Raw genomic sequence first — 144,179 nt, 5'->3', positions numbered from 1 at the left:
ACCATATGATCCAGTAATTGCACTACTGGGTATTTACCCCCCAAAATGAAAACACTAATTTGAAACGATATATACACCCCTATGTTTATTGCAGGATTATTTGTTTTTAAAGGATTTTTTAAAAACGTTTACTTTTTTATTTATTGTTATTATTTTTGGCATGAATAGATTTAATGAAGACCTATAAATTTGCTAAATGTAAGTCACAAATCAATTTAGCACAAAGGTATTTAGCAGGTTAAACATGATCAGTTGTAAGATCCACGCAGCTTCCTGGAAGGTAGCAACAAATTCACTGATGCAGACACTCATGATCATTTCTAGTCCTGCAAACAGAGAAATTCATATCTAGGATGTAGTGTCATTCCTTCATATAGGTGGATTCATGCAGTATTTGTCTTTCTGTGACTGGCTTATTCCACTTAACATAATGTCTTCAAGGTTCATTGATACTAATGTCTATTGCAAAATGTCCTTTTTGAAGGCTGAATTATATTCCAGAGTATGTATACACTATTTTTACCTTATCTATTCACCTGTTGGACATTTGGGTTGTTTCCATGCCTTGACTCTAGTGAATAGTGCCACAGTGAACATGAGAGTCCTAATATCTCTTCAAGACCCGATTTCAATTCTCTTGGGAAATATCCAGAAATGAATGGAATAGCTGGATCATATGGTAGTTATATTTTTAATTTCTTGAGGAATTAAAAAAAATTGTTTTCCATAGTGGCTGCACCATTTTGCATTCCCACCAATAATGTGCAAGGGTTCCAATTTCTCTACATCCTTGCCAACACTTTGTTGTCTTTTTTTTCTTTTCGCATTTTATCCTTAGACCTTTATTACTTACAGATAATATCGTGTATATATTTAAAGCAAAACAAAGGTCAAATTAATATGATTTAACCCCCAAACTGTTGGCGATATTGTAAAATATAGGCAACAGAGGCTCTTACAAAATACTTAAGAGAAAAATTGGCTCACTATTTTAGACTTTGAAATTTAATTAGTACACAAATGTTCAAGCTTAAAGAAAATTTCTAGTATTGATTTCTCTCAATTTAGACATTTTTAAATGGTTACATTATTTTCTTTAAATATGGTCAAACATTCTCTCAATGGTTTATACAAAACATGTTTCTCTGGAATAAATATGATTATCTCAAAGTTCCTATTTAATGATAGCAATCATAAAAGCAAAATAATAAAAATAATGAAAGCTCAGTTACCAAAAACCTTGGACATTTTTCCAGTATTTATAATGAATCAATTGGCTTCCTGGCATTGTTCTATGGAAACATGATTGAATAAATAACCTTAGTGGTGCTATCTCATCCCTGTGGAGAGCAGCTGGATTTTATTTTTTTAATTTATTTTATGAAATAAATTACTTTATTATCTAATTTTTAAAAATTTAAATCCAAGTCAGCTAACATATAGTGTAATAATGATTTCAGGAAGGGGTGCCTGGGTAGCTCAGTCGTTTAAAAGTTTGACTTTGGCTCAGGTCGTGATCTCACATTTGTGGGTCTGAGCCCCGTGTCAGGCTCTGTGCTGATAGCTCAGAGCCTGGAACTTGCTTCAGATCCTGTGTCTCCCTCTCTCTCTGCTCCTCCCCCGCTTGTGCTCGGTCTCTGTCTCTCAAAAATAAATAAATGTTAAAAAAATAACGATTTCAGGAATAGAATTTAGTGACTCATCACTTACACAACACCCAGTGCTCATCTCAACAAGTGTCCTCCTTAATTCTCCTTGCCCATTTAGCCCATCCCCTCAGCTAACACCCCTCCAGCAACCCTCAGTTTTGTTCTCTGCATTTAAGAATCTTTTATGGTTTGTCTCCCTTCTGTTTTTACATTATTTTTGCTTCCCTTCCCTTATGTTCATCTGTTTTGTATCTTAAATTCCACATATGAGTGAAGTCATATGACATTTGTCTTTCTCTGACTTACTTATTTCACTTAGCATTATACACTCTAGTTCCCCAAAGCAATCTACATATTCAATGCAATCCCTATCAAAATAACACCAGCATTCTTTGTTTTTTTTAAATTTTTTTTTCAACGTTTATTTATTTTTGGGACAGAGAGAGACAGAGCATGAACGGGGGAGGGGCAGAGAGAGAGGGAGACAGAGAATCGGAAACAGGCTCCAGGCTCTGAGCCATCAGCCCAGAGCCTGACGCGGGGCTCGAACTCACGGACCGCGAGATCGTGACCTGGCTGAAGTTGGACGCTTAACCGACTGCGCCACCCAGGCGCCCCAACACCAGCATTCTTTACAGAGCTAGAACAAATAATCCTGACATTTGTATGGAACCAGAAAAGACCTCCAATAGCTAAAGCAATCTTGGAAAAGAAACCAAAACTGGAGGCATCACAATTCCAGACTTCATGCTGTATTACAAAGCTGTAATCATCAAGACAGTATGGTACTGGCACAAAAACAGACACATAGATCAATGGAACAGAATAGAGAACCCAGAAATGGACCCACAAATGTATGACCAACTAATCTTTGACAAAGCAGGAAAGAATATCCAATGGAAAAAAAAAGACAATCTCTTCAGCAAATGGCGTTTGGAAAACTGGACAGCGACATGCAGAAGAATGAACCTGGACCACTTTCTTGCACCAGACACAAAAATAAACTCAAAATGGATGAAAGACCTCAATGTAAGACAGGAAGCCATCAAAATCCTCGAGGAGAAAGCAGGCAAAAACGTCTTTGATCTTGCCCACAGCAACTTCTTCCTCAACACATCTCCAGAGGCAAGGGAAACAAAAGCAAAATTGAACTATTGGGACCTCATTAAGATAAAAAACTTCTGCACAGCGAAGGAAACAATTCAAAAAACTGAAAGGCAACTGACAGAATGAGAGAAGATATTTAATTTATCAAAATCAACACCCCCCAAAAAATAATCCAGTGAAGAAATGGGCGAAAGACATGAATAGACACTTTTCAAAAGAAGACATCCAGATGGCTAACAGACACATGAAAAAATGCTCAGCATCATTCATCATCAGGGAAATGCAAATTAAAACCACAATGAGGTACCACCTTACACCTGTCAGAATGGCTAAAATTAACAACTCAGGCAACAACAGATATTGGTGAGGATGCAGAAAAAGAGGAACCCTTTTGCACTACTGATGGGAATGCAAACTGGTGCAGCCACTATGGAAAACTGTATGGAGGTTTCTCAAAAAATTAAATACAGAACTACCATATGACCCAGCAATTGCACTACCAGGTATTTATCCAAGGGATACAGGTCTGCTGCTTCAAAGGGGCACATGCACCCCCACATTTATAGCAGCACTATCTATAATAACCAAAGTATGGAAAGAGCCCAAATGTCCATCGATGGATGATTGGATAAAGAAGATGTGGTGTATATATATATATATATATATATATACACACACACAATGGAGTATTACTTGGCAATCAAAAAGTATGAAATCTTGCCATTTGCAAAAACATGGATAGAACTAGAGTGTATTATGATAAGTGAAATAGGTCAGTCAGAGACAGTTGAAGCTAGAGTGTATTTATTTATTTTTGAGAGAGAGAGACAGAGCGGGAGAGAGTGTGTGCACAGGTGGGGGAGGGGCAGAGAGTGAGGGAGACAGAATCTGAAGCAGGCTCCAGACTGAGCTATTAGCTCAGAGCCTGACATGGGGCTTCAACCCATGAACCGTGAGATCATGACCTGAGCCGAAGTGGGATGTTTAAGTGGCTGAGCCACCCAGGTGCTCCTACTGCAGCATTATTTGCAATAGCTAAGATATGGAAGCAATCCAAGTGTCCATCCATAGATAAATGGATCAAGAAGATAGAGTGTGTATATACAACAAAATGTTACACAGTCATAAAAAAAGAATGGGATCTTGCCATTGCAGTAACATGGATGGATTTGGAGGGGATAATGTTAAGTGAAATACATCTGATGGAAAGGCAAATACTATACAATTTCACTCATATGTGAAATTTAAGAAACAAAACAAATGAACAAACAAAGAAAAAAATAGACAAACAAAAAACAGACTCAAATACCAAGAACAAAATGATGGTTGCTAGACAGGAGGTGGGTAGGGGAATGGGTGACATAGGAAAAAAAAAACGCATCACCTTAAACAGCACATTAAACCTCATGGATTTTATCAGGTATCCAGTAAAAAAACTACACTTGAAAGAAGAAAAATAGCATTTGTCTTTGTATTTGATACCTACTACATGCTATGCCCTTGACTAGCATTTGATTCTCACCTTGTTTAATCCACTCAAGAGCTATGCCTCATAGGTAATAAAAAATCACCCCCAAGTAACAGATATGACAGTTAAGGCTCATATCACACAAGATCCCCCAATGGACAAGTGACAAAGATGGGACAGGCAGCCAGACCATATCTTTCTGGTTCTGAATGCCATCACTTGATTGATGGTTGCCTTAAACTTATTGTATTTTTCAGAAAATATTGGCAACAAATAAGAAAACTATGAACTACTCAGGATTTGCTTTGGTTTAGATGATAAGATGATCCATATTATTGTGGATTCACTTTAAAAATACATTAAAATCCATTTACAGTGCTCTACCATAAAAATAAATTCAGAATTTTGTTTGCATAAGGGAGACAGTCTTCTGTCTTTTGAGGATTGAGAAAGGGAGACAGTCTCAGGTACGTGGGCTCCCGAATGAAGGTTGGTGGGGAACCAAGTACACCAGATGAATATCCCCTAATTCATCAGAGTATTGGGACTCAACCCCTAAGTGTCCCTGATGGCCTCCAGACTTAGGATCCTGAGGTCCTCTGAGGAACTAGAAGGAGGATGGGGGCAGGTAGTGAAACTCTTAAAAGAGCCAGGCTCTTACCTTGTTCTCAGTATGCAGGTCCACTGCAATCCCAGATGGGAGAGTGAGTTGTACGCTCACGGCTGTCTCCTCTGCCATGCCAGGCAGGGACAGCCCTTCTTATAGAAGCCCAGGCAGATGGATTTTACAGCACACATATCTATCAATCTTTATCACACTCCTCCTAGCCACACCCCTCGGGAGGGAGCTAGTTCCTACAGGGAAAGTGGATGGTGTAATCTTGTGGGGGGGGGAGGTGGGGGGGGGAGTACACGCAGACATTAGACCTGCTTCCCTCAAGCCCTCTCTTTCCCCTAGTGGCCACAATAGGAAGACAATTCAGCCTTGCAAAGGCCCTCCTTGATGGGATGAGGATTCCAGCAGCAATATTCCTGGGAAGAGTTATAAACAACAGAATTATCATAGCTGCCAAGTCCTGTGATGCCCATTTTACCTAAGCTGTCACTGAATTGATGGCAAATGACATCTGATCTTTTTCTTTGACACAGCACAATGGAGAATTGTGTGGACTGTGGTGAACTAGAGATTGTCTGCCTCTCTAAATGTCAACTCTCAGTTCCATTGGCTGAGTACACTTGAGGGTGGGGATCAGCATTGTGAGACTTTCTGAATTTCCAAATGCCTGAAATCCAGATGTTGATATGAAATTGGGTTGGCATTTAACTCATATCTTCCTAACGTAGTAATATGTTCTAATGATATACAGATCAAAAGTTGTAACTGTGGTTTTATTTTATTCAAGATTCACTTGTTTGAGAATTACAAGGTCACGGAGACATGGATGTTGACTTGTGCACTCAGTTTTTCAAAGAGTCTCTTCATGAATTCCACTGGAGGTGGCTATGTCCCCAAACTCCAGGCCTTTTGTAAAATTGTTCATTAGGGGCCATCTCTATTATCTTGGTCACCACCGTTTAAACCCCTGATCTCCATAAAGGCAGATTTGCAGGGTTATTTGGACAAGGGCAAAATAAAGCAACTTTGTTCCAAAGAAAGATATAGTTCAAGGTGACCACCTAAAAAATGAGAAATTCATCTTGGTCACAGAAGGCAATCAGATACTGCCTGGAGGAAGACTGTAGGTCAGAATACAAAGCAAATTTAGAAGGAAACACATGGACTCCAGGATCTTTTCTGGGAAGGGTCTCTAAGCTTTGGCAGAGAACATGGAACTTCACCCAATGGCTTCTCATGGATCTTCTGCCTTCCTGTGATCTCAAATTCTGCCTTGATCTTGTATTACAAACAGGTGGCACAACGTGAGACCAGGCTGTGTAACTTCCCCTGTTGGCTCAGCCTGTCTTTCCAAATTCTTACAGACACACACACACACACACACACACACACACATCTGGCCACACTCAGCTCCCCAACCAACATTTCCTGAATACTTGGTGCACTTGTTTGCTCCCTTCCGGCTTTGATCCCACTGTTCCCCTTACTTGGAATGCCCTTCCAGTCCTGCTTTACCAAGCACACACCTGCTCATCCTTCAAGATCCAGCTCAAATGTCATCACCTCCCTGTTGGTGTCATTGGTCTCTTCATCCTTGTCTATGCCCCCCACCCTTTTGTGGATATTCATGGAGAGAAATAGACCATCACTCCCAGTTAGTGTATACAATGTGCCAGCATTGTGCTGAGGCTGTGCTATTATTTCACATGGAAATCCTGGGAAAATGGTGCACTTGTACCACAGTGCACTGGAGAGACTGAAGAGGTTTGGGGCCCGAGCAAGGCTGTCCACAGCAGAATCCTTCCACCTCCCCGTGCTTCCAGGACCAAGGGGAAACCTGCCTTCAGCTGACTATGTAAAGACTTATCCCCTTTTTTCCACAGGAGAAATGTGGGATCACCTTGGAGTCTCATGGTACAGAGATGAACATGAGGTTTGGGTGGCCAAGTGCTTTTTGCCAACCTCTGAATGGCAGAGCCTGAAATGATTGTGGGTCTGTTTTTGGTTAACCTCCCAGCAGAGTTTTTTGGACATTGTCTTATGATTCTGAGACCTGAATCTGTCTCAATTCTACATTATGTGGAGAAGACCCTGCCATGCTGTCCTATGTACCTCCTTGTCCTTATTATCCACAGAAGTTCCTGGCATATAGTAGGTATAGTAGGTGCTTTCATCAGAATTGTTGAAGTAATGAGTTGAAACCCTCAACTTCAACTGGCTTCAAAGACAAAAATATTTGACTGGGCAGTTGTAGGAGTAAGGTTGGTTCAGATACACATAGATTCAAAGGTTTAAAAGTCTCTTCTCTGTGTCTCCATTTTTTTTTTTTTTTTTCTGAATCTCAGACTCTGTCTCTCTCACATTCTTGCTTTCTCTTCTGTGCACTCTCTGCCGTCTAGCTTCATCCTCAGGCAGGTCCCTTCCATTTGCCATAGAACAGAACATGACCTTTCATCCCTAGCACCATATGAATGCCCAGAAGAACTCTGATAGACCATCCCTGGTACATTTCACTGAGTCTGTTGCAGGGAGCAGAGACACGTGATGGACAGCCCACCAGAAGCACAGGGGGTGGAGGATGGACAGTTTGCAACCAGAAAAGGGGCTTCTGTTATCCACAGAAGGTGAAAAAGTGGACAAAAACAACCAAGCTACATTTCAGCAGGTTCTCATTTAATGGGGACAAAGGCAGATAATGAATGATATTGGAATTCGCAGCTGTGGGTTAGTTGGCTACCCTCTGGAGAATGACTTCCTTCAGGCTAGGTACGACTTCGCTAATTAGGGAAGCCATATCAGATTCATGGGACAGAACTGTTCCTAATCTGTTTGGGGATCCGTAAGTAAACTAGTTGCCTAAGGAGAAGGTTTGTGACAGAAGGAGAAGGTTTGTGACAGGAGAAGGTGGATAAGATCTCAAAGTCAAAGAGAGGTCTTGAATGCAAAGCTGAGGGTTTTGTTTCATAAGCTGAGGATGACAAAAATTCAACCTAGGATCCCTCACTTTCCCTCCCAGTGTCCTTGGAAGACTGCCAATATGCTGTGCAGGGCACTCCTGCTGAGCCCAGAGACAGCCTCAGAAGTCATTTCAACCCAGTTCTCCAGAGAGCCACTAATCATCTATCAGTATTAACATGAGGGACAAAATCTATTTGCCATTCCTGCCATAGATGGGGCTTTTGACTATTTCTGGTATTTTTACCCAGAAGAGTGAGCAAACTCATACCTTAGAGAATCCACAAGCTTTACACAAGAAAGTGAACCTGTATCAGGAATGGGACTTACACTAAAGATTTCACATTTAGATTCAGATTAAATAACCCTTGAGAAAAAGGAAAGCAAATAGCATGTGTAGCTCAGGGTCATGTGTCTTTCATTGATCTGAGAAAGGCTTTGTCTTTGGCCAACCAATCCCCCAGTGGAGATGGGAAGTAGAAACAATGGTACAGAGAAGAAACCAGACAAAAGAGTGTGAGAGACCAGAAATCTGAACACTGCCCCCATGTCATCAAGATTGTCTCTGTTGGGGATTTAGTTAAAAATATTCTCCTAATGGGGCGCCTGGGTGGCGCAGTCGGTTAAGCCTCCGACTTCAGCCAGGTCACGATCTTGCGGTGCGTGAGTTCGAGCCCCGCGTCAGGCTCTGGGCTGATGGCTCGGAGCCTGGAGCCTGTTTCCGATTCTGTGTCTCCCTCTCTCTCTGCCCCTCCCCCGTTCATGCTCTGTCTCTCTCTGTCCCAAAAATAAATAAACGTTGAAAAAAAAATAAAAAAAAAAATAGTCTCCTAATAAAGTTCTCTCGTTCTTTCCTCAAATTTGTGAGACATCTGCCTTTGCAGAAAGATAAGTTAAAGATATTGATGGAGTGTTTTCCCCTCAAGATAGCTACCTAATGATGGTGATGGTGGTGATAATGATGATGATGATGAAGATGGTGATGATGGTGGTGTATAAGCATGGGTACAGCGCCTCTACATTTCAAGCACCATTTTGAAAGGTCATCTCGCTTTTTTTGTACAACAACCCTATTATTACCTCCATTTTACACATGTAGGAACTAAACTACACCAAAGGTAAGGATCTTTCTAGACAAGTTACTTCAACCTGGGAAGTAAATATCTCAGCTGCATATGAGGGAGAATTATGCCTACTTCATAGAACTGTTTTATGCTCCAATGCAATATGTACAGAAAGTGCCTTGACCGTGGATAGACACACATTTTAAATCTCGTATATGATAGACACTTCCAGTATTTTAAAAATGAAATAATGTACTTATACGTTTAAAAACTCTCCCTGTTGTCCTCTTATTCTATTAAAGTAAAAAAATTAAAGTTTTAGATTTATAGAAAAAAATAGAAAAAAAAGGACCCCTGCCCCATGTCTCACTCAAGTTGCCCTATCATTATTCTCTTATATTATTATGGTACATAGATAAAAATTTGGGGGCTGATATTGATACATTATTATTACAGTCCATACATTATTCAAACTCTTTAGAATTCACTTAATGTTCTTTTTTATTATTTTCTTATGTTTTCTTATTTTTGAGAGAGAGAGAGCACAGGCAGGGGAGGGGCAGAGAGAGAGGGGGACAGAAGATCCAAAGTGGGCTCTGCACTGATAGCAGTGAGCCCAACGTGGGGCTCGAACTCATGAACTGTGAGATCATGATATGAGCTGAAGTCAGATGCTCAACTGACTGAGCCACTCAGGCACCCCCTTAATATTCTTTTTAAAGTTGTTAATAGAGTATTTTTAAAGGCAGCTTTAGGTTCACAGCAAAATGGCTAGAAAGTACATAGAATTTCCATATACCTCCCATCTTCACACATATACAGACACCCTAATTGTCAACATCCAGCACTGACGTGTACATTTGTTACAGTATTTGAACCCACATTGACACGTCATGGTCAATGTTTCCAGTCCATAGTTTACAGTGTAGTCCACTCTTGGTGTTCTACGTGCCATGGGTTTTGACAGATATAATGATAATGTATCCACCAATATGGTCTCAGAGAGAATAGTTTCATTGCCCTAAAAATTCTTTGTGTGCACCTATTCATCCCTCCTTCTTCCATAACATCTGCTAATCGCTGATCTTGTTTCAGACTCCATAGTTTTGCCTTTTCCAGAAAGTCATATGGTCAGAATGATACAGAATTTAGTTTTTTTGGATTGGCTTCTTTCACTAACTTTATTATGTTAAGGTTCTTCTGTGTCTTTTCATGGCTTGAGAGCTGATTTCTTTTTAGTGCTGAATAATATTTTAACATCTGGATTCACCACAGTTCACTTATATGTTTACCTACCTAAGGACGTCTCAGTTGCTCCCATGTTTTGGAAAAATAAATAAATAGCTGTTATAAACACTCATGGTTTTATTGTGACCATAAGTTTTCAACCTCTCATGGTCTTTTCTGTCCAGCCAATGTTCCACATCACAGTTAGCAGTCCTGACTTCATAGACTTCTTTGACTGGATGGTTTCTCAGCTGTTCCTTGTTTCTGATGACCTTGAGAGTTTTCAGGAGGACTGGGCAGGTGTTCTGAGAAGGTGTCCCTTTTGGAGTTCACCTGGTGTTTTTCTCATGATCAGATTAGTGTTATGTCATTCTTTTCATCAATGATTTAAATGATGGTTGTCAGGTTTCTGTGGGGGGTTTCATAAAGTCTGAATACAATTGGTAACACACAAAGGTTAAGGCTAATTGTTGAATGCATGTCTCGTGTAGTCTGGTCTGGCAGTTGACTTCAAGTTTAAAAGCTAGTTTTAACTCTCATCTGTTTGTTACTGCAATATCATTCTTTGACTTAGGAGGACGGCACCCTAGGGTGCAGATACGAGAGATTCCTCAGTGGGTGCAATTTGGTTTGTGAGTTGAGCTTTCGCTGCAATAATACCAGGCCAAATTTGCTTAAAAAAACAAAAAATGAAAACAAAAACATAGCAAAAACAAACAAACAAAACAGTCCATCCTTCAAAAGTGACCACATGAATGCACTAAGAAAATGCTGAGTCAGTGCATCAAAGCAATATTAATTTGTTGGGTCAAGTCATGTGCACTAAAAATTTATTGTCAGAAAATGAGGAAATCGTCTGAAAAATCTTAGCTAAGATCTAACCAGTCGGGCAAAATGTGTTTATCTTAGCTCAACTGAATGGTATTTGCATTCCAAATTTAAAATCCTCATTAGTCATGAGATTTCGGAATTCCTGTTCAGCAAATCAAATAATACATAATGCTAAAGTTTTCCTTTATAAAAATAAGAGACAGTGAAAGGTTGAGAGTACTTGGCATTAATGAGAACTGAAAGCCTATAAAGTGTTTACCTTAATAAGACGTCCAGATTCACACCCCATAATATTGAACCCATGTTGTTAGAAGTCATGTACAATGCTTCGTTTCTATTCTAAACCCATCTAAAAAGAAATGCACATTTTTGATACCATTTTATTTTATTTTATTTTATTTTTTTAATTTTTTTTTCAACGTTTATTTATTTTTGGGACAGAGAGAGACAGAGCATGAACGGGGGAGGGGCAGAGAGAGAGGGAGACACAGAATCAGAAACAGGCTCCAGGCTCTGAGCCATCAGCCCAGAGCCCGACGCGGGGCTCGAACTCACGGACCGCGAGATCATGACCTGGCTGAAGTCGGACGCTTAACCGACTGCGCCACCCAGGCGCCCCTTTGATACCATTTTAAACCATATGAAATTGCTGTTTGTAGTAAGTCAAAAGTCTTAGAGTATCAGGCTTTTTTCCCCCTTCAAGTAATAGGGCTGTTTCAGCCTTATATGTCATTACAGTTTTTTTTTAGTGTTTTATAACAAACTCTCCAGGAAGCAAGTTCATTGATCACCTCCAGGTTTTTTGTATCTTTGTTTTTAAGGAGAACATTGTAAAACAGGTTAAGCATGCTTTAAAGAAGTCTACGTTTTTTGAATAATATTTCTGAGACATTCAGAAAAAGGCTAGTGGCCCTTTTGAATTTTCATGTGTTACATAGAGAGCTAGTTGCCACCATGGAAAGCTGGCAGAGGGAGAGGACAAGTGGCCCTTTCTCTGTGTTACTTCGGTGAGCCACCATGCATGTGGGCATATGAAACGCAGCTTCTGTCACAGGGAGAGGTGAAGATGTTAAGCTGAAAAGCACACCCAGGACACGTAGATCACACACCCAGAAAGCAAAGCTTTCTCACATGCTGTGGGCTGTTTAGGGGAAGTCAGGGATGGGCAGGGGAATAAGACACTGGTTGGCTCCAGCAAGAACAGGGTTGGCCTCTAACCAGACCTCATTCATTCTTCCACTGAATCATCCATTCATTCTATCATTCACTAATTATTCCATTCATCCAAAGAGCACTCATGAGACACCTAGGGTCCAAGGCTCTCTCTGTCATTGCCGGGAATGTAGTCAAGGTGACATGGTCCTTGTCCTCAAGGAGATGCAGACAGTAAGGGGAAAGACAAGGATCTCAACCATGACAATAGAGAGGTAATTGCTATGTAGGAAGGAAGCCTGGGGTGATCTGGGTGGGAACACCTAACTTAGCCAGAGGCAGAGAAAATTTCCTAACAGCCTATAACTGGTTAAGGGACACTCAACAGCTGGAGGAAAAGGAATGTTGTTTATTCAGTGCTGACTCAGTAACTGCTCTATGCCAGTTGCTAATATCAGTTTAGAGAATCAAAGGTGAGTAGGAGTTGGTTTCTGACCTCAAGGTGGGCTGGTTTAGTCTGTGGCTCACTATCAGATGATAGCTCTAGTGATGACACCTGTCACATCCAAACATTCAGCAACAGATGATTTTCATTTTCCACAAAATAAAGTCCTGATTTCTGAGGGTGACACAGGAACTTTTTCTAATCCCAGCCAAATTTGGTGCGGTATCCTCTGTTCCTTTTAGGCATATCCTTAGGCTCCATTTATACCTGAGTATCCATTCTTCTGCCCAAATATCAGGCTATTTCCAGAGACTCAACCTCTGCCAAACTGTTACTTTTGTCCTAAAACTCCATCCTACCGTTGTCTACTTGGCAAATAGTCATTCTGATTTCCCGTTCCCACGTACACACACACACACGCACGCACACACACACACACACACACACACACAAAATCCATGGTTCTTTACCTGGGTTTCCCTAAATTTTTACAGACATCACTATTATTACAGTGGACTTGTCATTATATTGGGTTCATTTACATTCTTGCCACTATCATCATCCTGGGAATGAATCTCCAGCCCAGATCTCTGGCTTGACACCTTAGAAAAAACTTAGCATATATTCCTTGGATAGAATTGGACTCTGTGTTTTTCAAGAACCTTCTGCTTTCAGTAATAGGAACTAATTATTTTTAACATATTAAAACAAAGAAAGTTGAGAATTTGGTGGAAGTTTCTTAAATCAGGGATGCATGCATTGGGAGACCACCCAGACAGAGTTTGGGCCGGAAACTCTGTGGTCACACCACATCTCAGTTGTCTCTGCATCCGTGCTTTGATTTCTCTCTTCTGCTTTTCTCCATGTGGTCGGAAACATGGGTGTCAGCAGCACTGAGCTGAGCTGCAGTGTGGAAATCTCAGGCTGAGACTTTGATAAATTGGGCTTGAGTCACGTTCCAATGCCATTGGACCCCTCCACCCTGGCAAAGAGCAGGATTCTGGAGTGAAAGGCCCAGTTACCTAAAACGTGGTTGGATTTGCAGGATGAACAATTGTTCTCAAAGATGTGGAGAGCTGTTCCCCAGCAGGGAGGGACTCTGTAGGTTTCATATCTGCACTGGAAGAAAGTTATGGATAAGGTAGGGAAGCAAGTGGGCAGGAGGGCATTCTAGATTCACCTGAGGCTACATCCAGACCAATGGCTCCCAATCTTTCCAAGCGTGAGAACCATCTATGACACTCACAGCCTGGGCAGACCTCCCCACAGTGCCACACTTTACTAAAAGTGCTGGAACAACAATTCGGTGAGGGTGGCAGTAGCTCTCACAAGAGCTATTACTGCACACAGTTTGTGTTGTGAGCTCACTCAGTCCCTGCTTAGCAGAGAGGTGCTAGTCTTACCCACATGCACAGAGGAGGAAATGAAAGGTCACAGACAGCTGGTGACTGGTGAAGCCAGGGTTCCAAATCAGGTCATGGAGACTCTAACAAATTCTTTGCCCTTACCCTAGGCTGCTGTCAAAAGGTGCCACAAAGGAAATGGGAATTTGGTAATCTGTTTGCATTGGATTAACCACAATGCTACCTGTTGTCATTTGAGCATGAGTTTACATCTGTTTACAAGATTATCAGTAAGATCTTCTTGTACCCTGTCATACCTCCCTTCAAGCCCCACATCCTCTCCACTCCTCCCACCTGACAGCCCTTCCCCTGGGGCCTTGGGTCCAGTGGTTAGAAAACTCTGAGACCACACAGGCTGCAAGCTTCACATGGGAAAGTCTTGGGAACTGCACTCTGGACAGGGAGGAGGGACCAGTAGTTTGTCACCAGCCCATCCAGGTTTGTCTTCAGAACCGAACACAGTTTTCAAATAGGAGAACTGAGCTCTGAGAGTGACAGTGTCATCTGAGTGTGCCAGCAGGAAGGGACAGAAAATAGGGCTTCAGCCCCAGGGTTGGGGGAAGAAGTGGGGTGGGGGGTAGGCTGGGTTTAGTAACATGATGCCCTCTTCAGTGAGCATCAAATGACCTAAAAGCAGAAAAGCATCAGTCACCTTTTCTTAATTTCTCTTTAAAACAATCATCTGGGGGTACCTGGGTGGCCCCGTTGGTTAAGCATCCAACCTTGGCTTAGGTCATGATCTCACGGTTTGTGAGTTCAAGCCCTGTGTTGGGATATGTGTCTTCTCTCTCTCTGCCCCTCCCCCACTCATGCTCTGTCTCTTTCTCTATCTCAAAAATAAGTAAACATTTTAAAAAATTAAAAAAATAAGCATCTGAATGAATTCAAAGATTTATTTTGTCTGAGATTTAAACTTGTTCTAACCACCTTCTGTAACAGATTATTTATGGTTCAAGTCAGGCCTATTTAGGCTGATGGCCTTCTTGGTGTGATTGGGGGACCCAATTTCACTGTTTTCACGAGCATTGGTGACTCTATATCATAGCTATGTGGTGATCATATACTGGAAAAACAGATTGGGATGTAAAGAGCTTTTCCTCTCCCTTGAATATTTCCATATCTTTTCTCTTGATTGATGATCATACTACACTCCCACATGGCACCGTGTCATTTCTAAAGCCTTCACTGCACCTTGCTATGTGAGACCTTATCACAGCACCATCAGGAATGGCTGTTATTTCAAACAGAATTAACAAGGAGCTAACTGACCTAAACGACTTCCCTAAAGTCCCAAACTCATTTCTCTCAGTTGCACTAGATCTCCTGCTCCAGGTGCAGCCTTCTTTCTGCTCTGATATAATAAGATGAAAAGTGATACCATAACTCCAGACCAAGCCTGATGGCACCTGAGTGCAGAATTCTGGAAGAATCCAGGAGGAGAAGTGCTGGTAAGACTCTGGCTTTCAGCCTGGCCTGGAGTGCCTCCAGGGGAAGAGGGGAAGGAGAGGGAGAGAAGCAGAAAGGGAACAGGGATACCTGGAGGTGGGGTAGGGTGGTATTGGAGATGGAGAGGTATTGGGTGTGGAGATGGACCACACAAACATTGTCACTATCTTTAATAGGTCTGAAGTTTTTCCCAGCTCTAACTTCTAGAGCATGGCACACATGACTTCAGGAGACCATTAAACAATATAATATATATATTATATTATATACATATATAATAATATATATATTATTAAAGGACCAGTCAGAAAACCTCCCAGCTGCCTCCCAGATGGCGTCCGACTTGAGCTCTTACAGGCAGAAAGAAGTCCTTCCGAGGGTTCCTCTGTGCTGATTATAAACTGCAATTTTCCAGGAGCTCACAGACCTGGATGTATTTGCAAGTGGACACAAAACACGGATTTTTCATTCTTGCATTTTTCTTAGCTATTTTATTCAAGGCAGTTAGACCCCGACCATAATATATGCATCCCTCAAGGCATGTCCTAAATCCTTCCAGCAAATGGTGGGATGATTGTTAAAAGCAAGCAACTGGTCTGTGCTTAAACTGTCCCATGAACATATAAACTTTGATGCACCAAATGTGAGAGGAAGAGTATATATTAGAGATGAGGAGGTCAACACCATCAGCTTAAATCCATCAACTGAATTAATCTGACAAATATTTGGTGATAGTCCTTTAAGATACCTAGTCAGATTATGAGCCACTCGCAGGGTGCTAGAATATGTGACCCAGCAGAGTGTGGTAGCTGGGTACCGACAGTTGCTGTAACAATAACATCCCAACCTTCAGGGCTTCGCACATTGAAAACTCATTTCTTCCTCACATGAATCCAAATGGGGGTTTCCACAGTGGATTATCATCAATTAAATTCAGTTGATGCCTCTAGAAGCCCAACCTTGTCAGACTTTGTGACTGCAGCTAAACAGATTACGCATTTTGGCAGATTCTGTCTAGAATATGGCTGATGCCTTTTGCTCGATCTCTTTGGCCCAAAGTGTCAAAACTCATTTGTGTGCAAGCTCACCTGGACCAGCAAACACGTTTCCTGTCCTGCCACAGGGACCCTGGATGCTCACACTCAGTGCCACCAAGGCAGGGCCAGTAATGGGACAGGTCTTCCTCCCTCAGGGGTGACTGCACTGATGACCTCAAGCTGATGGGCTCCCAGGAAGAGCAGGTGGAAACCACTTAGGAGAAGAGTCCTGAGGGACCAGCCTCTAATCAGTCTTAGGAGGACTTGTGGACTGAGGCTTGAAGATCTGGTCCTGATACAGGAAAGGAAAAGTTACTCTCCCTACAGCCCCCACAAGCCAAGTGGGAAGCCTGGACTTAGTTCGACTGTTTGGGGATAGAAGTCAATATGTGCTTCATCCTGGTATTTTGTTGAGGTTGAGCCCTGTGTACAAATTGACCAGAAAATCTGCTAAGTTTGCCAAGGACTTGGGTAACAGGTGTGTTACAGGCAGCCCCACAGGCCACCTACCCCGGGGCCTGTAAACCCCAAGGACCATGCTGGAATCCAGGATTCTGACCCTGGGAAGTGTGTTGAGTGGCACCTCTGGCAGTGGAGGTACCTCTGCCCAGAGTCACTTCTTGGGCTCTGACTTCCTGCCCATATGGCTCCCTACTGTGCTGTACTTGACACACTGCTGCTGGCCTACTATTGGGCACTTGTGGAGAGCGAGTGGCTTTAGGGAGGACTGCCAGTTATCATTGTGTCCAGGTGTCCCCATCCTGCACTGGCCCCCTCAGATTCTGGGAAGGTAAACAGATTTCTCATAAAAAATGGAAATGGAACATTCCAGAACAGCAAGTCAGGTCCTAAGGACAGATGCTCTTCACACAAGAAGGTAGTGTCTCATCTCTAGGAACCCCTTGTATCTCCCTTGATGACTCACACGGGAGCCTTTTGCTACCTGGAGAAGGCTCCCAGGAAGGTCTTGAGGATTCCTGGGCCTGGGTCACTGAAGGCTCATCCCAACTCTAAGGTGATGTGTCTACTGGGTGACAGCAGCCCTGCAGTGCCAGTGACAACTCTCCCACTGTGGTAGGAGCCCATCAGCGGATGGGCTAACTTCAAAGCCACTTCCCTTTCTGTGGACAGTACTCTTAAGTACCAGGCATGCCTTTATTATCTGTTCTTGGACCTAACAACCTAGTTCGTGGTTAAGAATGGCACATATATTAAAAACACCCGTCTCTGGAATTGTGAGTTCTGGAAAGCCGTTGCTTGATGAAACTCTTCTTGTACCCGATGTGGACGCCCATCGGAAGGCACAAACTGAGATGAGGCTGACTGTAACAATGTGGCTGTTTTAGCCTGTAAGTACCGTAAGGACAGTATTGGTACCTCAATCCATGTTGGACCGCGTGCAGTAATCCTGCCACTAACTGGATGCGCCCAACGGACGATCCTCCATCTGTAGGCCAAGCAGAGGGAAATGGCCTACCTATCAGGACGACAGTACCTGTTTGCAGCTGATCTGACTTCCTAAGAGTAAACAAGAACCCTTAGAGCTCCAAGGGCCATGACCTTTCCAGGCAAATAGATTGCATGTGCCCTCTGCTGCCATCTTGTGGCAACTTGTGGCTTCTTGTGGCCTGTGACACAATAACTGAAATTGCTATTCTGAGGGGGTGGAAGATTCTGGCCACACTATAGTAGCACTTGAGACCAGGCTCTGTCATATTTTGGATATCTGGGATATTTACAGTCACATACTGCCAGAGGGGCCTTGAGAGTGGGCTAACGGACATGACATTCAGTGGACATTATATATTCCTTTTCATTCTCAGCTGGTGGCATTATCAAGAAGTAGAATGGATTTTATTTATTTATTTATTTATTTAGTAGTAACTTTTAATTAATTTATTTTATTTTATATGTAATTTATTGTCAAATTGGTTTCCATAAAACACCCAGTGCTCATCCCAACTGGTGCCCTCTTCAATGCCCATCTCCCTCTTTCCCCTCTCCCCCACCCCCCATCAACCCTAAGTTTGTTCAGTATTTAAGAGTCTCTTATGGTTTGCCTCCTTCCCTCTCTGTAACTTTTTTCCCCCTTCCCCTCCCCCCTTGTCTTCTGTTATGTTTCTCAGGATCCACATATGAGTGAAAACATATGGTATCTTTCTCTGCCTGACTTATTTCACTTAGCACAACACTCTCCAGTTCCATCCAAATTGCTACAAATAGCCAGATTTCATTCTTTCTCATTGCCAAGTAGTATTCCATTGTATATATAAACCACATCTTCTTTAGACACGAAGTAGAATGGACTTTAAAAGACTTGATTGGAAAATATTGTTGGGTAGATCATGTTATCAGCATTGTAGACTCCCCTTAGAGAAGACAGTGCGAACATAATGCAGCTGGTCCTTGGAGGGAGTGTGACAATGGCTGCCCCCTTCCACGACTGCACCTCTGTGATTAGAAGCAGCAGTCAGTGCTCAGAACACAGCTCTCTGATGTCTGAGGGACAGGGTCCTTATGGCCCCTCCTGGCACTCAAAGTCTGTGTACCAGCCACTCCAGGAACACATACACAGGTACCTGTCCTCAGACTCGGATGAGGGGGGTTGGAATCGCAGAGCTAAGAAATGAAATTTACTGAAGTTAACCACAATTTACCATCCAAGACTCCCTTGGAATTTGCCATGCCTTCAATAGATTTGGAGTTCCAAAATAGCTCATCAGAAAGATTCTGCCAGTGTAATTCCTGTTTAAGTAGGGAGGTGGGTCCTGATGCTTCTTAATCTGCCATCTTCCTTTTCCTTCCCTTTTTGAACTGAGTGAAGACTCCTGTTCATGACGTCTCACAATAGGTTGACCAGCCTTTGCTTGAACCACAGGGACAAGATCACTAGCTCTGAAAGAAACTTGATCTATTTACTGGAAGGCTGCCATGGGCAGGTCACATTGGCTCCCTTTTACTGAGCCCTACTCAGTGCTGGGTTGGATGCTGATCATACAGCCAATAAAGTGGGTGCAATCCCCTCCCCATTTTACAGAGGGGGAATGTAGCTAAGGAAGCTTGTACTCCTTCTCAAGGGAGAGCCACATGGGAACCCAGGCTTCTGAGTCTGCTACCAGCCCGTTCTGCCTCTAAAGGACCACGGGAATCAAAGGAACCTAAAGACATGGTCTTTGTGCACAGCGTTTGAAATCTTGTTGAGGGGGAGAGAGATGACATAAATGCTCATCGAGAAGAGGACAGAGAAGGAGTGGGAGTGTCTGATCAGATGCAGGGGGTGGTAGCAGTAGCTCAGGAAAGGCACACGGGGGTACAGGAGCCCCTACCCAGGAAGGAATGGAGATGGGCATTTCGGACGGACAGTGCGCTTTGGGGCTGTGGTTAGCCCTGTAACCCTTCCCCCACTCCATGACCACTCTGGACCGGCTCCACCTCTCCCATTTCCCCAGCAGGTGCATAGCTGCTGATGCTCTGCCAACAATCTGCAGCTTGCAGTGCCACTGAGCTGTACATCTTGGGCAATAGCTATGTTCTAAATGGATCAAGACTGTTTCCTTTAGGATGACTTGAAATATTGCTTGGCCAGCGTTACTGTGCTTCAGACTCATCTGGAAAAGCTTACTAGAATTCACATTCTGGGGCGTTACCCTCAAACTGGGATTCAGTGTATCTGGGGTGGAGTCTGAGAATTAGCATTCCCACAGCTCCTCAGGCCATCCAGATGCTTCTGGTGTTCAGGCCATACTTTGGGTAGCACTGATTTATATTGCATTTTGTCATTAGAAAATACCAGACAGCTACAATGTGGTTCTAGTTTGAAATATTAGGAATGCTTAGGAAATGGTTTGTGCCCAAACCCACCCTAGCCTGTGATGTGCATGGACTGAGAGCCAGGGGTTTACATTCTGGGGAAGCTCCTCTTCTGGTCCAGACACATGAGCTGTGTGATGTTAGACAACTCACGTCTCTAAGCTTCAGATCACTTCATTTATAATTGGGATTAAAAGTTCTGACCTCATAGGGATATAACGAGGACAGTATGAGGGGACAAGTGAAAGGCACAGAGCCTTTATAAGAAACAGATTTGAGGGGCGCCTGGGTGGCTTAGTCAGTTGAGTGTCCAACTCGATTTTGACTCAGGCCATGATCCAGGATCATGGGATCGAGCCCCATGTCAGGTTCCGTGGTGAGCATGGAGCCTACTAAGATTCTCTCTCTCTCCCTCTGCCCTTCTCCCTGATTCGTGCTTTCTCTAAAATAAAAAAGGAAAGATTTGATAAGTGTGTAATAGTAGGTGTTTGATTTATACTATTTTATTTATTTATTTTTTTAAATATGAAATTTATTGTCAAATTGGTTTCCATACAACACCCAGTGCTCATCCCGACAGGTGCCCTCCTCAGTACCCCTCACCTACCCTACCCTCCCTCCCCCCCATCAGCCCTCAGTTTGTTCTCAGTTGTTTTTTTTTTTTTTTCAACGTTTATTTATTTTTGGGACAGAGAGAGAGACAGAGCATGAACGGGCGAGGGGCAGAGAGAGAGGGAGACACAGAATCGGAAACAGGCTCCAGGCTCTGAGCCATCAGCCCAGAGCCTGACGCGGGGCTCGAACTCACGGAACGCGAGATCGTGACCTGGCTGAAGTCGGACGCTTAACCGACTGCGCCACCCAGGCGCCCCTGTTCTCAGTTTTTAAGAGTCTCATGTTTTGGCTCTCTCCCTCTCTAACCTCTTTTTTATTTTTTTTTCATTCCCCTCCCCTATGTTCTTCTGCTAAGTTTCTCAGGATCCACATAAGAGTGAAAACATATGGTGTCTGTCTTTCTCTGTATGACTTATTTCACTTAGCATAACACTCTCCACTTCCATCCACGTTGCTACAAAAGGCCATAGTTCATTCTTTCTCATTGCCACGTAGTATTCCTTTGTGTATATAAACCACAATTTCTTTATCCATTCATCAGCTGATGGACATTTAGGCTCTTTCCATAATTTGGCTATTGTTGAAAGTGCTGCTATGAACATTGGGGTACAAGTACCCCTATGCATCAGCACTCCTGTATCCTTTGGGTAAATTCCTAGCAGTGCTATTGCTTGGTCATAGATCTATTTTTAATTTTTTTGAGGAACCTCCACACTGTTTTCCAGAGCGGCTGCACCAGTTTGCCTTCCCAACAGTGCGAAAGAGTTCCCCTTTCTCCACATCCTCTCCAGCATCTATAGTCTCCTGATTTGTTCATTTTAGCCACTCTGACTGGCTTGAGGTGGTATCTCAGTGTGGTTTTGATTTGTATTTCCCTGATGAGGAGTGACGTTGAGCATCTTTTCACGTGCCTGTTGGCCATCTGGATGTCTTCTTTAGAGAAGTGTCTATTCATGTTTCCTGCCCATTTCTTCATGGGTTATTTGTTTTTCGGGTGTGGAGTTTGGTGAGTTCTTTATAGATTTTGGATACTAGCCCTTTGATATGTCATTTGCAAATATCTTTTCCCATTCCATTGGTTGCCTTTTAGTTTTGTTGATTGTTTCCTTTGCAGTGCAGAAGGTTTTTATCTTCATGAGGTCCCAATAGTTCACTTTTGCTTTTAATTCCCTTGCCTTTGGGATGTGTCAACTCAGAAATTGCTGCAGCTGAGGTCAGAGAGGTTTTTTCCTGCTTTCTCCTCTGGGTTTTGATGGTTTTCTGCCTCACATTCAGGTCCTTTATCCATTTTGAGTTTATTTTTGTGAGTGGTGTAAGAAAGTGGTCTAGTTTCATCCTTCTGCATGTTGCCGTCCAGTTCTCCCAGCACCTTCTGCATGTTGCTGACCAGTTGTTAAAGAGACTGTCTTTTTCCATTGGATATTCTTTCCTGATTTGTCAAAGATTAGTTGGCCATACGTTTGTGGGTCCAATTCTAGAGTCTCTATTCTATTCCATTGGTCTATGTGTCTGTTTTTGTGCCAATACCATTCTGTCTTGATGATTACAGCTTTGTAGTAGAGGCTAATGTCTGAGATTGTGATGCCTCCCACTTTGGTCTTCTTCTTCAAAATTACTTTGGCTATTGAGGTCTTTTGTGGTTCCATACAAATTTTAGGATTGCTTGTTCTAGCTTCGAGAAAATGCTGGTGCAATTGTGATTGGGATTGCATTGAATGTGTAGATAGCTTTGGGTAGTATTGACATTTTAACAATACTTATTCTTCCAATCCATGAGCACGGAATGTTTTTTCATTTCTTTATATCTTCTTCAATTTCCTTCATAAGCTTTCTATAGTTTTGAGAATACAGATCTTTTACATATTTGGTTAGGTTTATTCCCAGGTATTTTATGCTTCTTGGTGCCATTATGAATGGGATCAGTTTCTTTATTTGTCTTTCTGTTGCTTCATTATTAGTGTATAAAAATGCAACTGATTTTTGTACATTGATTTTGTATCCTGCGACCTTGCTGAATTCATGTATCAGTTCTAGCAGACTTTTGGTGGAGTCCATCGGGTTTTCCATGTATAATATCATGTCATCTGCAAAAAGTGAAAGCTTTACTTCATCTTTGCCAGTTCTGATGCCTTTGATTTCCTTTTGTTGTCTGATTGCTGATGCTAGCACTTCCATCACTATGTTAAACAACAGCGGTGAGAGTGGGCATCCCTGTCGTGTTCCTGATCTCAGGGAGAGAGCTCTCAGTTTTCCCCCATTGAGGATGATATTAGCTGTGGGCTTTTCATAAATAGCTTTTATGATGTTTAAGTATGTTCCCTCTATCCCGACTTTCTCAAGAGTTTTCATTAAGAAAGGATGCTGAATTTTGTCAAATGCTTTTTCTGCATTGATTGACAGGATCCTATGGTTCTTATCTTTTCTTTTATTAATGTGATGTATCACATTGATTGATTTGCAAATGTTGAACCAGCCCTGAAGCTCAGGAATGAATCCCACTTGATCATGGTGAATAATTCTTTTTATATGCTGTTAAATTCGATTTGCTAGTATCTTATTGAGAATTTTTGCATCCACATTCATCAGGGATATTGGCCTGTAGTTCTCTTTTTTTGCTAGGTCTCTGTCTGGCTTAGGAATCAAAGTAATGCTAACTTCACAGAATGAGTCTGGAAGTTTTCCTTCTCTTTCTATTTTTGGGAACAGCTTGAGAAGGATAGGTATTATCTCTGCTTTAAATGTCTGGTAGAATTCCCCTGGGAAGCCATCTGGTCCTGGACTCTTATTTGTTGGGAGATTTTTGATAACTGATTCAATTTCTTCACTGGTTATGCGTCTGTTCAAGTTTTCTATTTCTTCCTGTTTGAGTTTTGGAAGTGTGTGGGTGCTTAGGAATTTGTCTGTTTCTTCCAGGTTGTCCAGTTTGTTGGCATATAATTTTTCATAGTATTCCCTGAAAATTGCTTGTATCTCTGAGGGATTGGTTGAAATAATTCCATTTTCATTCATGATTTTATCTATTTGTGTCATCTCCCTTTTCTTTTTGAGAAGCCTGGCTAGAGGTTTATCAATTTTGTTTATTTTTTCAAAAAACCAACTCTTGGTTTCATTGATCTGCTCTATAGTTTTTTTTTTTTTAGACTCTATATGGTTTATTTCTGCTCTGCTCTTTATTATTTCTCTTCTTCTGCTGGGTTTAGGCTGCCTTTGCTGTTCTGCTTCTATTTCCTTTAGGTGTGCTGTTAGATTTTGTATTTGGGATTTTTCTTGTTTCTTGAGATAGGCCTGGATTGCAATGTATTTTCTTCTCAGAACTGCCTTTGCTGCATCCCAAAGAGTTTGGATTGTTGTATTTTCATTTTCATTTTCATTTGTTTCCATATATTTTTTAATTTCTTCTCTAATTGCCTGGTTGACCCATTCATTCTTTAGTAGGGTGTTCTTTAACCTCCATGCTTTTGGAGGTTTTCCAGACTTTTTCCTGTGGTTGATTTCAAGCTTCATAGCATTGTGGTCTGAAGTGTGCATGGTATGATCTCAATTCTTGTATACTTATGAAGGGCTGTTTTGTGACCCAGTATGTGATCTACCTTGGAGAATGTTCCATGTGCACTCGAGAAGAAAGTATATTCTGTTGCTTTGGGATGCAGAGTTCTAAATATATCTGTCAAGTCCATCTGATCCAATGTATCATTCAGGGCCCTTGTTTCTTTATTGATTCTGTGTCTAGATGATCTATCCATTTCTGTAAGTGGGGTGTTAAAGTCCCCTGCAATTACCACATTCTTATCAATAAGGTTGCTTATGTTTGTGATTGTTTTATATATTTGGGGGCTCCTGTATTTGGTGCATAGACATTTATAATTGTTAGCTCTTCCTGATGGGTAGACCCTGTAATTATTATATAATGCCCTTCTTCATCTCTTGTTACAGCCTTTAATTTAAAGTGTAGTTTGTTTGATATAAGTGTGGTTACTCCACCTTTATTTTGACTTCCAGTAGCATGATAGATAGTTCTCCATCCCCTCACTTTCAATCTGAAGGTGTCCTCAGGTCTAAAATGAGTCTCTTCTAGACAGCAAATAGATGGGTCTTGTTTTTTTTTTTTTTTTTTTATCCATTCTGATACCCTATGTCTTTTGGTTGGAGCATTTAGTCCATTTACATTCAGTGTTATTATAGAAAGATATGAGTTTAGAGTCATTGTGATGTCTGTAGTTTCATGCTTGTACTGATGTCTCTGGTACTTTGTGGTCCTTGCAACATTTCACTCACAAAATCCCCCTTAGGATCTCTTGTAGGGCTGGTTTAATGGTGATGAATTCCTTCAGTTTTTGTTTGTTTGGGAAGACGTTTATCTCTCCTTCTATTCTGAATGACACACTTGCTGGATAAAGGATTCTCACCTGCATATTTTTTCTGTTCATCACATTGAAGATTTCCTGCCATTCCTTTCTGGCCTGCCAAGTTTCAGTATATAGGTCTGCCACTAGACTTATCGGTCTCCCTTTATATGTTAGAGCATGTTTATCCCTAGCTGCTTTCAGAATTTTCTCTTTATCCTTGTATTTTGCCAGTTTCACCATGATATGTCATGCAGAAGATCAATTCAAGTTATGTCTGAAGGGAGTTCTCTGCGCCTCTTGGATTTCAATGCCTATTTCCTTCCCCAGATCAGGGAAGTTCTCAGCTATGATTTCTTCAAGTACACCTTCAGCCCCTTTCTCTCTTCCTCTTCCTATTTTACAGATATTGTTCCATTTCATTGCATCACTTAGTTCTCTAATTCTCTCCTCATACTCCTTGATTTTTTTTATCTCTCTTTTTCTCAGCTTCCTCTTTTTCCATAATTTTATCTTCTAATGCACCTATTCTCTCCTCTGCCTCTTCAATCCGAGCTGTGGTCGCCTCCATTTTATTTTGCACCTCATTTATAGCATTTTTAGCTCCTCATGACTATTTCTTAGTCCCTTGATCTCTGTAGCAATAGATTCTCTGCTGTCCTCTATACTTTTTTCAAGCCCAGTGATGAGTTTTATGACTATTATTCTAAATTCTTGTTCTGTTATATTGCTTAAATCATTTTTGATCAATTCGTTAGCTGTCGCTACTTCCTGGAGTTTCTTTTGAGGAGAGTTCTATTTCGTCATTTTGGGTAGTCTCTGGGGTGGAACTGCAGGGCACTTCCCCTGTGCTGTCTGGAGTAACTTGTGTTGGTGGGCGGGGCCGTAGTCAGACCTGATGTCTGTCCCCAGCCCACTGCTGGGGCCACAGTCAGACTGGTATGTACCTTATCTTCCCCTCTCCCAGGGGCGGAACTCGCTGTGGAGTGGTGTGGCCCCTGTCTGGGCTGCTTGCACACTGCCAGGCTTGTGGTGCTGCTTCGATGGGATCTGGCCAATGGCGTATTAGCCAGGGTGGATCTGCAAGGTGCACGGGGGTGGGGGGGGGTGGACAGGCTCAGCTCACTTTGCCATCTGTGGTCCCCTACGGGAGGGGCCCTGCAGCACTGGGAGGGAGGCTGACCCATCAGAAGGTTGGATCCACAGAAGCACAGCGTTGGGTGTTTGTGTGGTGCAAGCAAGTTAGGTGATGGGAACTGGTTCCCTTTGGGATTTCGGCTGGGGGATGGGAGAGGGAGATGGCACTGGCCAGCTCTGTCTTCCAGGGCCCAACAACCTTCCCTTCTGGTGTCCTCTCACCCTCCCGCTCTCTGAGCAGAGCTGTTGACTTATAACATTCCAGAGGTTAAGTCCCGCTGGCTGTCATAACTCATGGAGTCTGGCCCCTCCGCTTTTGCAAGCCAGGCTCAGGGATTCCACCTTGCCGGCGGGCTGCCCCTCCACCGCCCCGGCTCCCTCCTGCCAGTCCGTGTAGCACGCACCGCCTCTCCACCCTTCCTACCCTCTTCCGTGGGCCTCTTGTCTACGCTTGGCTCCAGAGAGTCCGTTCTGCTAGTCTTCTGGCAGTTTTCTGGGCTATTTAGGCAGGTGTGGGTGGAATCTAAGTGATCCACAGGACGCAGTGAGCCCAGTGTCCTCCTACGCTGCCATCTTCTTTCTCCAATTCATGCAATTTTAGAAACTCAATGGCAGCAAACCTCCCTTGATCCCCACCACCACCCAGGCTTCTGTGTCTCTCACACACCTCCAGTGTGTTGTCTTGGTTCCAACACTGACATTGAGCTTCTGGGAGGTTGGGCCAATCTGTTAGCTCACCTCTCTTCCATCAGCGTCTTGAACTTGCTTGGGACATAGCAGATGTTAAGTGGTTACATATTAATTGGATGAAATGCACATGGAACTGTATTTGTAATTCTGAAGCCAGGCTGCACGAGAACTGCGTGGGGTGTAGCCCAGAAAGTGGTCTGTTAATCCAGGGAAGTGTTTCTCAGCCTTGGCCGTCTATTAGAATCATCTGAGGAAATTTAAGCATCCACATGTTCAGGACACTATATCCGAATCTCTAAGGGTGGGTCCTCAGCATCAGCCACGTGAATCCATTGTGTGGCAGGGGCCAGGCATCATGGTGTTAGATGAAGAGACACTTTCTGCTCACAAGCAGTGGAGTATTAACATGTTCTTAAATAAAGAGATGAACATAAAATTAAGAGGGAGATGAGTCACTATTTTGTATGTGTCTAACAAAATTTATAATTTTTCTATCTTTTGTGATTTTGGTAATTTAACTTAGTTTCTGTGTGTAGAGGGTGTATAGTGTTGCTCTCCTTTGAGTTTCCTTCCCTATCTTTTTGGCTATTTGCTATCACTGCTGGATGACTGTGCTGGTCTGAATGGTGTTCCCTCCCAAATTCATATCACCTAGAACCTGCGAATGTTTGCCAATAGGTTGTTTGCAGATGTGATGAAATTAAGATGAGATCATTCTTGATTAGGATGGGCCCTGATCCAATGACTCCTTAGAAGCAGAGGGAAATGTGGACACAGGCACCCAAGGAAGACTCCATGGGAAGACAGAGACAGAGACTGGAGTGAGTGTCCAAGGAATGCCGTGGATCGTCTCAATCTAGGAAAAAGGCATAGAGCAGACTCTTGTGCTATCCCCCTTGGAGGAACCAGCTGTGCTGATGAATGCATTTCATACTTCCGGCCTCCAGAACTGTGGGAGAAGATACTTCTGCTGCTTTAAGCCACCCACCTTGTGTAACTTGTTGCAGCAGCCTTGAGCGAATGACACAGTGACATAATCGATGTCTATAATATAGGTATGTGTTTCAATAAGAAGATTAGAGTCAGATTTCTGAAATCACTTTTATTGTTCACACACACAACTGCTATTTGCTGGATTTTGCCTAGCTACAAGTCTAGGTTCCCAAGCAATGAAATGTGACACAATTCATGCCTTGTTTTGAAAACTAAACTGGAAATGAATGAATGTAATACATATTGGAACTTTCATAGAAGGCTCAGATGATTAAAGCAAAACTTCTGGAGAGAAAACAAAACAAAAACCAAAACAGCTGTGAACGCACACTTTTTACTCTTTGGCGCATCAGTGAGTGTTGCATACAAAAATCACTAAACTCTGTAAACTCTGGAAGGGAAGGTTTCTTTTCCAGTATTCAGAGACGCTGTAGATCAAGAACTCGTGCCGTTGGATCTGTTTAAAAACTTTGTTCATACAGTCTGAGTGGAATGATGTCTATGAAAACCAATATTACCATTTTCCATACTGTAACAAAAATAAATACACCAAAAACACCATGTTATCTCTAAGATGAAATATTCACATTGTGAGCTACAAAGGCAATGCAAGGGGTCATGAAAAGCACGTGACCATTTGTTAAATCTACAAAGAGAGTAAAAAAGCTATATTCACATTCTGCTCCCTTTAAAAACCAAACACTGAAACAGCCATTTTATATATTAATAAACTTAACCTATAAAAATATCATTAATTTAACAAGTATTCCTTCAGTGCCTTGTGTGTGCCGGCCCTGTTGTAGAGGCATCAGCATGGATTTTTATCTGGGCATATCTAACGTTGTCATGTAATTTTAAGATGCTATTAATTCCGTTTTAAAAGTCCATCACATAATAATAAAGACCTCCCCAGTCCCATCTTAGGAATATGGTTTTTTAAAAAAAAAGAAAAGGCTTACTTTTTGACGGATACAGTTTCAGCACTATAAAATACTAAAAAGGGAGATACAATTATTGTTTTTAATTACGATCACAGCTCGACAGCTGGATCCCCCACATTTGTTTTTACCCTAATACAGACACTACCCAAGTAAATTCAGGAGAGACACACATCACGAAGGAGGTGAGTGGCGTAAAACATGAAGCATAAAGGTATATATATACTACAGAGTCAAAGTGAAAACTAGTAAACACAGCTATAAAGTAAAGTGCCAAATCCCCAAGACAGAGGAACTGCAAACAAGAAATAAGAAGGCCGGTTAAGGACACTGAGAAGATGAAGCAAGAGGGAGAACAGTTAAAACAAGCATAAGAAAGGTACAAAGAAGACACCTGACCAGAGTGACCCCCTACTTTAAAAAAAGACCAAGTTTAATCTCATCAGAGCTCGTTCTGAAGTCAGTGCCTCTTAGAAAATGACCCCCCCTCCCCCAGCCTCTGTAGAAACTTGTCTACTTACTCCTCATACACATCCTCTGAATCCATTCGACGATAGTACTTGGCCAGCTTTACAGCAAAAATGAGAGCCGGCAGTAGAAATACGGTGGCTTTTCCTATGCCGAACCAAAATAAATTCTAGGGAAAAAAAGAAAATCAGGAGGATCAGATGCTTCAAGACGGGAAAATGGAAAGCAGCAGTTGCTTTTTTCGTTTTTCTGCCATTGTTTAATGAGGTTTAATTTTCTTCATTGAAACCATTTGTAAATGCAACGGGAGTCATCTACTGTGGGAAAGGCTACACGTTGCTGCAATTCATTAAATCTCTCCGAAAACCTTGACTCGATCCTATTATATTTATTTTACAAATGAGGACCAGTGGGAGCAAGTGGGGAAGCAAGGGTTTGCATCTAGGACCCCACCAGATGGCGTGCCTTTGCTGCCTACGATAGGAGCATGGCGGACCAGCGGGCCTGAGCTTAATCCCTTTTCTGAGTTGTTTGACGCGGCTAATTCACCTTTCTGGCTTTGCTCTGCATCAGAACCGCGGGACCGTAGCATCTTTATCCCATAACACTATTGTGTGGAGAAGGCAGGACCGGCGCTCGGCACCTACTAGGCTCTCAACAAACATTCCACATTTAACTTAACCAAGCTTAAGGGCAGATCATAGGCTGCATTCAACCCTACTTTGTTTAAAAAGCATGTGAAGGTATTTTCAAAAGATAGTTGCCAACATTCCTAAGTCAGGCTTCACACAGAAATCTGGAGTCACGTCTTTCTTGAAAAGTCTTCAAGTTCAGTCTCATAAACTGAGCCCCCATCCCCAGAAGGCAACACCAGCGGCCGCTGGGTGGTGGTTCTTCCATCAAGAAGGTCCGCGTTTGGTTGGGGCCTGGCCACACCACTAGCTTTTGCAGGGGTGACGCCCAACGCTATTTAGCCTTATCCACCAATCAGAAGAGACGCAGCTGGAGACCCCGACGACACCATACGCCCTCCAGTGTCTTACGCTTGGCCTGTAGAGGTTCGGGTCTATGGCCGCTGCCTTAGGGTGATGTTGTAGGTAACATCAGGACAGCCTCCCCAGCCTACCGGGAGGCAAAAGGCAGCTTGGATGTGACAGCGGCCCTCCTCCGCCGCCCTCCAACCCTCACAGCTCAGCCACTGACGTTCTGCCTTCCTCCGGACAGAGCGCACTGTCGGATGGCAGTGGCACCTCTTGGCCCAGAATTTCCAGTAAATTTGTTCTCCTTTCCCCATGTGTTCTTTTATTGGTAGATTTCTGTGCATTCAGACCTCGCTTTGAGAGGCTTTAGAGCTTTATGACAACCAATCCTTTTACTGGAAGCTGCCATAATTCTTTCGGGAACAATCAAGGTATAAAAGAAACATGTTGGGCAGCCTGGGGTCCACTTTCCTGGCAAAATCAATGCCCAGAGCTCTTTCTTACTATTTAAACCACCTCGCTACAAAGCTCCAGCCTCTAGGCCTCCCTTCCACTGGTCCTCAGTTACTGGGGGAAAAGCCTCGACAGTTGGGTGATTTGACTGGCTGGGGGCAGGCGGTGAAGACCGAAGGCAAGGAGATCAATTCAGAATCCACCAGGTTAGGGGCACCTGTGTGGGCTCAGTCGGTTCCACGTCCGACTTCAGCTCAGGTCACAATCTCGTGGTTCATGAGTTCAAGCCCCGTGTCGGGCTCTGTGCTGACAGCTCAGAGCCTGGATCTTGCTTCAGATTCTGTGTCTCCCTCTCTCTCTGCCCCTCCCCACCTCATGCTCTGTCCGTCTGTCAGTCTCTCTGTCTCTCAAAAACAAATAAACATTAAAAAAAAAAAAGAATCAACCAGGTTAGCCCAGGACACACCTACAAAGCCATCAGCAGGGGTCCAAGAAGCAGCACAAAGGGGTTAGGGTCTGGGGAGGAGGGAAGCGGCCAGGAAGCCAAACCTTGGGGTCTGCATGGCTAGAAGAGGACAGGAGCGTCTCCATTCAGGTGTGAAAGTCCGTCCAGCAGATAGATGGGCACGTGGATGTGGGACAGGGAGATGACAGACGGAGCAGTACAGATGCACTTGGACAGACAGATCGACGACAGTTGATTATCATTCATTCAACTGCCTGTGCCAGGCAATATGCCAGATGACCAGATCTTTTTGTTGTTGTTGTTGTTTTAAGTTTATTTATTTTGAGAGTGGGGGGAGAGGCAGAAAGAGAGGGAGAGAGAGAATCTCAAGCAGGCTCCATGCTGTAAGCACAGAGCCCGACACGGGGCTTGATGCCACGAACGGTGAGATCATGACCTGAGCCAAAATCAAGATCCGGGTGCTTAATCGACTGAGCCACCCAGCCGCCCCTGAAGTATCCTAACACATTCATCTCAATTTTAGATCTCAGGTCTTGGATTCTACAGCTGTTAACAGACCCAAGCACAGAACTATTTTATATCATAGGGTGTACTACAATCTGCAAACAAAAAATGAAGATTGATGAGTTTACTGTGTTTCCTTATTTTGAAAGATGAAATTTCACCATTCTTACCATGGGGTCGATAACGTAGCTGCACAGAAAGACGTCAACAGCAGAGTCTAAAGCGGTGGCCACGGGTTTGCAGGCTGCAATTTTCTCAGTAATCTAGGGGGTAAGAAACATGAGTGAACTTTGAGGCACACGCACAAAAATCCACAAGAATCAGACATGCCATTTATCTTTGACCTATTTTCACCAAAAGGATCTCTACACCCTTGTTGATATGGAGCAGAATGCTGACTTCTACGGATGAGTTTGACAATGTTTAAAAGCAGGTACTTGAAAGCAAGATGCTGATTCTCTCTGCCTCTCGGTCTCTGGTTTCTGCACTTGTTTTATGGAACCGTAACACCCACCCTTACGAGGCTCCTGAGAGAATGAAGTACAAGTGTCAGGTCCAGGGTCTCGGGCTGAATTTCTTACCCGATCCCTTTGAGATCTGACAAAGGATGTGGAAGAAAATGGAAAGCTAATAAATCAATAATTATATATTTTGGACCAGGGCTTGGCAAACTCTTCCTAGAAAGGGCCAGAGAGTAAATATTTTCTACCTCGCAGGACAGACCAAGACATTTCTGTCGCAAGTGCTGGACTCTGAAAAAAAAATGGTGAAAGCAGCCGCAGATGATGTATAAACCAATGGGGGTGGCTGTGTGCCAATAAAACCGTGCTACCTGCAGACCCCATTTTAGAAGACTGAAAACTAAAATAAATAAGGAAATAAATAAATAAAATTAAAAAAATAAGAAGAAAATAGGGGCGCCTGGGTGGGTTAGTCGGTTGAGTGTCCGACTCTTGATTTCAGCTCAGGTCCTGATCTCAGGGTTGTGGGTCAAGCCCCACTTTGGGCTCCATGCTGAGCATGGAGCCTGCTTGGGATTCACTCTCTCTTTCCTTCTGCCCCTCTCCCCCCACTCACACACACTCTCTAAAATTAAAAAAATACATTTTTTTTAGAAGACAGAAAACTATGTACTCATTAATGAGTTTAAAATAAACACGTTTAATAAATCCCAAACAGATGCTCCAATCCCATTGACTTACGATAGCTATAGTCATGCGTTTTAAAAAACTTTGGGGTGCCTGGGTGGCTCAGTCAGTTAAGCGTCTGACTTGATTTCAGCTCAGGTCGTGATCGCATGGTTTCGTGGGTTCGAGCCCGGCATTGGGCTCTGGGCTGACAGTACAAAGTCTGCTTGAGATTCTCTCCCCCTCTGTCTCTGCCCCTTCCCCACTCTTGCAGTCTCTGTCTCTCTCAAAACAAATAAATAAACTTAAAAGAAAATCTTTAAAAAAAAAAAAAAGAACCTTTGAGTACATACAATGAGCTCGATGTTATCTCGATTCCTTTATTGGTTGGTAAACCTTCCTTTTTTCTTCCACCATCTATACCTTCCAAGGCAATCCATGTTAACAACTTCATTTTCACCAAGCTCAACCAACCTATCTCTTTCTTCATAGGCTTTTTCACTGTCGGGTTTTTACAAAAACTGGGGTTGGAGTCATACTCTGTATGCTTTCTGCATCTTGCTTTTCTCCTTTATTTATAACCCTGTGAAAATCTCTCCTAGCCCCACAGCATAGCTCTGATCCATTTGGTACCAACAGTCACCCAATATTTCCATGGCATGGCTCTCGTGTGACTTAACCATTCTTGTCCAGATTCCCTTTGGTTTCAGGGTATTTGTTTCATATTCTGGGTATGGACGTGACTAAAATGTGGTTCCTTGATCTGGTGGAGGATATGCACAGGGTCCGGTGGCCGTGGCGGCAATGACGGTCACGTATCTCTTCCGCCGCTACTCACCCACGTGTGCACACGCCTCATGCCAGCACTGAGAGGACCCTGCGGTCTTCCCATCTGGTTGGTGGGAGGTGTCAGCACAGACATCAGGAAGCTGGGCCTTGAAGGAGAACCAGATACACGAGGCCCAGATGGTGGGGACTAGAGGTAGGGACTGGGGAGGGGGGTATGACACAGAGGAAATCACATGGAGAAGTGTGAACGTTTCAGAGAATCAAGCAGTGGGGTGTGGCCGGAATCCGGGGTGGGGCAGCAAAGAGGGAGGAGATGGTTGGTAGTCTGGGCTCACGCGGCCAAGGGCCAGGAATAGATGTGAGACGCTCATGACAGCTTGGAGGTAGCCGAAGATTTCCTGAGTCCCCACACTTCTCAAAGCCCGTCTTGGCTAACAGCAAGTAGCCCAAGTGACTCAGCCCAAGTTGATCAAGTAACTCAGCGGCAAGCATCTCCCCCCCAAAACCCTGCCCCAGTGGAATAATCCTCACAGAGGGGAGCTGGCCCAGAGCCCAAGATGACAAAAGGCATTTTCCAAGACACTATACTTCTCCACAAGCTGGCTGCTGGGAGCAACGTGCTGCCTTGAAACCACCGGAAACTTCACTCTGCTCCTCGACTTCCCTCTTCTAATGTATTCAGGGAGACCCAACTGTTGTGGACCGAATTGTGTTCCCCCAAATTCGTGTGTTAAAGCCCTACCTCCTGCTATCTCAGAATGTGCCTGTATCTGGAGGTAGGGTCTTTGAAGAGGCAATTCAGTTAAAATGAGGTCATTAGGGTTGAGTCCTAATCCAATGTGACTGGCATCTTTATAAACGAAGCGGAAATTTGGGCACAGACATGCACAGAGGGCAGACCTCGTGAAGACACATGGGGAAGATGGTTGTCTACGCCCCAAGCAGAGAGGACTCTAAAGAAACCAACACTGCTGACACCTTGATGTCAGACTTCCAGCCTCCAGAATTGTGAGAAAACAAATTTCTGTAGCTCAAGACACCCCTAGTCAACTGATCCACCAACAGCATGGCAGGCTGAGCGCTGCCCAAGCCACCATTGCAAAAGAAGCTCACAGTTCACTGGGGAGACACAGTCAAGTGTGGCCAGAACTCCTATAATGGTGAGCAAGGGAGCTGAGGGACGATGTGAGGGGCACTTTCTCCCGCTCGGTGTCAGGCCCGAGAAGGGGTCCAGCATGGACAACACGTGCTGTGTCTTACGCCACCTCCCATCATGGTCCCTATTCGAGGTCCTCGACTTATCTCTCCTACCCAGTTACTAGGATTTTAATGTTATCTCCTCCTGATTGTATCCGACAACATGGCCATCCTCACACATGGCCCTCTTGTGTTCATAAAAGAGAAAGTACTTACTGAGATTTTGACCCACTGCAGATAGCGTTCAAAGTATCCTACTATCGTGTTCCCATACTTCTGACTTTCCTGGAAAGAAATCGAAGGGTAGGAAAACCGTTAAAAGGATGCTATAGTTATGGGCACACGCCCACTTACTGGCATACATATTTTTTTTTAATATGAAATTTCTTGTCAAATTGGTTTCCATACAACACCCAGTGCTCATCCCAACAGGTGCCCTCCTCAATACCCCTCACCCACCCTCCGCTCCCTCCCTCTCCCCATCAACCCTCCGTTTATTCTCAGTTTTTAAGAGTCTCTTATGGTTTGGCTCCCTCCCTCTCTGGCTTTTTTTTTTTTTTTTCCTTCCCCTTCCCCATGGCCATACATATTTTTTAAAAAGAAAACTTACTTCAACAATAACCGAGGAAATATGGGTTGTGAGGAAGTCCTGAGCGGAATCCAAAGAGGAAAGGGTATTGGTCACTTTCATCTGGAAAACACAGCAATCGACAAGTGTCACGTGATGAAGGGATTTCACTAGTTTGCCTGTCGGTGCCCGTGCGGTCAGCTCAGCCCCATCCCACGACGACCTGCTAGTCAAGAAGACGACTGAGCCGGCCCAGCCCTCTGAGGGCAGGGGGACAAGAGATGTCATACTGAACACTCACTTTGTGGCAGACACTGGGCTGGGCCCTTGATCCAAATCGCCTCCCTGAGTACAGGAGGTCCCCCTTATCCACGGTTTTCATTACTCAGGGTCCAGAAGCAAAGATCCTCTTTCTGATAGATGGTTAGAAATGCTGATAACAGCCTAACGCTCTCTCACATGCCTACCTCATCCCCTGGTCAGGCATTTTTACCATGTCACATCCTCGCAAGAAGGGTGAGTCAGAGATTTTGAGAGTGGGACCACATTCACATAACTTCTAGTACAGTACATTCTTAAAATTGTTCTATTTTATTATTGATTATTGCTGTTAACCCCTTACTGTGCCTAATTTGTAAATTCAGCTTTATCGTAGCTATGCACGCGCGGGTTCAGTACTGTCCGTGGCATCCGCTGAATGTATCCCCCATGGATAGCGCGGGGGGCGGGCTCTTGTGCTCACAGGCTGTAGGAAGGCATTATCAGGCCCCCTTCACAGAGGAGGTGGCTGACCCTGCTTGATGTCACCAGGTTGGGGGCATAAGAGCCCGGATGTGCACCTAGTTTCTTGACACAGGTAAGAACTCCGACATGGCAGCTTGGTGCAAATTAAAAAGGTGCCCTTTCTGTTCTGCCCGGAGACCTCAGGGTACCCAGCTTGGCCAGTGGGTCAAAGATGCATTTCCACCCCAACTCGCCCCCCCCCCACTGACCCCTCGTGAAGGGCAACGCGCAGCTCACGCTGTCACCATGAACGTCCAGATGCGCAGGATGGCAAGGGACCCGCACACAGTTACCGGTCTGTCCCAGGCTCCCTTGGCCCAGGACACACATGTGTGAAATGGCAACTGTGACGAGAGGAACAGTGACGGTCCCCAAGCCGAGCAAACCTCACAGAAGAGCCTTCAGGGGAACTCAGGGTCTCCCGTGCCAACAAAGTAGCAGGCCCAGGGCTGCCCGGGGAGTGTGCTAACTACTAGCGAAGTTGCTCACGGTTCACGGGGACATGTGTCACACAGTCACATGTGGCAAGAAGCCCTGTGACCAAGGTCTGCAAAAAGAGCTCAGAGAAAAGCACAGGGAGGAACGAGGAACGTGGGATTTTCGGTTGTGGGCTGACATCCCCAACCTCTCACGGGCAGCCCAATCCGCTCAATAAAGAGAGGTTTCCTGAGTTGCCCATTGGCACTGAGGGTACCAGACAAACACATCGTAGCCGTGGAGCTCGGTTTCTGTTGTGGGGGTGTCTGCAGTCTGAAGGACCCCCTGTGGCCGACTGACTGCTGATACCTTTTGAGCTCTGGCTTCTCAGCCCAAGATGATGGGCCTGGCAGCCTCACTTGCTTTGGCTAATGGAACGTAGATGGAGCGGCCGGTTCTAAGAAGTTGCTTAAAAGGCAGCTAGTGTTTCTACCTCGAGGACATGAGGTGGCCCAGACAGGAGCTGCTCCCTCAGCCTGGGTCTCTGGGCGGGAAGGTAGGCGGACAAGCCCGCAGTCAACCCAACGGTGAGAATGAGTCTGTGGTCAAAGGCACTGGATTTTGTAGGCAGCATTAGCTCAGTGAGAGTGGCCAGTGTACCTTCTGAGCTTACATTCTACACATCAACTCACGGCTTTCACCTGTGTATCCAAGGTGAGAGGTACTTGCAGGGAGCAAATGGTAGGAAAACCCAGTTTGCATTTAAAATGGGTGGATAACCAAGCTTTTAAAAAAAAATTTTTTTAGGGGCGCCTGGGTGGCGCAGTCGGTTAAGCGTCCGACTTCAGCCAGGTCACGATCTCGCGGTCTGGGAGTTCGAGCCCCGCGTCAGGCTCTGGGCTGATGCCTCGGAGCCTGGAGCCTGTTTCCGATTCTGTGTCTCCCTCTCTCTCTGCCCCTCCCCTGTTCATGCTCTGTCTCTCTCTGTCCCAAAAATAAATAAACGTTGAAAAAAAAAAATTTAAAAATGTTAAAAAAAAAAAAAATTTTAATCTTTATTTATTTTTGAGAGAGAGAGAGAGAGAGAGAATCTGAAGCAATCAAGTTCCAGGCTCTGAGCCATCAGCACAGAACCCAATGCGGTGCTTGAACCCACGAACTGTGAGATCATGACCTGAGCCGAAGTCAGATGCTTAACCGACTGAGTTACCTGGGTGCCCCCCGCCCACTTTTTTTGGAAATAAAGTCCACTCACAAATGTGGGGCTTGAACTCATGACCCAGAGATCAAGAGTCATGAGTTCTACTGGCTGACCTAGCCAGGTGCCCCAAAGGATTTTTTTTTTTTAACTTAAATACTTGTAAAACCATTATCTCTGAAAGGCTGTGTGTGCTTTTATAATAAGACCCCGTGGCAGAAAAGGAAAGTAAGTCCTTACCCCCAATCCGCTGCTTTTTTGTTGAAGTTCCTTGATGCTTTGGTATACAGAGCTCTGGTGAACAAGCATACATAATATTTTCCAAATTATTACACGAACATTGTGTCTCCCTCTCCCCCACCCCCCGCAGCCAGCCATCAAATACGACTTTACTGTGCAATATAGATGCAAGTAACCATGTGAGCCACACAAACCTCTGGTGTAAGAAAAGCGGAAGAAGAATAGCAGGATCTGTATTCTAGAACTTTGAAGGGCAGCACATCCCACACGAGGTGTCCAAGAGACCACTCGGAGTAGGGTTGGCTCAAAGTGGCAGGCGGTAATTACAAAAGTCTACCCTGACTTCCCAGAGTAGTTCCGTCTGAATGGTTTAGGTCAGGAATTGGTAAAACAAAGGCCAGATAGTAAATATTTTAGGCTTTGTGGGCCACGCCATGTCCAAAGACTCAATTTTGCTCTTTTAGCGGAAACCGGCTGCAGTCATCTGTAAATAAGAGGGCATGGCTGCGTTCCAATAAAACTTTATTCACAAAAACAAGCAACGGGCTGGATTATAGTTTTGGGGCCATAGTTTGCTAACCCTAGGTTTACATCATCGGTCACCTGTACACAGCAATTTGCCTATTTGTAGACAGATTGCCTCGGCTCTGCAAACGCCCAGGAGGCTTGTGTCTACTTGAAGGAAAGCCGTTAAGCTTAAAATGTTAACAAACTTGTGCTAGGCATAAACAAACAGAGCAGAGAATTATGATGAGTGCAGCACACATATTAAGAAAATTCAGTTTTCCTTCTGAATGCTCCAATGAGTTAGAAAGTCGGGAAGGAAGAGAGAGAGAGAGATTGAAGTGGTAAAAACTAGTTCTAGGAGGTTCCAAAGCTGAAGTCAAGTGAACTCGTGTGCTTCTCCAAACCTGAGCAAGCTGACTCTGTAACAGGTCTCCCACAGCAGCGTCACAATAATCCCTCCTGTTTACAGAGTCTCTCTGGGACATCAGGGCTTTCGTCTCCAGGAAACAGGTTAACAGGAGGGCAGGAACCGTTCCCCCCATTTTCAGATGAGAAAATGGAAAATCCTAAGACTTTGGGGAGGTAGAAGCAGGGTCTGGAATCAGTTCCGCCTGAGTGCAGAGCCTGTGTTCTCTCTCTGCTACAAACTGCCTTTCCGGCATTTGGGAAAGAAGCCAGAAGGCAGCCGGAAGCAAAAGAAAGGGGGAGTCACGATAGAGGCTACGAGAGAGGAGACCGGGAACGCGGCCCATCGGATCAGTGAACGGAGCTAAATGAGGCAGGGGGAAAAGGACTTACCCTTGCCTTCCCATATTTCTTGGCAGGGTGTGGAGAAAAAGAATTTGAAAGTAAGTGCGAGCGAGTTCAGAACACAGACATCATCACCCCAGCCAGGTGCCTGGCTTCGGGGGCCTATCGAGCCGCAGGGAACCAGAGCATAGTGTGTGGGGCAAGCACGGAGTTGACCTACCTGGTCACACCCAAGTGGAAAAGGCAAGGAGATAAAGCACAAAAGGAGTGGGTGGTGACATTGAAAATCTGTCTTGTTTAAAGCCCAGCTACTATCATCTATTGATTTATTGATTTTTAAAAGTTATTTATTTATTTTGAGAGAGAGAGAGAGAGAAAGTGGGAAGAAGGGCAGAGAGAGAAGAGAGAGAATCCCATGCAGGCTCCGTGCTGCCAGCGCAGAGCCTGATGCCGGGCTTGAACCCACGAACCACGAGATCCTGACCTGAGCTGAAACTGAGTCGGACGTTCAACCGACCGAGCCACCCAGCCGCACCAACTATCATTAATTTTTAATTCCTTAGCCTGAGGCCAACTGGATTTGACCCCCGCGTGAGGTGCAGATGCTTCCTTAGGCTACATGAAAGCCACCTAGTGACATGGGATTTGCTCGGGTCACGGGGAAATACCGGAGGTTGTCGAGTGTTACCATTGACTGTTCCAAAGGGATGACTTCGCTACGGTGAATCGTCCTAATTGTCTGTGCATTGTTTTTCAGGGACTGTTTCAGACTTCCGTGGGGCTGCAAAGAGAAGAAAAGAAACAAAGGTAAACACCACCTTTCCAGACTTTGGAGTGCTCTCTCTAACCACAGGGGCTCGGGGCAAGGTAGCTGTGACCGACGTGCAGCCCTCCTTGTATGCTGTGGGCGTGGGGCCCACCGGACGTGGGGCAGTGCCAGGACACCCTATTTCAAGTCACAGGACTGTGAACTCTCAGTGGCCACCAAACCCATCAGCCTGTCCTGAGTGCCTGAGGCTGTGCTCTCTTTCTCACCTCCGCAAAATACAGCCACTAGAAAGCCATTTCACAGCAGCGATAGCCCCGTCTCGCAGATGAGAACAGCAAGGCTCAACTGAGAAATTTTTCATTTGACCCACACTTAAAAAGTGTTTAATATACTATCGCGTGACATATTAATGGGCTCATTAATACATTAATGAGCAACTTTATTGCTTCCGTTTTACAGATGAGGAAACTAAGGCACGGAGGAGCGAAACCTCTTGTCCAAGTTCCCATAATTAGGAAGTGGCTGGGCCAGGATTTAAATCCCAGTCTTCCTCCTGAGCCCAGGTTCCTCATGGCCATGCTCTGCTGCTCCGTTCATGACAGCCATTTAGTCACCGGCCAGCAGGGGAAGTGAGGAAGGGAGGCTTACGGGGCTTGGGTGGCGTCTTTGCCTTCCGTTATCCACCTGTCACTGGCGACGCAAAGCACCAAATGGAAATCCCCCTCCCGTGTCCTCAGTTTCCATTCCCCACACTGCAAGAAAAATGGCACGCGTGCGTGCACTTGCACATGTGTTTGGTGGCAGAGGGGTTGATGGGGTGAAAACAGAGCTGGTGCTAAACAGTGAGGGCACCCGCGCCACCAGCAGAGGTCGGGAGCAGGCGCGGGCACCCTGACGCCACCCCGGAAACGTCCACGTGCTCACCGACTTCCGGGCACCACGGCAATGGCTGCTGGTGGGAAGTCTTGACGTGGACACGAGACACATCTTTAACCAAAGCTTACTTGTGGCGTACGGGAGCGAAGAATAGTACTGACATTTGACACCTGTAGTGATTACAGCATTTAAAACCATACTGTTCGAACTCACCAGATGGTTGGCTTTCACTTCTAGATCATCTGCAAAGGATAAAAGGTTCGCTTTGGTGGGGGCTTTACTCAGCTGCAAAAGAGGGGAGAAGAACTGCGTCATCAACGTGGGATTTTTAAGCCTTAACGGAATCTGACAGACAACATAGTGAACCATCGTCCACGGCCATAAAGGCTGGAAACTCTTACACGGGCCACTTCGGCTACATTCTTATTTATACATGTAAAACCAGATTATTTTTATCCAACCACATCCAGCCGTAAGAAGAAATCAAGTGCTGATCCATGCTATAACGGGGATGGATCTCAAAAACTTTCGGCTACGTGAAAGGGGGCCTTTTTTTTTTTTTTTTAATTTTTTTTTTTCAACGTTTTTATTTATTTTTGGGACAGAGAGAGACGGAGCATGAACGGGGGAGGGGCGGAGAGAGAGGGAGACACAGAACCGGAAACAGGCTCCAGGCTCCGAGCCGTCAGCCCGGAGCCCCACGCGGGGCTGGAACCCGCGGACCGCGAGATCGTGACCTGGCCGAAGTCGGACGCTTAACCGACTGCGCCACCCAGGCGCCCCTCAATTTATTTATTTATTTATTTATTTTTTTTTTTTTAATTTTTTTTTCCAACGTTTATTTATTTTTAAGACAGAGAGAGACAGAGCATGAACGGGGGAGGGGCAGAGAGAGAGGGAGACACAGAACCGGAAACAGGCTCCAGGCTCCAAGCCGTCAGCCCAGAGCCCGACGCGGGGCTCCAACCCACGGACCGCGAGATCGTGACCTGGCCGAAGTCGGACGCTTAACCGACTGCGCCACCCAGGCGCCCCGAAAGGGGGCCTTTTAAGGCCATCAGACACAAAAGGTCACATGCCTTAGGATTCCATTCAGATTCCATTCAAATGAAATATTCAGAATAGGTAAATAGATGGGTGGTCACCAGGGCTGGGGGGTGGGAGTGTGTGGAATGGGGCTTTCTTTTGGAGTGACGGAGATGTTTTGGAGCTGGATAGAAATGGTAGTTGTGTAGCACTGTGATTATACTACATACTAATGAATTATTCACTTTAAAAGAGTTCATTTGTGTTATATAAATTTCACCTCAGCTTAAAAAAAACCCACCCAAATTAAAAACAAACAAACAAAAGAAAAACAGAAAAACAAAACAAAACCAACCCACGGGTATCTGCTGTGATTTTCCCCAAAAGATCAAGCATGAACTCATGGTCTCACCTCAGCCAAGTAGATGTTATAATTTATGGCGTCTATTCCTGAAAAGCTGAAATCCATAAGGTTTTTTCTTCCTGCTTCATCCAGCAGAACGATATTGTCAATATTTACTTTCATATTTTGAAAGTCATTGCTTATGTTTCCAGCATGCTGCATGATAAAAAGAAAAGTTATAAATAAGTCCATTCTTCAAGATAGTCACATACTTAGAGCTTTAAAAGAGCAGTAAAATGACGAGGGACAAAATACACAGACATGCCCCTGACTGACATTTCTTCCCGGTAACCTTCTCTTCCCTTCCACCCCTTCCCCGCTTCCCCGGCTCCTTCCTTATGCCCCACGCCACGCACTATGTGAGGAGGTCGGAGGCAAAGCAAAATAATATTCCATCTCCACCCTCAAAGTCCTCAAAGGAAGAGGCAGTGTCATAATAAAGCCACATGAACTGCATCAGGACACCAGGCGCAGGAGACAGCCTTCAAAGGTAGGGGACTGGAGAGGACACCAGAGAGGAGGTGGCTTCTGAATGAGTCTTGGCAAATACAGATGCTGAAAGGGGCCAGGCAGGCTGCATCCCAGGGGAAGGAGGCAGCACACACTGGACTTGGGTGGTGGGGGACACTTGAGATCATGGGGACACGGTTGATGACTTGGGGTTGTCCTAAGTGGCAGTCAGTAGTTTTAGGCAGCGTGTAGAGCCTGAGTGTCCCTAGTGCTCTGTCTCTGGTCCACAGAGAAAATGAAACATGGCATGATGTCAGATGAGTAGAGGGTATCTAGTTAGGGCTAGATATTTTATTTATGTATACATGCAAGGAATATTTAAGAAGGATAATCAATACAATAGAAAATACAATGCAATACAAAATTTTGTATCCAGCTTTTTTTTCTTTTTATTATATATAGACAGAGCACAAATGGGGGAGGGGGCAAAGAGAGGGAGAGGGAAAGAGAGAAAGAGAGAGAATATCTTAAAAAAAATGTTTTTTAATGTTTATTTTTGAGAGAGAGAAAGAGAGAAAGACAGAGTGCGAGCAGGGTGGGGGCAGAGAGAGGGAGACAGAATCCAAAGTAGGATCCAGGCTCTGAGCTGTCAGCACAGAGCCCGACTCAGGGCTCGAATTCACGAGCTGTGAGATCATGACCTGAGCCGAAGTCAGATGCTCAGCTGACTGAGCCACCCAGGTGCCCCGAGAGACAGAGAATATCTTAAGCAGACATCATGCTTAGCACAGAGCCTGACTCCGGGCTCCATCCCATGACCCTGGGATCATGACCTGAGCCGATATCAAGAGCCAGATGCTCAACCACTGAGCCACCCAGGTGCCCCTGTATTCAGCTTTTAATAAACCTCTTCATATCTGAAAACTGCCAGGCCGTCATGGTTTCATGGTGCTTCTGGAAGCCTTCTGTGATGCCTCAGTGGCAAGCTGTGGGGTTTGGGGAATCACCTCTTTCCTCGGTATCTCTTGGTATCTGCTTCCATTTGGAAGCCCAGAAGAAAGAAGTCTCCTTAAGTTCTTTCCTACGAGAAGGCCAGAAGGCCTCCAGATGTGGGGGGGCGGACAGTGCAGGCTGAAGGCACCCTAGGCCTGGGCAGCTGAAACTCTCTCGCTCTTTCTTCTGTCAAGTGTGCTGTGGAGTGGCCTCTCCTCAGAGTCTTAAGGCTCAAGACTAGAGCGTGGGCTTGGGCAAAGGAGAAGAGGAAATCATTCCACTCTGTCTGCTTCCATCATTGTGGCCATGCTGTCTTGCTGAGGGCCAGCAGACCTCAGCAGAGATCACATGGAGTCCGGGGGCCACAGCCGTGAGTCACGAGGGGCCACGACTGTGTGGACCAGAGTTCTCAGTGCCTCGTTCCCTCTTCAGGGACCCGGCAGAAGAGGCTGGCCAGTGTTGGAACACCAATGCCCCCTGGGTTTGTCCCTCTAGGAGCAGCGACACAGAGCAATATAAAATCTTCTTATGTAGTGTCCACAGCAAGACCCCTCTTGAGCATTGTGCGGTCTACTAGAGAAACTCATACGTCCATAAAGACAACTGGTTGGGGGTGACGAAAATGTTTTGGAATTTGACAGATTGAGGTTTGCACGACCTTGTGAGTGTACTAAATGTCACTTTCAAATAGTGAATTTTGGGGAATCTGGGTGGCTCAGTTGGTTAAGTGTCGGACTCTTGGGTTTGGCTCAGGTCATGATCTCATGGTTCGTGGGCTCGAGCCCCACGTCAGGCTCTGCACTGACAGTGTGGAGCCTGCTTGGAATTCTCTCTCTCCTCTCCCTCTGCCCCCACCTCCCATTTGCACTGTATCTCTCTCTCTCAAAATAAATAAACATTAAAAAAAAAAGAAAATGGTGAATTTTATCTTATATAAATTTTATCTCCATAAAAAAAAAAAGAAAGGGGCCTCCAGGTGGCTCAGTAAGTTGAGCATTCGACTTCAGCTCAGGTCATGATCTCATGGTTTGGTTCATGAGTTTGAGTCTTGCGTTAGGCTCTGTGCTGACAGCTCAGAGCCTAGAGCTTGCTTCGGATTCTGTGTCTCCCCTTCTCTCTGCCCTCCCCCACTCATGCTCTGTCTTTGTCTCTCTCCTTCTTTCAAAAACAAACATTAAAAAAAAACTTTAAAAAAGTATTTCTGAAAAAAATGAAAGATAACTGGATTTAGTAAAGAAATACGTCAATTTCATGATTCGTTCCAAGTACTTACCTCTTGAATATTGAGATGTTCACTGATATTATAGCTATTCTCTAGCTTAAGTGTGCCATAAATGCCTTTATTTTCTTTGCAATCACTGTGGGAATAAACAGAGAAATCATGATCTAGAAAGGCAGCTGTGGCTGCCTCTGTCCACTGCTAAGGATGGAGAGAAAGGTTCACGGTTTATCTTTGATTTCAATCTGTGAGCAGAGAAGCAGCTTCTAAGCGCCGACGTGGGAGGAGGTCACCAGTGGACCCCCCCGGAGCCTCCCATTCCTGACTTCGTTCCCTATTTCGCTAAATGTCCCATCTTTGGAACCGATACAATAAAACTGGTAAATCAGCCTTCTGTCTGTCTCCTTTGTGCCTTTGGAAAAAGCCATGAGTGATAACAAGTTCACAGATTGGGAAGACATCAGTTCTCATAAAAAACAAACAGCAAAGAGCAACACCTGCTAGAAAGAGGTGTGTTACAAAGCATATCATGGGGTTTAGGATAAGTTTCAATCAAACCCCTGCCAGACCATCTGCCTCCATATTTTCACAGTTGAGCTTCACTCTCTTAACACTCTCTTAACATATGGTTGGATGTATATTCTAATGGCAGGATGGAGATAGGGAAGGGGGCCACAAATACCCAGATGGTGAGGACACCTAGCTTGACCTCACCTCTCTGTGCTTCTCTAACATGTGCAAAATGCCTCCTCGACCGAACTAAGAAGGGCGGCTTTATCCGATGCATATCCCTGTTGCTGACACAGCCACTTCCTGGGAGTGCCTCTTCCATGTTCAGCAGCCAGAGCCCTCTGGCCGAGGGACGCCTGGGAGACGCAACTTTCCCACATCCCTGGGAGATGTGATACTCCTTTCTAGGGAACCCCGAGTAGGCTGGTGTTGTTGGAACAGAAAGCTTAATACACGAACCATCAGAGGTAAGACTCTGCAGGAGCCAGAGTCACAAAGAGCTGGCAGGCCAGGCCAAGAAGCTTGGCTTTGTCCTTTTAGCCCAGGGATGGTTCAATGGTGCGTAGAATCTCCAATCGCTTGATAATGTCCGCCTGCATGTTGCGGAGAAGGATTCCGAGACTCTCCGGGCTATGGACAAGACCACAGCTGACTACCAATGTCTACCACGAGGGTCAGGTGCAATGGATGGGCACATAAGCTACTCATTTGCTATCTCTGCTAGAGGAGCTGGGGAGCCTTTGAACCCTATTGAACAGAGAGGACGTGAAACTGCCCAAGATCACCAAGGCCTGCTCCCTGGTGGCAGAGTCAAGACTGGAGCCCAGGCAGCCTCACCACAGAGCCTGGCCCTTCAGCTGCTTCACGATCAGCGTGTCTGAGATTTGGACCCATTGCTGAGTTCTTGTTATACATGGTATTCACTTGGGGCAGGGTGATTTCTGTACAGGAGTTTCCAGAGGGTCTCATTAATGCATCTCAGGGTCACCTTAAGCACTAAGGTCTAGTGCCTACTGGACAAAGGGACTTTGAGACATCACCACACCGAAGTCTAGCAGGTTTTCGGGGGAAGGATTCTCTTTCTGGTCTTATTTCTACTCTCTTTGCCAAGACTAGAGAACAGCTTAATTCTGAAACTGGAAAGTCTTATCGAGTCTTATCAAAGACACTTTGAAAGTAAAATTCTCATTCTGGAACAACAACATTTCGGTAGCAAAAAATGCATCATGCAATTATGTATACCTGTAAACTTGTTCAAAAGTGAGATTAATATCCGGTTTGTTAAATACCATGCCAGAGAGATAGTGTTTCCAATTCTCATTTAGTAAATACGGCGTGTCCAAAACCTAGAACAAGTTAAAAAAAGACTCTTAGTTTTTAAAAAAAGATACTTTTACACTAATATACATGCATATAATAAAATATTCTGTTAAACATATTTCAGGGATTTTTCAGATCATGGTTTTCCTCATTGATTTCCAACTTAAAACCAGAAAATAAGACTATGATTGGAAAAAACTGACTGACCACTGGGTAACATCAATAAGAATGACTCAAATTGCTTTTTTTTTTTTTGGAGAGCACTTCTCTTAGTAAGACAAACTCATGAGAAATTGTCAAAGAATAGACAACTTGATTCAGAATAGCTAATAGAAAGCCATAAAGCAGCTGGCCCACCTTTTCACTACTACTTCTCTATAGATAAAATGAATTAAAACTTTCATACTCTCTCACTTCATATCATATATTTAAGATGGCTAACATATGTAATGTAATATGTCATATATAATAAGATGGGCTCATTAGTGCATGATCACGTACGTGCTTGAGGAACGTAAAGGGTGTCAAAATATCCCCTATTTTTAAAGAAGTTCTTTTCAGCAATTTAATACGGCATGGAAGATAATGAAGTCTGGCTTGATGTATCACTATAATTTTTCATTAAGAGGCCAAATGGACAAAATTTGACAAATTGACACTCTCAACTTAATTTTCCTCAACCAGCTGAATAAATAGAACACCATGACAACTTGCTACCTTAGTATCTACTCACCAGATTTCATAACAGATTTGAGGCAAAAAAATATATATGCAATAAAACAAGAAAACAGAAATCTATCTTAAAAAAATTATTTTTAAATGTTTCTTTTTGAGAGACAGCGGGAGCAGGGGAGGGGCAGAGAGAGAGAGAGAGGAAGACACAGAATCCAAAGCAGGCTCCAGGCTCTGAGCTGTCAGCACAGAGCCTGATGTAGGGCTTGAACTCATGACCCATGAGCTGAAGTCGGACGCTAAACCGACTGAGCCACCCAGGCACCCCAAAGAGAAATATATCTTAAAAAACAGCATCTGGAGAAAAGCACTGAAAAGCCAGAGTGACAAGACCCAAACAAGGGCCAAAATTTCCTCATTAATTAGTGAAGCTGAACAGAGAACAGGTCCCTAGAGTCCACAAGACTTGGTTTCAGAGGGAGAAAGTGAAGCCTGAATTCATGTCCCAACAGCCTCGTCAGACGTCTACCAGGGGCAACACTGGGCCACAAGGTGTGGAATTTTTTGGTGTCTTTCACTACAAATTTAGGGCCTCAAAACCATCTGTGTGGGCAACTGTCATTTGAGAAACTCTTTAAAATGTCAGAAACCTCCTGGGGTACCCCAACTTGGGAATTTTCTCCTCCAGCTTATTACAAACCACATTGATGAAGAGGCCTTAACTCCTGGTGCTGATTTCACCTGACATTTGACAAATAATACCACCATGGGGGCACCTGGGTGGCTCAACTTCAGCTCAGGTCATGATCTGGCCATTCCTGAGTTCGAGCCCAGCATTGGGCTCTGTGCTGACAGCTTGAAGCCTGAAGCCTGTTTCAGATTCTGTGTCTCCCTCTCTCTGCTCCTCCCCCACTCAGGCTCTGTCTGTCTCTCTCTCAAAAATAAATAAACATTAAAAAAATTTTTTAAAAGAAAGAAAATACCACCATATTATTATTATTTTTTTTTTTTTGCTCTGACAAAGTGAAGGGATCTTAACTTACTGAATGAAAACCAAACTGCTCATCTTTTTTTGCACCCACAAGATATGGGGAAATCAAAGTTTCTAGTCAAGCCTTTCCATAACAGACCCTGAAAGCATACGTACCTGGAATAACTTCCTGTTTTGGTAAGGCTCACAGAGCAGTTTTTCCACGTTTGCACCAACGACAAAAGTGAGAACCACGATGGTCATCAATATCCAACAAATCAGGAAGCTGACTCCAGCCCCACTGGAGAAAAAGGAAAAACAGACACAAAATTAAGAGTTCTACGGTAGATTATTCAATATTTGGGGGTGTCTGGCGCTCAGTCGGTAGAGCATGTGACTCTTCATCTCAGGATCGTGAGTTTGAGCCCCACGTTGGGTGTAGAGATTACTTAAAAAAAAAAAACAAAACAACTACACTTCCCATATTACCTACCAGTACTTACTAATTCTATGTATGCAACGTAGGAAATGGACCTAGAGTCTTCGCTTTGTACAGGTTAAGTGAGCCGATTGGCTCAGGAGTGGAGACAGACAGCAGTAAGCAAGCACTGTTGACTCTTCGGTCCCAGGCATATAGTGAGGGAGTCCTTCGACTTAGGTCTCTGGTCTCCCTGCAGCCCAGTACTTTGGTGCAGACACAGCCTCCGGGGTCGCTTGAGTGAACCCAGCCTTCCGCAGGGCACACAGTGAGCGGGGAGGTTCTGAGGCAGGAGAGGTACCACTGGGAGTCCAAAGGGGGCCAGCCTGGTTCGGGGAAGGAGGGCCGTGAGCGGCACGGCTACAGCTCGAGAGGCAGGCAGGGGTGCATGAGAGGGGGTCTGGCTGGTCCAGTAAGGGGAGGCTGCTGAGGGCCTTGACGCACAGGAGGAACACAGCCCAGTTTCTCTCTGAGGAAGAACACTCTAGGCAGAGCCCGAGGATGGGATGGAAAGATGCCCGCGTGGACGGGGCTACGGCCGATGAGGCTGTCATCCTGAGGTGGTGGCCCGACGTGGCCGGAGGCAGTGGTGAGAAGTCAGTCGGCGGAAAAGACACGGGATGTGCTGAGGACGCTGCACGGGAGGAGGAGGCAAGGAGGGGCCCGGGGTGAAGCCGGGGCTTGTCAGCAGGGAAAGGAGACACTGGGTGCTGAGGAAGGGAAGAGAAGGCGGGATCTGGTCCTGCTGCCGGGAGACGTGGCGGTGGAGACGCTGCGGGCAGTCAGCTGCGTCTGGAGCACACGTAGCTGGGCTGCGGGCCTGCACGAGGCAATCGGCTGCTCAGAAGTGACCACCGGTCCCCGGAGCTGAGACTGGAGAGAGAAGCAGCCCGGGGCCGGGCCTGGGGACTTCGCCATTTGAGGAGCAGGTGGCAGAAGGCCAGCCAGAGGATGAGACCGCTAGGAAGACTCATAAAGTAGGAAGGAAACCAGTAGCGCTGCTGATGGGGAAACAAAGGCGTGTCTGCAGGAAGAGGGGGCGGGAAGCCGTCCCAAACACTGCAGACGGGGGCACACTCCAGGGGATCTGAAGCCAGTCCAATGGCTGGAGGCAAAGAGGCTGCTGCTGACCTGAGGGAAGGGGCGTGGCCTTGCCCAGGACAAGGAGGTGAGGAAACAGGCAGCAAGCATCATTACTTTTGATGTCTGTGAAGGGGAGGAGTGGTGTTGGGAGAGGTTTTTGGTTTTCATGGTGAAAGAGAGGAGAGAAGAGAACACGGTTAAGTGTTGAGAAGCAAGTCTTGGAGAGGAGAAGAGATTGAGGACACAGGAGAGGGAAGGGCTCATCCATGACACCCTTCGGCTGTGCGCAGGGATCGAGATTGGGAAAGGCAGGTGGGATGGGCCCAGAAGAGAGGGATTGCTCTGCACTTGACCCTGCCCACGTGTGAATGCAGGTGCACTGGAGTTTTGGTGATGGGAAGTTGTATGATGGCTTTTATTTCCTTTGTGAAGAAGGAGGTAGAGTCAGCTGCTAAGCGAGGGAGGAATAAGGAGGATGGACGTATCAGTGTGGAAAAAGCCATTGCTGAGCAGAGGAAGGAGGGAAGGAGGGAAGGAAGGAAGGAAGGAAGGAAGGAAGGAAGGAAGGGAGGGAGGGAAGGAAGAAACTTATAGGGCTGTGAAGGATCCATTTGAGGTGGGGATCATAATTTTGTAGGGATACCAATGTGCCCACTGCATGACTTCTCTCTAGAGTGCTCACTCTGGTGTAGACACAGAGCAAACTCTTGAATCAGTCTAGGTGATGTAGCCAGGTCATCACTGATGATTGCACCGTCACTGGTGCAAACAGGAAGGACCCTCAGAAGTGTCTACTAGGCTGATGTACTTAGTAACAATGGCATCCTTTCCTAAGGGCATGATTCTGCCCAGTGGACACCATTAAGGAACAATTTCGAATTATTTGCCTGGTTTGGCTGAAATAAATAACAAGATGTGCCCACTGGAGGGGCCTCTGTCAGCCTGAACTTCTCTGACCTAAAAGGCTTTTGCGCGTGAAGAAGGGGAACACGAGGGAAGCATATGCTAGTCACCATGGTTTGAACTGTGTGCATGAGCATGTGTGTATATTAGAGTTATAAAAAAAATTGGAAACCTTTGATAGAGTATTTCAAAACAACACTGCTAATCTTAAAGAGCTTATGTCCAGCCTTTATTTCTTAAATATGCCTATATCTAGACAAGGAACGCAGCACTGCCAGAGGCCTGTTTTTGTAAGGTCACTCAGATAAGAATGGCCAATGTGTGTTGAAAGTGTTGTAAAGAAGGAAAAGGAGAAGAAGTAAAATAAGAACAAGAAAAATAACGTGTGACAAAGACCATATGTGGCCGGCCGAAGTGAACGTATCTATTATCTGGACCTTTACAGAAACGTGTGCTGACTCCTGCCCGATCTACACAGCTGTGAGGACCATACGTGATAGTCTTGTGAGCCCTTGTTGAACATCTTAGCGACTTTGGTCAACAATCCAGGGTAGCCAACCTTGTTACATTTCACTGGCCGCAGGAATGTCCCACTCTTTGGTGGCTGATGTTTGTGTCATTTCCAATGCCTCACTATTATAACTAAAGCTGCAAAAACATTTCTCTGCTTGTGATACTTTGCCCATAGTTGGGTCCTACTTCCTTAAAACTGATCCCCTAAAATGGAATGACTTGGCCAAGGAGATTACTGTCTCTTTATGGCCCCTGCTACAGCATGACAAAATGCTTTCTGAAATATTTGTAACCACTGAACGGCCACTGGTCATGTAAAGGCACCCGTTTTGTGACCCCATGGCTATACTGGGTATTAGTCTTTCTTCAAAGCTCTGGGTAATTGGAGCATGGTTTTCAAGAACTAAAACTAGAAGTTTCAGAGTGGGCTTCAGTACAAGACTGTTTTCTTGCTGCCTTGTTTAGGTGTCCTTACCTCCAGGGAAACCTATGTGCCCCTGAGACAGATGTACATTCCTCACTGTATCCTCTTTGGCCCCCATAATGCCCCCTGGACCCTCAGAAGACACAGGATCAGAGCAGAGCCAGGGGTCTCTGTCTTTCCTCCCCCTAGACCTTCTGGTAGGATCCCCCTGGGAGATAAGGATTCTTGCTTGGTTTCTGAAGAGACCACACTCTTCAACGTCAACGTCAACGGATGGTGTTACTGTTTTTAAGAGCAGGTGGTGTTGTGGTTGCAGCTGAACAAAATACACTTTCTTGTTTCTACAAGTAAATAAATGATTTTTAAGAAATTACAGTCTTCTAATGAGTTGTATCATGCTTTCCCCTTTACAACTCTCGAGTTGTTTACCAGATGTCTCAAGAGATGGAAGCTCCTGCCAAGCAAGATTTCCATGTTGAGCCATGGGTGGCAACAATACAGACCCCACAGCCACCAGTTTGTTTCCTATCGGGTGATAAATCCCCTTGTTCCCAAGCCACATGCTTGCATGTGACTTTGTCTCTTCGGAGATTCCTTCCTCTGCAGAGATAAAAATTATACCCAAACTGAAGTAATTTTAGCCTCCATCAAATTGCTCGACTCCTCTGTTTCCGTTTTCTTTGAAACGGGACAGCACATATTTTGGTTTTGTCCCTTAAAAATGTTGAAATAGAATGTTATGAAAAGTGCACATTTTCAGAACAATTTAAGCCCTCCCATCAAGCAGTTAAAAAGATGTGATCTATAGAACCACCATCAAAACACTGACAAAACAGCCAAGTCCCAGGATTAGTAAATCCTGAACATTTAACTCATTTTCTATCTGTAGCTGCATACATTTAAACCAAAAGGAGGGGCAATATACTCTTCCTTGCTGCATGAATTTCTTAAGCGTAGCCATGTGAGCAAATAGGCTTTTCCGTGCACGGAGTTCTGTTCAACTTTGTCTAAATCTGGCAGACTCCTGTGTTGTTAGTTTTAAAGTTATTTGTAAGACTCTTGTGCCTTGATTTATGTGCCTTTCTTGGCTTGTTGTGCTATCCTGGAGCTGAAAGGTTTCAGGGCAAAGCTTTACAGTCAGAGCTCATAAGTCTGATTCAATGTTTGAAAAGGCACGTTAGTGCATGACAGTGGCTTGCAGCTTCTCCCAGCCTGGTACTAGTGACATAAGCAATGACAGCCATGGCTGAGGTGTTGATTCTCCATGGCTCCAAGGACTTGTTCCAAATCTTTACCTTGCTCTCCAAACCCATCACACTCCCTGCTGCCGATTCTTGATGTACTTATTGGAAAAGGAAATATCAGTTTGGAACCCACACAGCTTCCTCTCTGGGGAGCATTCAAAGCTTTAACCTCTGCCTCCGGGTTTATGTTTCTGGCTCCAAGTGCGGTCACACCCAGTTGGTGCCCTCTGCGCTTGTCACACCCTAGTAAAGATTTTTTATGTTTATTTGTTTTGTTTTTTTTTAAAGTTTATTTATTTATTTTTTGTTAAAGGGTCAATTCTTTAAAAAAATTTTTTTTTACTCTTTATTTTTGAGAGAGAGAGAGAAAGACAGAGTGTGAGCGGGGGGAGGGGGGGAACAGAGAGAGAGGGAGACACAGAATCCAAAGCAGGCTCCAGGCTCTGAGCTATCAGCACAGAGCGTAATGTAGGGCTCAAACTCATGAACCATGAGATCATGACCTGAGCTGAAGTCTAAATCTGGCAGACTCCCATGTTGTTAGTTTTAAAGTTATTTGTAAAACTCTTGTGCCTTGATTTATGTGCCTTTCTTGGCCTGTTGTGCTATCCTCAACCAACAGAGCCACCAACAGGCGCCCCTTAAAGTTTATTTATTTATTTTGAAAAAGAAAGAGACAGTGCGAGTGGGGGATGGACAGAGAGAAAGAAAAATCCCAAGCAGGCTCTGCACGCGGGGCTTGAACTCGTGAACTGTGAGTTCATGACTTGGGCGGGAAACAAGAGTTGGACGCTCAACTGACTACGCCACCCAGGTGCCTTGACAATCTCTTTTCTAAGTCAAGCTTCCAGAGTTTCAAAGCAAACAAGCTGAAGAAACTGGTGACCACAGAGAACAGTGTCTGATACCAGGCCAATTCTCAGCAAGTTTCTGGTGAATAAATGGATGGATGGATAATAATCCATAATGTGCAGCCCAGAGGCCACCAGATTCGTGTCATCAGTCTGCTCTTCTCCCCTCATTTCCACCCCCCACGTGGCAAGGAAGAGCAAACACTCACACCATGAGGAAGATGCCTCCGGTGTTTGAGACGCAGCCTCGTCTGGTCGGGGTGGCATTCCGGTCATAGCCACACATGCCACACAGCAAGCCCAGGTAATAAAAAATCACGACGAGTGTCAGCAAACAGCAGACAACCAGGCCACCCAGCCACCTGGTGAAGCAAGCACAGTGTTATCATACATAAAAGAGGTGGCCTCACAATAACGCAAAAGCTATCGGACTGGGGCTGGAGCGATTGAGTAATACTTGGCAATCAAATATCTGATTGGCCCGCTGATTCCTCAGAGGGTGACGTTGTAGTGAAAAGATCGCTTCCCACCCCTAGTCCTCCATGCCAGCCAGCAGGAAACCTTAATTTTTATCTTGGTTTTGAAGAGATCTAGCTCGCTCACTGGTCAGGAGAGACTATGGCTTCCTTCTCTTGCTTCATTTCTGCGGGGGTCCTAAGCAGGGCCCTTGCTCCATTCTCCAAAGCTACTGATAACAATACCCGTTTAAGACTTGGAAGTTCTGTCAAGTTTCCTGCTGCTGCGAGCGCTTATTGCAACGTTGATGACAACAGGCGGACAGGTCATGATCTGACAACAGATGCAGAAATACCTAGCTCTTTTCCCGGGTCTTGCTCTAAAATGCTCTGTGGTTGTGGGAATATTTGGGAGGGGACCTTGCGTTCTTTGCTGAACCAGGAACCCTACATGGGGAACGTGCTGCATATCTTAGAATTTATGAGCATCCTAAGTCAAGTGCCTGCAGAACGCAAATCTCAATTTCGTAATGGCCCTGCGAGACATTTTAGGATAATGGAGCCTCAATTAGGTCTTACTGGCATTCCCGGAAGGTACAACAACCTTTTCCAGCAGCCGAGGAGCGTTCAAGGGTAGAAATGCTGCCCAACCATTAAAACACTAAAAAATAAAGCGTTTACTTCTGCGACAAAAGCTGCCTCTGGAGCTTTTCATTAAATTAAGAGCAATCTCACTAATTGTAATGGCCACCTGCACCCTTTCTGTGGCATTTTATTCCAGATACTGGAGATGCCAAATTAAAAAGCCATGGGACCTGGCCTCAGAAATCTTTTACAGTGAATGCATGCTTCATCTGCTTAGATTTCCTTTAAAAGTAACCTTCTAGTCTCAGGGCAATGGGAGTGGACGTGTAGATAGCAGTTGTATCATTCTTTCCATTTGTGAAACTCTAACCTCTTAAGAGATTGTGAATTCATTGAGAAACGGTCTGTCTTTTTTTTTTTTTTTAAGTTCATTTATTTTTGAGAGAATCAGAGACATCGTGAGTGGGGGAGGGGCAGAGAGAGAGGGAGAGAGAGAGAATCCCAAGTAGGCTCCGTGCTGCCAGCACAGAGTTGACGTGGGGCTTGAAATCCTGAAACCATGAGATCATGAGCTGAGCTGAAACCAAGAGTTGGACCCTTAACTGACTGAGCCACCCGGGCGCCCCAGAGAAAGGGTCTGTCTTATGTTTGCCCTGATACCTGCTGGAGTGTCCCAGCCACACGGTAGGAAAATGGCTTACTAATTACAGGGCAATAATTAAGAGTATAGTCAGATGGGGATTGAAAACCCACCTCTGCCACACTGTTGTTGGCCTTTTGTAGGTCATTCTACTCCCCCGAGCCTCAATTTCCTTGTCTATGAAACAAGATTACAAATAGAACACAACCCTGGAGTTTTTTTCTTCTCTTTTCTTTTCTTTCTTTTTTTTTTTTTTTTTTTTTAGTATTAAATGAGAAGTCACACGTATAGCACTTGGAGGGCACATTGTAACTGTTCCTGAAATGCTAGCAGTTATTATTTTATTATTTATTATTATTTTATTATTTATTATTATTTTATTATTTACCTTGAGTTCTTGCATAATAAATAACCAAGCAGGACTGGAACTCTCTGGAATCTCCATGAGTTTGGACAGTAAGAACGATTCCTCTCAAAGGAACGTTACCACTCAAAGTGGTAGGGCGTGGGGCTGAGTGTTTCAGAGAGGACAGCACATCTTATATCTCGCATGGTCGTCGAATAACTCAAGTCTGCAAGCCTATTGTTCCCTGAGATGTCCACTGTCACCTCCGGGGCCCAGACCCCATGACTCACATTGTCTAATGGGGCAATCAACAGCTGGGGTCTAGAGCTGCTTACCTGAGGTCTCCAGCAAGTTCCTTATTTCAAGGATGTTTTTCTGTAAGAACCAACCTCTGTGTGTTTATTTTATAAGCCAACGAAAAGAAGAATATTATCCAAATGCCCTCCTTAATTACTTTAAGGCTTTAAAATCCTTTTCCATGTGTTAGATAATTGTAACTAAGATTATAGAAGCCATTAATGACATAAAAATTGCAAAGTATTGACCACCTGGCTCAAGAACTTACAGTCTCCAATTAAAAAAAACATACATAATACTCCATGATTTTGCATGCCATCCTTGTGCAGGGATGCTAATCTTCCCTGTATAGTTCCAATTTTAGTATATGTGCTGCCAGAGTGAGCACTCCAACTTTTTAAATAAACATAAACTAGGATTAACACATATCCGGTTACGGCTTCTTTGTACAATTTTCTCCCACAAGATGATCCTGCTTATCATGTCAGATTTCTACCCTGTTCTAGAGCAAGGCTCACTCTCTACTTTGCTAGCTCAAGGGGGGCACTCACCTGTACGAATCATACTCTTCCAACGTGGGTAAATTGCGGCGGATGTAAGTTTCAGTGTCATTAATGTAACCCATGAAATTCGATAGCTGATCCTGAATAGGAATCTGTTCGCCTATACTTTCAATATCTGAACCAATGGAATTCAAGGTACTTTTGACATCTGAAAACAAAGATACCCAGGTTATGCATTTTCAAACCCAGGGAAAACAGACACTTTGCTTTGGAGCCAAAATGAAAAGCTTCAACCACTTTTAGTTTTCCCCATGTTATGTATGTGGTTAAAACATGAAAAGGTTCTACAACAAGCACGAATGTAGCCAAGACCATCAGAAAGCAATTACTCAACAAAACAGCAAGCTATGAGCGCTGACTTTAATGATATGGTGCTGAATTCAAGCCAGAGTTTTCTTCTGTTACTTACTTCACTAAAAAAATAAAATGAATCTGATGATTAAAACTTATGGTGTGCCTACCATGGGCCACGCACTTTTATATAAATGTTAACTAATTTATTCCACTGAAATAGATATTCTTATTCCCATTTTACCAACAGTGACCCTGAGGCCCATAGAGGTTAAATTACTTTCCCATAGGTCTTTTTTTTTTCCAGAAAGCACTAGAAATGAAATTTAACCTTGGGTTCATCTAACTCCAAAACTTCTGTTCAGTGATTTTGGAAAAAAATAATTTAATAAGAAATAGCATTCAGGAATGCAGTAATTCACCAGGACCAATTTTTTGAACAAGTGACCCCAGGGGATATTTTTCTTAAAATTTTATTTGACTCCTACAAATTGAGACTTGTTAAAGTACATCTGTGTATCTCATATGCACAGAGCAATTTACTCCCAGTGGTCAAAGAGTTTCTATTAATATCTACCCTAACCTTTCTGAGAGAAGGTAACTTCCAATTTTTGAAAAGTGTTTGTCCCTTGTGACAGGTCCTGGGATCAAAGATACTCAGGACACGGGTGTCACTTCATTTAATGCTCACCCAGGTCTGAAGCTGGTGTTATCTCAACATGTGATTTTCGACACGGATGTACTAAGAACATGCTAATCAGTTAAATAGCCACCGGTCCTGGAAGGGAGATAAACCTCTTTGCAGCAGCAAAGGCAAGGTTAGCTGTTCTCACAGTGTGATCCCAGGGCTCCTGGTGAACTTTGGGTACCGGGTAGCATGACCCATGATGGAGTTACATAAAAGGGTGGGAATCTTTTTCAAAGCGTGCTGTTCACACAGATATGTTGAGACAGAGCTACTAGGAGGCGCAGTGGCTCAGTTCTCCTCCAAATGGATTGTGCACCCAAAGGCCTCAAGATCCTCAACAAGGTGACTCGGTGGGTCTCGTACTTAACTCTGGGATTTCTGGGAGTTTGTAGGGATGTGGTCTGCAGATTCCTCCTCTGAACACTTCCCGAAACTCAGAATGGGGTTGCTTCTGCTTCTCAGGCTGTCCTGCCCTCCCACACAACATGGCTCCCTGGCTTTGCCAGCTTGGGTGACTCTGTATGCGGCTGGCGTCCTCTCTCACTGAATGCTTCCCTCGGACCTCAGTTTTGATGTTGCTTCCTCCAGGAAGCCTTCTGCTACCCTCTCCCACCTTGGATCTCTTGCACGTATCCCGTCATGTTACCAGAGTGTGATAACTGGCATCTGTATACATGCCCTGCTGAGCGGTAGGCGGGGCTCACGCTTTATTCGTCTCCCATTCCCAGAGCCCAGCAGAGCCTGGCACACAGTAGGCACTCAAAATAGGTGTGCAGGGTGGGACCGGATGATCAAAACGTGGGAGCTAAGGGTTTTTATTCGTTTTGGAAGGGCACGAATCTAAGCAATTAATATTCAGGCTGATGGAGTGATATTCTCCCAGACCCGGGAAAACTCTGGCTTGTGTTTAGGCAATGACACCATGTGTGATGGGCCTCGCTCACACATACTGCACACCTCGCTTTGCCAGACTTACAAGGGAGGGCTGCATGTATTGGCAGAAGAGGTCCAGAAAGGGGGAACAGAAAAAGTAAACACAGAAATTAGTAAGCAGGTGGCTATTAGATGTACAGCATGTGTTAGCCTTCAGACGCTAGCACAGGAAAGCGTGAACTTTGTCTTTAGTATCAGTATTTTCAAGTAGAATCTTAGATTAAACAAAAAGGAACCCACAAAACATCTAAAGCATTATGTAATAGGATAAAGTACTTTTTACCCAAAGTCTTAATGGGTTGAAAGAACACTATTGGGGGGAAAAATCAAGTACTTCTAGCACAACATCTTAAAATCACTTGGTCAACAGATAAAAAGAAGCACAGAGAAGATGATTTAAAAGAAGAAGATCTTACATAGCTTCAGAGATTTCTTCTTTAAGCAAAGAACCCACATTTATTGCCATCACTGCCCCCAAAACTACTTATACTGCACTGTTTCTCTGTACCTTCACCCCAAATACCATGACCTGAATACAACATACTTCAATCATTTAAGGCTAGTAGAATTCTCTCAATATCAGTTGTCTTTCCAAAATCGTAAACAACCTTACGAGCCTAAAACACATTTATAGCAGCATCAGAAGGCAGATGTACATCTTCCTAAAAAGACAAAATCAATCCTTAAACATAGTAATTCTGGAAAAAAAATTGATTTTATGTTCTTTTAGAACATATAATACTCTACAGTTTTTCCCTAGTGAAACCAATCAAAATGTGACTTTCCAAACAATAGCTGTCTTTAGCGCTGACAGTTCACGATGAGGGCTCATCATTACAGTGTGGTCCTCAACCTTGCAGCCTCTGGCCAGCAGGACCATGTTAATCAGCGTTCAATAGGGTTATTATTTCTTAAGATCAAAATTGTGGTGTGAAAGTGGCACAATTAAAAAGCTCTGATTCTCATTTACTTTTCAAGATCAGTGAGAGGACTTTTTTAAGAGAGAAAAATAATACAGTTCTTAACAATACATTTTTTTGCCCTGATCATCCGTTTCTTAACAGAGAGAAAAAAAAAAGGACTTCAGACTCTGACTCACCTGATATGATGTCTGTGGTTTGATTTTCCACCATCTCAGGAATATCATTAAAGGATTTATAGCCCTAGAAAATAATTCAAAGTAGATTGATGGACACAGTGAATGGGAGGGCAGTTAACAAGTACCCATTTTCTAGCTTAGTTTGGAGTAGAGAAGCAAACTAAAAATGAAACAGTCATCTTAAGGAGGAAAGGATCACTATATGGTCATTAAAAGACTACAAAAAAGTTCCCCTTTAAAGAAGATTTTCTTTAAATTGTATCCACTGAAGTTCCCATGAAAAGTTTGTTACTTAAAAAAATTTTTTTAGGGGCGCCTGGGTGGCTCAGTTGGTTGAGCGTCCGACTTCAGCTCAGGTCATGATCTCACAGTCCGTGAGTTCAAGCCCCGTGTGGGGCTCTGTGCTGACAGCTCAGAGCCTGGAGCCTGCTTCAGATTCTGTGTCTCCCTCTCTCCCTCTGCCCCTCCCCTGCTCATGCTCTGTCTCTCTATATCTCAAAAATAAATAAAAACATTAAAAAAAATTATAAAAAAAATTTTAATGTTTATTTATTTTTGAGAGAGAGAGAAAGACAGAGACAGAGCATGGGCAGGGGAGGGGCAGAGAGAGAGGGAGACACAGAATCTGAAGCAGGCTCCAGGCTCTGAGCTGTCAGCATAGAGACCGATGTGGGGCTCGAACTCACATGTGAGATCATGACCTGAGCTAAAGTCGGACGCCCAGCCGACCGAGCCAGCCAGGTGCCCCAAAAGTTTTTTACTTTTAAGCTTTTAACTTATCTATATTAGCGTTTCTCAATGGGGGGAAATTTTGTCCTCCAGGGGACATATGGCAATGTCTGGAGACATTCTGGTTATCGCAACTGTGGCACTGTGTGAGCAGGGTCCCCTACCACGCACAGGACAGCCCCATAACAGAATTATCCAGCCCCAAGTGTTAATAGTGCTGAGGTTAAGAAACACCTGATCTGTACAGTGTACCATGTGCAGATATAACGTGAATTTCCAGAACTGGAATCGTAATTTCCAATGCAATTACGAAGCAAAACTAGAGATCTCGTCTTACAGAAAACAATAATGCCCCAAAACACAGCTTATAGAGAATATAAATTATAGTGAGGCTCCAGTGAAAACAAAAACAGCAATGCCAAGCTCTGTCATTTTGGGGCTAAATCTGTGACAGGAAGAGGTCATTACTTCCCTCCAAGCAGCTCAACTAAATATACAGCTTTTCCTCTGGAAGAGGTTTAATTTGTGTTTCTTTATTGTCTGCTGGTGTATTTAGCCAAATGCTAGGGAATACGGTATCGATTACAACTTATCATGGACTGAATGTCTGTGTCCACCTCCCCCGACAGTCAGCACCGTATGTTGAAATCCTAACCCCCCCACGTAAGTAATGGTATTAGGGGGTGGGGTTTTGGGGAGGTGATTCAATCATGAGGATGAAGCCCCGTGGATGGGATTAGTGCCTTTATAAAAGGGACCTCAGACAGCTGTCTTCACCACATGAAGATGCAATGAGAAAACAGCCGTCTGCAACCTGGAAGGGTCTCTCACCAGAACTCGATCATGCCGGCCCCCTGATCTTGGACAGCTAGCTGACAGAACTGTGAGAAATAAATTTCTCTTGTTTAGAAGCCAACCAGCCTGTGATATTCTCTTACAGCAGTCCAGCGTGAGTGACAGACTTTATAAGATTTATGGTGCCAGCAAGTTTCCAGTTTAGTCTAGAAACACGAATGCCGTAAGAAGAACATCTACCACTTCTGTTTCCTCGACGGTGACTAAGTTCGCAGCCCGCTTGGATTACTGTCCACCTGACCTCCTACATTTATCTGCAGTTGGACTTGTGGAGGCCCCCCACTGGAAGAGGTTTTATGGCCAGAGAGGGCCTTACAGATCTCCTGGTTCAATTCCCTCATTTAACAAATGAGGGGACACCAGGACAAATGACCAAGAGTTTTTAATGACTTGTTTAAGGGGCCACTTAACTTTGTCAGTAGATGAGTATTTAACAGATACCTGATGATCTTTTTATACCCCCTGCTAAAAGACATAGAGGCAAGAATAAAACTGTTCTCTCCCTTTCCTGCAGGCCCCAGCACTCTTGTTGAATCATAATCTACAATCTATTGTGCGCTCAATATATAGGTTGAATAAATAGCAATAATTGATAGGCTACCAGGGAAATGATGATGCCCTAGACCAACGTGGTCCCTGCCATTTTCAGGGTTTACACTCCAGTGGGACAATAGAAACATTAAAGCAATAATCACAGTCAGGAGGATGTTAACAGAGAATATCTGCTGTACCGTAGGAACGTATTAAAAAGGGTTTGACTTGGTCAAGATGCGCAGGAAAGGTCTCATTAAGAAAGCGATACCGAGGGGTGCCTGGGTGGCTCAGTTGGTTAAGTGTCCGTCCGACTTGGACTCAGGTCACGATCTCATGGTTCAGGAATTGGAGCCCCGGGTTGGGCTCTGTGCGGACAGTTCAGAGCCTGGAGCCTGCTTTGGATTCTGTGTCTCCCTCTTTCTCTACCCCTCCCCCACTCGCACTCTCTCTCTTTCTCAAAAATAAATAAACATTAAAAACATAATAAAAGAAAGAAGGAGATACTGAATGCTTTAAGTAGTTAGTATTTAGCAGCATAAGTAGTTCGGTGAAGGAGAGGGAGAAGGGAGAGAATGGTGGGCATAGCTCACAGCATGTGCAACTGTGCAGAAGGGGGAGGAGACAAAAGCAAGGGGAGTGACTCCCGGCACAGTGGGAGGGACCTTGCCTCAGAGTCAGTATGGGGTTCAGCACCACCCCTAGCAAATTCTGAATCCCAGGAAGGTGAGATCAGGTTTTGCTTTCTACCTCCAGCATGGTGCTGTGCACACAACAGATGCCTAATCCCAATTTCTCAAAGTGAAACGAGCATAATTATCTGGAAGATAACAGTTATGTCCTTCTTGGCAAACCCCTTTCCAAATTTTCACTGCTTTTTTGTGGTTACGTATTTTCTTATGTACTTGTCTACTCTTTAAAGTGATGTAAAATAAACTACAGTCTAAACTACTGTATGTTTTTTCCCCCAAAATACATACCTGTTGAACCAGGCTGGACAAATTTGTTTGAAGAATATCATTAATCTTATCAATTGGCTTATCCAAAGATGGGAGCTGAAATTTGTAAAACAAAACATAAGGCAAAGTGGTTACTCCCAACATTATTTGTCATAAAAAGGGAGTCATCTTATATCCAAAGTCTCTATAGTCTCTTAAGAGACTTAAGTCTCTTAAGTCCCAAAATCTCTATATTTAACTTGCTTTTGAACAACAGAATATTTATTGGGGGGGGGGATACATTTAGCTCAGGGTGGCCTCTACAAGCATCAAGTTTTAGATGTTTGGTGGGTTTCTGTTACAGTTAGCTCAAAATGCAGGAAAGGAATCTAACACAGAGCGAATGTGGATGACCTCACAATTTCAGGTACCGAATACTGTTGAACAAAGTCGTAAATAATACGGGCAATAGTTATACTGGTGAGTGGTCTGGAATGAAGTTTCCATTATAGCATCATACCTGGGTTTAAAGTGTTCTGTCTCTTGCCAACACTGAGACAAACATCATGGACCTTCTGACACGATGTACCAAGAAGGACACAATATCACTCTTGTGATACCCCCGGGAAACATGCATAACTCAAATCTAATCACGGGGGAACACCAGATAAACTTAAATCATGGGTCCTTCCATAAAACAAATGGCCTGTGGTCTTCAAAAATGTCAGTGTTAAAAAAGAAGAAGATAGGCTGGGGACTGTCCAAGATTGAAGGGCCTAAACAGACATGACAAGTAAAGACCAGGTGTGACTCTGGACCGGTCTCTAGACTGGAGAAAGAAAAACAGCTGTCAGTTTTTTTTAAAACATCCACAAAATTTGAATATAAACCATGGACTAGTCAGGAGTCTTGGGTCAGCATTACATGTCCTAATTTTGATAACTGTCCAAAAGGTTGTGTACGTGTAGGAAATGCACGAAAATAGCTAGGGGTAAAAGGACATATTGTCCACAACTTATCGCCAGATGATTGAGAAAAACACAACATGCATCACACTTTATATGTATACATGATAATGAGTAGACGGTAGATACACAAATGGAGAAACAAAGAAAATATAAGGAAGCAAATGAAGCAAAATGGTGGCAATTGGCAAGTCAGAGTAAAGGGTGAAGAAGTTCCTCTTACCATCCTTGCAGATTTTCTGCATGTTTAAAAAGACAACAGAATAAAAAGTTACCTCCCTCCCCAAAAGACTTGAGTTCAAACAATTTCAATGCAAGTGAAAATCCCAGTCTCTGAAAAGCTATTCAATGGTGACCACAGTGATGGTGGTAGATATGTAGACACAGAGGCTGAAGATGAAGAGTCTGCGTAGTATTGGCCCATGAAACAGGAAGGTGAGAAGAGTAGATTTTATATATTAAAATATTATTTTAGAAAAAATGTGGCATGTATATACCGCTATCTCGATAAATTAAAAATCATGAGTAGGGGAACCTGGGTGGCTCAGTCGGTTAAGTGTCTGACTTCAGCTCAGGTCACGATCTCGCAGTCAGTGAGTTCAAGCCCCACGTCGGGCTCTGTGCTGACAGCTCAGAGCCTGGAGCCTGCTTCAGATTCTCTGTCTCCCTCTCTCCCTGACCCTCCCCCGTTCATGCTCTGTCTCTCTCTGTCTCAAAAATAAATAAACTTAAAAAAAAAAATCATGAGTAGATGTGATTCTTTTATCTGTATCTCGGGACTTTATATTTTCAAGATGCTCCAAATTCTTTTTTTCCCCCTAATTTTCTCTTTGGAATAGGAGAATTACTTCTATTTAGATATAAATGGTTCATGTAGGAGGCATGCCCTTTGAAAATATATTTTAATTTTTAGAAGTCTACAAAAACACATGTTTCTTTCTTTCTTTCTTTCTTTCTTTCTTTCTTTCTTTCTTTCTTTCTTTCTTCCATTCTTTTAATGCTTATTTATTTTTGAGAGAGAAAGAGAGAGAGAGAGAGAGAGAGAGAGAGAGAGCGAGCGAGCAGGAGAGGGGCAGAGAGAGAGGGAGACACAGAATCCAAAGCAGGCTCTAGGCTCTGAGCTGCAAGCACAGAGCCTGTTGTGGGGCACGAACCCACAAGCTGCGAGATCATGACCTGAGTCGAAGTCGGATGCCTAACTGACTGAGCCACCCAGGTGCCCCTCTTTTTTCCATTTAAAGCTGAATTAATTCTGGTAGCTTCCATCAAATCTATTGCAGAGAACACTTAAAAGGGGTTTCCCATTATCCTTTCTCTCCTGCTGCAGCCATGCCCATGTGGCGATCAGATAACCAGGACAGGCTGACAGACACCCAGGCCACTGTCCACTGGACAGGTGTACCCACATTGAGTCCTGCACAGTTGTCCCAATGACACTGCTCCGTAGCAGAGTCACCTCCTCACCTGATCCATGTTGGTATTGTCATCCAGCTGGCTTAGAGACGTTCTGATGTTGTTGCAAGTGGTAGCCACTGGAGGTGCAGAGCACATGGGGTCATTGAGTGATTGTTCCAGGTCCCTTTTAACGTCACTGAGGCTGGTGTTCAGTTGTGCGCTTGACTTTTTCAGCTCCTTTAAGGTATTGTTCACATTCAATAGGGCTTCTTTGGTCTCTTTGATTGCTGTAGGAACACACCTTGCTTTAGAACAGAGGCACCCACTAGGCTGCCAATGGCAAAATTCCTTCTCATCTACCAAGTACCCTAAAGGAACTTGAGGCGAACTTCTAGATGACACTGGAAGGCAACCAGAGGAGCCTAAGAGGGGAATATAGGGACATGCTTGGCTTCCTCAGCCAGCAACTCCAACCAGCTCAGCTTTCCCGCCTGCACGCTTTTCAGACAAAAAGACAGAGCAAGAACCAACTCAGGGACACAACAGGGCACGTAGGTGTAGCATTAAGTGGCCTGCCCAGGAGCAGTAACGGCAGGAAAAGGGGCTGTAGCCCCAACAAGCTGGCATCTTCAGCCCCGAGCAGTTTTAACGCACATAAACACTGGTCACGCCCGGACCTAGCTTTGCTAGGAATATTCAAATAGCTGGAATCAAACACAGAGCAACAGTTCAAGAACGTGGTTTTGGATTCAGGCGGGTGTAGGTGCAGATCCCAGCTTTGCTATTTTCCGGTCACCGGAAACTGAATCCTGAATGTTCTTTAGCAATCTCCTCATCTGAAAGTGGTGGAACCAGCACCACAGTCATCATGAAAGGTGGGGGTCGGATCGATCAGAAGGAGCTCCTCCACGGCGGTGAGTCCATCGGTTCTATGTGGGCAGCCTCACAGCCTGGGACACGTGCTTGCATTAGGAAACCCTTGATAACTGTTTGCTATCCTGGTTTTTCTGAGCTGTGGAGCTCTGTATTCACGGCCGTGCAAAAGAGTATGGCAAAACACACTGCACATCACACAACACATACCTCACATTTTAATGTGGTTTACCCCTCGTAGTCCTTTCCGTTTAGAGGTAAGGTAAATTTTTAAGGCAAGAAATAAACAATAACCTAAAATGATGGATCGTAAAATAAATTGATGGTCCAGAATACGTGTGTCCATTGAAATGAGGTCTATAGACATTCTGGGTTATGGGCACTATTCTGTCAGACCCGAGAAAGACTCAGAGGTAATAAATATACGTTTTTCCCCGAAGGCTTCGAAGCATTTTATGTCCATAAAGTATCTACTGGATCCGGGAGTCATTCCAGACCTAGCAAGACCACGTATATTATGCATCTGAAGTCACTGGAAAGATACTTCAGATTCTCAATCTTGGTTAATTAGCATTTTACCAGCTCATAGCACATTTCCTTTGTAGGTCCTGATCTGAAGCTCAAATAAGATTTACACAAATCAATATGCATGTTTCTGCTCTCTGCAAAGCCACTAAACACGGAAAGCTGCAAAGAATTTTAAGCACAAAAATTGTCAAAGCATCGCTTCTCAGCCTTTTGGCTAAGATCCAGCGTAGTATCTGTTCTTAGCAGCTTCGTATCAGGTATGTCCTCTGTCCGAGGGTGATAGATTAAATGGGTTTTTAGAGCAGGGAGATTGAAGACGGGTTTCCTCTGTCTACTCCATACATTGACCTCGTCCTGCATTACCTCCAGGAGAGTGACCCCTCAAGGACAAAAATATATTGTCAAAGCCGTTTATTAAGCATACTTTTAAAAGCTCTGGCAACACCAGAAGCTGAACTGTAATTTACTCAGGCTGTCTTAAAGACAAATAAAACTTTAACCCTATTGCAGGAAGCACTGAAGAGAAAAATAAAATCCGCTTTAATTGCCTTTAATCCAAAGAGAATTCTAATTCAAACATTGAAGATTGGGCAAATGATGGGCCACAAGTAAAGGTACACGCCAAGCACATTACATCATTCGTATATTTTTGCACAGAATTTACCATCACATAATTTTGGAACTGGAGGAGATCTTGGAAGACCAATTTTCCAAATGCCTGGCGTCATCCCGTGGCCACAGCACACTCGAACTCCAGATTCCTAACTCCTCTCCCAAAGTTACTCTGTGCTGTCTTCCCACGGACAGCCCAGAAACACCCTACATCTTAACACTCTCAAATGTACCCAAATACCATCTAGTGCAGACCAGGCAACACAGGCTTTATAGGCAGACCCGCATCTGAATCCCAGCCCACCATTTCCCAGGTACCTGGTCTTGGACAAGTTACATCATCTCTGAGCCTTACTGTCTTGAGTTGGTACAATGGAGGTGACTATACCCATTGCACAGAGCTCTTGGGAGCACTAAGAGGGTTTAGGAAAAGTACCTGCTATGTGGCAGGCCCTTAACACTCAAAAGCTTTCTAAATTCTACTTTATAGCCAATCATTTCTACAAAAACTTCCTGTGGACTTTGGTGGTTGGCATCTCGGAAACAATGTCACCTGTCTCCTGCGCTGCAGTGGACTTGTGTTTCAATAACATGGGTCCCACCTCTGGCTTAAGGAGTGGGGCCTGACTACCTCTAGCCAAACCACTTCCCGTGTGTAGCACTGGTCCACAGATGGCCGTAGAAACCCAGATGGCCCAACTGGAGGGAAATCTGGTTGAGGAGGAGTAGTGATGAGGCTGGTGTCAGCCCTCTTGCAACTACAGGGGGAGTTTGCATTAGAATGATATAGGCGTTATAGAGAACAGCTGGGTGGAGAGAATCTCACCACTAGATCAAGCCTTACCTGAAGCCAGATATCAGTTACATGAGCAAATACTTCGAAGCCAGATAGAGACAGATGTTCTATATGTGTCAGGGAAATGGCACATAGTTACTCAAGAGATATTAAAATAAGACAAGAGAGATGACTGGAGACATCTGATTGTCAACGTCACAGAGCCAGCCCACATCATCTTCAATCCATTGGTGAAGACATACAAGGCTATGATGAGGGGGTGTGGCAGATCATCAGCAAGAGCAATGCCAGAGATGTGGGCAGTGGAAGGTTGGCATTTTCCAGGAGTGATGGTTCTCCCAGTGAGGAAATGAGGAGCCAACAGACCCTTACCTCCTTCCGTAGTCTGATCCTGGTGGTGATGTAATATCTCCTACTAACCACAGGACGGGGCAAGAGCATGAAGGCTCCTTGACAGTGCTGAACCCCCGAATCCACCAACTTTGGAACTGTCATACCTGCAACATCTTGTCCTGTGTGATAGGCTTCCTGTTGTTTAAGCCACTTCAACGATCTGTGGCATTGATAGCACATCAATGGCACCTCCCAAAGATCTCTAAGTGTAAGAACTGTCCGCAAAGTTCCCAAAGCAAATGAAAACAACCGTACCCTGATTTGAATAAATAGATATATCCATAAGGCACATAGTTGCATAAAGCAACTAAAAAAAATCAAATGATTACAGACATTAAAAGTAAAAGATCAGGAAGCTCATGAAGTCAAAAGGAGTTGCCTCGCAACTGAGGCAGGACTACGAAAGAATATAATCCATTTTCTACTCTATAACCAGTGAAGTTACAGGATTCCAAACTTGGAAAACGAAGGTAAGGGCTTCAGGCCTTTCTTTATACGTTCCAGAAATGAGAACCTACTCCAGGCCAGACACTCTGCTGGGCTGTCCCCAGACACAAGTTAGGGGAATAGAGACATGAGCAATATCAACACGTCTTGCCCTTAAGGAGCTTGTTGCCTATCAAAGGTGGGGGGTGGGCGGGTAGGGGGAGGTGCTGTAAATACCACAAATGAGCTGTACGTTTAGGGTCACAAGGTAAGGAGCAGAAATTAGGAGGCTGTCATGCTCTGGGACGGGAAAAGGAGACATGAGGGGAAGCGTGCAGAGAACAGAACACTTAGCTGTGGTTTGGTATGTAGTAAGAAGATGTTGGGAAGGTCCTGTGGCACTTCACACAGAGAAAGCACCCGCAGTAAAAGGGTCTGGGAGGAAATGATGCCTCTGGAGACCCACAGAAGAATAACACTGAGGTTCATGGCTTGGAATGGAAGGTTTGGGGGCTGGAGGGTCGAGACAAAAAATGATTGGAATGATAGGCAGGGGCCAGGTTTGGAAGGAAGGCAGGAAGGGAGGGAAGGAGGGAGGGAGGAAGGAAGGGGCTACACGTAAAACTCTAAGAAAGGAAGGCAGGAGGCATGGATGCTTGCAGTCACATCCCTTCTCTGGGCCTCAGTTTCCTTGCATTGGTAGGACATGGTTGGTGATGCGGAGAACAGGTGTTGGGCGGTGGGAGGGGGGGGGAGTATCTTAAGGCATCAACAGCAGAGGTCACACCTTCAGTTGCAGGTAGACCTTTTGCAGGGCCAAGGAGAGAGCAAGGAAAGACTGATCAGTTGGTTAAAAGTAATCTTACCAACTCCTGGCCTGTTCTGCACATCACCCTGTTTCCATACATCACCTGAGTCTTTGAACTCTTAGGTGGGGGGTGTCAGGGAGGAACGCCAAAACGAGTGGGCATAATTTTCTCACTTCTACCCTGTTCCTTCCTTTGTGGCCTGTCTTCTCAGGAATACTGGCTCATGACAGCCACATTCATGGTGGCTGAATGACGAATGTGGCAAGTAGGTGACATTGTCCTCTCTATGAAATACTAAGCGCAGACATCTCCTCAACATTTGGAAGCGTCTAGGAGAGCTTTGACTCACTGCAATTGAATACGTAGTTTCTTCAAATCAGCACATCTGCTCACTTATATCACTGTCTGTGGTGTCTTAAAACGTGTGCAGATTCTTCTTCCCAAAGGTGGTTTTTTCCAGGGAAAAGGAAAGAGTAACCAATAGACCCCACCCCCACCCCAGACCTAAAATTCTCTAGGCTGCTCATCTTCTATAGCAAGAGCCCACAAGCTTTTTCGGTGAAGGGGCAGAGAATAGATAGTTAGGCTTTGTGGTCCACGGGGTCCTGCCAATGTTCAACTCTGCTGTCAGCCGCAGCGTGAAAGCCACCCTCGATGCCACCTCACCAGAGGAGCGGGGCTACCTTTCTAGAACTGTATTTACGAAAAGAGGTGTCAGGCTCCTATCGGATTCTGCTGTCGTTATTTCAAAGGACTTTGAGATGAAGAGTACAACTTCTCAGGCACGAGCTTTTTAAGCAAACAAACCAACAAGCCACACCATTGCCACGGCGTGTGTCTGGACTTGGCCTGTGGGCATGTCCGCATCCAGGAAAAACGAGAAAGGGGGAGTGGGATCCTGGGAAGCCGGAGGCCTCCAGGGGGAATAGTCTCTCGCCCATTTCCGTCACGGTGCTTACCTTCTGCCATGGCTTTGATGTCATCAAGCGCAGGGATCACTTTAGGTCTCAGCTGTTCGTGAATTCCGCCTCCTAGCAATGATTTAACATCTAAATCCCAAGAAGCAGAAGGGGCTATGAGGGTAGGATCCACGCGTTTCTGCCCCCCGCCCCTTACCTGCATTCTCCTCCCCCTGTGGGATTTCCTTTCCTAGAAAGTCATCCATCTGTGGTCTCGCCTGCCCCGAAGGCCCCTTTGTTTCGTCCTCCACCCCCCAGGTGCTGATTCTTGCCGAGATTTTCTTCACGCTTTTCAAAGTTCCCACCCCCGCCGTTCCCACACCTGCGGACTCGGCATGTAAACGCGCAGGTGTCCCCGGCTCGCCGGAAGTGCCGATGATGCATGTTTAGCCTTTACGAAAGACCTACGTTAATACCAGTTTTCACTAAGGTAAAGGATTTTTGCTTCGATGAAAACATCGCTCATCGCTGGTTTTGCAGCGAGATGAGCCCAATCAGAGACAGCAAGAGTGGCGCCCCCCAGCGCCTTCCGCGGGAACCACACCCAGCATCTCAGGCGCAAGCACCAGAGCTCCGAGCCGTGTCTGTGAGCATCTGGGCTGTAACTCCATCAGTCGTATGCATCCGTTAGCAAGATGTGTCCCACGGTATCAGGAAAGCCTAAGAGAGGTGATTTTGGGGGTCTGGGAACGCTCAAAACATTTCCCGTATACATTAACAGTAATTGTTTCTTTGCTTTGTGCCATTTTTGGTTTATAAAAGTATTCACAGGGGGGCGCCTGGGTGGCTCAGTCGGTTAAGCGTCCGACTTCAGCTCAGGTCACGATCTCACGGTCCGTGAGTTCGAGCCCCGCGTCGGGCTCTGGGCTGATGGCTCAGAGCCTGGAGCCTGCTTCCGATTCTGTGTCTCCCTCTCTCTCTGCCCCTCCCCCGTTCATGCTCTGTCTCTCTCTGTCTCAAAAATAAAATAAACATTAAAAAAAAATTTTTTTAAAAAGTATTCACCGGAATGCTCAGCATTCGGTTAGCGGTTAGCGTGGGCGAGGGCGGGACCTGTCCTGGAAACACAATGTTGATGAAGTTGAGCTGCAACCGTTATCTCTAATCTTTCCAGCAAGGCCCGGGGTTCCCAACATTGGCACTATCAATGTCTTGAGCTGGATAGCTCTTGGTTGTGGGGGCTGTCCTGTGTGTCGTAGGGTGTCCGGAAGCATCCCTGGCCGCTACCAACAGGTGCCAGTAGCTCTGTCCCCACCCTCACTGTAGGGACAACCAGAATGTCTCCAGATGTTGCCACATGTCGCCTGGAGGGCAAACCAGCTCCTGGTTGAGAACCACTGAGCCAGGCTGTGTGTGAACTCCTCGTGGACCCGCAGGGACCAGCACTGCCCGCCCCTCGATTTCTGAAGCCCACTGGTTTCTCTGGGGAGCCCACTGCTGTCTGTAACAGGGGACCTGACAGAGACGCATCTCCTCTGTCACAAGGGGAATGAAGAACAAACACTTCTGACTAAAGAAAGCAAAAGCATTTTTACAATAAAAGCTGGGCTTTACTCATCAGGTAACAAACTGCAAATTGTCACTCTCGGGAATTGTTCTGTTTTGCTCCAACTTTCATGAAGACATTGTAGACATGGCATACTTCATGCCTTAGCCCATGTTTTATGGGAGATGGTCATCGCATCTTCTAGCCAAAACAAACAAACAAAGAAACAAATGAATTTGAGGCAATTTTAAGTCTTACTCACTATCCAGATCTGAGAATGCCTTTTCCTTAGTGGTGGTGTACTGGCTCAGGATATAGCTGATTTCCTAAAAAAATAAAATAAAATAAAGTAAAACTGCATGAGACCTCTTCTAAAGTTCAAAGCCACAGTAAAAAGAGATTTAACATACAAAAACTACCCTGAATCCAAACATTAAAAAAAAAATAAAGCAGGCTCTTAAAGACGCTTATATGTTCTGATACCCAGACTTCCTAATAACACTCCAAAACTTCTTGGCTCAGGAGGCATGATTTATACTTTCTCCTGATTCTGAGAGTCTGGGCGGGGCCGGCTCCCCTGGGGACAAATGGGCCCCTCTCCTGACATGGCCTCTCATCTTCCAAGTGGCCAGTCTGGGTGTTTTCACATGATGGTCCTGGCAGCAAGGGAATGAGAGTGAACACTGCAAGGTCTCTGGGAGCTTGAGGCCAGGGTCACGTGCACTGCGTTCTTCTTGCCACGGCAAGTCACAGGCACAGACCAGATTCAAGGGGTTGGAAACAGATCCACCTCTCTCTCTTTTTTTTTTTTTTTAATGTTTATTTATTTTTGAGAGAGACAGAGTGCAGGGCGGGGAAGGGGCAGAGAGAGAGGGAGACACAGAATCCGAAGCAGGTTCCAGGCTCTGAGCTGTCAGCACAGAGCCCGACGTGGGGCTCGAACTCACGAAGCGTGAGATCATGACCTGAGCCGAAGTCGGCCGCTTAACTGACTGAGCCACGCAGGCACCCCTAGTTCCAACCACATTTTTATTTTTCCAACGTTTTTATTTATTTTGGGGACAGAGAGAGACAGAGCATGAACGGGGGAGGGGCAGAGAGAGAGGGAGACACAGAATCGGAAACAGGCTCCAGGCTCTGAGCCATCAGCCCAGAGCCTGACGCGGGGCTCGAACTCACGGACCGCGAGATCGTGACCTGGCTGAAGTCGGACGCCCAGCCGACTGCGCCACCCAGGCGCCCCCCAACCACATTTTTAAAAACTGATACGATATTTAATGTGTTAGTATTGTTTTGGTAGAATAAACTTAGAAGAGTGCATTTCTGTATGAAAAAGATCCTAGTGGGCTCTGATTAGTGAATTCAACAGGAAGGCATCCTTCTGCACATTCTGGTACCCATCAGCTCAGCATCAATTATTTAAGCTGCTTTCTGCTCAGATATCTTTAAAAACAATATTTTGTACAGGCAAGACATTAACATGCTTCTGGGATACAGAAAAAAATGTGCCCTCCAGCCATCCTGTTCCCCTTCTCCCCAAAACAACTTCTGAGTGTGCGTGTATGTGTGTGCATGCGTGTGTGTGCATGTGCATGTGTGTGTGTGTGCGCATGCATGTGTCTCAGTGTCCCCTTCCCGAGGAATTCTACACAACTGTACAGATACTAGCAAATGGGTATTTATAAAGCAGAAAATTTTCATGACAAAAGTAACTGCACACAAATGGCAGGTATTCCCAAAGGGAAAGGACAATAGCCCCCAGATTTTTCTTTTTAAAAAAATCACTGGGGCTCCTGGGTGGCTCAGTCGGTTAAGCGGCCGACTTCAGCTCCGGTCACGATCTCGCGGTCCGTGAGTTCGAGCCCCGCGTCGGGCTCTGTGCTGATGGCTCAGAGCCTGGAGCCTGTTTCAGATTCTGTGTCTCCCTCTCTCTGATCCTCCCCCATTCATGCTCTGTCTCTCTGTGTCTCAAAAAAAAACGTTTAAAAAATAAATAAAAAAATAAAAAATAAAAAAAATCACGAGACCCTTAAGATAGTTAAGCGGTTTTATAATAAGTATTATAATCTTATGTTATATGTTAAAATAATTAAAAATTTTTTTAAGTTTATTTATTTATTTTGGGAGAGACAGAGACAGTGCGAGTGGGAGAGGGGCAGAGAGAGAGGGAGAGAGAGAATCCCAAGCAGCCTCTGCACTGTCTGCACAGAGTCCAATGTGGGGCTCGAACCCACAAAACCATGAGATCACGATCTGAGCCAAAACCAAGAATCAGATGCTTAACCGACGGAGCCACCCAGGATCCCCTGTTGTACCTTAAAATAAAGTAAAATAAATAAAATAATAAAATAACAACACCAGTTCTGCAATTACGCTTTTATACTCTTTTGAAAATCACTTGCTGGGCCTTTATTTCCTCATCTATAAGATGAGGATAGCACCTGTCTATGCTGATTTACTGGGTCTCTAGACATCCAAAGGGGGTCCCAGATACATACAGGGACTCTGAGAGGCCCAAACACAAAGCATCACAGATGCACAAGTGTGGTTTTTACCGCTGGAGCTGCGTTCAGGAGAGTTCTCAAGTCTCTGAAGTTGCTGTCTGCCAGTTTCCGAGTCTTTTCGATCTGGGCCCTCAGGTGGTGGTTTGCCACAAAACCATAGATGATACCAATGCTGCAGGAAATGAAGAAGAGAAGAGAAGAGCATTCAGTGTGTGACCCGTGGTCACCTGGCCAGGCACAGAGCAGCTCTGTAGATGGGAGGGGAGCCGAGCTTCTGAGCAGAGGCCCCACGACGGCGGGACCCTCCTCCCCACCAGGCCCTCTTCCCCTGCCACAGCCTTCCTGCCAAGATCCCATAATCCAACACGTGGGCCACAAAACAGGATGCGGTCCTCTCGGAGGAGGCACATACCTGTTTAAGATATGCTGTTCTGTTGAATAGGAAATCTTATAAATGGAACAATGTTCCCAAGAAATTGCGGAGGAAACGGAAGGAACAAAGGTTATAAGACAGAGCGCGTCAGAGTCCCGTTCCTGCACACATGTGAATATGGCGGTACATCCTCCTGCACAGTGCACGCATAAACGCACCTCCCATGCATACCTCTGCTCCCTCCAAAGGCAGGGATCTCTCCAATTGTCTCTATTAGTTTTATTTTACAGGTTAAAAAGAAACATGAGTTACTTTAGTATTAAAATGCCACATGAGAAGCTGTAAACAAAGCATACATACTGTATCGCTCTATTTTATATAATGTACCACCTCGAGAAAACGATGGTGCTAAAACTCAGTGGTTCTGTTTGGGGAGGGGTGGCTAATGACATCATCCGCACGTTCACGACATGGAAGTTGACGCCTACGTACTTATGATATGAATGCTCCAGTCTATGTAAAATAGACTTAAATAAAAGAGTTTAAAAAACACGATGAAAGGCATTGCTCATGGAAAGCTACTGTACATGAAAATTAAAAACAGAGTTTTCAATTCATCTAAGATGTCTGCATTTGATCACTTTAAGCGTTCTTAATGCTAACTAGTTACTAACAATCTCCTGACTTAATTTGACCCGCTGGTTTTTGTGTGGGAGCCTTCCAACGTTAAAATGTTACATTGAGAATTGGGAATTACTAAGGCTCTTCTGTATTTCACCACTAGATGGCAGCAAGGAATTACACAAACTCCTAACAGAACAGTAAACCTACAGGAATGTACAACAAATCTTTTGTTTGTAACTATCCAGGGGAAGATGTGGATATGTTTCCAGAACAAAGTTTTGTAAGTAACAGACAAACACTGTGGCCAAGTGCCTGTTTTTCTGCACCCAGAGTCCCATGTTCTCAGGCAACTTCTCCATCTTGGGAAATGGGGATAATCATTCACCCTATATATATAGTCACGATTCATTCCAAACAGCATTGGTTCATTGCTGGTCTCACATAAAACGTATTTGCCCTGAGCAGTATTACACAGGTACATTACGTTTGCCAAATGAAGCCAAAAAAAGTCTGTAAGAATACACAGTGTTGAGAAGTATTTCTTATGGTTAACAAGTTGCCATGGAACGTGTACTGGAGTAGGAACATGAGACTCGGGTTCTAGTCCTTCTACTGCCACTAACTTACACTGTGGGAGCTTGGGAAAGTCACTTTCCTTCTGTGAGTTTCAGCCAGTACTGCAAAACTGAAAATTAAACTGGGTAAGTACTTCTCTTGTTGCAAAGGAGAGGGGTAATGGATGTCCACAAGTTCTCCAGGACTTTTTTTTTTTTAATTTTTTTTTAATGTTTATTTATTTTTGAGACAGAGAGAGACAGAGCATGAACGGGGGAGGGTCAGAGAGAGAGGGAGACACAGAATCTGACGCAGGCTCCAGGCTCTGAGCTGTCAGCACAGAGCCTGACGCGGGGCTCGGACCATGAGATCATGACCTGAGCCGAAGTCGGACGCTTAATCGACTGAGCCACCCAGGTGCCCCTCCAGGACTTTTTTCTAAGGTTTGGGTTCATGCGGATGGTAATTTAAAAAAAAAAAAAGCATATTAACAATAATCTGTGCCATTTGGAACGATCACCTTACAATCCATCTTTGCCAGTCTTAAGTCTACCTTTGTACTCATGAGGCAGGCAATACAGCATAAAAGTAATAGTTATCAAATGATGCACCCGTGCCAAATGAGGCCAAATGACCCAAAGCAAGGACTTTGGAGTAGTGTGAACAGAAAAATAAAGGAAAGAGTTGGGTTGTAACAACGCACCTGGATCTTTATTTACCAGGTCCAGTTTCAAACATTCCATCCCATGACGAGTCAGTGCTAACACCTGAGTATACCTGCCCACCCCAGCATTTCACGCTGGGGCCCCTTGCTCTCTCTCTCTCTCCCCCGCGTGTCCACATGGTCACCCATCATGCTCCAGACCGATTTTGTCATGTAAGAAGGTAGAATGAACTTGAGAAACACACAGGTCCAAGTCCACTTGGCTTTCACCAAACCCCCTAGACGGAAGAAGAACCTCCTGGCCCCGAACTCCCAGAGCGCTCTCCCTGAAATTCTCATGGGCCATTGCTCACTTCATACTCTATTTTGTCTATTTCTACCTGTATTTAATTTCCCTAGAAAGAGGTGGGAACTGCTTCTTTGTCAACTTTAGGTGAACAATGGGTCTCTAGTCCATGGGGTGGGGGGAAGGGGGGGTGCTCAGTGAAAGTGGGTTTAAAGACTGGGCTTTATGTCACTTGATCCATTTAGAAGATTAGCCTTATGTTTGGAGAGTCTTGGTCATAAACTGTGTTCCTTTACTGGATAGATGCCTTTACTCAAAAGATCATCAATCAGTAAAATGAAACGCAATACAGCTCTGCAAAACAATACTGAATTTCAATGCAACATATTTAAAAAGACCCACATTTCTGCCAATCAGTTATGAATCCAATTAAAATGAAAGCATTGATCTTTTTTTGAAAAACCAAACTGTCCTACACAGAATTCTGGAATGAAATTCAGCAGCTTTCAGAGCTGATTTTCAGACCCATAACACATTGTAAATCTTATATGAAGGATGGCAAATTCAAATGCCTACACAGAAACCACAAAGGGCAAAACCTATGATATGAACCCCTAGGAGCTGGGAGGTGGCAGGTGGGGGTGGGGCAGATGCTCTGCACTGCCAGACTTTCCACTCATTCCAAAAATCCGGAAATCTGTATTCTTACGTAAAATTTCCCCCTTTAAAATATTACCAACTAGAGGATGCCTGGGTGGCTCAGTCGGTTAAGCGTCCCACTCTTGGTTTGGGTTCAAGTCATGATCTCACGGTTCGTGAGTTCGAGACCTGAGTGGCGTTCTGCACTCACAGCTCAGAGCCTGCCTTGGCTGCTCTCTCCCTCCCTCTCTCTGCCCCTCCCCCACTTGCACTGTCTCTGTGTCTCTCAAAATAAATAAAAAGACTTTATTAAAAAGATAAAATTTTACCTACTAAGTAAAGGGAAAAAAAAAAAACTCTAAATACTAAGCAGACCAACTGACAGTCTCCATTTGCAATCTCTAATTTAAAACCCTCATTTAAACACAAATAGAGAATAAAGAAGTTATGTTTCTTGTTGCCCTTGATTTAGAAAATCCTATTACGCAATATGTTTTGTTTTCTTTTTTTTGTCTAGTGTTCTGTTTTGAGAGAGAGCACGTGTGTGCGCGTGGGGGAGGGGCAGAGAGAGACTCATAAGCAGGCTCCGTGCTCAGTTCGGAGCCCGATGCGGGTTTGAACCCACGATCCTGGGATCATGACCTGAGCTGAAATCTAGAGTCGGTCACGCGCTGACTGAGCCATCCAGGTGCCCCCTCAATGTATTTTTTAAGCAGAAAAAAAAAAATCACATGAATGTGTCAGCCAACTATTAGAATAGGAGAACACTGAGGGAACTGTCTCACACAAAAAGGGGAATCTGGCATTTGACATAAAAAATATTAAGAACATATGCTTTTATGCGGTACAACAAGATCTCTTGAACTTTTTAGCCAAATATAGGAATTTTAATTTTTATGGTATATTAATATTACATCTTCTATATTTTTAATGGACAGACCAATCTTCTCACATATACACTTAAAAGTGAACTTAAAAGTTTTAAAAACTGAGGTTAACCCTGTAAAATTTGTAGCAATTTTTTTCTTTACCAATTTCCACTGACTTGATGAAATTAGCCAATAATTGCCAAATAAATGCTCTCAGTCTATAACTGATCTCTTGTTTTTTAAAGATAGTTTTTTAATTTTAATTTTAATTTTAAATAACTCTCTCATTCACATCTTGAAAATCTCATGATTTTCAGGCATGCTCAGTTTCTTTTCTAGAACCTTGTGGCCTCCATGCCAGGAATTGACCATCACAATCCTAATTAAAAAAATGCATTTTGAAAACAGCCATCTTCCTGAAAGAGACTGGAATTCAATTTTCACCATGGCAACTGGAAAAGCTGGTTTGCTGTAGTCAGAAACTTAGAAATATGCTGGAAAAATAAATATGGCTATTTGTTTCTCTTTTGTTACTGTCCATAACCTTTTGGAATTCTAAAAAATGCAGCGATGACAAAGTGTAAAAGAAAGAAGGGAGAGGAAACTTGGCTTTTTCTGGAGTAACACACATCTGCTTCAACAGTCTACAGTGAGAGATAGAAATTCAATTCTGCTGATGGTCAAAAAGACTTACATAAACATATGTCAACGTCTATGAATTCTAACATTCCACAGCTGCCTCTGGAAAAGCTCAGAGAGAGAACATGACCACATATATTCCATATGTACTAGGGGACCTTTCTCCTTAACACCTATGCCTTTCTCAATTAAAAAAAAGATTTAATTTGTTTTAAATAAAAAAAAAGGATGGATGAAAAATAAGAGGACTGAAGATGCATTTATTTTTATTTATTTATTTTTTTAATTTTTTTTCAACGTTTTTTATTTATTTTTGGGACAGAGAGAGACAGAGCATGAACGGGGGAGGGGCAGAGAGAGAGGGAGACACAGAATCGGAAACAGGCTCCAGGCTCCGAGCCATCAGCCCAGAGCCCGACGCAGGGCTCGAACTCACGGACCGCGAGATCGTGACCTGGCTGATGTCGGACGCTCAACCGACTGCGCCACCCAGGCGCCCCTGAAGATGCATTTAAAAACCAACGTCGGTATTAATTGTGATGTAGTGGAATGCCACGAAATGAAATTGAGCCTGATAAAAGGCAAGTAGACTGCTCTGGGTTTACAAAAAAATCATATCCAAAAAATAAAAAAAAAAATTTTAAATTAAAAAAATCATATCCAAAGATTATTTATCAATAGGACCCAATCTCTGCTGAGGTCAGTGTAAGCCAGAAGCAAATATCTCCTTTTTCTTCTCTTTCTGCCTCCTAGCTTTATTGACATTCTTTCCCCTATTATTTTTATCTCCTATGATTTCGTGGACATACTCTTACTCTCCTTTCTATCGAATTGTAACAGAAATCTTCACTTTCCCTTGGTCTTTAACCTCTTTGGCTAGTTCTGATTACTTTGCAAAGAATATACAGCTAGTATTTGACTCATGATGTTGAAAATACTTGCGAACAAATAGAGGTTTCAAAAGACATCATGATAGCGATTCTAAGTTTTACACTTCCAGCCAAGAAGTTTAAACTTCTAGTGTGAATTTAAAGTAAATTAAGTAATCTCAAATGGTACTCCTTTTTAGAGCTGTCTATAATTCATATATAAATTCAATGTATTATGTAAAATTTGTTTTAAATTTGTCACTTGGCCTCAAATAGGTGATCAATGTTGTTTTAATTATATTGAAATTTGAAGTTATGGGTTTTAACTTAGTAAGTTTTACTTGAGTGGGGAAAAATATCTAAACTGAATGTATACAAGGCTGTAGAATCACAGCATGTATTTTTTAAAAGAATTTTTTAAACTAAAATATCCCTGGGGAGAAAAAAAACACTTATCTAAATTTGTTTGATGGATCTGAGTTCTGAAGAAAAAAAAAACTGTCACCTTCATTTCACATATAAATGAAAGTCAAGTTTATCTCCAACTTTGTAGCTTTATTGTTAATTATATTTTGGTATTTTAAACATAATATAAATAATTCAAAGAGTTCCGGGGGAAGTATGACATATGTGACACATAATTATACGTAATGTAAATAAAAGCCCAATTTAAAAGTAGAAACCCAGGGAAGGAAAAATAAGACAAAAACAGAGAGGGAGGCACACCATAAGAGACTCTCAAATACAGAGAACAGACTGACGGCTGCTGGAGGGCAGGTGGGCGGGGGATGAGCTAAATGGGTGATGGGCACTGAGGAGGGCACTTGTTAAGATGAGCACTGGGTGTTATATGCAAGTGATGAATCACTAAATTCTACTCCTGTAACCATTAATACGCTATATGTTAACTGACTTGGATTTAAATTTAAAAAATAAAAATAAAAATAGAAACCCAATATAGAATATGTGCTTCATTCAAAAAAACCTGGGAAGTCCATTATTACATATGCAAACATTTATCTGGGTAAATAGGTTAACTACATGCAACAAAGACTTTTCCTGAAATTATATCACATGTATTTATATCAAGTGAAAACTATTAACTATTAAGTAATCATGTGAACAAGAAGCCCTAATGGCGAGTATTTTTAATTTTTTTTTCAATTTTTTTTTCAATGTTTTTTATTTATTTTTGGGACAGAGAGAGACAGAGCATGAACGGGGGAGGGGCAGAGAGAGAGGGAGACACAGAATCGGAAACAGGCTCTGACGCGGGGCTCGAACTCACAGACCGCGAGATCGTGACCTGGCTGAAGTCGGACGCTTAACCGACTGCGCCACCCAGGCGCCCCGCGAGTATTTTTAGATGACACTTTGTCATGTGGGCCTCATTTTGGATGTTCAGGGTATGCCTCTACAGAGGGAGAAGCATGGCTGTCCGAGTCTCTGGATGAATGAAAGATGGAAGTTTTAGGCTTAAAAGAAATGCACAATGATCTCTGCTGGGTCTGACGTCTCTTTGGACTGCAACTAACACTTTCCTGGTAGCTGGGAGGAGGTAACCACTTCCATAGCTGTAAGGTCTGTGCATTCCTGAAAAGACTTCAAACACAAAGCAGAGAGACAGGGACATCTGAAATCACCATTGACCTGATCTCAAGCTGCTCTTCAGAATTCAATGTGCAGAAACAAATTATTTACAGAGAGAAGTAGAGAGACAGACAGAGAGACAGAGAAAACAAAAATAACTCCCTGGTGGTGAAACAAGGGTGCATGAAATTAGCAATGCATTCACTTGGGTCCTGTTTGCACATAGACCGTTAAGGTCTATTATTTAACTATTTGCAGCAACAGTGTGTCTTTGTTCCAAAAAAAAAATGATTGCCCTGGAGTCAGTGGAATGCACTGCCTTTTAAGCTTTTTGTGAAGATTTTGTTTGGTTGTTCAAGTTTAATTTTTGGTGCAATGAAGTCGGTAGGTAATACCTGAGGCATGGTAGGTAATTCAAAAGAGACAAAAAAAAAAAAAACCTATATGCCGTGAGAAGTGATTTCCTTCCTACCCTCCACAACCACCAAAGTTCCTTCCCGGGGGCAACCACTGCGTCAGGGTCTTGGCAAGCCTACTACAGATGCTCTGTGTAAATATAACTAAGTCCTTGTGTCTCTCTCCTTTTTGTTTTTGTCGTAGGGACCATGTTGTATATATACATGGTCTGCCAGTTGCTTCTGTGAATTCATCTCTCTTGGGGACTGGTTCATATCAGCACGTCGGGATCAGTCCAGTCCTTTCCAATACTGCCTTCCTTTTTTTTTTTTTTAAAGTTTATTTATTTATTTTGAAAGAGAAAGCGTGAGTGGGGGAGGGGCAGGGAGAGAGGAAGAGAGAGCGAGAGAGAATCCCAAGCAGGCCCTGCACTGTCAGCATGGAGCCTGACGCAGGACTCGAACCCACGAGCCACGAGACCATGACCTGAGCTGAAGTCCAACGCTTAACCAACTGAACAACCCAGGCATCCCTAGGTATACCGCCTTCCAATGAATGATCACCCCAAAGAGTAGGTCTTACCAGGAGCCCACTAATAGCCACAATTGAAGAACTTTTCTTCTTGGATTTCCATCTAAAACTTCAGCTGGTAGGCCAGCTTAAATTGTTCTGTTTAATCCTGTTTTCTGCTTAAATTCCCGAACATCAGTTATTTAGTGAAACCAGAAAAATCTTACAGCTACCAAGCAAACACGGTGCTTGGAGGAAACAGCGAGGAGGAGGCTGACTGTCAGTCCTCACGGTCTCTGTGCCTCCTTGGGGCCTAGCACTAGTCACGTCATAAGCACTTTACTTCTGTTGCTAAATGTCATGACATTCATTGGCTGAATGAATGAGGAAATGTGGAACCATGACCAAATATCGCAACCAGGGGACCCCTAACGTGAAGCACATTCCTCAGCCGAGGATTCTGATTTGGACTCGGCAAAATGCTACTGTCTTAAGAGCAGTGTACTCCTGATCTGTCAGGCAGTTGGAAAGCTGACGGAGCAGAAGGGACCGTAGAAGAAACACATCCTAAATTATGAAGTGTGTTCCAGGCCTCCGCAGAGGGTAGCAGCTTAACTGCAAATTCAGGAAAAGTGGGTTTATTATTAGAAAGTTAATTCTGTTCTACAGTGTTCTCACATTCCCCGATTCAGGGACTGTACCCATCCTTCAGGATCCCTTTGGATGCACAAATCAACAAGCAAATTCTCTGCCTTCTGCAGGCCGCCTGTCTCCAAACAGCTATTTAAGGAAGGAGCTGCTGGGGAGCCTGGGTGACTCAGTCGGCTGGGCGTCCGACTTCGGCTCAGCTCATGATCTCACGGTTCATGAGTTCGAGCACCACGGCGGACTCCGTGCTGACAGCTCAGAGCCTGGAGCCTGCTTCAGATTCTGTGTCTCCCTCTCTGTCTGCCCCTCCCCCGCTCGTGCTCTCTCTGTCTCAAAAATTAATAAACATTAAATTTTTTTTTTTTTTAAAAGGAAGGAGCTGTTGTTCTGCGGGGTAAAAGCTTTCTGCAGGCCAAGATTTATCAGCTCGTCTTCGACACGAACAAGCACCGAAGGGTTGGCTTGGCACCCTGATGACAACCCTAACTTCTGGTTATGGTAACATTGTTTTGAACCACCCCAGACAAGCATTTTTGTCTTCTTCTGTTTTATGGCTGTGTTGTGGTGGTTGTTGTTTTGTATTAAAGGCATGGGCTGAACAGTTCAAAACACAATCAGCTGTCCCCCAAGATTCTACTCGCCTTATAAATATAGAAATCACCAAGAGGGAGACCGCAAAGCACTTCCTCAGGAAGGGCCCATTCTTCTTCTGACGCTGGTGCATCTCTCCACCGCACTTGTTACAGCAACGACACAGACCGAAGCAGAACCCTACCAGGGGCATCAGAATGACAAAGAGCAGTCCCAGGACAGCACAGATGATGACCCCGATTTCATAGTAGATAATCTGCAAGTCAAACAAAAGAAACAGCATGTCCTCTAACACAAAATAACGAGTAGAACATTCCACGGTGTACCTGTTTCGTTTTTTTTAACCTACTTGCCACCGTGAGTTGAATCTTAATGTGTGTGTGTGTGTGTGTGTGTGTGTGTGTGTGTGTGTGCTTCCATTTTGATGCTCCTTCTTGAAACAGAAGTAACAGAATGGTGCCTGGGTGGCTCAGTCGGTTAAGCAGTTAAGCGTCTAACTTCGGCTCAGGTCATGATCTCACCACTTGTGTTTTCGAGCCCCATGTCAGGCTCTGTGCAGACAGCTCAGAGCCTGGAACCTGCTTCAGATTCTGTGTCTCCCTCTCTCTCTCTCTACCCCTCCCCTGCTCATGTTCTGTCTCTCTCTCTCTTCTCTCAGAAATAAACATTAAATATTTTTATTAAAAAAAAAAGGAGTAACAGAGATTGGAGTTATCAGAATGTGTAAACAAGTCATTACTATCTTCTTTCAACTCACAGTAAAATGTCCAAATGCAGGGTCAAGTTGCAAATGACTTACTTTAAACCCCAAATATATTTTGTTTGTGTTAAATGGTGTAACAAATTTTGGCAGAAATACTTGCATTATGAATAATCTACATGACAGGATGCTTTTCACCAGAAAGACAGGACCAGTCGAAGTTATTAAGAATTCAAAGCAGTTCAGATCGGATCAATTAATGACAAACCCACAGTTACAAAAGAATCTGGAATATACCTAAATTTAGGAAAAAAGCTCAGACTTTGTGAGTCAGATATGTTAATCACTGGCCACTCACTCTGTTTGCCTATCCGTATGCTGGGAGTAATAATACGCATCTTGTAAGGTCATTGTGAACATTACAGATAGTGTCTGATCAGTGATAACGTGTCAGGGGAAGTATGTGGCCCAGAGCAGACACTTAATAAATGGTCTTTTCATGCCGTGTGGGTGAGGCTGGGCTTGTCGGCCCGTGTCTCAGACAGTTCCCTACGTTCCTAGGAACTAGCACGGCTTCTGGATACAATCATGTGACCTAAATATATTTTTATAATCACTGCTGGCTTTATTCTGGGATAAAAAAAAAATAATGCCACTGGATGACAAAACTAGAGCTTACTGCAACTCATGTTTCCATAAAGCAAGACATTTTTTAAAGAATGACAATTATAGGCTGGCTGTTTACAACTAATGGACCGGCTCGCTAACAACAGATTCTGAAGCCAAGCTGAGCGAAGTAAAAGAAGACACAAGTGTTGTTCCTCGAAACGAATGTGAGGTCTTAACACTGAACTGAGAGTCAGAAGACCTGCTTTAAATTACACAGGGTGGGGGCGGGGGAGGGCTTCTGGTTCCCTAAACCAGAATTAGCATTAAGGTCATAAGCATATTGTGAGGGTCAGATAGTTAAACAATTGAATGTGAAAACAGCCAGCCAAGTGCCCAGCACACAGCAAATATTCAATCAATAGTAATTAAGTCTGTGGACAAATGCCTAAGAGGACCGAGGTGCACATGACACCTGAATATTATGTACTTTGAGGTTAAGGATAAAATGCTAAAAAAAAAAAAAAAAAAGTGGTTGAATTTTGCTTCATTCATCAAATACATGCTCCTGCTTAAACCAAGCCCTATTCCATGATCACAGAGAGTCATTACCTACTGGTGCTTGTAACCTGCCCTTGAGGACCCACATCATTGGCCAGTTGAGATACTCCAAATTCTTATTTCTCTATCATTTCCCAGAAAATGATCTAAATTATTTACTATTTTGAAAATATTTTTTTAACATTTATTTCTTTTTTTTTGAGAGAGAGAGAGAGACAGAGCGTCAGCAGGGGAGGGGCAGAGAGAGATGGGGAGACAACAGAATCTGAAGTGGGCTCCAGGCTCCGAGCTGTCAGCACAGAGCCCGACGCGGGGCTCGGACCCACGGGCGGTGAGATCATGACCTGAGCTGAAGTTGGATGCTTAACTGACTGAGCCACCCAGGTGTCCCAATTATTTACTATTTTAAAAGGGATTTAAAATCCTTTCTGAGTCCAGAAGACACTGAACTCAAATGCAGGAGAGAAGGTGTTTTCAAAATGTTCTAAACGCACTATGTTTACCTCTGAGTACAATTTTCACACTTTATACACAACCTTTCCAACATTACTGACTCAATATTATGTCAAACAGTATCAGGATCAAGGTATATGTCATCTCAAGAGTTCACTTCTGGGTGAAGTCTGGCCAAGGTCTGGCAAAGACCTAACTGAGTTTCTGATACGCCAGGATCTCCAGAACACTTTGTGGATTACGAGGAGAAGATCAAGACGGAAAGTTGCTGAGGTGGGTCGCTATTCTTTGGTGAACTACTAAAACTGGAAGAGAAGATTGATGACGATTCCATAAACAAAAATGAAAGGAACCATTTAAAAAACCATCACAACGGAGACGACAGTGGAAGGACAGGAAGTTCTGGCAGAAGCATCTCATACCCCTTGGCTTTAGACAGAGTCACGAGAAACAGCAAACAAGGACTTTACCTTCAGGGTCAAGACTACATTTTCTGGCTGTGGAAGTCAAGGCAGTGGAGGAGTTGAGGAGAGTAAGGCAGAGGCAGCATGCATCAAGAAAACAGAAAAAGTTACATGAGCGATTAACCACAACTGAGAACATTAACATTCCATACAGCGCAAATCAAGTGAGAGGTTGATCCACATAAGCCAGGAACATAAAACTTGAGTGTTTATTAGAGAAACAACTGGAATTTACATTTGGAACATATATTTGGATTTCCTGAAAGGTTCTTACCAGGATGCTAATCAGGTGTGGACAGAACGGGGGAAATTAAGGGGAAAGTGACACAGGCTTGACACACGAAACGTGTGGTCTTTACACAGTAGAGGATCAGACGCTGAACCCCAGCCGAAGGCAACAGTTTCCAAAGTGTCCTTTCTAAACTGAGAATCGGATGGGGTCATCTCTTGCTTACCTGCATTTCCTGGATTCCCGTCATGTTTAATTCCAACCTCTTCATGTGGTCCTGTTATTTAATCCTGGCCCCATGCCTTGTTCTTCTTGGCCATTCTAGTCCTAAGAAGAAGCCTCATGCTCCCCCTTCCTGCCTCGAGCTCCCTGGCAATGCCTCCTTGCCCAGAACCTTATTCCCTTCACTCCTCTGCTCATGGGACTCAAGTCTGCCTGGATATTGCTTCCTCCTGGAAATCTGTCTTGATAACCAGGTCTGGGTGTGCTTTCATCCCTCCTTCATGCTGCCTTGGAGCCCACACTTGCCCGTTGTCAGCATCTGCTCCCACAGGAGCCCTGCCTGAGCGGCGTTGTTTGCTCCTGGAAAGCAGGAACCATGAGGTCACGCCCACCGTTCTCTGGCAAGCACCCACCCGGGGACCCGGCATGCAACAGGTGCCCAGTCGGAAGCAGGTAAACTGGTGAACCGAGGGAGTTCCCTCAACGGTGGTCCAGTGATGGGGATGGACCACCCTGCAGGAAGACAGAAAAAGTAGGGTGCAGCGAGTTTCCCGTGAGGTGAAATTTGTTCAGTTTATCCTTTTGGTGGGGAGAGGGGGGTGGTATGTGCGTGAGAGGGGACAAAGTTAATACGGTGTTGTTGTTATGATGGGTGTTAAATGTCCTTGGGTGGCAAAATAAACGTTAGGCTCTGTGTCGTCCCCTGGGTTACTTTCTTGCAACTGTGTGCTCTGGTGAATCCAAAAGTTTGGAAACTATCGCTTTAGATGGCAGATTTTCACGGAGGTGGGAGAACAATGTTTGTGATATTAGTACCTGTTAAATGAGGCATCCAAAGTGTTGGGGTGGGCAGTTCAGGTACACATGCCCCAGGGTCACGTGGGGCATCTTGAATGACCCCGGACTCCCTTCCTGGGCCTGGGCCCCACAGTCTCCCCAACTTACCACCATAAATGTGTGAAAAACACTGACTTCAGGCTCCTCCCCTAGAGAGGGTATCAGGAGATTTGGGTAAAACCAGGAACCTGTCTTTAAACCAACCCTGGTGTCATGGCCTGATCAGGTGGGTTTGGGACACCTGCTCTCAGCTCCAAGGGCAGATGGTGCTGGGCTGGGGCCAGAGCAGAAGCACCTGTAAGCTACAATAATCAGCTGATTCTTTGGTACTTAATATTCCCACCCAGGAGTCAGTCTGGTCTGATTTGATGGGGTGCCAACAACCGCCCCCCCACCGCTGGAGCTGGGTGAATCTTCATCTTTTTCCTGTTCGTGCCGGCTGTCACACAGTATGAGGTTATCACCGTGCGGTGCAGCAGTTTGAATCCGGCTATGCCGCTTTGCGTCAGCGACCCCCCCACTCCGCTTAATTACTGATCATCGTCTCCCGGGGACCTTTTGAAAAATATCAATAACCAGCCAGCCCTGACCCATTACATCAGAATCCCTGGGGGACGGGCCTAGGCCTTGTTGCCAATGCTACTCTGAGCCTTGGTTACCTTACTGATGGAATCTGGGTCAGCAGAGACTCTATGTTATGCAGTTTTTCAGAGACAACAAGAGAAAACGGTGAGAAGCAACATGCTCAGTGCCTTATTCTGTTCTAAACGCTTTAATGTATGCGAGGTGAGTTAATACATGTGAAGTGCTCAGACCCGGGTGTCCCAGGGTCATGCTCAATCAATCATCATCACCATCAGGAAGATGATGTTTAACAAGAAGATGTAACGATCCACGCACGGTAGCATTATTCCCATCCCTCAGCTCCAGCAAGCCCCAGACATGATCCTGGGCACAGACTGCCGTGCACTGCTTGCTCTCTAACTGCTTCCGAGATCTCTGGAAGGTGCTTCTCTTGCCGGGAAAGGGGAGTGTGCTCTTCCAGGCAGCATGCCTCGCTCTCCTGGAGGGCAGGAAACGGGGAACTCATTCACTTACCTTTCGCGGACATGCAGGGTGGGCTCCAAACACCACAAACCCATCTGGAATAATGACCTGACGTTTCCTAAGTGCCAAATCGATATCCAGTGACTGTCAGCACTGGTGAGGTCAAGAAAAGCAGCAGGGATGAGGCCCAGGCCCAGCACCTGCCCCCAGAGGAAGCTTCAAGAAAGGGAAAGGTAGAGGCGCCTGGGTGGCTCAGTCAGGTAAGCATCCCACTTTGGCTCAGGCCATGATCTCACAACTCATGAGTTCGAGCTCTGCATTGGGCTCTGTGCTGACAGCTCAGAGCCTGGAGCCTGCTTCGGATTCTGTGTCTCCCTCTCTCTCTGCCTCTCTCTGCCCCTCCCCTGCTCACACTCTGTCTCTGTCTCTGTCTCTCTCAAAAATAAATAAACATTAAAAAGTTAAAAAAAAAATAGGGGTGCGTGGGTGGGTGGCTCAGTCGGTTAAGTGTCCGACTTCAGCTCAGGTCATGATCCCACGGTTCATGAGTTCGAGCCCCGTGTCAGGCTCTGTGCTGACAGCTCAGAGCCTGGAGCCTGCTTCGGATTCTGTGTCTCCCTCTCTCTGCCCCTCCCCAACTTGTGCTCTGTCTATTTCTCTCAAAAAAATAAATGTAAAAAAAAAAATTAAAAGAAAGGGAAAGGTAATAACCGAGGAATGAAATGAAGGATGAAGATACAAACCAGCCAACCAAGAGGCAGCCAACCAAGAGGCAGGAGTGTGGCCTTGTGTGGCCACAAGGAAACAAATCCAGGAGGTCACTGCAAAGAAGCCGTCCATTCCGACGGACCGGGATGTGCAGAATCAAAAGATGGAGGTGACGGGCGTTGCTGGGACCACTGTCCCCTGGAAAGGTTTCTAGAGGTGCAGGTGGCACTTAGGGGTTGCTGGTGGGAAGCGATGGGAAGCCATCCACCTACACTCCACACTACGCATCCTTTGAAGACAGGAATTGTGTCCTTTTATTTCCTTGGGGGGGTCACCACCCGACAAGCTAGGCTGAGGGGCTCTCTCTGCAGAAACTCCACGTGAGCTTGGAGGAGGGGGAGGTCATGCTGTTCTCCCTGGGTTTCCGTCAGCCAGCGCTCAGAGAACCCGGGAAGGGGTCCGCCCGCACTCTGATCCCGGAGGGAATGACACCCAGGGGCTTGGCGCGGCTCAGGTTGTATCTGGAGCACGGCGCTTGGCACACGCTGAGTGGACAGATGAGTTGCCCGTGTCATCTCTACCTTAACACCTCGAGTGAAGACAGACCACTCCTGTAAAGTCTAAACGGGTTAATACTCGTAAATCATGACCGAGGGTACCTGCCTCACTGTGCGTGCTGTAGAGACGCTAGAAACCGGCGGTTATTAGAGCCGTTCCTCGGATTTCCGCGGCTTCGTCTGCCCGGTCCTCCCTTTCCCTCATTTCCCTTCCCAGGGTTAATTACCCACTGTAACATTTTACGGTTTAATAAATAAAAGGCACGGCACTGAGGCTGTGACGGTCTTTTCACACAGCTCAGAATACTCAACGCGAGCTGCTTCCAAATTAGTCACTTTAGGACTCCAGTACAGTGGCCCGGGTTGAGCTGAATTTTTGTTGGCCGCGCGTGTGTTGGTTTGGAGTCAGACTGGTCCCGGGAAGGATCCCACCTTCACCACTTAGTCACTGGGTGACCTTGGGCAAGTTCCCCAGCCTCTCCGAGGGCAGGATTTTCTTGCACGTGCAGCGCAGAAATACTTCTGCCTCGGACAGGTGTCACTGTGGGGGTTGGAAACGATGTCAAGTTGGGGCACCTGGGTGGCTCAGTCGGTTAAGCGTCCGACTTCGGCTCAGGTCATGATCTCACGGTCCATGGGTTCAAGCCCTGCGTCGGACTCTGTGCTGACAGCTCAGAGCCTGGAGCCTGTTTCAGATTCTGTGTCTCCCTCTTTCTCTGACCCTCCCCTGTTCGTGCTCTCTCTCTCTCTCTCTCTCAAAAATAAATAAACGTTAAAAAAAAATTAAAAAAAAAAAAAAAGAAACGATGTCAGCTCATAAGCCAGTGTTGGCCCAAGGTGGACAAGAAACAGTGGCTGTTGTCATTACAGAGAGGACGATGACCCGGTGTAAGCTTCAGAGGCAGTGGAGAAGCTTTGTGCTTCGAGCCTCACGCTCATAAAGAAAGGCTGTAGCTCTCGTTTGCACTACATGCCTTGAGGTCTCAGTTCGTTTATTTGTTTAATATTTAAAAAATTGTTTTTAGAGACAGACAGCATAAGCGGGGGAGAGGGGCGGAGGGATATAAAGAGAGAATCTCAAGCAGGCTCCGCGCTCAGCGTGGAGGCTGATGTGGGGCTCGGTCCCACAACCCTGGGGTCATCTGAGCCAGAATCAAGAGTCAGACGCTCAATGGGCTGAGTCACCCAGGTGCCCTAATGAAGTCTCAGTTTAAATGCATCCCAGGTGCAAAACCACTCTCCCTCCTCGGAACGTTCTCGTTCATGGCCCTCTATCAGAACTTCTCGCGTGATGCGTGTCCCCCTCCACCTTACGGTCCAGCTGTGGACTGCATTAGTTTGCTGTGGCTGCCTTCACAAAGTGCCGCGGACCAGAGAGTTGAAACAACAGAAGGGTGTTTCGCCACAGGTCTAGGGCCTGGGAGTCTGAGATCAAGGTGTGGGAAGGTCTGGTTTCTTCTGAGGCCTCCTTGGCTTGCAGATGGCCGTCTCCTCCCTGTGTCCCCACACGGTCTTTTCTTTGTGTGTGTCTGTGTCCTAATCTCCTCTTCTTATAAGGATGCCGGTCAGACTGGCTTAGGACTCACTAATCACCCCATTTTAAGTTAATTACCCTTGTAGTGACCCTATGTCTCATGCGATCCCTCTCCGAGGTGCTGGGATTACGACTTCAACGGACGAATTTGGGGCACAATTCAGCCCATAACATCCATGCGTATTTCTTATCCCATAACCTCCCTTCCACCAGCTGAGAGTTGGCGGAGTAATGGCCACGCTTTCGCAAGTCTGTCCCCTGCGACGCACTGCTCCTAGCCAGCACTCTGTAAAATGAATACATGAAAGAGGGAAGTACATAAAAAAATGTCAAGGAGGAGAAGGGGCCAAGGATCTTAAAATACTACCTTTAACTTTCAGCTGAAGTATAAAGAGGAGGCAGTTCTGTGAAAAGGAGTCCTATTTCCCTCCCAAAGTCGGGCCCAGCGCTTGGAGCCAAAGGTCAGCTGAATGCTTCTGAACCTCCTTCTGAAGAGAGTTCACTAAAAGAACACCCAGCTGGAAAGTCACTGACCCCGCGGCCCAGGCTCCTCCGCCACCTGAGAACTCACCAGAAGAGGAAATGCTCGACTCAGGACAAAAGCTGAAAAGACTCCCCAGGGCCCCTCGCCTGGACAGACCTTACCTGCGAGTGCAGTAATTAGAAAGCCAGTGGGCACCGGTCAGTGTAGAAGACGCTGCTGGGGCTCCCACATCTCTCAGGCCTCAATCATCTCCATGTACCCTCTCAAGCTTCTAGCTACGAGCATCTTTCACTCTGTGCTTGACGGCCTTTTCCGGTACCACGGCAGGTCAAAAGTGCTTAGGGCTTAACATAGTCCCCCACACCCACACCGCCCCTAACCTGTGCCCCTTCAGTCTCGGTGTCTGGAAACCTCAGCTCCCTCTCACTTCCCAGGGACTAATTTGGACACTGGGGTTTTACACCATTGCCCCAGCAATTCTGCGGGATGAACTTCAGCCGTCCCCTGTGGCCAGTGGCTTAATGCCACACCCTTTCCAGGCTGCCCTCTCTCCCTCGTGTTACCTCTCCACTTCCCGGCCAGTGTCCCCTGCACCTCCCAAACCAATGACGTGACCTCGAGGCCTTGACTCAGGGTCTGCTTCAGAGGACTCCAACCCAACACAGCCAGCATACATCAGACTACGAGCAGAGAGCCCCCCTCCTGAGATGTCTGGCTTCTCCAGTGTCTCTCCCTAACCAAATCCCTCTCTCTTGGACAACAGTGGAAAACGTGACCCGATCCCACGTGAAGGGGGAATTCAGGTCATGCATGAGGACTCAGTGCACTTGTCCCCCACGCCAATGGTGTTGGTCCATTTGCAAAGGCACCTGAGGTGGAGAGGAAATCAGGCACCAGGGAGATCCCCAATTTCACAGGAGCTCCAAATCTAATACCAAGCCAGCCATAAAGGACTGGCCCAACTGAGAATCTCGCCACGGGTAGTTGCTGAGGTGCCCAGAGTCACCTCAAGGTCTCAGGACCCCATCCTCCGAGGCCTGGACCAGGTGAAGCGCAACCCCCACCCATTCTTTGGCAGAACTAGTTGGCACTCGGGCCAGGCTGCTAATGGTACGTTATTTTTCCATATCAATATACAAGCAACGGTCGTTTTGTTCTGCCCAGGGAGGCAGGCAGACATCGGCAACCACGTTTGGGAGACATAGGAAGCCACGGGCATTTCATAGCGAAAATGTTTTTCCACGGTACTAGGGAAGGCTGTGAGCGCTAGAGAGAAACTAATTCGTGTAAATGGTCTTTAGATAAGGGTTTCCTCTTTGGCATCTGTATTTGTTTTCTCTTGGGTATCACTTTATTGCAAACTGAGAATATGAGGCACTGTCACCACAGCATCTGAGGTGGCCATTCACTGGGCGAGAGATCACCGCCCTCCCCATACGTTGCCCCCACCACACTGGGACACTGTCATTCACGTTTGCTGTGCTGGCCATTCAAGAATGTCCCCCGTGCGTCTGCTTTTATTGTTCTCTTGATAACCACTTTCAGGAGAGGACAAAGTACTTAATCCTTCAGGACTAAGAGCCTGACAGATTCAACTATTTTTTTTTTAATTATCCTAACTTTCAGTACAACACACATCTGTTTATTTCACTGGCAACCTGCACTCATCGTAAACCAAAAGCAAAGGACACTCTTGTGTTTGGGTAATCCATCACAGATGCAAACAGAATGAATGCGCAACACCTTGGTATTCAGCAGAGGCACGCAAGGTCCTTTAATACTTTCTGAAAATACCATCTGCTCATATTAGCGAGCGTTCAGGGTCCCAGGCCGCCTTTCCTTCCTCTCCACTCTTTCACACCTTGTCCTGGTGGCTCCCGTGGTCCCCGAAGCCTCGGATGCCAGCAAAGCCACCTCCCCACCTGCTCCAGCCCTGCTTCTCCTTCTTCTTTTTTTACAACAGGCCCCCCAATCACCTTTTATGCAAGAACTCCTGGGCAGAATTACGTTTCTTCACCTACGTTCCTCTTCCTGTTACTTATAAATCTACTTATTTCCTTCTTCTCCTTCTACTTCTTTAAACAATCAGGTATGGTCTCTGCCATCTGGCTCTTTGCCTCCTTAGATCAAGGGCGATTTTCCTTATCCTTAGCCCAGGCAAGTGCACACACAGAGCTCTCAATACACCTGTTCCAATGTGAAGCTGCTTTTTACCAAACTGTATTTTATTTTTTAAAAAATTTTAAATGTTTTTATTTATTTTTGAGAGAGAGACAGAACAAGTGGGAGAGGGGCAGAGAGAGAGAGGGAGACACAGAAGCTGAAGCAGGCTCCAGGCTCTGAGCTGTCAGCATAGAGCCCGACGCGGGGCTCGAACTCATGAGCGTGAGATCATGACCTGAGCTAAAGTCGGAAGCTCAACCAACTGAGCCACCCAGGCACCCCTACCAAACTGTATTTTGAAACAAAGTACACATCCCTGTTTCTAGAAATGGTCAAACAATTCTACTTAGTCTGGGAGTTCTCTCCTCCCTTAGCTAAAAAAACCCTACCCCATTACTTCCCTTAAGGAAATTTCAGTTTTTAAATACAGAAATACATACAGCTTAAAAGGTGAATGTTTTTTCAAACGCTACTTTTGGAATTTCTGCTTTAGAAATCAAAGGGGATTTATAAGATGTTTCAATATTCCATAAAAGTTCTTAGTCAAAGAAAATTATAAAGTTCACAGGTGAACTGATTGCTTAAAGATTTACTTTCAAGTCAACCAAAATTTTGTTCACACTTATTTTTACTAACAAATGTATCAATAAAAATTACCTTCTCATAATCAGTTGAGAGGTCAAACTTCTTCTGTAGAATTTTTCTTAAAATATCTGGGGGAAAAAGTCACGAAAGAATAGCAAGGTTACTTTTACAGTAAAAACACAACATGTATGTTTAGAAAATAAATTTTATATATACTTACAAATTGTTGTACCTCTATGTAGTATTCTTATCATTTTATTTCTATTTCTTAAGGTAGGTAAGTAATTAAGCTAATGAGGCTCTAAACAGAAGCAAAGAATGGAGGGCAAATATTTTTGACTTACTATTTAGCAGTGGTGGAATCAGACAGTTGCCATTTTTGAGTTTTCGGTCTCTCACAAGACACCTTGATATTTACCAGCGTATAGGTCATTAACAATTACTGATAAAACGTTACACCGAAATTGCTCACTCTTAATTTTTTGGAACCACAAATGCAACTTATTCTTTGGTAATTCTACATTTACATAATATTTTACAAATAAAAAGAACCTTGCAATTAATCCAAGCAGTGCATGAAAACCTGAAATAATATGCAAAATGGTATTTTTCCCGCCATGTTCATTTTGGGCATTTCCAAATTCTCATATAGGTTAGGATTCCCCTCTTATCCTGACTCACCAATCTAGCAATGATATGCCATGACTGATGCCCAGACAGAGAGAATAACTTGTCTAAAATCTGGGATGTGTGAGGAGGCCAGACCAAGGCCCAGGTGGGTCGTCATTTTTCTGCCCCAGGGTCCTTCTCACGCTGCACATTGTAATTCACCCTGGGAATGAGCTTCTGGAATGCTGTGGTGTATCCTGTATACATCACTTCTAAAGTGTACTACAAGGGGCGCAAAGGAAAACTTGTTGTGAATGCTTATTTAAAGCAAGGAGTATAGATTTACATGCCGGCCACCTCCCTGCAGGGCTTTTTAGAAAATAACTTCCGACCTGCACAGACTAAATGCAACGACCTGCAAGCTAAATGGAGCAGATCTTTAAAAGGTGTGCTGTAGGAGCAGGGATCAAACTGGTAGGTTTGGGATGCTTACCCTATCCCTAGGGTACTGGGAGTCCTAGTTATTCATTCCTCCAAGGGACGTCAGGGAGACCCAAGGACGGGAGAAACCTGAGTCTGCTCAACCCCGCAGATCTCCTCCAGCCTTGAGCTAGCCACTTTGCTTTGGTTTGTTGTACAGATTAGGCTTCTGTTCTAGATTTCATTGGATGAAAATGTCCACCGATGACCAAATGAGAACTTTGAATCTCTTCCAGGGAACCGCCCCCTCCTTCCTCTCAGGTTACAGTGACCAGGTAAGAGGTGGGCATCCCCCACTGGCCTCGGTGGGCACATCTCTGAATGTGGTCCACGGACCCCTTGGAATCGTCAAGATATGTTCAGGGTGCCCACGAGGAGGAAGCAGAAGATGTGATCCGCCTTTCCACCGTGTTGATATTTGTACTCAGGGTGCAAAAACAACGGTGGCAAAGACTGCTGTGATTTAGCAGGAACCACATAGCATCCATTCTATTCTTCGCTGCCATCAACTCATGGGAAATAGAAGCCCAAGTCACAAGAATGATCTCGAGGATTATTACAACCATAGCGTCCGACTTCAGCTCAGGTCATGATGTCACAGTTTGTGGGTTCGAGCCCCGCCTTGGGCTCTCTGCTGTCAGTGCAGAGCCCGCTTCACATTCTCTGTCCCCGACTCTCTCTGCCCCTCCCCAGCTCACTCGCTTGCACTCTCTCTCTCAAAACTAAACATTTTTTTTAAAAAGAGAATAATCTTGATGGAGCATTAAAAACTCGTAATTGTATTAAACTTCAAACTGTGAGCAGCCATCTTTTTATTATTCTGTGCGAGGAAACGGCAGTGTGCGTAAGGTGCTTTTGTTGCACACCCGTTTCCAGCTGACTCCAGAAAGAGCACTGGGTGCTGGTCTTGAGTTGGGAGCTAAACTCACCACATTTCTCACGGAGCGCGATTTTCACGCAGAAGAAAAGACAGAGAGACGAACCACGGTTATTCAGACTTGAGGATTTTGGAGACACTTTCCTTAAAATGGAGGGAGTGGAGCCCACAACTTCGAGAGGGCGACTCACAGGACTTGTTGCCAATGATAAAATTAGAGCATTTAAGCAACAATTAGAATTTTGCAAAATCTGCTTCCATGGGGTTGACAGACGTGGGATTTTACCGCATCGTTCTCACCACACTTGAACACATGAAGCAGGTGCGTCTCTAACAGACTATGTGGAGGCCAGTGAATATGGGACACATGGCTCACACGTTGGCCGCGGCCCCAGTGAGACAGTGCCAGTCTTCCAGTGCCAAACAGATGCTCCCAGCATTTGCCGGAAGATCCCCAGCCCCTCCCAAGTACACCGGTGGTCCCGGGTGCTGAAGACGGGTCCCAGCTACACCAAATGACACTTCTTACTGACAATTGACCCCTGCCCTTTGTCTGCCAGCTGGCCCCATCTCTCTGCCAAACTGATCTTTGCCGTGAGGACCAAGCACCCATCTGAGATTTGGGGGCAGGAATGTTCTCCCTCCCTCTGGTTTAGGGCAGCGCTGCCTGATAGAAATATATTACAAGCCATACAAGTAATTTCAAATTTCCTAGTAGCCACATTTAAAAAGTGAAAAGAAATGGGTGATTAGTTTATTTTACATTTATTTTAATAATATGCTGCCCTTAATCCAGATATATGCAATACACTGTCATTTCTGTATGCCATCAATATAAAAATATTAATGAGCTGTTTTACAGTCACTAAGTATTCAGGTCTGGTATAGATGTGCTCAGTACATCTTAGTTCAGACCAGCTATAATTCAGGTGCTCAGGGGCCACACGAGGCCATGACCTCTGTACTGGCCAGCACAGGGTTAGAGGCTGTAGGTCATCGACCTTGGAGGCCTCAGTCCTTTTGCTCATCCTCCCTCCCTCCCTGTGACAGTGTACCCTGTCACAAGAACACAAAATGAGCATCCACCATACCCATTTTTCCTCTGCCTTCCCTGTGGATCTCTAAGTGGCTCTCAATCCAGGTAAATGAACATCAGCACAAGGCCTGTAGGATGCAGCCCAGCATCTTCATTTGTGAGGTCTTGGCATTAACTCTGCTGTTCACGCCTCATGCGGGAACTCATGAGCACCCCCCCGCCCCCCCGCCACTAGGAAACTCCATCTCAGTTCTAACACGTTTGTCGCTGTTGAGAACTTTTAATCGATTATGGTCCATCTCAGAAAGCGTGTGGAAGACCCAGGGTCCCACTTCTGCTCCCCTCCCCCCCCCTCCCCCGCCGCCCCTGCTTGGGGGTCTGGCTGCACTACAATCCTTTGTCTTTGTCTCTGTCCTCCTGGCCAGCTTCCAGTGGAACCAATCTCTACCTCTGGATCTCCTACATTCCCAGAAAGTTCCAGGGATCCAGCACCGTTTGTGGTACTGATGCTGCAGAAACATAACATTATCCAAAAAAAAGTGTTACCTCCTTTTTGTAGATCAGACGGGATCTAGTTCCTCGTATTGCCTGGTGAGCGAGGTAGCCAGTAGCATTTGGATCACTACAGTGTTATCCTGACCTCTGTGAGACCTCAGTGTGGACAAAAATGGCCACCTTGTCCTTCCTAAACCGAGGGAGGGTCTGTTCTGACAGAGCCTGATAGGCACTTAGCATGGGCCAGACAACTCCCAGAGGCCAAGGAAAGATTCTCCCTGCCCTGAACTCAGGGAGTTATCTGGCCACCTTTCCCATGTGGCAATTCATTTTCCACTATAGAAATCCCATGCTCTTTTCACAACATAACAGTTGTCTCTTAAGATATAGCAGGAGGGAAATATGGACTCCAGTGAACGAAGAAGCTCTTGTCATGGTAGATTGTTTCCCAGTATCTGGTCCCATAAAGGGGCTCTGTGGGTCTTTCCAGAATGATGGTGGCTATGAGCCTCTCTTCATTCAACTCTTAGATGGTGCAATGCCCTCTTACCTGGGACTTAATTTTAAATTTCGTGTGATGATGGAAATTAAGAAAGGTAGCAGCCAGGGCTAATTCTGACCTCTTGTGTCACACCATCAACTTAGAAAGTAAGTTGCTTGGGTGTGGTTGGTTGGTTGTGTGTTTTTTTGCTGTGTGTGTGTATGAATAATTTCCCTATGAATTTTTTTGATGTCTGAAGCCATACAAGTAAGATAAAATAAGAAAAGTGCCTTGTGCAGGATCCATATATTAAAAAATCCATCTTCCTTATCTTAGTCGAAACACATCTTTGACTAAGTAAGATATTTCTGTTTCCTAACTGGGCTTCTTTTAATACACATGTAGGTTCTGGTCCAAGCTAGGCAAAATAAAATTCTACTCTTGGAACGTTCTCTTGTAAAATGGATAGACAATTTTTTTTAATGTCTATTTTTGGGAGAGAAAGAGAGACAGAGTGCTAGTGGGGAAGGTGCAAAGAGAGGGAGACAGAATCCAAAGCAGACTCCAGGCTCTGAGCTGTCAGCACAGAGCTGGACACGGGGCTCGAACTCACGGACTGCAAGATCATGACCTGAACCAAAGTCAGATGCTTAACCAACTGAGCCACCCAGGCACCCTTGGATAGACAACATAAAACAAACAAACAAAAAAAACCCAAACCTGCTGTTGCCAGTTGATTCGTCGGATTTGTGACGAACTTACGTGCTCTCACAAAGATCTCGTTGCTATCTATTTAATGAGACTTACCTGGCTAGGTCTCTAATTAAAAAGATACGCTACCTGATAGCTTCTAAAGTGTGTTCCTGCCATTTACTGGAAACAGAATCTCTCAAAGGTGCTAAATTATATTTAAAAGTTTTTTAAAGAGATTTTTATATCTGATATAAATAAACATTTAGTATATGGCAAGCCATTCTTAATCTATGTAAAACAATATTATTTGTAATGCAGTTCTTGAGAAAATATATTTTGGAATGTTATTTTGTTCATAGCTGGTAATTTTTCTGCCAAAGTATTCTAATCTTGGCTTGTTTTATTTTAAAGCCTTTTAAAAAAGTTTAGTAAAGTTTTATGTGCAGGTCATTTTAATTAGTCTTTTGCTCCTCTCTACCTGATGTTTTCTAGTCTCTTTAACTAGAATTTTTTAAATGAAACCAAAAATTAAGTGGTAAACTTGGAAGCACTATGGTGTTAAACATCAAAATTGAGAGATTAAAACATACAGAACAGGTTTTTCTTTGCAGACAAATCTTAGAAAATGACCCTTTTTTTCCTTTTCTTTTTTAAATTTTTAAAAAGAATGTTTATTTATTTTTGAGAGAGACAGAGCACAAGTGGGGGAGGGGTAGAGGGAGACAGAGACACAGAATCCAAAGCAGGCTCCAGGCTCTGAACTGTCACCGCAGAGCCCCGTGTGGGACTCAAACTCATGAGCTGTGAGATCATGACCTGAGCCAAAGTTGGACGCTCAACTGACTGAGCCACCCAGATGCCCCTGACTCATTTTTTTCTAAATGTCAAGTTAGATGTATTTGTACTCAGAACTCTTATTAATGAAAATTAAACCCACGCCCGCGAGCGCGCGCGCGCGCGCACACACACACACACACACACACACACAAAGTAAGCTCTCTTTCAGGCACTTGAAGTGTTTTCTTGGAAATGTGATTAACTAAGGGCATAAACAGTGTGAAATGTTCCCTTGTGGAGACACCACAGTGTCCCTCTTTGACCTCCAGTGGCATTGTCTGAGACTCCAGTAGTGTGTGGGGCTCTAGAGTGACTTAATCTAGTATTTTGTGCATGAAATCAACACTGTCAAATTGAAAGAGATTGTTCAAGTTTTTACTAAAAGTAGCATCAAATGATAATCAAGTTCAACTTAGAAACCTACAAAAGTTAAGTTTGTGACTGTAAAACTTTCATAATTAAGTGTTAATTAAAACTTTAGTCATTTCTTTCCAGGCACGAAAGACTTTCTGCAGGCTCTTAAATCTTTTTTAAGTTTATTTATTTATTTTTGAGAAAGAGAGAGAGAGAGAGAGAGAGAGAGAGAGAGAGAGAGGATGAGAGGGGGGGAGGGAAAGAGAGAACCCCAAGCAGTCTCTGTGCTGACAGTGCAGAGCCCGACGTGGGGCTAGATCCCATTAACTGTGAGATCAGGACCTGAGCTGAAATCTAGAGTGGGACGCTTAACTGACTGACCACTCAGGCGCCCCTCTGCAAGCTCTTAAACATCAATTTGACAACTTGCCCCCCCAACTCTAGACTAAATTCCTGAGGGGACAAGGGGCAGGTAGGCACCAAGTGGAATGCCTGACAAGTACAGATAAAACACAACCCTGGACAGTTCAAAAGTATTAACTTCGCAGATGTGCTGGTATTACGCAGGGTGTGGAAGAGACAGAGGCATTCTGCCCTATGAGAAATGTTCAGTATGGTGTTTGTATATGATCCACTAACATGGAAACATTAGCGTCTCCTACTTCCATTCTGTACCTTTTCATGCTCTGCCTTTTCCTGTCCTTCAGCTTGTGGTACAGAATGTGAATGCCCAGAAGAACCCATGTGTCACCTCATTTTCCTTGGCCCACTGCTTGACTACATTCCCCAGCCCCCAAGCACTTAGATGGGACATATGACTTGAGTCCTGGCCAATGGAACATGGGCAGGTGTGCGGGCACAACGCTTCCAGACCCGGCCTCCAAAACCTCCCACAAGAGGTTTGCATGCACACCCTCTTTACCCGTCTCCCAGCCAAATATGAAGAACCTAATGGAGAATCCTGAAGCCCATGGTGATAGAAGGCCCATTAGATGGAGGGAGCCAGAGTCCTAGGACCTCTCCACTCCATCACTTCTATATCAGACCATTAGACAGCATTTTTCATCAAAATTTGGGCTTGTTTGTTATAAAAAATGGTGTCAGGTTCCCTAACTGAAAAAAGCCTTAGCCAATGAAGACTCCCAACATTTTTGTGCTGCAGGCATCCTCTACCTGTTCCCTGTCTTGCCAGCTTTGACGAAACAAAGGTTAACTCGTTTTTCTCAGGAGCAGGTACACATACACATAACACAGCAGACTGAGGTTTGGTGAAGCCATTATGTTGGCACTAATGGAGACATAGACTTCAAAAGACATCTTCATTAAAAGGTTGAGCTTTCTGTGTTTATAAAAGAGAATGCGTGGAAAGGCATTCAAACCCAGAAATATCACTATAAAACGTGGTACAAGGTAGCTCAGATACAGCATCTTTCTAACTGCTCTCATCTGTGGGTCTACAAAAGCTCTGGAAAACATCCACAGCCCTGCCTTAAATCTCCATACACCCTTCAACAGCTTCACTACCAACTGAATTTTCCTAATCTACAAAACACATGTTCAAAACACGCTGATTCAGGCGTGTGTCTACCGCCAAAATATTTAAGGAAAATGCTCTCAGGTTACAGTGTGATCCTGGGAAGTTTGCATCGAAAAGGAGTTAAGACTAAGTTGGCTTAAGATCTTGGGACCATCTCCAAGAGTCACGGGCACAACATGGCTGCTTAGATGGGTTGAGACCACCAGCTCCCAGGGCCAGGCTGCTCTTTCTGGAGCAGAAGGCAGATTGTGATCAAGATGACAAGTTAGTTGGTGAAACTGTGAACATTTATGTGGTTCCTACGCGGCCCTTGCACTTTCTCCAGAGCTCCCACATGAAGGGGTCTTTAGACCTACAGACAGGAAACTCACTGTGGTTGAATCTTGTCTTCCCTCACTGGGCTCAGCTTGCTGGGTTTTGTTTTTGTGTTTTAGAACTTCCATTCAGAGTTCCAATGAATGGACATTTACTTCTTCTCGTGTCAGGGAAATATTTCAATGTGAACAAATCGGAAATCTTCTGGTTATTTGGATCATTTGGTTCAGTTCACCTTTTATCAAGAAAAATGTTTAAGGAGCCAACTCATTGCATGAAATATGTTTAAAACTACATTAAGCCAGCACAGTAAGTATGATCAGTTCTGATATCCGATAGGTTGGTCGAAAGAGACAAAGCAGGATAATCATGCCTTAGATGTTTTAACTTAAGGCACATGAATACCAATTGGATGTGAAGCCAAGGTCCATTTTTGAGTATGAGTCCACTGGCCAGAATGGAGGTGAGTTACGGTAAAAGAAAGCTCCTCTCTTATTTCAAGGTGGACTCATGCCAACCACTCCATCTCCAAACTGTACCCTTAGGGTACATGAGGAGGAGTCATTGTCTCACAAAATTACACCACCTACACATAGTGTGGGTCCTCCAGAGAAAGCACTTGGTGATCACAGACTCTGCCTCAAGATATGGGGGTCAGGGGGGAACCTGGCTGATTCGATTCTTCAGTGACTGAAATGGGGAGTGGAGGGGTAGGCTTTACCCCAGCTACACATTCCCTACTCCCCAGTCCCCAGACATTGAAAATGATTGCCTGTGTCAGTCGGGGTTCGCCAAAGAAACAGCATCAATGAGCAAGGAGATAGAGATAGAGAGAGAGGAGATTTATTTATGTATGTATGTATGTATGTATGTATGTATGTATGTATTTAATCTTTTGGTGAACATTTATTCACTTTTTGAGAGAGACAGAGTGTCAGCAGGGCAGGGGGCAGAGAGAGAGGGAGACACAGAATTGGAAGCAGGCTTCAGGCTCTGAGCTGTCAGCACAGAGCCCGACGCGGGGCTCGAACTCACGAACTGTGAGAGCATGACCTGAGCCGAAGTCAGACGCTTAACCGGCTGAGCCACCCAGGCGCCCCGAGGGTTTTTAAAAGAGATTATGGGGGTCAGACAGTTTGAAATCTTTAGAGCAGGTTGGGAACTCAGACAGGGGTTCATGTTACAGTCTCAAAGCAGAATTTCTTCCTCTTGGGGAAATCTTAGTTTTTGCTCTTAAGACCTTTCAGCTGATTGGAGGAGGCCCCCCCACATTATGGAGGGTAATCTCCTTCACTTAAAATCAACTTATTGTAGGTGTCAATCACATTGATAAAATACTTTTATGGCAACACCTCGATTAGGGTTTCATTAAATCGCTGGGTGCCAGAGCCCGGCCAAATGGGCCCAGAAGACCACAGCCCTCCCCCAGCCAGCTGTGTTAGCCATAGAAGAGTCCCGCCCCAGAGCTGTACTGGAACCGAGCATATCTGAGCAGCCCTCTTACAGAGCAGGGGGACTCACTGTCACTAACGGCAACTACTGACAAGCTGTGCCAAAGGACCGCAATCGGGGGCCCAGTGAGTGCAAGGGCAGGGGATCACATGTAGTCTCAGAGGACAACTGATCCTGAATGATTTTCCTTAACCAGCCCCCACACTGACTTAAGTTGGTGTGCGCTAAACTACGAGGCAGGCAAATAAATGCCATTTGAAAAGATGTCCATCAAAAGGAGCGGAACGAAATCTGTGTGGCACTTGCATGGTTAATTGCTTCCCTGAAGAGTGTACCTAGCAAGGCCCATCTTCCTGAAGCTCTGGTCGCTTTTATGTGTTTGCTGTCCTCTGACACTGAGATGAACACCCTCTGCCCAGAGCTTGGCTCACGTCTTCCTGTGGCTGATGTGAGCGAGGCTGAGCCTAAAGAAGTGATCTGGGGACCTAAACAATGCAAGTGCCTCTGGTCCGGGAGTTCATCAGATTCCCCGAATGAAACACACTTCCTTCTGGAATGGCTGCCAAGAGCCTGTCTGAATTTAGTGCTCCAGGGATATGCATTTGAAGAATCACTTCGTGCAGCAACCGTCCTGTACTTTTCAATCGCACGGAGCACTTCATTATATGGTTCCAGTCCTCTGGCAACAAGACGAGACTCTGGTTTGCTTTTTAGTACGGGGATTGATGCTTCAGAAATTTGGGAGCCAAGCCGCGGGGTCCATTGGAACTTATCAAATGTACTCCCCCTGCCTCCGAGTACATAAAGTTTTCCGGAAGGTGAGTCCCCTTTTCCTTTGTTTAAAATACAGTGTGAACACCCTTGCTTTGCTATTTCCTTCATTACAGCTGTCAACACAAGACTCTGTGTGGTTCTCCTTTAATTGACTGGAGTGGCTTCTCGCAGAAGCAATGAGGCACGTTGGCTTGCAGTAGAATTTGATGGCACTGACTCAGGCTCCAAGAAAAGAGCTTGGGAAAAGTGCTGCCCGGGAAGCTATTCTTGGGAAAACATCTGGGACCATTCTGGCCCCTGCAGCTTTCTCCTTGCTATGTGCTCACACTGATTGTGCACTGGGGTTTCGTCTTAACCCTTAGCATGTGGCCCGGCCTGCCCTTAAATCACCTTGAATTCCTTTAGAGGAGGTGGGAGCTCCGGTCGCACAGGCGGAGGGAAACTTCTGGGGTCTCCTGGGGCCCAGGGCCCTCGAGAAAGCTGCATGTGGGTCCCCCGGCCTCAGTGCTGGGAGGGGTGTGGGGAGGGGTCTCTGTTCCTGGGATGGACTAGGGGCTGTGTTGCCACCACCCGTGAATCCAGGGAGGGGAGCAGGGAACACGGTCAAAATCTCTGTCGATTCCTGAAGTTTTTTGGTTCGTTTCCTTCCCTGAGACATTCCTGGAAAGCGTAACTCCATTCGCCGCCTTTGTCTCTGCTGTTTGTTGGGGAAAGTTTGCCACAAGAATCTTGGAAAGGAACACAACGTGCATGAAATCTTTTGTTCTGCACCGGGGCCCTCATAATCTCACATACGCGCCCGTGAGAACGTGGGTCCGCTAAACCCCACTTTGTCCTGCCTTGTGACAGAAGGCTCAGCTGTTGGCAATGGGGTCTTCCCGACTGGGGACAGAGAGGGACTAGGGGCAGAGCAGAGGGGGACTTTTGTTTTCCCGAAGGTTTTTTGAGCTCCCGGGAATTTCTGAAAGAATATTTAGCAATTTTTTAAACAAAGTACTCTTACTTACAGGCTCTTCCACCCCCTTCTCCCTCAAAAATGACATTAAAAAACACAATTGTTAGGGTGCCTGGGTGGTTCAGTCGGTGGAGTGCCCAACTCTTGGTTTCAGCTCAGGTCATGATGTCATGGTTCATGGGATGGAGCCCCACCCATGTCGGGCTCTGCGCTGACAGCGTGGAAACTTCTTGGGATTCTGTCTCTCCTCTTTCTCTGCTGCTCCCTCCCTCTCTCAAAAATAAATAAATAAACTTAAAAAAAAACCCATAATTCTTAACACTATCAAGTTAAACATGCTACTTCCTGTAAATGTAAGTCAGATTTTACCGTTATCTTGTGTAGCCTGGGGCCACTTCTACAGCATTTCAAACACATACAGTTTGTCACCAAAAAACTGGAAAAGAAATGAGGCTGAAATCCGCAAAATTGTCCATGCTTCCCAATAAACAGTCTTTGGAAAAGTAATAATGAGATATTCAAGATCTAGAGAAGCCCAATTTTGTCCCGATAAGTGTTTGGTTCAGGCAACATACACTCTTCTAGTGTTTTGTTAATAATGTACCAGAACCAACTTTTTTTGTGGTTGTGTGTCCACCCCCTCTGCTTGTGCAGTGAAGCTGTAGGTTCTCCAAGACGCTCTTGTCTTTGTCCCCAGAGCGCTTTCTGCTAGTTGTCCTTGATGGAATTGCATCACTTAACTGAATATTATGTAAACAGATAAAGAATGACTATAAAGAGCAAACGTTGCTGTTTATATAAATTCTAAGTTGAATGTTTTTAAAAGCTCAGTAAAGACGAGGGGTCTTAGAAAGAAAAGATCTGTTGCATTCAACGTAGGGGACACAACTGAAAAAGCTCAGCGTGAAAACCAGCAAAAATCTAGGGGAAAAAATATCAGCACTGAGTCTACACCGTAAATTCTCGTTACTTGAATAAAATCCAGACTGGAAATCATAAAAGTTGTGTTGACAGGGACATTCCAATCGGGAGACTCACACTCACCTGATATTAAGGATGTAGGAATCTGCAAAGCAGTGTCCCTCCCACCAGCAAGAAGAACTAGCTAGATGAAAGACGATGTTATGGCTTTAAAAATAATTTTTTTAATGTTTACTTATTTTTGAGAGAGAGAGAGCGCGTGCAGGGGAGGGGCAGAGAGAGAGGGAGACACAGAATCCAAAGCAGGCTCCAGGCTCTGAGCTGTCAGCACACAGCCTGACATGGGGCTCGAATCCATGAACCGTGTGATCATGACCTGAGCCGAAGTCGGACGTTTAACAGACTGAGTCACCCAGGAACCCCTGTTATGGCTTTTCATGGGCCCCCCCCAGACAGCTGAGCCTGCAAAGCAGTCAATTCCACACAGAGCGCCAAGCCCCTCTGAGGAGAGACAAGGGATACACAACCTGTTTCCCTTTTGGTGGTCTGGTGAACAGAAATCACTGAAAATGCTGACAAGCTCTTAAGGCTGAGTGTGGCTGGCATGTCCACTGTGGGCCCAGAAGGCTCGGAAATAATGAGGAATTTGCATTTGCTTGCGAGCCCCCAGTGGGTGCTCATGAGAGCAACTGGGGCAGGGCAAGTGACGGGAGAAAGTCTCCCTGGTGGCATAGGTATACAGGAAGTGGAGGGCTGCAGCTGAGGACAGGCACGCAGCCCGCATACTTCCCTAGGCCTTTCTCTCCAACAAAGCAAAAGATTCAGAGCCACTGAGTGAGAGGCAGGGAACTCTCTCAGTCCTATGGCCAAGGCAAAACTCCATTGTTCCTAGGATGGGGGGCAAAAGTAAAACTCATCTGCTTGTGGGGAAGAGGCGGAAACCCTCCCACCTATAGGATACAGGTAAAGGCTTATTGCTGCTGGGGGACAGGGCAGAAGCAAAGCCCCTCTGTCCCTGGGGACGAAACCACTCTGAGGCACACTACTGTTGGGATCAGGGCAAAAACATGCTCCTCCCCAGACCAGTACAGATTCCAAGTAGGAGTTTGGCTGTCATGGGAGAAGGTACAGGAACAAAGAGAAAGCCCCACTCCCCAGGCTTAGTGGCACAATGGCCTGCCTATGCCTGAAGCTGGACCGGTTCAACAGAGACCCGCCATGAGCCTGGCACCAAGTGACAGGCACCTCCACCATGGGAGAAAAAGCAGGGCTCTCTGTGCCACAGGTAAGCAGTGACTGTTGAAAGCTGAGGGTGAAGCAAGAATACTGAGTGACACCCTCCAGCACACCAGGCCCCACACCACACACAAGGTGAGGAATTCAAAGCCTGTGGCCCATTGGAGGTGACGGCAGTAACAAACTGACCCAGGCCAGCTCAACTCCTAACCAGAAGGACTCAGTCCCCCACACAACAGCCTGATGGGATGGAAATCATGTCCACATCCATGGGTAAAGACAATTCACCCCACTTTCTACCAGTCTACACAGGATGTCCAGCATTCAGTGAAAAATTACAAGACACACACACACAAGAAAGAAAAACAAATGACCCACTGTCAAGAGAGATTCGGACCCAGAGATCATTCAGATGGTAGAGAACTTTCTGACAGGAAGTTAAACATAGGTTGTTGGGGGGAATTTACATTTATACCTCAGGGTAAAATAAAATGTTTCATGAAAGTGTGTAAAATGTTTAGGATTCCCAATATTTACCAACTTTAACCAACTAACTATCAGTCATATTGTTGAACAAGAGGGTTCTACTCTCCCTAAATTAGTTTTGATTTTTTTTTTTTTTTTTTGCCACAAATCAGCCCTAGTGGCAATTCTATAGGAATTATGATAACCTGTCCTGCTCTATCCGAGTCTCTAACCTATGGATTGTATTCCCCTACTCTATCTTCTAAGTTTCTCAGTGTGCCTTAGAAGAAAGAGAGGGGGGTGAGAGGAGAATATTAGCTGTCACCATGAATTACCCACTGAGCTAAGTGCTTTGGGCCATGTGGCAGAGCAGGAAGCGCGGGGACTTGGCATCAGCCGGAGCTGGCTTCAAGGTCTGCCTCCAGCACTTAGAAGCTCTGTGGCTGGCTTGAACGTGGACCAAATTACAAAAACTCTCTGGGTCTCAACTTCTGCACCCGTAAAATGGACAGACGGCAACTACTTGTGACCTTATCAAAAAGATCATGAACGACTCAAGGTGGCCGTCTCACCTTCCAGCAAATGTAGGAGGGGATGGGACATCATTCCTATTCCCAAATGGGGAAGCCGGGCCTTAGGAAGGCTGAGTGGGTTGCATTACATCACTCAGTGGGGCAGGAATTCAAACTCAGGATCACTTTTCACTACACAACTCTGGCCAGCTTCAGAGGCCAGGGCTGGCCTTGCTGCCCAAGGGCACGTAGACTGACTCAGGCCACCGGCTTCAGTTCTCTATGCTCCCATGTTCTCATCTGTGAAATGGGGAATCATACTTACCTTGCTCGACTATCCTAAGCAAGGTAAATGGTATGTGTAAAGCACTTGGAAATGGTACCTGACACAAAATAAATGCCCCCAAATAGTGGTGGTGATGGCGGTGATGGTGGCCGTGGTAGGGGAGGAAGCAGTAGGTCTAGTGGTAGTTTATGAAAAGATAGACCTCTGGGCTTTTCTTGTCTTTTCTTTCTTTTTTTTTAATATGTTTTTTTTTGTTTTGTTTTGTTTTGTTTTTTTTTACCTATTTTGAGAGTGACAGAGACAGTACAAGTGGGGGAAGGGCAGAGAGAGGGGGGGAAAGAGAATCCCAAATAGGCTCCACACTGGGCAAGTTCCTTACCTGCCTCGGGCCCTCAGTTTTCTCATACTGACATGGTTGCACTATACTCACAAAGAGACTCAACAGGAATGAACATGTCCCAGACCCTGTTCTGGGTGCTAAGGATACAGAGATGAAAAGATGCAATCCACCCTGTTAATGGGCTCACAGTCTGTTGGGAAGATATGGAAGTGAATCAGATGAAATGGGGGTGCTAAGATGTGGTCCTAGGAGGTTCAAAGTCAGCAGGCTAGGTGGGGGGGAGGAGCCTGTGGAGACTAAACAAAGATTTACCCGAGCAGACGATATTTGAACTGTGGCTTAAAAGAGAAGTAGACATGTATTAAGTGGAAGGAAGGAACTTCAGGGAGAAAGGACACAGTGAGGACCCAACCTCTGACCCTGGCTTAGCGAGCCCTGCACGTGAACACTTCCAGTTCCTCCTCACTGCAGACATGAGGCCAGAGTCCTGGGATTAGCGGGAACCTGGTGGCCCCCAAAGACAACTCTCCAAACCCCAAGACAAGCACAACATATACTTATTTGTTTCAAATCCTTGTTACATAACTTCCTCTTTTTTATCTTTTTAAATGTTTATTCATTTATTTATTTAGAGAGAGAGAGAGAGCACTCAAGCAAGGAAGGGGCAGAGAGAGAGGGAGAGAGAGAATCCCAAGCAGGCTCCACACTGTCAGAGCAGAGCCTGAGGCAAGGCTCACGAGATCATGAACTGAGTCGAAGTCCAGAGTCAGACGCTTAACCAACTGAGCCACGCAGGTGCCCCCAGGAGAATGGCTTTTTCTTCTGGAGTAATTTAGAGGTGTGGCAAAATATTAGCAACTGATGAATCTAGGTAAGGGCTCTACAGGTGCTTGTTTGTAGGATTCTTATAACAGTTCCAAAGGTTTGAAATTATTCAAAATAAAAATCTGGAAGGAGAAACATCCCTAGATCTCATCCCATCATTCTCTATAATCACTTTCCCTTTACTAAACTGTTTCCAATAGTCGGTGAGCCAGTTAACCTATTTTCCTATTTACTAGGCTCAGAGGTTTTGATGGTTTCAGAGAGCAGCAATGTTTTATTTCTTGTCGGGATTCTGACTCAAGGGAAGAAAGGAATCAGTAACAAGCTAGTTGGAAGAATGTGGATATTCAACTTAATGAGAATTAATAATAAAAAATTAAAAATTCTTATTAATTTTTGTCGGTTGGTAATCATGCTGTGGATAGTAAGAAATGCCTATATTTTTTTAGAAATGCACATTGAGATGTGAAGTGAAATGATATTATGTCCACGTTTGCTTTAAATGTTCCAGCAAAGAAAAAATGGAAAGAAAAAAGGATTAGATAAAGCAAACATGACAAAATCAGATAATTTTTCATCTGGGCAATTGGTCGGGTGATTCATTGTATCATTCTTTCCAGTCTGGGGTAGGTTTGAAATTTTTCATTATAAACAATGTACAGGAAATCTTACTCCTCTCGCTCTCCGGTATCCCAGCCCTTCATCACACACCTAACCCACTTTCAGTGAAGCTTTTAGTGACTAATTACTCCTTTGGGCTCTATCTCTCTTCTCTCCATTCCATTCCACACAGTGCCGCCAGATGAATCAGTCTATAACCTCCTTTATGTGGCCTCCATTAATTACCTTTAGAGCTATCCATTATGTCACCCTATCCTTCCAATTAAAATCAAAGTAAGCACAGTCTTTTGGTGACAAGGTGGCCAAACATAGTTCTTGGTTTGCCCAGACAGTCCTGGTTCACACTTATGGCCCTGACCTAATCATTACCAGTGTTCCCTTTTTACTCTTCAAATACCCTGGTTTAAATGATAAACTGAATGTCACCCAAATCGAGTGATCCTAAGTTCAAATTCAAGATCTGATACTTAATGCTGCACGATCCACTTAATATTCTTGACCCTCAATTTTCTCACTGTTGAAAACTAATACACAAAAAGCCCTGAACAGGATGCCCAGCACATATCAAGCAATCAATAGGCAGTTGATATCATTATATCTCCCTCCAAACAAGATGCCCTTAATCCAGCCAGATTTCTTCCTTGGTGCCCAAACCAAAACGAGCCTTCCTCATGACCCCTTGAGTCTTCTTGATGCTATTTCTCCACCTATAAAAACCCTCCTTTAAGGTTAAAATTTGAGGTTCTCAGCCGACTTTCCTCATCACTAAATACCTACAACTCATCACTCACTTGTGACCTTTAATGATCTACCAGCTTATGTGTTCCCTGGACTATTTATTCTCTGTAAATATATTTGTCTCCTCAATTACAAACCATTCTTTCCTTAAAGCAGGAAAGTTCTCTCCCCCACATAGATCCTGTGACCCCTAACCTGGTGCTATGCACCTGTGGCAAGAGCTCAGTAAAACTTATATGCCCTAAACGAGACACCTAAATGAGACCCAAGAAGCTGACATCCTTCTAGGAAGAATATTTTCCTTGAAAAAAGAATCTACAGATACAGTCATGGTAGTATTCATAAGAAGTTGAGCATCTGACTCTTGATTTTGGCTCAGGTCATGATTCCAGGGTCGTGGAAATGAGCCCCGTGTGGGTCTCCATTCTGAGTGTGGAGCCTGCTTGAGATGTTCTCTCTCTTTCCTTTTGCCCCTCTCCCCTGCTAGCGCTCTCGCTCTAAAATGAAAACTAAAAAAAAAAAAAAAAAAAATTTAAAGAAGTTCCTTTTTGATTAAGTCCCAAAGGGGGTGGGGATGGAAAATCAAAGTCTTGCTACAAACTAAAACACAATTCCAAACCCCCATTATCGTTGAACTTTAAAAACCCCAGTCCTTCCAATGGTACATAAAACATCAGACAAAATATGATTTCCCTGCAGCTCTAAGTGCTTAATTCAGTCTAGTTTTTAAATGTGCAACCTATTTTTTAAGTCTCATTTATCTTAATAAAAGAATTATTAAACCCTCAAGCACAGTCAGGTTGGTAATCTGCATACGCAAGAGACCAACGGGTTTGAAACCAGATGATCTAAATATCTATTTTTCATCTTTTTTTTAAGTTTATTTATTTATTTATTTCGCGCGCGCGCGAGAGAGAAAGCACGAGCAGGGGAAGGGCAGAGAGAGAGAGAGAGAGAGAGAGAAAGAGAGAGGGAGAGAGAGAGAATCCCAAGCAGGCTCCATGCCATCAGCACAGAGACGGATGTGGGGCTCGAACTCACTAACCACGAGACCATGACCTGAGCCGAAACCAAGAGTCGGACGCTTAACTGACAGAGCCACCCAGGCACCCCTTTCTGTTTTTCTTCTGGGTCATAACTTCATGCTTCCATCCTATATGGGGTAAAATGTGACTTTAGCTATATAAAACACTAACAACAAAAAAATTTTTGCCTAGGAAAAAAAAAGTCTGAAAACATTAGACCAAAATGTAAACAGAGGTTATCTTTGGATGGGAGAATGAATACTTGTTTTATTTCTGTTCCTGTGTACTCTGTATGAATGTATTCTACCTGCAAGATGGAAATAAATACAGGTGTGTCTGTTGCATTAGCAACGAATGACATCGCAAATAATTATGCAATTCGCTTACTTAAGTCAATAGAAGCACAGTCATTCAATGAAAGCTCCAGCTGTGCTCCAAGAACCAGGAATCTGTTTTGAACAACAAAGACAGCACTTCCTCCCCCTCCCCGCGTGCTGAGAACAGTCCCAGGCAACAACATCCCCTGTCCCCTTTCCTGCTTGCTGATCCTACCAGCTCTCATTGGCTGTACCGGCTTAAACAAGCAAGCTTCCTATGTCCGGGTGTCAGTGTTCTCATCCATACAATGGAAGTAATAGGTTGGATGATGATTTCTGATCAGATGATGTTCCCCACATGACAAATTCTCTAAATCCAAATGGTCTAATGGCAATTACCAGTAGACAGATTGGGCAAAGGGTTTCTGATGTCGTGGAATCAATACAAAAAGGACGAACCCTGCATTTCACGGAAAAACTCCCCCAAAAGGAAACAAACACATAGGAACACCATCCATCTCACTAGTAGTCAGAAATAAATATTAAAGTACTAACATGCTATATCCATTGCAATTAATTCATTCTTAAAAATGCCCAACACGTTACGGGTGGTGGCATAAACCATCACAGGACCTTCTGGTAATTCTTTCTAAAACTGAAAATGATCAGATCTTTCCACTAATAATCATTCTTCTTGGGGCAAAGAATTCTAAATGCCTGGATGACCCTGAGTGAAAAACTGGAAATAAAAGTAGGGAGGGAGGAATTAGTTTCTATGTGATTCCATCCATTTTCTCCATGGAGTCTGAGGTCACTGGCTGGTGGAGGAGGGTGTAGGGTAGAAACTGGAGAAGAGCAGAGAAAGTAGGTAAGTGGGAAATGGGAACATGCTCTCGAACGTACATTTAAAGTGAGCCCAGCAGGCACAGCGAGCGGCTCTGACAGCAGCCTGAGAAAATGGCGCATCCAGGTTTGGAATTGTGTAGGAAGAGAATCAAGGTGGCGGGCGGGGGGAAGGGGGCGTCTACAACGCAGGGCAGTGGGTGCTCACAGAGTGAAGGTGAGGAGCTCTCAGAGTGAAACTGGGGGTGTAGAGTCAGAGAAGAATAATTGAGGAGGAGGCTTGCCGTGTTGTGTCAGGGGACCACCACTGAGGAGGAACCACGGGCAGGGATCGCGAAGATACAAAGGAACTGGCCTCCCAGAAACAGGATGTAGAGCACGCAGGTGGGAGGTACAGCAGGTGCAAGGGCACTGGTGTCACAAAGTAACTTGTCTGTAGGAACCGTCTAGGCCAGTGTGACTGCAACACAGTAAACGGGTGGGCTATGCGACAGCGAATCCACTGACGCACGCAACCAAGATTTACATCCTACGCGCTGTCCCAGGCTCTGGGGATGCAGTGTTGAAGAGGTGAACAAAATAACATCCCCTCCGTGAAGATGCTTAGAGGCTAATAAGCAAGATAAACCAGGATTTACTAGAATACCAAGATCCGTGTTACAAAGAAAAATGAAGCAAGATAAGGGAGTGGGGAGCTGGCCAGGGGCAATCTCTTCAAGGGGATGAAATTGAGCAAAGCCCTGAGTGATGTGAATAACAAGCCATGCAGAAGAGTGGTCGGGAGGCCACTGCAATTGTCCCAGTGATGTGTGGCCTCAGCTAGGGGAGCACCGTGCTGACGCAGAGAAGTGGACAGATTCGACACATATGTTCACAGTAGAACATGTGGCTTTACCAGCGAACAGACCGGTCTTCAAGAAGACCGGTCTGTACCTGTTATTGTAATGGGATACTTAAGAGGCACTCATTTCTGAAGTCAGCTATTGACTTGACTTTCACAGTAGATACTCATTTCTACTTATCTTTACTCCTACTGCATGAGTTATACCTGGACTGACTCTTTAGAGAAATGTCATTCCTTGCAACATAGGCACCCAGGGCATCCAGTCATTTTGGAGCCCAGTAGACGTGGTGGCATTAAACACAGCATGTCACAATAATTCCTCTCCGAGCAGCCTGCTGTCCAAATCTCATTAGGCTGAGTTTCTGGGTCAGCCAATTTCCAAGAGGATATTACAACATACAACCCCCTCTTCCCCAGGATATACGAGGCTATTTAATTCCAAATCAGGTTTGAAGGGAGCCTTCCTCTCAATTAATAAACCTGTGCCATTGAATCAGCGACCCCATCAAATTAAAATATTTTAAAATTAAAATCCAAGAACTCACTGGTTCCTGCCTGATGTAAAACTGCTAAAGAAATGCCAGACAAACATAAACAGTTCTGTCACCACCTTTCGGCTCCCAGTGTGGACTACAAAGCTTCCTCCCCACAGAATGACTACACAGACACCTTGTCTCTCAAGCTGCAATCTGGAAGCTAACCACCACTCTCCCTGCAAAGCTCTAGAGACCTCTTTCACCTAAGCTGCTGCCCTGGGGGTCTTCTCCAACCCTCCTCCTCTAGTTTTAAATGAGGTAGTTCTTATTTTTCTTCATCCCACTCAACAAAAATTTGGCCTTTACGGTTTCTTATTTGGCCTACAAAACAGCATAAATAAGAAGAAAGAGGAACCAGGCCAGGGACAGAAGCCTAAACTCCTTAGCTCCCTGTGGACAGAGACATTCTGACCAGTGGTTCCATCCCCCACGTGCTTTTGGCATTCGTGGAAAAGGATGACATGAGGCAAAGGGCACACGGGAGGCTCTTGTACCAGTGGCCAGAGGCAGAGCCACTGTTCTAGAATGCCCAGAAGCCACCTGCAATCACCTAGACCAGTTGTTTGGGAAAAACTCAAGCCTAGAAAGCAGGTTTTTCCCCCACGCACTCTCACCAAAAGGAAATGCTGAGACACCATCAACAGCTGCCTTAACAACATCCTGACGGTAGCTGGTAACCAAAGAAATGCTAGAAAGTTCCAGAAAGCAAAGAGCAGAGATGTGTGAGAGGAGCGCTCACCACCAGCCATCAGGGGGCACAGCTCACAGCTCAGAACAGAGCCCAGGCAGTGGCAGAAGGTACCATTGGAGCATTTAAAAATAAATGGACCAGAACAACTCGCACTTAGCCTTTGTCCTTTATGCCTTTTCAAAAACGTAAAATGTACTCAACTGACATGAGTCCAATGGGATAAAAGAGGAACTCAGAAGATAATTATTAGAAATTAAAAATGAACATCTATATCTCAAATCACAGGAAACTATCTTTAATAGATTTGAATGTATCTGTTAGGAAATGAGAATAAAAATGACATAACGAAAAGTTTAAGTCAAAAAGGTAAAGAAGAAGAGTACCTGGGTGGCTCAGTCCATTAAGCGTCTGACTTTAGGTCAGGTCATGATCTCATGGTTTGTAGGTTCCAGGCCCACGTCGGGCTCTGTGCTGACAGCTCAGAGCCTGGAGCCCGCTTAGGATTCTGTGTCTCCCTCTCTCTCTGCCCCTCCCCAGCTTGTGCTCTGTCTCTCTCTGTCTCTCAAAAATGAATAAACATTAAAAAAAATTTTTTTTAAGTTAAATTAGAAAATTAAGGAGACTCCCCAATGCAGAAGGGAAGAATTACTAAAAATAGATTGAACAAAATAAACATAATTGTTTATTTATTTTAATGTTTATGTATTTATTTTGGGGGGGGGAGGGGCAGAGAGAGAGAGGGAGAGAGAGAATCCCAAGCAGGCTCCATGCCACCAATGCAGAGCCTGACACAGGGCTTGAACTCCTGGACCGTGAGTTGAGCTGAAACCGAGGGTCGGACACTTAGCTAACCAAACCACCCAGGTGACCCCCGTATTTTTCATTTAAAAAACATGCAGGGAGCCGGCTAAGGCCAGTCCTTAGTTTTGAAGTTTATTCCCGTTGCGGCAGGGAAGACTGATGTGGAAAACAAGCTGTGCGGTGTCTAAAAAGCCACCTGGAAATGTTCTCACATCCAGGAGTGATAACTGGACCGAACCTTCATATCAAAAGTTAAAGTCATCCTACTTCTTATCCTTTCTAGACTTCTTGCAAGTAGAACGTACAGAACATTTTCCATGAGGTGCACTGTTTGATCCCACTAAAAGGTATCATGCAATAGCTTCGCCTAAAAGCAAGATAAGAAGAGTAAGAGGGGCGCCTGGGTGGCTCAGCCGGTTAAGCGTCCGACTTCAGCTCAGGTTACGATCTCACGGTCCGTGAGTTCGAGCCCCGAGTCGGGCTCTGGGCTGATGGCTCAGAGCCTGGAGCCTGCTTCCGATTCTGTGTCTCCCTCTCTCTCTGCCCCTGCCCCATTCATGCTCTGTCTCTCTCTGTCTCAAAAATAAATAAACGTTAAAAAAAATTTTTAAACAAGAGTAAGATCCTGAAGCCCGACAGATCTGAGTCCACACCCCTGCTCTGCCCACTCACAAGCTGTGTGATCCTGGCTAAGTGAGTTCCTCTCTTGGAGCCTCTATTTGCACATATGTAATACAGAGGTGATGTCCACCTTATAAGACACTAGACAACATCAGTAAGATTTTTTTTTTTTTGCATTACCAGTGTAGGTTTGAACTGGACCAACCTTTTTGGGGTGCAATTAGGCAACATCTATTATAAGCGAAAATTCATAATATCATGTTGACTTGGCATTTCCATTTCTAGAAGTATATCCTCCATACATACTTGCACATTTATGAAGTAATTAAAGTGACATACAACAGTGTTTGTGTTAGCCAAATGGTGGAAATGAGCTAATAAGCACTGGTCTATTTTTACAGCAATAAAAAAAGGATGAAGAATTAGATCTTCATATACTAATATAAAATAATGACCAAGATGTATGTTTAAGAAGAAAGCGTTGGGGCTCCTGGGTAGCTCAGTCAGTTAAGTGTCCAACTCTTTTTTTTTTTTTTTTAACGTTTATTTATTTTTGAGACAGAGAGAGACAGAGCATGAACAGGGGAGGGGCAGAGAGAGAGGGAAATACAGAATCGGAAGCAGGCTCCAGGCTCCAAGCTGTCAGGACAGAGCCCGATGCGGGGCTCGAACTCACGGACCGTGAGATCGTGACCTGAGCTGAAGTCGGACGCTTAACCGACTGAGCCACCCAGGCGCCCCAGTGTCCAACTCTTGACTCAGGTCGTGTTCTGATGGTTTGTGGGACTGAGCCCTGTGGCAGGCTCTGCACCAAGAATGGGGAGCCTACTTGGGATCCCTGTTCTTCCTCTCTCTTTGTCCCTCCCCTGCTCTCTCTCTTTCTCTCTCTCAAAATAAATAAATGAATAAACCTAAAAAAAGCGAGGTGCCTAATGATATGTTATCATTTGTGAAGAAAAGACACAAATGTCCTTTTGGCTTGTATAGGTAGAAAATAAATCTGAAAAAGACACAGTCACACAAATAGACACATAAGACTGAGACCAGCGATTGCCTGTAAAGAAGCTAACTGGGTGGCTGACAATCAAGAAGGGGACAGAAGCCTCACATTGTGTATCTTTTTGTACTTTGATGTTTTGAGCCATGTAAATATGTTACCTATTCAAAAAAATGAAGTATTTTTAAAATTCAGTGAGATATTGGGACAAATCAAAGCGGAAAACACCAGTAATTGAACTGAAAAATAAGCAAAGGCAGGGGCACCTGGACGGCTCAGTCGGTTATGCGTCCGACTTCGGCTCAGGCCATGATCTCGCGGTTTGTGAGTTCGAGCCCCGCGTCGGGCTCTTGCTTGCAGCTCGGAGCCTGGAGCCTGCTTCGGATTCTGTGTCTCCCTCTCTCTCTGCCTCTCCCCTGCTTGCTCTCTGTCTCTCAAAAATAAATAAATGTAAAAAAAAAAAAAAAAAGAAAAAGAAGACAAAGGCAAAAACAGGAAGTTCTTTGAAAAATGGAATAAAAATGTATAAAAGGCTATGACTCACCAGTGATTAGAGAGACACAAATTGAATCATGTTTTTTTCCTATAACGTGTCACACTTGTTATGATAAAAGGTTTAATAACCACAGTTGGAAAATGTGTGGGTAACCAAGCACTTTCTTGTCCTAATACTGGGAGTGCAAATGGGTATGCAAATTAGAGAACAATTTGGTAATATCAGTCAAAACTTTAAATACACATACCATTTGCCACAGTAACTCCTCATCTAGAGGTTCCTCCTGTTGGATTTACTTGCTCAGGAACATAAAGCGAAACATTCAAAAGTGGTCTTTGTAGCAGTGTTTGGAGTAGCAAAAAGACCGGATAACCCAAGCATCCACCAAGAACAGTGAAACGCACTGTCTAATCAGTAGAGCACTACAGCAGTTACAAGGATGAGGAAGAGACTAAAAACTATCACCAGAGGACAGAATAAACACAACGTGGCTTACTCATTCAATGGGACGTTTGCACAGCTCAAATGAATGCATTAGAATCGATGGGTTTCAACATGAAGAGAAACCCAAAACTTAACAGTGGGTAAAAACAAAAACAAAAACAGAGGCGCCTGGGTGGCTTAGTTGGTTAAGTGTCCGACTTCAACTCAGATCATGAACTCGTGGTTTGTGAGTTCGAGCCCTGTGTCGGGCTCTGTGCTGACAGCTCGGAGCCTGCAGCCTGCTTCAGATTCTGTGTCTCCCTCTCTCTCTATTCCTCCCCTACTCGCACTCTGTCTCTCTCTCTTTCTCTCTCAAAAATAAATAAAGATTAAAAAAAATTAAAACAAAAACAAACAAAAAACACCCCCCCCCCAAAAAAATAAGCAGACAGAAAACAAGACACACACAAAACAAAGCTCTCTGAGTATGTGGAGTGAGTAACATAAAACCATGCATTGAGAGGAAACGAGTTTCTGTGGAGAAGCAAAGGAGGGAAGGCAGGAGGGGAATGGGATCAGCGACGGTACGTAAAGGGGATTCCGATTGTGTCAATTATGTTTTCTTTCTTTTATTCAAAACAATCTGACTACTTATTCAATCTGGGAGCATAAGAAAACTACCAATGTTTCATGATTTTTTTTCTGTACTTTCCTGCATTTTGTGAAGTTAAAGAGAAATGAAATGGATGTCTAGAATAATCTATCAGCTATGTTAAGTTGAAAAAGCAAGGGGCTAAGAAAATGTTGAATAATTCCTTTAAGAAACTGTGTGTGTGTGTGTGTGTGTGTGTGTAAAACATTTTGTGGATGTTTATTTCCAGAGTGCAGAACACAGCCTTGTACTTGATAAGCACTCATAAAATACACACTCACTGACTGACTGAATGAATGAATGAATGAATGAACAGCTGCATACAAAACTTGTTAACAATCCTTACCTTTGAATATTATTTGCCTTTTTTGTGTACATATTGCCTTTACATTTAAAAATAAATTTAGCTTTAAATTATTTTAACAAATACTGGGCCTGACAGTAATGAATATAATTGGCCCCATGTAGTGATTTAGATTTAATTCAATATTTATTCCTTCTCAGTTCAAGTATCTCCAGGACTCCTTGTCACCTTTAGTCTGAATCACATATGATGTTCCTCAACCTCAAGGCCTTCACAGATATTTAATTCCTGTTAAGTTTGAAAATCCTGTTGGCTAAAACATTATAAACTTGAGTTTTCCCAAACAAGCAAAAAAGCAGTAACCTTGGAAATAAAGTATTAAGTCTCCGAAATATATATAGCTATCATAAAGCCCATGCACCTTGAATTCTACAGGAAAAATGGAGTCACCCACTGCAACTCAAGTGTATAAAGTGAAGCATTAGGATTCCAGAAAGCAGAGCTGCATTAACAGCTGATAACGCAAAAACAAAAGAAAAAGTTGCATGGGGCACCTGGGTGGCTCCGTTGGTTGAGCATCCAACTTCAGCTCTGGTCATGATCTCTCAGTCCGTGAGTTTGAGCCCCGCGTCGGGCCCTGTGCTGACAGCTCGGAGCCTGGAGCCTGCTTCGGATCCTGTGTCTCCCTCTCTCTCTGCCCCTCCCCCACTCATGCTCTGTCTCTCTCACTCTCAAAAATGAATAAATGTTAAAAAAAAAAAGAAGAAGAAAGTTGCAAACCTGACAGTAAGGGAAGTTATAGAAGAAAATTTCAAAGGAGAGCAACACACTCTAGAAAGACACATGGCCCTGAGGGTTTTACTGTATAATAATAGCTCAGCGGTATCATCATGACACCAGTATTTCAAGAAACTACACATAGCAAATACTCAATCTTTGTCGAGTAAATAAACTTGGTAGGGAAGGAAAAGTATGATCTTTTTTTAAATTCAGAAATCCCAGAACAAAAGCAAGATACGATGAAGGATCTCTGATGTGCCAGGCAATGCTGACATCAATAAGTTTATCATCTAGGACTGCAAACAATCACAAGACAGTGTTAAACACGTAACACAGTGAGAAAGTGATACAGAGATAGTACAGACAAAATAATGAGGTCAGAGGTTCCAGATTTCCAGAACACAAATCGTGTGGGGAAGGTTTTTAAAGAAACAACAGGACTTTGCTTGGAGGCATGTGGAGGGTGGGAGGGAAGAGAATGAGGTGTCTGATCTTGAAGGGGCTTGGGGCCTCGCATCAGGCAGGGACACCAGTGAACAAAAAGCAGATAGAGAGGAATTATCTCTGAAAATCCCTTAAATCTCTGGCCTCAACCATCAATGCCAGTTTTTCTTTTAAGCGCTGATGGAGGCAGTAAGTCCTTCAGGTGAAAACTACGTGATGGGGTTGTTGATTGGTGGAGAGACACAAACATTTCTACCTTTTGTTCCTTTGCAGAACATATTGTTGAATCTTCATGAATTAAAGTGACTCAGATGTATGTATAAACGCACAGTAGAGACTTGCGGAGCTAACTTCTCCTTTCCAGCTGACCAGATTACCTCGCCATCAGTTCCTTTCCTCAAAAACATGGCTGTTCGCTGTCCTTCACCATGAAATGACCACCTCTGCTGGATAGACTGCCCCCCCCCCCCGCAACAGTTCACTCATCGACTTCCCAGGTGAATACGTTGGCTAGGCCTGTTGCAACAAAATACCACAAATGGAGTGGCTTAAACCACAGGAATGTTTTGTTTCACAGTTCTGGGGGCTGGAAGTCTAAGATCAAAGAGCGGACAAGAGTATGCTCCTTCTGAAGGCTCTAGGGAAGAGTCTGTTCTCCATCTCTCCTAGATTCTGGTGGACTCTTGGCTTGTGGCAGCATCCCTCTGGTCCTCACATGACACCCTCCCTCTGTCTATATCTGTGTCCAAGTTTCCCCTCCTCAGGACACTAGTCATATAACTTTAGAGGCTCATCTTAACTCCTGGCATCTGCAGAAATCTTATCTCCAAATGCGGTCACATTCTGAGGTACCAGGGGTTAGGACTTCAACATAATCACTTTGGGGCAGGGGGAACAATTCAACCCATAACACCCAGTTTGTTCCCAAGCTTCTTTCTACCTCTTTATACGTGTAATAAGTTCAATGTGTAATTAAATATTATACAAACTGAGAAAATATGCACATAAAAAGAATTGAGCATAGAAAACTAAATGTTCTATAAGGACTTAATAAAGACCATTCAATTGGATGAAATTATGTGTGAGTAAACTTTAAAAGTCTGGGAAGAAAAAACAAACTAAAAATACACAACTGTGAACTCTAAGTGTTTTCTCTGAATTCAAAGAAATCAAAACAAAGAAACCAAAAATTATGGAGGATACATTTTGGCTGCTATTTATACCAGAAACACTAATCAGGAAACTTCAAACAATTAACTCATGATAAAAAAATTTTTTTTCAGTCTTGGCTCTACATCAAAAGGTTGGGGAATAAATGTTTCCAGTTCCTTGTTTAAAAAACCTTTCTAGTTTGGGCAACACCCAAACAGGAACAGGTATGGAAAGATGTCCATGAAATATATTAAGTGAAAACGTGCAGTTACAGAATATGCAAGGTATTCCATTTTGTTTCTTAAGAGTTTTGAGAGTTAGGGGCGCCTGGGTGGCTCAGTCGGTTGGGCGACCGACTTCGGCTCAGGTCATGATCTTGCGGTCCGTGAGTTCAAGCCCCGCATTGGCTCTGTGCTGACAGCTCGGAGCCTGGAGCCTGTTTCAGATTCTGTGTCTCCCTCTCTCTCTGCCCCTCCCCCGTTCATGCTCTGTCTCTCTATGTCTCAAAAATAAATAAACGTCAAATAAAAAAAATTAAAAAAAAAAGAGTTTTGATAGTTAATAGTATCAAAACTTTTGATACTTGAGAGCATGTTTGCAAATACTACTGAAAGGGCTGGACCCATTATGAATGAATAAATGAATGAATGAATGAAACCAGACAGTGATCATCAATGCTGTTAACATCATAAAAAGAAAGACAATCAGACAGATAGTATCCGTATCCATACAATATCATCTATAAATTGCTTTTGTGCCCCAAATGAACTTGTATCTGATCTTTATGAATACTGGTTTACAGGAAATGAAGAGGACAGAGAAACATGTTAAGAACACCAATGAAAATGGAACCAGTCAAGTTCAACCTGTAAGAAATACTAAAGGAAAAGTAACTAGGTTCTTCAGCAAACAAACTGCAAGGAAGAAAAAGACATAGAGGAGTATCCTATAAATTCAAGAGACAGAAGGAGGGGCGCCTGGGTGGCTTAGTCGGTTAAGTGGCTGACTCTTGATTTCAGCTCAGATCATGATCTCACCATTCGTGAGTTCGAGCCCTGCATCGGGCGCTGCGTTCACAGTGTGGAGCCCGCTTTGTATCCTCTGTCTCTGTCTCTGTCTCTCTCTCTCTGCCCCTCCCCAACTTGCTCTCTCTCAAAAATAATTAATTAATTAATTAAGAAAAGAAGATTTGACTGTTGTATCACCTTGGAAAACTGTTTGTTCATGTGATAGAATAGTATACAAAAGCAAGAATAATATTTACAACTACATGTAACAATCTGGGTGAATCTTACAAATAAAATGTTGAGCTGAAGAAACCAAAAACCAAAGTGGCCATACTGTGTTGCATCAGGAATAACTAATCTATGCTACTGACAGGCAGAAGAGGGGTTACACTTGGGATGAGTTGGGGGACAATGAGCAGGAAACAAGACAGGGTTCTTCTGGGACCTTGTTCTTTTCCTTGATCTGGGTGCTAATTACACCGATGTATGCAGTCTGTGAAAAGTCATCACGGTGTAGATTTAGGGGCGCTTTTCTGTATGCATATTATGCTTCAACACAAAAAATGTTTTCAGTAATTTTTAAATTAAAAGAAAGATTTTGATTTGCTAGATATGGGGTGGGACCTAGGAACTGGCGTTTCTAATAAGCTTCCAGGCGATATGGAGGCTCTTGTTCCAAGTGCCATGCCTCTGGTAGCACTAAGCTAGGCCACTGGTGTCCAAGTGTAGCTGAGAATTTCCAAGAACAGGCTCAGTGGACAATGCATCCTCCCCATGGCCTCCTTCCTGTAGCTTAGGTCAGGGGGACAGGTTTACTGAGCGATGCTCACCCTTCACTGTCAGCAGATCCCCATGCAGATGTGTTGGCATCTCCCCAGGCTGATGGCCTGGCCATCTCTCAGGCAAACAGGGCTCTAGCCTCATATCCAGGCCACATCCTATGAGCCCCGTCTCAACCTGCATCACTCAGGCCTCTGCCTACACACCTGGGACGTTGTCCTCTGCTTCTAACCCCTCCACACCCTTACGGCTCAGTTCAAATGCCACTTCCTCCATGAAGCCTTCTGTTGGCCCCATCGTGACTAAGTCTTCCTCTGGACAGCCAAGAGCCCACTGTTGACACTTGACACTGATGGAGGACAAGCATGCCCTGCATAACAACAGATGGCGGTCTCCTCACTCAATGTTAGTCTTTTGAGAACAGAGAAACCCAGTCTATACTATCTCTGCCAAACAGCAGGATTAGAATGTGAGCACTTGAAATCAAACAGTCAGGTTTGAATCTGGTTCCATTTTTCAGAAATATGACCTTGGCCACATTACTTGATATTGCTGAGACTCTGGGGAGGACTAAAGAAGTCTGTCATGGGTGTGTGTGTGTGTTGAAAGGTAGCCTTCGAAAAAGACATGCCCAACTCTCGACCCCAGGAATCTGTGAAAGCGACCTTATTTGGAAAAAGGGTCTTTGCCGACCTAATTAAGTTCAGGATCTTGAGATGATATCATCCTAGATATAGGGTGATCCCTAAAGCCAATGACAGGTGTCCTTATAAGAGAAGGGAAGAGGGAGCCAGTGACACAGAAGGGGGCCATGTGAAGACAGGCAGTGATTAGAACACCTAGAGCCACCAGAAGCCGAAAGAAGCAAGAAGGATTCTCCCCTAGAGCCTTCAGAGACAATGTGGTCCTGCCGATAACCTGACTTTGGACTTCTGGCCCTCAGAAGTATGAGAGAATAAATTTCTGTTGTTTTAAGCCACCAAGTTTGTGATAATCTGTTATGGCAGCTTTACGAAACCAATACAGTTGGGGGTCAAATAAATACTCGTTCTTTTGTCCATGTGACCACCCCAAATCTGACATTAACTTAAAAGCTTTTAATGAATATGAATTTTATACACTCCTATCTTACTCGACACACACCTAGCACTTACTGTGTATGAGACACTGTCCTAATTGCTTCACAAACATGATTTATTTAGGAATTATGTTGCCCCCAAAAGTACCTTGATTATTCTCTCCCTTTTACAGAGGGAAGACTAAGGAACAGAGAGTTTCAGTAACTGGCCCAAGGTTACAGAGCTAGTAAACAATGGAGCCAGGATTCAAACCCAGGCAGTGGCTCCAGGATGAGAGTTCTTCACCACGGCTCAAGTGTAGGGCTCCTTTCCGAATCTAGATTCCCATCAAGCAGAGGATACATGGCAGGCCTGCTGGGCCTCTTGTCTCTGCTGCTAATGTCCGTGCTGCTCTGCGGTTCTGACCCGGCACTGACTTCCCAGCACAGGCCGCACTTTACAGCTGCTTCTCCAAGTGCAAATTTTAGGACTTCTCTCCCGCTCAATGCCTGTGGACAAGTGGTATTTAATACCGCACCAGCTTCATCCAGCAGCTGCTGGGGTGGCCTATCTTTATTTACATGCATACTTAAGCTCTCATTTCCTGCATGTACTTGAAGGCTTCCTAAAAGGACATCATCGCTAGAGACCAGAAGTGTAGGAAGATTTTCTTCTTGTGTCTTTTGTGGGACTGGCACACATTTCCCCGAAGAGCAGAGCCTGCCTCTTCTGTTTACACACAGAAAGTCAGCAGCACGTTCCAGCAGCACTTTGTAGACAAGGTTACTGGAATATATAGTCAACCAGACTAGATTTTCAGGTTCGCGCAAAAGCTGTTCTATGAAGCAGAAGACGTGTAGAATGGATTAGAGTCGTGCCCATGATAGTCTATGGATGTGTCGCCTCCCACCCAAACCCTGCCCCACAGGTCGCTGGGGACATGTAAATGCAATCTGTACAGCAGAGCTCCTCCACAGAGGCGACATGGTGCAGCACGGTGAGGTGGCAGGCAGGGGGAGGAGGACAAGTCATGAGCCCTGGGTCAAATCCTGGGTTAACCACTTACCTATCAATGTATGTAACCTTGGAACAGTCCCTGAGTCTCCTGAGTTTCTGTTCAGCAAATACAGGCAGTGACTATGAGCCTGGACAACAAAGCCAGCCTACCTGGATTCCAATCTTACTCTGCCACTGACTAGTTGTGTGATGCTGGACAAGTCAGTTATTCTCTGGACCTCAGCTCCCTTTTCTGTAAAATGAGAAGAGTACCTAGCTCACAGAGTTACTGAGTTGTTCAAATCCCAGAAAGTGGGCACATCATAGCTGTTTGCTCTTATAAACGTTAGGATGGAAAGCGATGATAGTTGTAGACTGCCCAATGTATTGAATGACGCCAGGAAGGAAGGATCACTAGATATTAGTTCTTTCCCTCAATGACCTTTTTTTATGGCCATGCCCGTTGCCAATACAAGTCATGTGATCGAAAGAAGACAATGCCAGCTTTGTCTGAATTAAGTAAGAACACACAGGTGTTGGATATAATACAACATCCTGATTCCCAGTGGACTTTGGCCAAGACACAACTATTGGGCCGTCCACCCAGCCATCCTCTTTCCCAGGAAGCACCACCCTACCTGTGATGCCACGGGTAAATTGACGGCTCACGGCACAGGACCATGAGCTGTGATGCTGGCTGGCCACTGTTATTCAGTGGGTCCACGGTTGGTCACTGGCCCAGGCAGGACTGGAATTGGGGCTGGGGACTTAAAGAGAAGAACTCCCAACCATTCTCCAGGAAGTTGGCCTGAAATCTATGATGCTGGCATCCTGGTTCTCTGCCACGAGTAGGGCAAGAGTGGAAGAACCCAGAGGGCGGGGGACGGGAAGGCGAAGTATGAAGTGGCTGTGTGCAGAGAAGAGTCAAGTGGGAGGCAAGGAGGCCCCAGGTGAGACCTAGTCTTTGGTGGGTGGGTGCCACGAAGAAACCTGGAGCCTGCTGATAAGCTCTTTTTTGACTCCTTCAACTAACAGGTTTCTGTTACCTGGAATGGAGGGAACTCCCATTCACTAGAACAACCTGCCGGATCTCAGATGCACTCTTTCCTCCTCCCGTGCCTCCTGCTCACCCAGCTCCAATCGGGCACGCACCAAATCCCAGGCTCAAATCAGATTAGCCCAGAACGCTGTTAGAAACAGGTCAACCGGCCTAAAGTCTCATTTAAAAATACACCAAAACAGAGCAGAGAATAATTTTAGAGACTTTCTATAAAAATAAAAGCAGAGAATGCTTTTTTTTTCCACTTGCTCCAATAGAATAGCTCTGATCTGGGTCATGATTTATGCCAAATTCATCACAGACACATGAAACTGAAAAGGCACTAGTCAGCATCCACACCAGATGATCGTCTGCAGCACACGCTTTTAGTGTGTAAAAATTACCATTTTTTATAGTGACCCGCAGACACTTTTATTTTTTTTTTTTTTTATTTTTTTTTTTTTAACGTTTATTTATTTTTGAGACAGAGAGAGACAGAGCATGAACGGGGGAGGGTCAGAGAGAGGGAGACACAGAATCTGAAACAGGCTCCAGGCTCTGAGCTGTCAGCACAGAGCCCGACGCGGGGCTCGAACTCACAGACCGCGAGATCATGACCTGAGCCGAAGTCGGCCGCTTAACCAACTGAGCCACCCAGGCGCCCCAATTTTTTTTTTTTTTTTTTTTTTTTTTTTTTTTTAACCCGCAGACACTTTTAAAGCACTTTGGTAAAGTAAAATTCCACAAGGTAGGCTGTGGAATATAGGAGAAATAACTATTCCTGGAGACAGGGGTTTCTCAATCTGCCAGAGGATGGTTGTGTACCTTGAATATATCATCTCCTTCTGACTTAAGCTTTCCAATCTCTAACGGTGGGTGTAATAGAAATAGAAATAGAAAAAAAATAGAAATAGAAATAGAAATAGAATAGAATAGAATAGAATAGAATAGAATAGAATAGAATAGAAATAGGACCACCAGTTACCACCATCATCTACCTCCCAAAGTTGTTGGGAGAGTCAAATGAGCTAACACTTAGCAAAGTATGCCTTACAGCAGATACTGGGGACAGCAGGGAAGAACAAAGAAACAAAAACGGATGTGAGTGTTTTTGTGGAGGAGTAAAGACCACTCAGTAGACAAGCACTGCACCCAAGCCCTGCCTTCTAGACCCCATTCTGCTACTGTGGGGCTTTACCAGGAGACACAGCCCGCTAAACTTCACAAGTAATGGAACTAATTCTTACAAGGCAACTCCATGGAGAATATTCCTCATAGAGCAGCAGCAAGGACATTTTAATGATCCCTCCTGGAGACATCCTTTTCCCACGTCCCTTTTCGACACCAATCTTGGCATTAAATTTGGTCAATTCTTCCTCTCAAATAATATTAATAGCAGCTACACTGATTGAGGATTTGTATCTATGCCTTTCAGCCACAGTTTTAAACATAGGCTTTACATACGGCCTCACAGACAAAGCTATAAAGCAAGGTATGATTACAGTCATAATACGTCTATGACAACAGAGGTTCTGAACATTAACTTGGCCAAGGTCATTCGGTAGGTAATAGGCAAGAGTATGTTTGAACCAAAGTCCTTTGAAATGAAATCAATGAAATGGATCCTGCCTCTGTTTCCCCCATTACCTTTGCCTTGTGCTAAGTTAGTCCATTATTACCTCCTTCTGGACCTCTACCTTCCTAATACGTCTCCTACCAGCCACTATCAGATTCTTTTCCCAAAACTCAATTCCCCTTCCACCCTGGCTCACAACCCCTAGCAGGTATATAACAGAAAGCAGGGGCTCTCAATAAATGCTTGCCAAATGAGTGAAACCTTTGCTCATGCTGATTTAGGTTCCTTCTCTCTACAAAACTCCCCAGCCTGCCAGTCAGGGTCCTCTAGCTCTGGCTCTCTGACCTTCGCAGACTTATTCCATGAATACCCACCTCATGGGTCCCCCATGAACCAAACCACTATCTCCGCCACTCCCTGGGCATGCTATTCCCCATGGCTAGAACACCCTTCCCTCAACTCCCCCTGGTCATCCTGCCATTGACACCCTTTCAAAGTTGAATGAATGGACAAGTGACTCCTCCCAAATGTAAGCCATCGCTCTCTTCTTAGTGACTTCAAGCCTAAGACTCAGTATCCTTCTTGAAGCTTCAGACCAGGGCAGGTATTTATGAAGTACCCACACCAGGTTCTTGGGCATATTCTGTTGTGGCATATGGCAGTTACCTGTATTTCTGGTCTGCCCAGGAAGTTAAGTAGGCCTTTGTCTCAAGTCCCAGCTAAACAAGACCTTCCATCTTGTATTTATAAGGCTACAACCCAGGCTTTGCTTTAGAGAGTTACAAATGCAAAATGTAGTATGCTGTTTTGCTCGGACACAGGAGGTAAAGTGGAAAACTTCCCAGTCCAATGGCATGAAAAAAGGGAGCCCAGGCTGGAAGGTCCTCCTTTCTCTCCCACTCCTGCACTGGACCCTGACTCTGAATCTAAATCACTCTATTCTTGGGCGCCTGGGTGGCTCAGTTGGTTAAGCGTCTGACTTCGACTCAGGTCATGATCTCACGGTTTGTGAGTTCGAACCCCACGTCAAGCTCTATGCTAACAGCTCAGAGTCTGGAGCCTGCTTCAAATTCTGTGTCTCCCTCTCTCTCTGCCCTTCCTCTGCTGGTGCTCTCTCTCTCAAAAATAAATATTAAAAAAATTTTTTTAAATAAATAAAAAATAAATCACTCTACTCTTCCAAATGAAAGAGTATACCTAGGGGATAATTTTTTCTGCGAGGATGTTATTTTATAGAAGACCTGTCCTGAAGTCATCTGTTTTGGTTAATGCCTTACATTAGTTAAGCTACTAAATAGGATTCCTTTTCTCTCTCTACCTCTCTCTCTTTCTCCCACTGTTGTTGTTTTATATCTTCAATTATGAAGACACCTGCCTAAGATCTGGTGCTCATGCAATGCGCTGGCCCCGGCAGGAAAAAATGTGTCTCGTATTTGTCCTTTATGTGACAAAGCACCTAATGGACACTTTGAGACCATTATGAGATCTAGTAACTAGATGAAAAAATTTAAATAATGGGGTGGTGGGAAAAAACCAACACTCCATGATGTCACCTGTGAAATTCAATATAATATTCTTTAAGGAACCTAATGAGTTTTGTTTTGTTTTGTTTTGTTTTGTTTTGTTTTGTTTTTTGAAAGGGGCACTGCTGGTCTGCTCTGATCTCCTGTTGAGACTTTTGGGAATTTCTTCTTCCAAAGTAATAAGTATTGATGAAGGTCAAGGGACAAGCAAGGCTAACACCCTCAGATTACAGCAGGATTTAAATTCTTCAGTCGCCTTCTTCTAGACTAATAATGATGCTGGAGTTCAAAATCTTAGAATGCATTGGAAGCAAAATGCCATTTGACCTGATTGTTTGAATGAAGACTTTAAAAAATATGGCTTTCCCTTGCAAACTAAGTGCGAGGAAGCTGCCCTATGAAATCTAGAGGAAGCAAAATAAAGCAACATATGGAAAGAGATTATAGGATTAACTAATTACGTGATATGCCTTAATAACACATGGATGCTTCACAATCTTTTTGAAGATGTCACTATAAATTCATATGAAATAACTGAATTCTATTCCTTTTCATAAAAAGCAAAGAAGCTAAGACTAAAAACGCTAGTAGGTATTTGTTTATTCAATAATATTTACACCAACGCTACAAATAAATGAAAAGGTATCTACTAAGAATAGTGAACTTGTATCCAATATTAATAAATAAACTGTTTTCTACTTCTGTCTTTTGGATTTCCAGATTTAGTCTCTTAAGCAGGGACATAAATAGTAAGTAGTATTTGTTTAGGATTCTCTTCAATGACGATAGGGCCCAGAGTGATTTGTTTCATTGAATTAAAACTTAAACTAACAAAAAATTAAGAACTACACTTCGAACTGTTTCAGTTACTTAATCTAAGATAAATAAATGAAAAAAATTTATTTTTTTTATTTTAAAAAATTTTAGTGTTTGTATTTATCTTTGAGAGAGAGCGAGCATGAGCAGGGGAGGGGCAGAGAGAGAGGGAGACACAGAATCCAAAGCAGGCTCCAGGCTCCGAGCTGTCAGCACAGAGCCCGACGCGGGGCTGGAACTTATGAACTGAGAGATCATGACCTGACCTGAAGTCGGATGCTTAACCAACTGAGCCACCCAGGTGCCCCAATCCAAAACAATTCCAATATAAATGGGTCTTAATGAAAATCTACCAATGCCCATAATACAAACAAGTGTTAAAGTCCACTAAATACATTCTCTTTCCCTCTCACCCTCTCTCCATCTTTCTGTCTCTGTCTCTCTCTTTCACACACACACACACACACACACACACACACACAATTCTCTTATGAACAACAGCTAACCAGTTAAGGAAGATGATAATGATTACCACAAATTTTTAATTTGTATATTGTGGTAATAATAGTGTTCAAATCTTCTTAGTTTAAAAAACAAGCCTAGAAGAGATCTAATATTAAGCCAATAAATATTTAGACTGCCAAACCCTAATAGCACATACTTCCCATAGACCATTTAAATCTTCATAATCTCATTCCTGAAAACACATACCCGCAGATTTCTGAGTACAGGGAGTAGGACAAACACAGCGGTCCTCATGAAGTGTGAGGCACCATGCCATCAAGGCTCCAACAAGGAGCCATCCCTCCTTTCCTCACACGTAAGGTCTTGGAACTGAAGCAAATAGTTACTCAGGTAAACACACTGGGCCAGGCCTGTCTTTGTCCTAAGCAATGTGAAATTGCACTTTGTGGTGGGTGGAGGAGAGGCCAATTTGTAAGTGCAGGTCTAGCCACCAGAGGTAATTATTAACTTATTTGATGTCAAAGAATTTGCATTTTTACCCTCATTTTTACCTGCAGTTTGCACTTGAGAGTAAGTCATTGCTCTAACCAGGAAGGAAAAAAAAAAAAAAGAGGGAGGGAAGAAAGATCAAGAATTGGAAAACCAACTTAGCAACATAGTTTGATTTCATTTCTTATAATCATATTCCTGACAGTCTATTTAAGCTGGTGCAAGTTTTCTTAACTTCTGTCTCAATACTTTCTGCTCCTGTGCAGTCCAATCACTTTGAATCTCATGCTTTAAAATGCTGAGTATATTACACACTTACTATATCGTTATTAACAAACAATATCGTGTGCGCACACGGCAGCGTATTTGGGGACAAGTCCTCTCTGTTCTACGCAACGGGCACTCACCTTCGGGGAAATCATTGGGCTGCACCACGCGGAGGAAGATGTGCACGATTTGAAAGAGACCGCCAATGGGCCCAGCTTTGTAGGAGTCTTTGGTCTCATAGTTCGTGGCAGGCAATTCCAATTCCAAGACCTCCGTACCCTCTGTAGATGACCGTGATCCCAGGGAGAGGGTATTCCCGCAGAGCTCCAGCAGCAGCAGCAGGAAGCCGAGGAGGAGGGCCATCGCTAGCAAGGTCCCCCACGCATGAGGTGGAGCTGGTGGCCTCCTGTCTCAGAGGTTCTGGAAGCCTTGGGTGAGATAGGAGCCTGCGTTCCTTTTCCTGCGCGGAGAGCCCGGGGTGTGAGGAGTCCTCCCTTTCCTGGCTGGGCTGGCATTCAATGAACTGCGTCCAAGGGCCTTCTGTGGGTGTGGGTCTGGCTCCGTGGCTCAAGGCACCATCCCTGGTGGGAGAGAAGGGCAGCAGTGACTTGGCATGCAGCCTGCCCGCCCCAGGACCTTCCCCGCAAAGCTTTAGAGCCAGCACTCTGCCTAATCCGCGGTGTGGGAGGCAAACGCAGAGCCTGCTTAGCACTGCTGGGGCAAGAAAGCCAGAAGGTCCCTCCCCAGGGGCCAGACGCAGAACACAGACCTTTTATGGGTTCAAGAAACACCCTATGGTGTAGAGAAGGCTTAGAAACTGACACTTACCGGCCACTTACTATGTTCTGGACAATGTTCTACGTGCTGTGCTGGCTGGACCCCATTTACAGATAAGGAAACAACCACAGAGAGGACTTCCCAGGGACTTGCCCAAGGTGACGGCTGTTTTAACGGTGGGGCCACGGTTCAAAACCAGGACTTTGCCTTGAAAGCCCAAGCTCTGAGCAGGACACCAGGACACCTTTCCTAAAGAGCCCTGTGTCTCAGGGGTCCAGAGGCCTCCTGCCATAGACTGTTTTTCTCCAGGCTGCTGTTGCTGTCCGTACCTCTGGAGATTCATTTTCTCTGCCTTTTATTCTACTCCTTTGCTCACTGACCTTATTTCAGGCATCCCCCTCTCCAGCCCACCCTCAACCCAAACTAGAAGGCCTCAAGGGCAGGAACCAAACTCTCTAAGGCTGGATGACACTGGAATCTATCTTTCTAACACGTCCACTGGGTAATCGTGATGGAAACTTCTGCCGCCAAGTCACTACCTGGAAATTGGGGGTCCCAGTGATGAGAGACAGGGCACCCGCCCCAAGGGTCGGCGGGAGAAATGAACAGGAATTCTAGAAGCAGCTACCAAGCCAGTGTCTAGTGAGGGCACGAGACCTAGAAGGTCTCCAAAGTGGACCCTGTCCCTTTGTGTTTCTGTCCCCAACCGTGAACGCGGGACAGGGCACAGAGTCAGACGCAGTAAGTGCTGCAGGATGTAAATCAAAATGATGGTGTGGCTGGTGCCACTGCGAGGAACTAGGAGCACCAGAACAGAACCTACCAGAAGACCTGGGATGCTGTGCTCGTACTCTCTGAACTGGGGTCAGGAACACCCTGATCGCGTACCATATTGTACATTAGATACACACTTAGTAACTTTCAGAGTAAGGGCAGGGTGCTCCTGAAACACCGTGAGAGGGTGGAAGGGGGGTCCAGACAGTGACGCGTTGCACAAGGGGCCAGAGGCCCCACTGCCTGCATTCCCCCAAGTCAAAGAAAGCTCCAAACAAAGGTGGGATTTCAGGAACTCTCTGAGTGTTCTGAAAGATGTTAATTCGAATTTAATCCCCTGGATGTTGCCTCATCTTCTAAGCCCCGTCCCACTCCAGTTACTTCTGCACAGAGCTCCCAACAGAATGACCCCAAACACTCTCTCTATCTAATCACGGGCTGCTCAGTCCCTCTGGCTCCCGGCACCAACCGGGTTAACCCCGTATGGGCTTCCGCGTCCGCGCTCCATGGCACCCACGGGTACACCAGGACCCTGGTGACTTTGCACTGGCCCTTCCAGGCCTGGCTGCTGCAGGCGCCCCGTCCTCGGCGCTGCAGGCTCTAGCCTTTCACTGGTCCTGACTGGAAGCCACCCGTGTGTACGCTCAAACACGGGCCTGCTCTGCGCCACCTTCCCATCGTCTCCAGAGAGGACAGATGAGAAAGACACGAAGCAAGCTGGCCTCTGCAGGTCACTCTGGGCGGGTCTCCAGGGCCACCCCGCGCGGGAGAGAGAGGGGAGAGGAGACGGTGTGTGTTATTCAGGCTGGCCGCCGTCCTTTAGACCAGCGGGCAGGCATGCACACACACACACACACACACACACACACACACACTACACAAAACATCCACATAACACACACTAACACACAGATACATCACACACTGATACACTACACATTCATACACCACACATACGCCTACCACACACACTAACACGCTCCATACATGCCCGAAACTTACATACGCACAGCACACACACTCACCACACGCCCATCTTATCTTGTTTGCAGCTAAGGGAGGGGCAGGGAGCACAGCAGCTGGAAGGATTAGAGGCTCAGCGGGTAAGAAAAGCTGACTTCCTGGCGAGGCCACCACCGGGCCTCAGCCAGGGAAGGAGAGAGACGGCAGGAGGCCCTAGGGAGAGCTTGGAAGAAACAGTCTCAACCTTCCTCCTGAAAAAGCGGGGGAAGGCAAATCGCACATGAGAGGCGGCCCCACTCATTGCTGTGAGGCTGGAAGCACCAATCAAGCCAGCCAGGACCGCGGCTACCGTCCAGATTTCTTCACCCTTTGCTCCAAAGTGTCGTGCCATCCCCCTTAAGTGTGGGCTGAATGTGAGGAAAATACTAAAATCTCATGACTTAGGAAACCCCAGATAATTAATAAAAGTCAAGGCGAAAGGCATCTCGGCGGGGACCTCACCTGTTAAGCTCAGGGGGCAGCCAGGGCATCTCAGGGCAGCTCCTGGAACTGCCCGAACACACGGAGGCCAGCTCTCCCGGCCCCAGAGCAGCATCCCCACAAAATGGGGTATTTATATAAAATGCTAATTATTGGGCACATTGTCAGCAGCCATATCCAGGGCCTTGTGGTGGCATCTGTGGCCACACACCAAGTGCATTAATCTGCACTTCTAACACTCTTCCCGGTGACTGATTCTCAGCACAACTGAAGTTTGAGAACCAGCACTGTTCCCGCGCGCTTCCTCACCTAACTCGTGCCAGTTGGCAATGACGCCTTCCCCAAATGCCCTTCTTCTATTGCATTGAGCTGATCCATCCCAGCTGCTGTGTGGGGCCCCTGATTTACTCGTCTCTGTACCTCAGAGTCGGGCACACAGTAGGCACTCAGTAAGGATTGCTGAAATCCAGTGGTGAGGGGTAGAGGGAGAACTGACATGACACGGTCATTTTTACCTATTTCAAAATTGTATCAAGTGTTTATCGGTGGTCCCAAAGCCTCTGGAAGGGAGGTGTCGGGGTGTTTGTCGCTATTCCCACAATATATGCAGCAGATTGTCTCCTTGCTGGATTCACCCATCGCACAGCAACTGGTCTACCATCCAGGGGCAGTGCCTTCTGCTGGGACCCTCAACTTTGCAAGCCTTGGAAACTGTTCCCTCGGGGGCTACCTCCTCACACGGGCACTGGACCAATCAAGAAGTCGAATTCACCATTCTTCTGATTTATGGGGTGCAGATTCCTGGTGTCCATTGCAAATACACTGAGTTCAAACTGGAAAGGGGGCCCAAGAATGCGAAGTTGGAGCAAATATTTCACATGATTGTGAGCTTGGAGCCCGGAGGATGGCGCTTCCACAAAGACTGTTTGAAAAACAAATATGGTGGCCATCCACCTTCATTTCTTCTTCTTTTGATGGAGTTTCCTTCAAAAGGAGCTTTGTAGTAGGAACTGGTCATCTGGGATTTGGGGGAGGGATGAGCTGCTCAACTTCAGACTCCATCTTTGTGAGTCCTATGGGCAACACCCCTGGGTTTCATGGTGAGGTCAGTTGAGGTGCCCAAATTGTGCCCTGGGGGGGGTGCCTCAGACTCACCAAGCAGATGCTTACCCCTGGGCTTGTGCCTGGAGCGCACACTCACGCAGGGGCAGTTTCTAATTCATTCTAGACACGATGGCACAGTGTCAGCAGCCATATCCAGGGCCTTGTGGTGGCATCCGTGGCCACACAGCAATCAGGGGTCCTGTTGTATGTCCTGCATGAGCTCCTGAGCCTGGCTAGCCAGCCTCCTTGTCACTTCTCTAAGCTACCCAGTCCTCAGTCCCATTTCTGCTAAAATTACCGAGAGTGGGCTTCCGTCACTTGCAACAAAGCATCCTGCCCCTTAACATATCTGAGGTAGCTCTTGGTCCCCTGCAAAACCTTCATATTTGAAATGGTACCAATAAAATAATATTTGGTTTAAAGCTTTATTATGTTGATACACTTGCCCTTTGATACACTTGTTTGCTTCACGGTGCTGGGAATGCACAGAAATAGTCCACGGCAGAAATCATAAAGAAGTTCATTTAAAAAAAATCATGGGGCATATCAAGAAAACAAAACAAAACTAAAGGTCATTGCTGAAGTGACAACAGGCCTCACTTGAGACAGGGCAGGAGTCTCTGGTCCCCCTCACTAACCTTGCCATGAGAAGTTGCTTACCTTCTCAGTGCTTTCCTTTGCTCATCTGTAAAGTGGGGTTTTGAATGGTGTTGGAAGGTGAGACCCCGAATGGGTACAGCCCCCCGGCACACAGCTGCTAGTCAATAAAGGGTCCCTACTGCCATTGCCAGGATCAATCCCACAAACCCCACGGCGGCCCTGGGCTCACCCTGATTGACAGGACAGCTCCGAGGATACTCTCAAAAGAGTGAGAAAGTCTTTGAGCCACAAAAACGGCTCCATTTCGCAAGGTTCAACCTGACATGTGAAAGCAGATGCTTGAGTCTCCAGTGGGGCGTTCAAGGACCCCAGTCATTCACCTGCGTGTCTTCACAAAGGTCAGCCGCAGCCCACAGGCGGCCTGGAAAGCCTCTCGGGATCCGGGAGCCCGGCGGGAGAAGGGTCAGCGAGCCGCCTGGGGCTAAGGCTCAACCTGTTGCTGCAGGAAGCCTGGGGCGCCGGCTCCCCCCAGTCTTGCTCTCCAACCCACCGCCAGGCCGGGGCCCCTCCTGCCCTCTCTTCCTCCGCCGCAGGAGGCTCTCCCGGGCTGCGGGACACAAAAGAATGGGCTGCAGGGCTGGCGCGGGAAGCGAGGAGACTCAAGGAATCCGCCGCCGCTTGGGGGAGGGGGTTGCCGGAGTAACTTGGCTGCCGGAGCGCGTCCGCGCGGGTTCCCCGCCGCCGCCCCGGGGAGGCTGCATCGGGGTCGCCTGGGAGGAAGGGGACCGGGGCGGTGTGCCACCCCATCGGATCCCCTCCCTCTCGGCGCGGGCTTTCGGGGAAACTGACCTCGGGCCCCGCCTCTCCCGCACCTCGAAGCTCCTTCCTCTGTCCACGCTTCCCTTTGTTGTCCCAGCCGGCGCCGTACTGGCGAGGTGCGCCCGGAGCACGCAGCACCCAGTGCTCCACATGGCAAACGCCGTAGGTGCCCGAGCTGTGCACCCAAGGGGGCAGGGGGCTGCGTCAAGCCAGGGGTGCGTGCGCTCTCCCATGGGCGCGGGGAGACGGCCTCTCATTGCTCCCCCAGGGTCCCCCTCTTGCTGCGGTCCTTTGCACCGCGTACTCCATTTGGAAAAGCCAGAGGGAGGTGACCCCTTTCCATCCCCAGCAGGGAAGGCTCCGTGCCCCGCGACCTCCTGGCCACCCCCAGCACTCCACTCGCCGCAGAACAGCTCCCCAACTCCCTGACGAGCCTCCCCTCGGTCCTCCTCACTCTCTGAGAGCGAGCCCCCGGCCTCGGCGGTCCCGGTCCCGCTGGCGTGTGCCCTGGAACCCGGCGCGCCGCAGCCGCCGGCTCCCCTCCAGGGGATGGAAAGAAGACCCGCCACACAGCCACCCGGCAAAGTTTGCGCGCGTCCGCCCTCTGCCCGGAACTCCCGCTGGCCCCGGCGCCCGGACCACCTCGCCCACTTTGCAGCCCCCGGGCTTCCCGGCCGCTCTCGGGGGGGAGGGGGGGGGGGCTCCTACTACCTGCCGCCGGGCCAGCGGGAAGAGGAGGGCGCACAGCGAGCCTCTCCGGTCCCGATTTCCTGCCCCCAGCCTTCTGGCCGGGGGTGCGCTCGGGCCCCCACCGTCTCCGCAGACGCCTCCCGGGCTCCGGGATGAGGACGCCGCTACTCACCGTGCGCCGGGTCCTGCTCCCGTTTCGGCCCCAGCGCCGCCCGCCCTCCCCCCTGCGGCGGGGCTTGCCCGACTCCGGCTCATGAATGATTTATAAGCCGCTTGGGGGACCACCGGGACGGCTTCCGGAGTGGCCGCCCGGCTGCCCCGCTCTTCGGTCAGTCCCCGGGACGCGGCGCGCCGGGAAAGGCGCCGGCCCTGGAGGCGCGCGGGCGAGGCCCGCTGGGTCCGCGGGGACCTGTTGCGGCCTCCCCCTGCTCCCGGGCGGGCACTCGCGGATGGAGCCTCGGGAATGGCAGTGCTATTTTGAGCGTACTCACCCCCCAAGCGGGAGAGCTGAGCTGGCGGCCCGGTTCCCGGTCCGGGACCGGCTCGGGATTTTAAAGGTAGCTAACTAAGCCTGGGGTTCTGGACGCGCCCCGGACTGGGTCGGCAGGGCGGCTTCGCCGCGACGCCCCGAGGCACCCACCGGCCCAGGACTGCGTGCATTTCCTGAGGCGGGAGTCCTGCTCGGCCGCGCACGCCCCTCGCACAGCACCCACGCCCCCTTCACCCGGGCCGAGCCTCCGGGTGGAATGCAGCCACCCCGCGGAAAACTCCTCCCCTCTCTGGCCCCAGCTCGGTGGACCTCGGTTGACCCCGCCCCCAGCTTTAGATCTTCGATTGCCGACCCCCAACAGACCTCTTTTCTAATTTACCCAAACAAAACCCAACCCAAATCGTTTGGTGCGGTAGTCTGTACGGATCACAAAGCCTGGAAAACCCGCCTAAAGCTGTCCTTGCTCTCGTGTACGCATCTAGGCATCTGCTGTAGCACGAAGCAGGATGTAATTGCTCTTTTCAGATGCGGGGCGGAGAGTCCCCTGACATCCCCTCGTCCCCGAGCTGCAGCGGGTGGAAACCGGCCCTCGGCACTCCCTCCCGCCCCTAACTGCTCTCACCAACGGGCACCTCACGCCTCACTCACCACTTCCTGTCTCGAATTGAGATACCCTTGTAGGAAAAGTAAGATTTAGGGAAGACTAGCACCATCGGGATGCTACCGGATAGTACCCGGTAGGCGCTCAATGTTTGTGATACGGATGGAGGGAAGAATGGACAGGAACATTCCCAACGTAGCTGGCCCTTACCCCAGGATCTAGCATAAAACCGCTGCTGGAAGGAGCATTGTTTGTTTGATTTAAAGTTTAAACTGATCTTGAATGTGCATATTTCTAGGACGACAAGTGCTAGTTCAGGACATTTCTGAAAATGACACTACAGGCATAGCCCGTTTAGGCGGTAGTTTAAGTCTTCTGATCAGGCCTGAGGTTTTTCTTTCCGAAGCTCCTACTGGTCAGAGGCCTCTGCCTCAACACCTCCAGAGGCCTCCCAACACCTCTGCTCAAAGGCAGCCCTCACAGGGCTGGGCCCAGAGGGGAGTCCTCCCTTCCTGCCAGCAGCCAGCTCTGACTTGCCTAAAACCTTGACCCTGTCCCTTTTTATCACTGTCACTTTGGCTGCTTATTCTCCCCAAGCCTCAGTTTCCTTGTCTGCAAAATAAAGACAATTATGCCTCACAGGGCTCATGTTTATTCCTACCAATAATAGTAAAAATAACAATGACGACAGTAGTAGAAGTGAGCGCTAACACCTAATGAATGTTCCCTCTGAACAAGGCACTAGGCCAGGTGCTTCAAGTGCATTATTTTGTGTAATCTCAGTGACAAAGACAGCCTATTATCTCCATCTTAAAGATAAGGCTAAACACAGGCTCAGTAATTTGCCCGAGGTCACAGAGGTACTAAGCGAAGCGCTGAATTTAAACCCAGATCTGGCTTCCAGAGCCCATCATTGCCCTGACCCCAGTATACCAGAAGATAACATAAAACCCTCTGACCGGTGCTCCCCTGATAGACAATGTGGCATGGCATTCTAGCACCTCATTGAAATGGTTGGCCATCTGTCTTCCTGTAGACACTGAATGCTTCAACTGTTTGTATCCATTTTCCTACACTCTCCCCCCACCCCCCTCCAGCACCTACTCTATGTGGACCATTGTAGGGGTTCAATAATTAAATGAATATGTAATAAACATAGAACACAATATTAAGATCGGTTCTGAGCAGCCTTAGGCAGATAGTAATGCAGGACTTAATGATTGGTTCTGTTCAATTCAGCTTGGAGTCCTAATGCTAGTCTTCTAATCTCGAATTAGAAATTCTAGCACAACTGAATTTCTCTGGCTGGGAGAGGTAATATTATTCGCATTTTTCCACCCAGTCGTTAGGTGCAAAAATTAGGCCTTCCTTTCTGAAATCGCCCCTCATTTTTCCTGCCCAAATGAAATCAAAACATGAGGCATCGTGGCAGCTGGAGAGAGCCAGGAGATTCATTCAGGTTCTGTCACTCACTGCCAATGTCGTCCCTGGGAAGTCATGTAACCGCCCTGGGCTTCACATTCCTCATCTGTCCAATAGCTTTGCTCAGTGACCATATAAGCCTAGAGGCTGCCATTTGGGACCCTGGAGATCAGAGATCGGGGACATTTTCATCAGCACAGGAAGGTCTAATGGATGGCATTGTTTTAAAGAGTGAACCGTAATAAAGCAAAAATGACAACAGGATGGGATAAGAAACTTAGGTTTCAATGGAAATGATCAGGGTTCTGTGGCATTAGAAATGAAGTGTTGACATTAATTACTGTGAGAGTATACAACGCTTGGCCATTCAACATTCCTCAATCTTTGACAAGCCATTCCTTATAAAGGCTTTGGATAGCCTTCTCTGAATCACCCAAGACTGAAATAAAATAGGTTAGTGAGTATATTATTCTAATTATTCTAATTAATACTAATAATCAGTATAATGTTCTAATTAATAATTCTAATTAATTATTCTAATTAATTCTAATTAATAATTATTCTAATTATTCTAATTCTATAAATAACTATGTCCCTCCCCAATAATGTGTTTGCATGACCAACAAACATGACAGTGTATGACCCTTTAGGAAAACAAGTTTATGTCATTTCAACATCTGCTGCCCTGTCTTAAGACTGAAATTTGTGTAAGAGACGGCTAAGGAGAGAGGGAGAAGTTGACCGGGGGCAGGAGGTGGGAGTTGTGGGGAGACAGAAAGAGAGAAACTGATTGTTCCAAATAGAAATGCCACTCGTTTTCAAAGGAATGGCTTCATGCAAGCCAGAGTTCTCCCATAAACGTTTTACCTCATACTTTCCTGTTCGTTCATCTTGCTTTTTCTCCCCTTGCCTCTGGGCTTAGAAACCAAAAATAGCATTGCTGATGTTTAATAACCCAAAGCCAAAAAAACATTCTTCTTGAACCTCAAGAACCTTCAGGTAAGATTTGTAACTCATTCATCAAGCCCATTGTGTACGAATTCAAAGGCAGAGGAAGAAAACTTCACCTCAGTTTGGACAAAGAGGAGGAAAGACAGAGCGAGGGCCAGACCAGGGCCAAGACCAGTGTCTCAGCGCTTGGATTCTGAACTTGGGAATTTGGAAAACCCCATCCCATTCACTGGGGGCCAGCGTGGGGTGGTTTTATATTTTATGTGCTGAATCTGTCTTCCAGTAACGGTTTCAAATAAATGCTTCATCTCTAGGGCTGGCTTTCATCTGTGCCGACATCATTTTTAACGCACACTAACTCAGACAGGGCTTCATAATTTGCCTTTCGTCACCATATGGGAAAAAACGAGTGGCACAGGGCAGAGAATTACAAAGCGTTAGGATACTTGATCTCATTTTCTCAAGGAGGGCGAGGTGCCTTCGTCTCAATGCTTGGACTGAGATTGAGGAAGGGGGTAGGCAAGAAAGTTCCACAACTTCTGGTTCTATAGTTGTCAGTTTTTATCATATCCCCTAAAAGGCTCACCCAGGGACATGTAATTCATACAACAGTAAAACTGACCTCTACGCTAAGAAGTGTTTTACCCCTCTGGGAATAATTGCTACTATTACTTCCTTCTAAGAATTGGCACTTCTCCGCCCATCATATGAAAGCATTCCTTAAGAAGGCATTTGGTAGTCACTCATTCAGTAATTTTTATGCAGCACCTACCATATAGGTCAGGAGCTAGAGATTCCACTTCCTTTGATCCAGAATATTCTTGGGGGGAAAAAAATAATAAAACTTTTATCAAATGCTATCTCTCCTCTTATTTACCCCTTGTATATTTCCCTCATTGTGAGACTTTTATTCATTTATTTTTAAATGTTTATTTATTTTTGACAGAGGGAGAGAGACAGAGCATGAGCGGGGGAGGGGCAGAGAGAGAGGGAGACACAGAATCCGAAGCAGGCTCCAGGCTCTGAGCTGTCAGCACAGAGCCCGACATGGGGCTCGAACTCACAGACCACGAGATCATGACCTGAGCCGAAGTTGGACACTCAACTGACTGAGCCACCCAGGCACCCCACCTTTTTTTTAATTCATTGTGAGGCTTTTAAAACATCATTCTCCTTTGCTTCATACTTTATCTGCCACTTGAGCTGTAATCAGGTATTTATTTTAAGCACAATAAACTGTCTGCTCATTAAAACACTCATTTTTGCGAGAGTAACTAAAATGTTATAGTCCCACCCACCTTAATGCCTTGAAGGCATGAAGCCAAGTGAAATAAGTCAGAGAAGAGAAAAAACAAATACCGTATGATCTCACCTATATATGGAATCTAATAAAACCACTTCATAGAAATGGAGATCAGATTTGTGGTGACCAGCGGCAGAGAGGTTGGGGAGTGGGGGAAAAGGGGAAGATGGTCAAAAGGCACCACCTTTCGTTTATGAGATAAATTAGTTCTGGGGATGTAATGTACAGCATGGAGACTATACTCAACA

At 45.1% G+C, this 144,179-nt stretch overlaps 1 protein-coding gene and 2 non-coding genes across 8 annotated transcripts; 1 reads left to right on the top strand and 2 right to left on the bottom strand.

The window, feature by feature from the left end:
• Window positions 1–28,308: 28,308 nt before the first annotated feature.
• Window positions 28,309–139,846, bottom strand: PROM1 (prominin 1). 6 transcript variants are annotated; one of them, XM_030314169.1, is made up of 26 exons: window positions 139,656–139,791; window positions 133,098–133,538; window positions 95,249–95,304; window positions 86,817–86,843; window positions 84,077–84,282; window positions 74,825–74,945; window positions 72,532–72,595; window positions 70,784–70,873; window positions 65,457–65,674; window positions 63,070–63,144; window positions 59,975–60,038; window positions 56,952–57,111; window positions 54,287–54,439; window positions 48,759–48,882; window positions 46,862–46,965; window positions 45,164–45,248; window positions 42,457–42,603; window positions 41,232–41,303; window positions 40,062–40,154; window positions 38,117–38,170; window positions 35,521–35,601; window positions 35,127–35,195; window positions 31,968–32,060; window positions 29,448–29,563; window positions 28,948–28,981; window positions 28,309–28,517 (listed from the first exon to the last, which is right to left on the bottom strand). In XM_030314169.1, exons 2-25 carry the CDS (start codon window positions 133,318–133,320, stop codon window positions 28,972–28,974), a joined length of 2,505 nt encoding a protein of 834 aa, XP_030170029.1. In that variant the 5' UTR covers window positions 133,321–133,538; window positions 139,656–139,791; the 3' UTR covers window positions 28,309–28,517; window positions 28,948–28,971. The 6 variants fall into 6 exon arrangements, with proteins under 6 accessions (XP_030170029.1, XP_030170025.1, XP_030170022.1 ...); XM_030314165.1 differs by lacking the exons at window positions 28,948–28,981; window positions 139,656–139,791 and adding an exon at window positions 139,805–139,846; XM_030314162.1 differs by lacking the exon at window positions 28,948–28,981.
• Window positions 56,685–56,788, bottom strand: LOC115513148. The gene has a single exon (XR_003968573.1). It is a non-coding gene; the product is annotated as a U6 spliceosomal RNA (small nuclear RNA).
• On the top strand, window positions 66,983–67,172 carry LOC115513239. Its single transcript, XR_003968642.1, has one exon. It is a non-coding gene; the product is annotated as a U2 spliceosomal RNA (small nuclear RNA).
• Window positions 139,847–144,179: the final 4,333 nt, after the last annotated feature.

Source organism: Lynx canadensis, chromosome B1 (assembly GCF_007474595.2).
Source record: "Lynx canadensis isolate LIC74 chromosome B1, mLynCan4.pri.v2, whole genome shotgun sequence".
Taxonomy (NCBI): domain Eukaryota; kingdom Metazoa; phylum Chordata; class Mammalia; order Carnivora; family Felidae; genus Lynx; species Lynx canadensis.
Note: the sequence above shows the minus strand (reverse complement) of the source record. Positions and strands in the feature narration are given on the sequence as shown.

What these genes read in the sequence shown, in the direction of transcription:
- PROM1 (XM_030314165.1), bottom strand. Translation starts at nt 133,320, where the DNA reads ATGGCCCTCCTCCTCGGCTTCCTGCTGCTGCTGCTGGAGCTCTGCGGG. An exon ending in GGCATTCTCAGATCTGGATA is followed by an intron (nt 70,874 to 72,531) that starts GTGAGTAAGACT and finishes CTTGGGATTTAG; the next exon opens with ATGTTAAATCATTGCTAGGA. An exon ending in TGTCCAGCCTGGTTCAACAG is followed by an intron (nt 60,039 to 63,069) that starts GTATGTATTTTG and finishes ATTATTTTCTAG; the next exon opens with GGCTATAAATCCTTTAATGA.